The 144,179-nt window shown below is 42.9% G+C and overlaps 1 protein-coding gene and 1 non-coding gene across 2 annotated transcripts; one reads left to right on the top strand and one right to left on the bottom strand.

The window, feature by feature from the left end:
- Positions 1–27,855: 27,855 nt before the first annotated feature.
- Positions 27,856–27,989, bottom strand: LOC130028445 (small nucleolar RNA SNORA16B/SNORA16A family). The gene has a single exon (XR_008793182.1). It is a non-coding gene; the product is annotated as a small nucleolar RNA SNORA16B/SNORA16A family (small nucleolar RNA).
- A 7,840-nt stretch (positions 27,990–35,829) lies between these two features.
- On the top strand, positions 35,830–102,624 carry EDNRA (endothelin receptor type A). The gene is made up of 7 exons (XM_056119020.1): positions 35,830–36,252; positions 73,452–73,579; positions 88,358–88,556; positions 92,519–92,671; positions 97,462–97,595; positions 98,020–98,128; positions 99,615–102,624. Exons 1-7 carry the CDS (start codon positions 35,830–35,832, stop codon positions 99,753–99,755), a joined length of 1,287 nt encoding a protein of 428 aa, XP_055974995.1. The 3' UTR covers positions 99,756–102,624.
- Positions 102,625–144,179: the final 41,555 nt, after the last annotated feature.

The raw sequence follows: 144,179 nt of genomic DNA, 5'->3' as shown, positions 1-144,179 counted from the left end.
ACTTAGAGTTCAAGAAGAGTGCGTAAGTCTAAAATATATATCAAACTTAGGTAATCTAAGAACAAAATAATTGTGTCCACATGAGGATTCAAAGCCTGCCTGTGACTATTACTACCATACCCCAGGAAAGAGGAGAAAAATCACACGGTGGGCTAGCCATACAGATACCAGGAAAGAGGGGAACAAGCAGCTAACATGCAGCCATAGAGATAGAACTTCATTTAGGAGCCGAAGTCATTTGATGATAATCCCTGTTTAGTACTCCCTGGCCGTGTGATATGTACATGTTGCAAAGCTTCTCTGAGTCTGCCTTTTTTAATTTTTTTAGAAAAATAAAGATGCCATCAGAATTGAAATGTGAACTGGAAAGTGAAATAGAATCACCTAAAAAAACAACAACCTAGCACAGTTCTTTTCATAAAGAATATTGATGCAGACGTCAAAATATTGAATGTGATCAAAGTAGAGAGAGAGTAATGTGAAAATCATCTGCCCCAGAGGTAGGGGGAGGGTGTGGGATGAGGGTATACTGGGGGTTTTGGTGGTGGAGAATGGGCACTGGTGAAGGTACGGGTGTTTCATTGTATGACCGAGACTTAGGCCCCAAAGCTTTGTAACTGCTCTCATGGTGATTCAATAAATAAAATTATAAAAAATGAAAAAAAAAGTAAGGTGGAGTTCATGCCCAATTCAATCAGCTAATCAGTGGCTGAATAAATAGCAGTACTCCTACATTAAAAAAGAATATTGATGCATTAATATTAAAAAAGAATATTAATATTAAAAATATTATGTTTATATATTTAATGTAAATATAAATATTTGTTCATCGATTTGCTCGAGCGGGCACCAGTAACGTCTCACAACAAATTGTGAGACTTGTTACTGTGTTTGGCATATCAAATACGTCACGGGTAGCTTGCCAGGCTCTGCCGTGCGGGCGAGATACTCTCAGTAGCTTGCCGGGCTCTCCGAGAGGGGTGGAGGAATCGAACTCCGGCCAACCCCGGTCAGCCATGTTGGCTGCTTGCAAGGCAAACGCCCTACCGCTGTGCTATCGCTCCAGCCCTAAATATAAATATTAATATTTTTTTAAAAAAAGAATATTGGGGCTGGAGCGATAGCACAGCGGTAGGGCGTTTGCCTTGCACACAGCCAACATGGCCCACCCGAGTTCGATTCCTCCACCCCTCTCGGAGAGCCCGGCAAGCTACCGAGAGTATCTCGCCCGCACGGCAGAGCCTGGCAAGCTCCCCGTGATGACGTATTCGATATGCCAAACACAGTAACAACAAAGTCTCCAATGGAGACGTTACTGGGCCCACTCGAGCAAATCGATGAACAACGGGAGGGCCTTTACCTTTTTTACCTATTGATGCATTGATAATATACTAGAGGAAGGAAGGAAGGAAGGAAGGAAGGAAGGAAGGAAGGAAGGAAGGAAGGGAGGGAGGGAGGGAGGGAGGGAGGGAGGGAGGGTGGGTCGGGGAAAGCAAATCTAAGGAATGGGAAGGAAAGGGAAAGGTGGGGAGGGCAGGAAAGAGCTGGGAGGGCAAGAAATGAAAGACGAAGGGAGGACAGGCAGGAGAGAGCAGAGAAAGAAAGAGGAATAGAGGGAGGGAGATGAGAGCAAATGAGGGGAGAGAAGGAAAGAGAGAGGAATTTCTGCTTAGGGAGACTGAAAAATTATCAAAAACGAAGTATAGTAGAGGAGAACCCCCAGGCTGTTATAAACTATTAGTTGTCTTACAGTGAAAAGTCTCTTAAAAATAGATTATGGAATTCAACCCCAGCTGTATGATAATTAAACGAATATCCAGAATAGTACTGAGTCCTGCTCACAGTGGAAGCTTATAATAGATCTCTAAGAAGCAAGGGAAGAATTTGTTACAATTATTTTGGAAAAGAAAATTATTTAGAAAAGAAAATCACCCAAGCAAGATTGGGTGATTTAATTATGGCCAGGAATAAAAGATGAGTATTCGTCCTGGCTAACTTAAATTTTGTAACGACCTAACTAAAATTTTTACTTGCCTGTGGCCTAGTCACTTGAAGGCACTCTCTTCAATTAATGTCTAGTGTTTCATTTTCTACTTCAGTATAAGCCTAAAGAATCTATTGAACATTTTATGCATTGTAAGCTGCCAAGACTGAGCATGTGCGTCTTTGGAGTAGATAATTATTACCTTGCTGTTGCTTTAACCACTGACTCTGAAGGCAGTTCAGTCCAGACACGTCAATTAAGACCAGAATCATTAGTTCTTGGCAGCCAGAACTTCTTGATACCTTCACCCTCCTGCTAGCCAAATCCTAGCAGCTATAATCACAAAGATCCTTTTCAATGTCCTACAACCTGGTTGTTATTTTTAAATTGTAGCCAGAAAAAAAAGGGTTTCTCAAAGGAAAATTGTTTTCCTCTGAGGGAAAGAAACTAAGAGTTCCGGCCAAGGAGGCATATTGTTGCAGATTTGTAGAGTCTAAGAGTATATTTTAATTTTTTTTCATTCTTTCAAGTTCAAGTTGCACACACACACTCACACACACACACACATACACCACTTGGGATTGGGTTTTTGTTTATTTTTCATTTGCTTATTTTTTTCAAATTCATATGTGGCACAGAGTCTTCATAAGAAAATAGGGGCAATAGAACAGTAGGTAAGGCACTTACCTTGCATGACCTGAGTTTGAGTCCCAGCATGCCAGATGGCTCCTCAAACCCCATCACGAGTAATCCCTGAGCACAGAGTCAGGAGTAAGTCCTGAGCACTGCCAGGAGTGGCCCAAAAATAAAAAAATAAAACGGTGGAAATATAAATTTAGTGACTTGTCACTAGCAACCTCATTTCAGTCCACAAGCTTCGAGATGTCTTCTACCGCTTTTTAAGTTTTCACAGAAGAGTGTCAGGAAGATTTCCCTATTCTGAAGAGCTTCAGCATCTAAAAGAGAAGATAATACTAAGTATAATATAAATATAACAAAGGAACCATTCTGCCAACTACTAAATGAGTAATTTAGTCAATAAGGGTTAAGATAAGAGGATCTGTGAAAGAGGATCAGGGAGGAACTATATCATCACATAACATCAGATAAATACATCCTTATATCAACTATATTATCGTCCTCACCATCACCACCATCCTTATCACGACCACCACCATCATCATTATTATTATTATCAGCCCCACTTACCTCTACTATATATCATATATAAAATTCTTATCATGTGCCACAGACTAGTTTAAGTAATTTTTGGTGGCTGTTTTTGAACCACACCTGGCAATACACAGGGCTTACTTTTGGCTCTGCAGTCAGATCTCACTCCTGGTGGGACTCAGGGGATCATATGCAGTGCCAGGGATTGAATGCCCATCAGTTGCGTGCAAGGTAAGTGCTTTACTTGCTGTACTGCTATACTATCTTTCTGGCCCTAGTTTAAGTACATTTAATGCAGTAACTCAATTAATATTTACAAGACCTGTGATGCTTACAAAGTAACTTTATTGAAGTAACTCATTTAATTTAATGAGTACATTTAATGTTAACAAAAATGTACTTATTCTCCTGAGGACATTGAAACATTAGGTAATTTTTCCAAAACTCAGTATATCACAGAGCTCAAATTTGAAACCACACATTCTAGTTTCATAGAATAAATTCAAAGAAGGACTAAAAGAAGAGAATTTTATCTGGGACTCAAAAGATGGGCAACAGTTTACTAGATGCAGAGAATATTGTTGGGAAAGAGTCTGAGTAAAAACCAAAATCTGAAAGAAAATATCACTATTTTTCTGGGCTGAAAAAGTATAAAATTAGAATATTGACTATATATGAGAAAAACAAAACCACTGTGACTCAAAACCACTGTGACTTGTTAGCCTGAAAAGAACAAATCAAAGTTATATTTTAGAAAGATGAAACTGTCGATAATATACAAAATGAATTCAAATAACCAGAGGACTACCTAGCATATTCTTCATAATAAACCAGGTTTGCACATATAAATTCTAGAATAAGCGATAACTGAAATGTAAAGGAGAAATGTCACAAATGTGTCAGATTTCAGCCACCAACGTCAGGAAAAATTAAGAACCCAAAACAGCTCTGTATGACCCAGAAATATGCCATGGATAGACATATATTTAAATGTGAAAACACAAATCTGTAAAGAATATACGTGTGTGCCTCTATGTTCACAGAAGTACTATAGACAATAGTTAAGTCATGGGAAAAAAGCTAAATTCCCATCCATGGATTACTGGATAAAATAGATCTGGCATATGTGTGGAATACTACTACTCAGATACTTAAAATGCTAAAATATTGCCTTTAGAGACAATATGGATGGAACTTTCTTTGATTACACTAAATTAAATAAGTCAAAAAGTAAAAGCCAATTACCACATTTGGAATGTAAATAATCAACACAAATGAAAACAAATCACTACAAAAATTATCCTTAGATTCTGGTGGTTACCAAAGATGAACAGAATGAGCAGAGGACTCAGCTGATAATGGGAATAGCACTGAGACATTGGTGATAGGTGCTTTAGAAACACACAGAGTGTGAAATTGTACTCCCAAAATGTATAGAGTATTGTCAGCCAATGTAAAGGAATTCTGTTTAACAATTAAATAAGCTTTGGAAAACAAAAAATATATAGCCTACAAAAGCATATTATCATCTTAAAATTTAAAATATGCATGCAGTTTTTAAATGCCATCTTATCTGAAATAAAATACTAAAGTGCCAATGGATCTGTAGCTTACATGAGATTTTGATTGAATTTTCTATTTGTTTAACTATGCTTACAAGTTTTCTACTACAATCCTGGACAATTCATAGAAGATATTAAAACATATATACACATATATAACAAGTTATTAAAATTAAATAAAATTTTTAAATGAAGTAAACTGAACAGACAAGGAAATGATATTACTGTTGGAAGAAATTTTAGAGTTGATTTTCTAAGACAATAAATTTAATTGATTGCTTTCCTGAAGTTACCATTTCTCCTAAAATGATCCGTCACTGCCTCTTTTGTTTCCCACAGCTAACCCTCTTTGTGCTTTTCCATCCTTTATCTTATGACATCACCTTCATCCTCACGACTCTATGTCAGATTTCTATGTTCATCATTCCTAGATTCCTTATCAATCTCCAGCCTCAGCCTGTGAGTTTAATCTCTGTTTTCATGAGCTAAGTTTTCCCCATGGAGACACATCCACCATTCATACTTGCACACCCCCAAATAGTAAAGTAGATAATCATGCAAAAGACAAGACTCTACCAACTCATACAGACAATAGATTTTGATCTTAGAATATAAAACTAAACCAATTAGAGGCATTGAAAATGTACCCATGGCCATTCCATACTCCAGAGTCTCTTGCGGAGGGTCATGACCTTCTGCATTTAAAAGCTTCCATATGTCCTTCTGCTGGTAACCAAGGTTGAGAATTATTGAACAGCATTAAGCTTGAGTAGTAGAACTATAACTCAAGGTCTTTAAAATGGAAATAAAAGGTTTGGAGTCAGATTGAAGATCATGACTCAGTTTTTTGGATGAAGCAAAAACAAGGTGGTGAAGAATAGCAAACTTCCCATATATAGAAATGGGCTATCAAGTCCAATTCTTTGTTGCATCAGGCGACAAAGTAATGAGAAAAAGAAGAGGCATTATGCTGGTCCGGGTTAAATCCCAGGCACCATTTAAGGCTCCCAGAGCAGTGTCAGGAGTGATCACTTAGTCAGAGCCAGGAGTAAGCCCTAAGTACAGCCAGGTGCTAAGTGTGGTCCAGATCCTCCATCCCCCCAAAAAAGACTTTACACATAAATAAAATATTCATTTTCCTAACTTTACCAAAATTTATTTGAGATACTACTTAATATGTCACCTAACAGAAGGGAGATACATCAGTAGGAATTCCACCATTATGCAAACATTATGGCATATACTTTCAGAAATCTAGAGGATGTAGCCGAGTACACACCTGGGCAATATATAAGGATCACACTTCTATATTTGGTCTACAGTCGACAAAGTAAATGACTTGTAAATGTACAATCATAATAACAAGGATTCTAAAAAAGAACCCCAGAATAGAAATAATATTACTTAGGAACTTGTTAGAAATGCAGATTCTCGGGGCTGGAGAGATAGTACAGCAGGTAGAGAGCTTTTTCCTTGCACACAGCTGACCTGGATTCGATCTCCAGCATCCCACATGGTCCTCCAAGCACCACCAGGAGTAATTCCTGAGTGCAGAGTCAGAGTCAAGAGTAACCCCTGAGCATCACCAGGTGTGACCCAAAACAAACCTCCAAAAATGCAGATTCTCAAGCCCTACTCATCCCTCCTGAATCAAACACTCTGGAGAAAGGCATAGCAATCTCCTTGTTAACATATCTCTGAGTGATTCTAAAACTTCTGAAGATGATAAAGCCCGTACTGTGAAGGAGGCAGGCATTATTTCAGTTGTTTGACTCTGAGATTTAGACCAAAGTTCTTGCTCATAATGTAAGCATGAACGATCTGCATAGGTGATGTTAGTAATATTATATCCCTATGGTTTGTCTACACTAGCTCATTCTCACTTGTCTGAGCAATGATATAACAGTCAAGTTTGCCCTAAAAATTGTATGCTGGAGGATGACACCCTTGCCAAAATGTCAAATGGGTTCTGTGTTCTGTTTAGAATGCAGGTGATTTGAAAGAAACTTCTACAATATGTTCATGTTTGACATTTGGGTTTCTTCCTATATCCTCTTGTTAACTCATAAGGTGAGCATTTGCTCTGAAACTTGTTGTCCTTATAACAATGTGGTATGAGGAGATAGAGGAATTCCAAACCCAAACTTGCCTCTCTTGGTAGTTATTTTAACCTGCCTTGATGAATTTGGGCTGGGCTAATTGATAATAGGTGGATTTAAGAAAGAATGGGGAATTCCCATTTCCATCTCAGCTGCCTTTTCCCCAGCATGTGAGGTCAGCTTCCAAGCTCAGGATGAGGATGCATGCTGAAAGTAGACTATATGGGCTAAACATGATGGCCACTTACTACCTGTATTGCAAATCATAACACCAAAAAATGAGAGAGTAAAAGAACTGTGCCTGCCAGAGAGGCAGGGGGTGTAGGGACAGAGTGGAAAGCGCAGGAGTGTTACTAGGAGAATGGGCACTGGTGGAGGGATGGGTACTCCATCATTATATGACTGAAGTATAATCATGAAAGTTTGTAAGTATGAAACTATCTCATGGTGATTCATTAAAAAATTTTAAAAATTTAAAAAAAAAGAAAGAATGGGGAGGAGGAAAAGACAGTGGAGACAATGAGTAAAGACAAGTCTTTCCAAAAAAAATTTATAAATGAGAAGAGATATTCTGATCCAGAACTGGTGGGGGAAAAGAAGTTAAGAGGATTTTTTCGACCTTTTCTCTAAGTAGTCAATACAATAATCCTCCTAACCCCTTTCCTTTTATCTTTTCAAATATTCTGCCAATCACTTAATCACTTAACTTCCCGTTAGTCGTCGATTTGCTCGAGCAGGCGCCAGTAAAGTCTCCATTTGTCCCTGTCGCGTGCTAGTGTAGCCCAATGGCATCTGTTCGCTCCGGGAACATGAAGGGCCTCAAACCGATCGTGCATGATCTTGACAAAGAAGTCTGACCATCTGGTAGGTGGGCGGACACACGGTCTTTTGACATCCCGTGGAATCCAGTCGGTAACAGCTCTAGTCCAGCGGTCGTCTTTAAATCTCATTACGTGACCAGCCCATCTGATTTTCGACACCTTGGCAAATGAGAGAGCGTCCCTGATTCTTGATCGTCGATGGATGTCAGAACTCCAGATTCTTTCTCTCATTTGAGTGAAACGTGATATTCCAAGCATAGCTCTTTCTATTCTTCTTTGGGAGACCTGAATAGCGTTCTCATCTTGTTTGCGTAGGGCCCAGGTCTCTGAGGCATATGTTAATGCAGGAAGAACAGTGAAATCAAAGAGATGTGCCCGGAGCCGGAGGTTCTTCGTCCTCTTAGCTATTTCTTCGACGTTCTTGAAGGCGTTCCAAGCCGCTCTCTTCCTCCTGCGCAGCTCGGGTGCCAGGTCATTTGTCATGTTGACCTCTCGACCTAGGTAGATATAGCTGTTGCATTCGGAGATGGTCGTTCCGTTGAGAGTGAATGGGGCGTCAGGAACGAGGCTATTTCTCATAAACATTGTCTTCGTAAGATTCAGCTGTAGTCCTACCTTTCCACACTCACGGTCAAAGTCGGCCAGCATTTGTGCCGCTTGGCTGATGTTTGGTGTTATTAAAACAATGTCATCAGCAAAGCGGAGGTGGTGTAGTTGCCGACCATCTATCTTCACTCCCATTCCTTCCCATTCCAGTCGTCGCATGATGTTCTCGAGGGTGGCACTGAAGAGTTTCGGTGAAATGGTATCACCCTGCCGCACCCCTCTCTTGACATCAACGATCACTTCTTTGTAGAATGGTGAGATCCTGGTAGTGAATCCGCAATACAGCTCACGGAGGATCCTGATGTATTGGGCTTGAATGCCCTGATTGGCTAGGGCTTCAATGACCGCTTCCATCTCAACAGAATCAAAGGCCTTCTTTAAATCAATGAACGTTAAACAGAGCGGCATCTTGAACTCCCGAGAAACCTCAATGAGCTTGGTTATCCTGTGGATATGGTCGATGGTGCTGAATCCTTTGTGGAACCCGGCTTGCTCGCATGGTTGTCCTTCATCTAGTGTTCTGCCAATCCTATTTAGGATGACTCGAGTGAACAACTTGTAGATGACAGACAATAGGCAGATTGGGCGATAGTTGCCAATGTCATGGATGTCTCCCTTCTTGAACAGTAGTACGGTCCTGCTGGTTTTCCATTGGGACGGAACCTTGCATTCAGACAGGTAGCGAGTGAAGAGCCGAGCCAGTGTATTGATGAGTACTGACGGCAGGTTCTTCAGGTGTTCAGGTCTGACCTTGTCTGGGCCGGGTGCTGTTTGTTTCTTTACCGACAAAATGGCGTGTCGGATTTCAGAAGGGAGAACATTGGGAACGACATATCCATCCTGTGGAATTTGGTATGTCGGCAAGTGGACATGGCTATCGAAGAGATTTGAGTAGAAGTCATGGATAATCTTCTCCATTGCCGTTCTGGAGGATGTGATGGATCCATCAGGACGTCGGAGGGCAGTCATCTTGGTTTTGTAGTTGGCGAAGGACAGGTGGGCGTTATGAATACTTTTCCCGGCTTCTGCTGCATCTACCAGTACTTCTGCTCTTCTCTCTTTGAGGTCTTCCTTGATCGCATCTCTGCACTGCTTTGCGAGCTCGGACGTTAGCTTGTGGTTGCCTGAGGCATGCACCAAACCACACTGGCGAATTAGCTCAATAGTTTTTGAAGATAGGCGATTTTTTGTGGCTATCTCTCTCTTAGCGTTCCTCGCACATTCATGGAGGTGCTGAACCAGCCGATCGAGAGTATTCCGCCCGCACGGAAGAGCCTGGCAAGCTATCCGTTGTGTATTTGATATGCCAAAACCAGTAACTACAACTGGTCTCATTCACCTGACCCTGAAGGCTTCACCGACATGGCAGCACTGAGAAGGATGAGAAAGAAGAGGCTGACAAAATCTCAAGGCCGACCTAGTCTGCCACAACGAAGGAAGACAAAAATGATCGTCTGTACTTTCAATGCACGTACGCTAGCATCAGATGCATCCATCGAGGACCTGATGGTATAAGGGCGAATGATCAAGTACGACATCATTGGTCTGACCGAGACAAGAAGGCACGAATCTCACCATGCCGTTTTCGACACTGGAGAAGAATTGTTCCTCGGAACATGCGATAAAAGAGGTGTTGGAGGCATCGGTGTCCTTGTCAACACAAACTTGGCCAAGAGCATTGATTCATTCGAATGCCTAACAACCCGAATCGGACGTTTACATTTGAATAGATGTGGCTCACTGCCTGCAGTTTCTATCTTCGTTGTCTACGCACCAACATCTCATTATGATGAAAGAGAAATCGAGAAGTTCTACATGGAGCTAGAGAAGTTCTATAAAGAAGACCACACCTTCTACAAGATCATTGTGGGTGATTTTAATGCCAAGATAGGACCGAGAAGATCAGCTGAAGAACTTCACATCGGGACCCATGGCCTAGAATGGAATGAACAGGGTGAGAGACTGAGTTCATCATGTCGACCAAGACCATCCATGATAACTCACAGTTCCAGAAGGCTGAATCTAAACGTTGGACATGGGAGTCTCCCGGTGGACGATTCCACAATGAAATAGACCACATCATATTCAATCGACGGTTTTGCCTGACCGATGTCGCTGTTGTCCCAAAATTTCGAACGGGATCGGACCACCGTCTCCTTCGTGCAAAATTCTACTTCACAGAGCGGGGAGAAAGGGCTGCAAAGTTCAAAAAGAGAACTCCCAGAATGACCACCAACTGGGAACTCTTTGGTACTATTGCGGCAACATGGGAAGATGCCATTGTTGACAACATTGACGAGGAATACGATCAACTGGTTCAGCACCTCCATTCTGCCAATACATTGAAAATATCCCAAAGGGAGAAAGACTAGAATGTGTATGCTCAAATAAAACAGATTAAGGTGTTTCAAATTAATTCACATTCTTAATCTATTAGAGTCTACGTCTGAATGTTGCACATGTGCAATCTATTTACCATCCCTAAGAGCTTGGCAAATTAGGAAGCACATTTAGACTAATAAAATCAGTTTTTAAATGGTTTGCATTTTAGCCACTGGAAAACAGGATGGTCTTTCCATTCAGCATCTGTTATTCTGTTCCACTTCTGTGAACACCATTCCCCTTCAACCTCTCCAAACAAACTTTCAACAGTATTTGTTCTTTGAAATGTTTTTTTTTTATTCCATAACTGCAGGTCACAGGAAGGTTGGATAGAAGAGATGGGATTATTGTAAAGAATCCTACTCTTTTTCCAAGGCTTAATCCTGATCCATTAGAATGTTTAATTTTCTTCTGCAAGAATGTACCCCAAGGTTATTTTCCTTACTGAATTAGCCGGGCACAAATGATTCCTGAGTTTTCATGGCCTGACTTCAACATTTTTTTTCTTTTATAATTCCCTGCCTGGCAGAATTCTTAAGTTGAAGACTGACTCACACGTACTGCTAGATTCTCTTCAACTGACACTGATTATTCTCAAGCACAACCACAGCAAGGTGAATCCTAAATACCTATTCTAGAGGACAGACTTAGCTAGCCAAAATGAATTAGGTAAAATGAGGCCCAGCACATTCCCAATATTTCCGACCCACTCTCCAGATGTTTTTCTGAAAACATCTCCAAATTGGTTCTTCTTGGGGAAGCATAGTCTGGGAACACTGATGAACACCACCCTGCATTTTCATCAGATTAAATGAATTGTCCGACTTTATTGAAGAATTTGCTCTTCTGCCTTTGTCATTTGCTCATAGTGGAAAAAAGCCATCATATCAATAATATAAATGGCAAATATTTAAATTCAAATTACCAAAATCTCTAAGGAAGTCAAAAAGTCTACAGAGTTTTGTTTCTTCTAAATTTTGTCACTGGAGAAGTATGAACCATTAATTTCCCTAATTTTTCTTTCTTCTTAAAGGGTCTTTTATCTTGTTATCTCAAAGCCTGAGAGAATAGACCAGCCAGGTTTTCTTGTTGTAATTTTTCAGGTGAGGAAGTTGAGTTCAGATATTTAACGTCAACAGATAATAAGTTCTCAAGGTAAAACCAATCATTGGGCCCAAAAGTCCAAACCCAACAATTCTTCCAATATATCATTTATGTTGAACCTGAAGCAGAAGAAATCAATATATCTACAAAATGTGTCTCTTTCTCCAAAAAATTACCAATCCATCCTTTCTCAGTTGATTTTGTGGAAAAAATGTGCCAACCCCAAAATATGTTTTTGGCAGAAAATGAATCTTGTGGTAGAGGCTCTAAAGGCAGATGAAGAACTCTGAAGAAAGTCACGTGCACTCCTCTCCCTAGAGGACCCTCCCAGAAGAGCAAATCCATGGAGAAACAGAGTCTTTGGTTCACCATGCCTTCCTTTGGTGGTAGTCCTAAATGGCCTTCCCTACCTTCTTCCTGCTTAGTCAGTGTTTCAGACCCAGTGGTGAGTTACCCAACGTTGGTGAAAACATTGCTAGGGATTGTTGGGACACTGTGGAAGGAAGCAGGCTCTATGATGGGGGTGGTGTTCCAATGATGCATGCATGAAAAGTATGATTAGTTGTATTATAATTCCCACTACTTCAATAAAAATGGTTTTAAAAAATAAGGCTTTGTAGCTGAATAGAGCATACCCTGGCTTATCATTAAAAAATTAATCTAAGAACTAACAATATCAATAATTAAAAATCACTCAATAAATGGTCATACATGCACACTGAAAAATTAAATCTATTCCTGAATCTTTTGTAAGTGTAGTAAATTAAATATGAGAAGAAAGTTTCTTAACTTGCTAAAGAGAACATATATGAAACATAACACAAAAAATATCTTTAAGGATGAAAGGTAAAGAAGGAATTGAGAAGCTAAATCAACTTCACTGTTCAAAATTATGACAGTGAGAGAGAAAGAAAAAAGTGCCTGCCACAGAGGCAGGCAGTGTAGGGGAAACTGAGGGCATTGGTGGTGGGGAAAATACACTGGTGAAGGGATGGGTGTCAGACATTATGTAACTGAAACCAAATCATTAACAACCTTGTAAATGTGTTTCTCACTGGATTCAATTTAAAAAATTTTTTTTCATTATGATGGAGTTCCTAGATACTTTCATAAGACCAAAAATGTGGTTCAAGATAAACCCATTAAGGAACATAAAGTAACAAAATAGGAGACTAACACCTAAGAGTGGCCGAGATTAGTACCAGGAATTTTGCTCAATGACTTGGAGGCCAGCCACACATACCGGGGGGAAAGGGAAGTTCAGATAGAGAAGGGAGCACCAAGTAAAGGGTTTTGGGAGGATCCTCCCAGGATGGGAGAAGCATGCTGAAAGTAGACTATAGACCAAACATGATTGCCACTCAATGCCTCTCTTGCAGACCACAGAACCCAAAAGGAGAGAGAGAGAGAGAGAGAGAGAGAGAGAACAAAAGGGAATGCCCTGCCACAGAGGCAGGGTGGGATGGGGGGATGGGGGTGGGAGGGATACTGGGACCCGTGGTGGTGGAAAATGGGCACTGGTGGAGGGATGGATACTTGATCATTGTATAACTGAAACCCAAGTACAAAAATTTGTAAGTCTATAACTGTACCTCATGATGTTTCACTAATAAAAAAAAGATGAACCCATTGAAAGTTTTTGTAATAAATCTTTGTAATAAAATTTTTTCGCTCAAAGTGCTATCACAAAATAATTACATAGCAATCACCCATATATGTAATACAAAAACTCCTTATAATTATCATTTAACGTTACAGATGTATTAATAATAATAAAGCAAGAAAAGTCTAAGAAAATTATGTAATATTTCTGAAAAACCTTTTCAAAAATGTGAACGAATATAAAAATTTACGATAGTGTTATTATTTCTAGGGTAACATGATTACAAGTGTTAGATGTGATGTAAAACATTGTACACCTAAAGCATTCACATTAACACTGTTGCAAATCCTGTTACCCTGGCAATAATTTTAAAATGATTTATAATTTTTCGAAGAAAAACTCAGAGTGTGTGTGGTCTCTTGGCTGGGGCTGGATACTGCCACCACAAGTCTCTGCCGGTTCCTCTCTACTGTCTGGCATCTTAACCACACTCGAGCCAAACCCTCTCCACCCCAGACACAGGACCAGAGACAATGGTTTCACTCAAACATCCATCTTCAGTTTCTGCACAGGGCTTTGCTTCCTAGTTCATTGAGAAAACAGGGGCAATCTGAAAACAGCTCTTCCATCTTACCACCATAATCTCTCCCCACATATTCACATATTCAAATATTCACCCTTTCCTCCTGCTGCAGTGAGCCAACCCTCTGGCTATATTTGCACAATGATATTGAAAATGCAAATTACTTTTATTTTTTTATTTTTTTATTTGGTTTTTTGGGTCACATCCGGAGATGCACAGGGGTTACTCCTGGCTCTGCACTCAGGAATTACTCCTGGTGGCACTTGGGGGACCATATGGGATTCTGGGAATCGAACGTCCGTGGGCCACATGCAAGGCGAACACCCTACCTGCTGTGCTATCGCTCAAGCCCTGCACATTACTTTTACAATCTTAAATAATTCATATTATTTGCTCCCATACAAAGCATTTGTATTTATGAGACAGGTACCCAGACCACCCCCCTTTTTTAGAAAGTCTGTATTACACTATTTCAGTTTCAGAAAGATCAACACAACTGCCCGTGTCTGATTTACAACAAAAACTATACAATAAAAATCCCATTCTGCGAGCATTTCGAGGCTGTGTCCTGAGGAACAGTAGCACCTCAGAAAGCAAGGGGAACTCCAGAAAGCTTCTTCTCCAGGAACTGTTTTATATAGAATTGTATGAACTGTATCATCCTGCTTTCACTCTACGTGTGTGATTATAGTTTTACATACTACTAGTTGGTAAGGTTTTTTGTTGTAGTTGTTGAAACACTTGGAAAATTTTCCATATGAATGAATTGTCATGGTTCTTCATATGACCCTTCCAGATTATGAACAGTTTCAATGAAACTTTCTGCTTTCAGAGGGCTGGAAAAGCCAGGCTCTCTCATTCCATGTATAGAATGGCCACTGAGAGTGCTCCATTTGGTAAGGTCTGCTCCGATTACAGTACTTAGAGAGACCAGGGATGTGTGAGACGCCCTATGCTCCACAGAGTGTTTGGAGGTTAAATGATGAACGTTTTTAACGATCCAAATCCAATTCCTCACCCCTTATTCTTCAGTTGGTTGTCATCATAATAAGCAGGGGTCCCCCACACCAGGCTGGCACTTGCACACTTTCATCTGTGGTGATCCTCACACATTAGGGTGTCCCCCACTTGGCCCTGGTGCTCACAGAGATTTCACTCTTTTAGTTGCGATGCTTGCCCACATGCTCTCCAGGAATCAATTTATGATTATCATCCTTATCGGGTCACCATGATTTACCAAGTCATTCAGAATGGAGTTTGGGGGAATATGATGTTTCAACGCCAATCCCACCACCAGTGTGGCCTTCCCTCCACCAGTGCCCCCAGGTTCCCTTCCACCCTTGCCTGCCCTTTTGACTGGCACATGAATAAGATTAGTCACTGTAGAATGGGTGTCTCTGGCTGCTGTCGGATCTGTGGTTTGGGTATATAACTCTACAACAGCCATGTGCCTGACGCCCTGCCCCCTGCCCCTGTTACCTCCTACCTATCCCCTCTAACTCCCCACACTTGATTGTTTCGCTTCCCTGTCCTCAGTTCTATACAGGTTTCACAGTCCTAGTCGAGGCACACAGTGATGCCACCAGAGTTTGCTGGGGGTGGCACTTCCTGTCCAGGGAGCTCAATCGTTGTCTTAGCTGCAGTGCTCAACAGGGTCATGGCCCTTCATGGGAGTGTTCACACAATGTCCCAGAGAGCAGAGGGCCAGGGTCACCCTTTGTGCATCTGAGAGACCAGGGCTTTGAACTTGTGACCATAAACTTGCGAGGTAGACACTGCTTTAATCTCCTGTGGCTATTTCTCCAGGTCTTGACCTTCATTTTTAGGATTCCTGCGAGTGAAAGAAAGCCTTTTGTCAGGATTTTTTTATTGAACACCTACCATACTGTTTTTAGCTCTAAATGCACATGCGACCCTCAAATTTTAACATTTCCTTTTGAGGAAAATAGGATCTCTTTACAAGATCTGTCTTCTGAGGCTGAAATAAGACTGAGCTATACACACTATCTTTACAAAGAAATTCTGAATTTTAAGATTAGGGTGGTTAGCAGAGAGCTAGTACAGTAAGTAAGACACTTGCCTTGCATTCACCAACCCTGGGCTGATCCCTGGCACCACATATAGTCCCCTAAGTCCTGCCAGAAGTGATCACTGAACACAGAGCCAGGACTAAGCTTTAAGCACTATCAGATGTATCCCCAGAAGGAAACAAATAGCCAACGAAGCTATGGTCATAGAGTTATAGAGATAGTATAGGGGTTAAGACACTTGGCTTTGTGTGTGGCTGACCCAGATTGGATCCTGACACCACATATGTTCCCCTAAGCACTGCCAGGAGTGATATCTGAGTTCAGTGCCAGTAGTAAGCCCCTGAGTACAAAAACAAATCACCAAAAAAAGAAAAATGTACAATCAAATTGAAATTTTAAAAAACCCACAAAGTTGCCGTCTATATGCACTGTGGACTACTATCAGTCATCCATAAGCAAAAATGAAAATCTTGCCTTTTGCTATAACATGGATGAAACTGGTGGGGGAGGAAATGTCAAGTTAAGGAATATAACCTAAAAGAAGAACAAATACGTAATGAGCTCATGCCTAAGTGCTATATAAGAAGCAATGCAAAGGAAGAGACAGTATCTTATAAAGACAATCCCTTAGCGTCTGACTATGAAACTGAGGGCACTAAGCAGTGGCGGAAGAAGCTTGGGATGGAGCCAAGAGTCACACTGGGATGAGGACAGTGGTGGAGGGTCTTCAGCACATTGGTGGCAGTGAAGGCGTAGTAACTTTGTCCACCACAAGCATAACCATCAACTCCATCATCAGCATCCTTGTCTACAACTAGAAAAGCAAAAGAAGATTCCATGAAGTCTCAGGGGGAGACGTCTAATGTAGCGCATGCTTAATGAAGATGATGTCGATTTTTTCCTGCATGTTATAAAAATATAATTTTAGCAAAAACATATTTCCACTCACTACTCAGCAATGTTTCTGCATGTCTTTTTGGTCCTGTTTCTAATTACAAAGTTATTTGAATGTAAGTAAAGTAGAAGGCTCTGCCTCGGGGCTGGGCACAGCATCCTCAGAACAATATACTCTATTGCTACTCAGCGTCCCCTGCTATCACATTCCCTTTGACCTCTCGTGACCACCCGTTCATTCTTGTAAGTCCCCAGACCAGCTTCTAGTGGCTTCTAGTGTCCCCAGACCAGCTTTAGTGGCTCCTTCTCTAAGGGAAAGCTTAGTATCAAGCTACTTCTGGTTTCTTTACACTTCCCTTTTTCACATTCTGTCACCCAATAAAATGCATCCCACTCATGGCTACCGTTACTCTTGTTTTTAACAGAGTACCATTATTCCTGTGCTCCTGTTTCGGACCTAAAGCTTTCGGCCATCACTCCAGACCTTATAACAGTTCCACCTCACCAGGAGATCTCAGTCAGTTCCTTACGAATATTTCCCAGTTGTTTAAAATTGAATGCCTTCTCTTTTCTCATATGTTCCTCTTCCCCCCACCCTGGCTTCCCTGCCCAGGGACCTAAATGGATTCACTATTAACTTGTTTACCTGGCCACTTTGCTCATAAAGTGTCTCTGGCTCATTTTGTGCTGACAGGCAGCAAGTGTATTAGCTGTGTCAGAGAATGAATGGCCCAGAGTCACTAATATTTACTAGACAGTCCTTTATACAAATATTGCCTCACCCATATCTGGCAGATAGCTCTCTCCTCTCACTTCATGGGTGGATTGTTTTAAAGCAGCTTGTCTATCTCTTCCTGCATTTGACTCCAGTTTTCTTTAGGATAGGATTATATCATGTTCTTTTGGGTTTGATTGGGTATTTTTTTCTGTACATCATAGCATAAATCTGGCACCCAGTATTCACTCATAAAATTAGCAGTTTGGCACTTTCTTCAGGACATTTTCTTTTAATTTTTAATTTTTTAATTTTTGTTTAATTTTTTTCAGGGAGCCATAGAACAGCAGGTAGGGCATTTGCCTTGCATGCGGCAGGCCCGGCCGACCCAGGTTCTATTCTTCCACCCCTCTCGGAGAGCCCAGCAAGTTACCGAGAGTATCTCGCCCGCACAGCAAAGCCTGGCAAGCTACCATGACGTATTCGATATGCCAAACACAGTAACAACAAGTCTCACAATGGAGACTTTACTGGGCCAGCTCGAGCAAATCAGTGAACAACGGGAGGACAGTGCCACAGTGCTTTTATTTATTTGCAGCTTTGGGGCCAAACCCATTGCTGTCCAGGGGTTATTCCTGGATCTGTGCTAAGAGACCTTTCCTGGCAAGACTCTGGGTGGTGTCACTCCCTGAATATAGGTTGAACACAAGCAAGGCAGTTGCCTTACCCCTGTACTCTCTCTTTCCAGCTCCTTTCCAGGACATTTTAGAGTCATTTTTTTGGTTCTCATTACCTCATCTCTAGTCTAATCTACCCTAATCACAAAACAATTCTTGATTGCATTAGACTCTTTGCACAAAATTTTGTGATAATTCGCTCTCCCTCTTTCTTTGCTCTTGGTTAGTTCCCTCCAGTACTGACTCTGGTTTTGATCATGTTACTTGCTTTGTCTAACAGGATGAGAAAAAATACAATGCACAGAGATACTTGAAGAGTCCTTGATCACTAGAATTTGCTCTTCCTTGCTGCATTTGAGACCCTAATACCAAAAAGGAATGAGACAGGCTTACTTGCTAGATCATGTAAGATAAATACTTTGATAACCCATTACCCCAGCCAAAAAAACACAGATATATGAATAGATGTTGAATTTCATATTGAACTGAACGCTTAGATGACTTCAGATACATGGAAAAAAACTGTACAGGAATGAATCTAGCCAAGACCAAGAAAAGTAACAACCAGCTGAGTCTAGCCCAAGTTTCTTAGATCGTTTTTTAAGCTAGTAAATTATGGGATATTTAGGGGTAGGACCAGTAATAGTACACAGCATTAACTAACTGGTATGTTGATCAGATGTATTCTAAATCACTCTAGAATTTGTGCCTTAAATTTTATCTTAAAATCATCAACACAGTGGGACTGGAATGATAGTACAGCAGGTAGGGCATTTGCCTTACACGTGGCCAACCCAGGTTCAACTCCCAGCACCCCAAATGGTCCCCTGAGCACCACCAGGAGTAATTCCTGAGTGCAAAGCCAGGAGTAACCCCTGAGCATCACCAGGCATGACCCAAAAAGCAAAAAAAAGGCATCAACCCAGTGCCCATTACAATTTTGTTCTCTCCAACTTCATACTATGATAACATAGTCATCTATTCTCCTGCCCTAAGTTCTATTCAAAGTTTTCCTTCAGATAAATAGGACTTCATAGCTAAAAACTATAGACCTTTTCGGAGTTGGAGTGGGCAACCTCCCCCCACCTCCCTCTACTTTCAGTAGCACCAGTAGCCACACCTATGTCCCACCATTGCCACCACATAAACTCATCAACTGGCCTTGTTCTAAAGACTCAAATTTGAGTCTAGCCACAAACATTTCTTGGACATCTGTTCCCAGCTGAGACCTCTGGGAAGCTCTTGGAGTGGGGAGGGCCAGCTTCCACCCAAACAAAGCCCTGGCAGCTGCTCCTACAGCCATTTCCCAGTGAAAAATTTAATTCCAGCTGGACGTCCCAGTTAAGAAGTATCGATTTTCTGGAGCATGTGGCCACATTTGCAGCTTTTGTGATTTCTCCAATACCTACCACACTGACATCACAGTAGTAGATTGATGGGAAACATAGAAAGCAAGCATTCTCAACTAACAAAATCATTATCGCAGAGGTTAACTTGCAACATGACTTAGTAAAACCTCAGGTAAGGACTTAATGTCCCCATGGTGAGATACAACAATTTTCACAAATTTTTCTCTACAGAAACATTTTTTGATTGTTGTTTGTCATTTAGTGGTAATAAGCAATATAAAATAAGTTATTGTCAGACTGCCGTGGGGGCAGGCTTGAACAATGGTTGTGAAAATGGAGAGAGTGGTGGAGAGATTGGTGTTGGAATATTGGAAGCCTATGACAAATCACCATGAACAGCTTTCTAAACCATTGTGTCTAAATAATCACTTAATCACTTAACTTCCCGTAAGTCGTCGATTTACTCGAGCGGGCGCCAGTAACGTCTCCATTTGTCCCTGTCGCGTGCTAGTGTAGCCCAATGGCATCTGTTCGCTCCGGGAACATGAAGGGCCTCAAACCGATCGTTCATGATCTTGACAAAGAAGTCTGACCATCTGGTAGGTGGGCGGCCACGCGGTCTTTTGACATCCCGTGGAATCCAGTCGGTAACAGCTCTAGTCCAGCGATCGTCTTTAAATCTCATTACGTGACCAGCCCATCTGATTTTCGACACCTTGGCAAATGAGACAGCGTCCCTGTGTCTAAATAAAGTGGGGAAAAATAAAACCAAAGTTTTCCTAAAACTTTTCTTTCACCATCCCCTTATCAGTGATAAATAAAGACACCTTATTTACTAAATATAAAGTCAATTTTATTTCCTAAGTATCTCTCTTATATCTAAAAAATCCATTATGATCCTAAAACATTGTAAAACAAACTCCATGAAAGATGAATCATGGAATCATAAAACATAATAAAGCCCGCAGATATATAATCTTACAACCTCCTCTTACAACACTTGAGAAAACTGCCTCTCCCGGGTCTGCCTCACCATTGTACTTTGGAAACACATCACTTGCCTGGTTGCACAGGTTCTCTGATGAAGAATTCAGCCTCTGGATGAATCATCCTTTAGATTTCTCTCAGGTTTGATTCAGATGAGACTTAAATGAGATGTTGAATTTTAGACTTTAGAGTTAATAATGGAATAAGTGAAGATGTCTTGAGTAGTTGGGCTACATGAATGTATTTTCATGCAAAAAGGTTGTGAATTTGGGAGGAACCAAAGGCAGTATTGAATGGACTGAATGTTTAGCTTTACCCAAAAATTATAGGTTGAAGATTTAACCCCAGTGTAACAGTGTCTGGAGATGGGAGCATTTGGTAGGCAGTTAGCATAGTTAGAATCAGATGAGGCTAAGGCTTTCCTGATGGAATTATGAGGGAAAATACCATAGATGACCTGTGCATGTTTTCCCTATATTATCCATCCATCCATTCATCCATCCATCCATCCATCCACCCATCCATTATGTATAGCTATCCACCATCTATCCATTCATTTATGTATTAATCCCTGTATCCTTTCATCCATCCATCCATCCATCCATCAATCATTTTTATCTACCCATTCATCCCTTCTATCCTCTCCACCTCTCAGTCTCACTCTGTTTTTCTCTGCCATGTGAAGACGCAGCAAAAAGTCAACTATCTGCAAGACAGATAGAGAGCCCTTTCCATAACCTGAGAAAGTGGTGGCCCGGACGTTCAACTTCCAGATCTGTGAGGAAAGGAATTTCTGTTGAGTAAATCACCAGCCAGTGGTATTTTATTATGGCAGCCTGACCTGACTCAGAAAACTGGTTAGTGTCCACAAGACAAAGATCATTTATATGTCTAGCAGTGAAAACTCATTTTTATGTCAGTGAATAAGAACTGCTTGTGCTGCTGTCCATTCTCTACAGCAGACAGTATTGTGTAATAGTTTCACGGTGAGGGAAAGCACAGCTAACCCAAAAGAATGTACTAGCGAGAACTTCTAGTAACTGTGCTGCCAGCTTCAACGTTTATCAGACGTTTCCCTGACTTATCTAAACAACCACCCTCCATGTGCTCCTTTCTTAAACTCTCCAGCTCTGCATTCACACCACACACAGCAAACCTGCTCACCTCTCAAGTGGCTTCTCTGTTATTCGAGTTGAGAGTTTTTTCGATTTATCACTGCATATGCAGCCAAACCCTTTCCAGCCTAAAGGAATATTCAAGAAGCACAGACAGGGGCCAGAGCATAGCACAGTGGGTAGAGCTTTTGCCTTGCGTGTGGCTGACCTGGGTTCGATTACCAGCATCCCATATGATCCCCCAAGCACTGCCAGGAGTAATTCTTGAGTGCAGAGCCAGGAGTAACCCCTGAGCATCGCCGGGTGTAACTCCCCCCCAAAAAAGAGGCATGGGCACCCTAATGTTCTCTTCCCAGCCATCCTCGTGTCTCATGAGCAAACTCTGGAACTCCTGAGTTCCCACTCTCAGATAAAAGGTTCCCAGCTGTCATGGTCCCAAAGCTGTGTCATGCATGACTGTCCCCCTCATGGCCAATGCAAGGCCTCAGATCTACTCCAGCTTTTACCCAGCAACTTTTTGAATGTCACTGACCTCCTGGCCTTGGGCACAATACTGTGACACCTTCCTGTTGTCACCCAAATTGTCATGTGAAAGTGTTAGAGCCTCTTTAATGAGTCAGTCACCTCACTGACCACTGGGACAAATGACAATATACAGCTATCATTGATTAAGCTGATTTTATGTGCTAAGTACCAAGCTTTGGAGTACTTTTCCCTTTCTTTCAAATTCATGTCATTTTTGTTTCTGTCTTGATAAGTAAACTATATCTCCCCCCCACAAGAAAACCTTTAAAACATAAAACCACCCTCCTATAGATCCCAAGTAATCACACTTACCAAATTACTAATTTAACCAAATGACTCATCCAAATCTGAATTTTCCCAATTGTCAAAAAACTGTCATTTCCAGTCGCCTTCTCCTCTCTGGAAAGAAAGACAGCGGCCTCATGGGAGCCTTGTGGACAGCAGGTATGAGCCGGGGGAGTGGGGGCGACTGGAACCTCATGGGAAGGGGGGCGTTTTGGTCCGCCCTTCACGCCCTACCGAGGCCACCAGTTGCCCCCCACTAGCGGCTCTCCAGCACGGCCACGACTCCAGAGCACAGAAACCAATTTCTTAACTATCTGACTTTCAGTATAAATACTTCCAGCGTCAATAAGTAAAATAGCAGAAATCCAAAACCAACATTTAATTCTTGAACCCAGCTGTAGAAAGCAAATCATGTCACAATGCTTTTTCAGCATGTCTGATTTGGGGGGGGGGGGTAAACTCTAAATAATAGTGGTGAATCTTTTATTGAAACAATGAATCTAATCAAAGCAGATAGAGTGTTAACTAGAATTCATCTGCCCCACAGGGACTGGGAGGGGTGGGGGGTGGGGTTTTATTGGGGTTCTTCATGGTAAGAAAAAAAGTATTGGTAAAGGGAAATGTGTTTGATATTTGCATGACTGAGACCTAAACCTGAAAGCTTTGTAACCTTTCCCACGGTGATTCAATAAATAAATAAATAAATAATTTTCAAAAAAAACTGTCATTTACAGTAAGTTTACATAACCTTCTGGTCTAGAACCTTGCAGCTGTTTGTTGAGCTCCCGCAGAACTAAAGAAATATTACTTTGCTGACTTATAGAAGAACCAGAACAAGTTGTTCTATAGTATACCTCATAACTTGTTTGTTTGCTTCTTCATGGTCTTAAAGATATTTATGACTGGGATGTGAAGGATGATTAATTTTTCAGCCTTTCCACTAAAACTATCAGTAGTTTACAAGACCTTTTACTACATTTTGTCTTAAGATGTTTTGATGAGAGATACCTTGTAGTTTTGACCACTGTAAAATGAGAAAACACTTCAGAACCCTCTGAAGTCCACCTACATGTTACCATTATAGAATGTGGATTTTTCCCTGCCCTTTGAAAATAGGATATACCCACAAAACCTTCTATAAGCAGACTGGAATCACTTGTATCACTTGTCATCCCAATGCTTATGAATTCACTCGAGCGGGTGCCAGTAACATCTCCATTCATCCCTGTTGCATGCTATTGTAGCCCAGTGGCATCTGCTCACTCCAGAAACACGAAGGGCATCAAACAGTTTGTTCAGGGTCTTGAAGAAGTCCAACCATCTCGTAGGTGGGCAGCCAGGTGTTCTTTCAATGTCCCGTGGAATCCAGTCGGTAACGGCTCTAGTCCAGCGGTCATCTCCAAATCGCATTATGTGTTTGGCCCATCTGATTTTTGACGCCTTGGGAAACCAGGCAGCGTCCCTGATCCTCAATAGTCAATGGAGGTCGGAACTTCAGATTCCTTCTCTCACTTGAGTGAAGCATGATACTCCAAGCATAGCTCTTTCGATTCCTCCTTGGGAGACCCAAAGCTGACTGGAATAAAGCAAAGAAATGATTCCATTTGTTCACAAATAAAATAAAATAAATTGAGTATTTGCAGACCTAAAATATAACCTACCAGATGATATCTAATAAGTCAGCAATCCTAAAATCCCATTCACACAATCAAGGCAGGGATGATCAAATCAACACCCAGCCTGCAGAAAGGGAGTTGGTGACCACGGAGACTCTGAAACAGCTGCTGCAAAACAAATGCTGGTGCTAGTTGCTCTCTGGTTTCTTTTCATAAAAGAAATAAAAGCTGCGGTCAGGGGGGCTGGAGAAAATGTTTTGCATGTGGATGCTAACGGTACCCAAAGCCCACACACCACACAAAGCGGACAAAAATAAAAACAAAGAAAATCTCCCAAGAAAGCAAAAAAGTTTCTCTGGGTATCTCTCAGATACCAACCACAGGTGCCAATGGAAAGCTTTCCAAAAATACATAAATAAAATGTATGAAAAAAAAACTTTCACAAAGCAGGAGCTCCCAAACTTCCTTTTGGAAAAAGAAAACTACCTAAGTGCAACGCTTTCAAATTGTAATGCTTTCAAATCCAACCTTCAGGGGCTGGAGAGAGAGTATAAGAGGGAAGTTATTTGCCTTGCACCTGACCAACCCGCACTCAACCACTGGCATCCCATATGTCCCCTGAGCACCTCCAGAAGCGATTCCTGAGTGCAGAGCTGGGAGTAATCCCTGAGCATCACCAGGAGTGGTCCAGAAACCAAATAAATAAATGAATTAATAAGTAAATAAATAAACAGACCTTCAGGGCTGTGCTGGGGATTGTAGCTTAGTGATAGACCGACCACATGAGCTGTTTGTATGAGGTTCTGGATTTGAGCCTTGACACGCATGCACACACGCGCACACACACACAGGAAATGAAAGCAGATCTTCAACTCACACAGTTAGTTTCCTCCTTCCCCTTAAAGGCCTTGGCCCCTGCACCCCCAGGTTCAGTCTCTGGTGTAAGATGCCCCCACACTCTCCACCTTTCCTGTTATACCAACCAGAGCTTCAGGCTTTCTTATCGTTACTGTTCTTCTCTGAACCCTTCATGTTTCTTTCCCCTGGGGAGCTCAAAAATGAATACAAACACAACATTCCGCATGAATACTGGGAGACGAACATGCTTTATGGCATTTTAAGTTTGAGGATCTTCGGCATTCTTGATTTTTAAAAAAATGGGCCTGCAACTTTGAGTCAAGAAGTTAAAACTTATAAGCACATTTACCCCAAGGATGCAATGAAAGCTGGCTTTTAAGTGCTATCTGGAGTAGTTCTCAATCTTCAGCAATTATTGTTCAAGAAATCAATAATGATAATACAATGATGAGAAAACTCCCTGTAAATACCATTACAGTAATGTTCCCCTTAATGAGAGCTGAAACCAGAAGTCATGTGTGAGCTTCAGCACCCCACATGGTCCCCTGAGAACCTCCAGGAGTGATTCCCTGAGAGCAGAGTCAGGAGTAAACCCTGAACACTGCAAGATGCATTGCTCTGCCCCTCCACCCCTCCATAAACACCCCTCAAAAAACTCCCTTAAACCCTGAAACTCTGTGTCCAATTCATCTTTCAGGGGAAGAAATATCCCTGGGAGTCAAGCAGATAGACATAAGTCAGATCTCTTTATTCCATCCTCATTGAAAATATAAAGCGGGGACGATTGAGGTGCAGGAGAGCTATTTTAAGAGGGAGGTTGTTTGCTTGAAATCCCATTTAAAATCACTAAAATCATTCCTGAATGGAGGCCAGGAGGACTCGCCAATGGTTGAAAGTTTGTCACTGTGTCTGGGGAACAAATGGCAGTTAGGATAGAAAAGGGACCAGTATGACAATAATAGTTGGAAATGATGTCTCTGGACAAGCACAGAGTGCTGAAAGTAGGTAAAGGGATATACACAATAACCTTTCAGTATCTGTATTGCAAACTGTAATGCCCAAAAGGAGATGAGAGGAGAGAGAGAGAGAGAGAGAGAGAGAGAGAGAGAGAGAGAAGAAAAGTGCCTGCCATGGGAAGATGGAGTATGGGAGGGAAACTAGACATTGGTGGTGGGAAATGTACACTGGTGAAGGGACAGGTGTCAGAACATATGTCTGAGACCTAATTATGAACAACCTTGTAACTTTGTATCTCAGTAACTTAATTAAAAAATAATTTTAAATAATAAAATAAAATCACTCTGCCAAAGTAAAGCAGAGAATATAAATCTCCAATAACAAAGTTTTTCCCTGCCTAGAAATGAAGCAATCCCAATCTGTTACAAATGTATATCAATCATATGACCTTTATTGGGCTGGAGGGATAGCACAGCAGTAGGACATTTGCCTTGCATGCAGCTGGCCTGTCCGAACCAGGTTCGATTCCTCCTCCCCTCTCGGAGAGCCCGGCAAGCTACCAAGAGTATCTCGCCCGCACGGCAAAGTCTGGCAAGCTACCCGTGACACGTATTCAATATGCCAAACACAGTAACAACAAGTCTCACAATGGAGATGTTACTGGGCCCACTTGAGCAAATTGATGAACAACGGGAGGACAGTGCTACAGTGCTATGACCTTTGTCATAAAGACACTAATTTAGAGCCTGAAGAGGCATGGGGATAAGGGATCAAGGGACCCTGCTTTGATCCTTGGGGATTATAGATGCAGGTAGTACCACATTCTCGAACCAGCTCATTGAACTGGCCCAGGAACACCCCCAAGGTCCCTGAGCACTGCTTGGGAAGCCCCACCCCAATATAAAACATATTTCTTTAAATTTGAATGTAAATTCCTTGCGTGAACATACAGAGAAGATTAACAGATAATATTACAAAGGAAGATTTCATTTTGACACCAGGTGGAATTTTTTTCATTGCAGTAAGTTGTGTATAATATAAAGGTATCATCTTAAGCATTTTTTTAAATTTTTATTAGTGAAACACCACGGGGTACAGTTGTAGACTTATAAATTTTTGTGCTTGGGTTTCAGTTATACAATAATCCAGTACCCACCCCTCCACCAGTGCCCATTCTCCATCATTTACATTTTTTTTTTAAATTTTTGTTAGCGAAACACCATGAGGTACAGTTGTAGATTTACAAATTTTTGTGCTTGGGTTTCAATTGTACAATGATCAAACACCCATCCCTCCACCAGTGCCCATTTTCCATCACCACGGGTCCCAGTATCCCTCCCACCCCCCCATCCTCCCATCCCACCCTGCCTCATCTTAAGCATTTTTAAGTCACACGGATCAAGATCACCACCACCCTGTTGTTCGTCGATTGCCTCGAGCAGGCCTCAGTAACGTCTCCTTCGTCTTAGCCCTGAGATTTTTTTAAAAGTGCCATATTCAAGGCTCTTTCAGGGTTAGGAGTATGAGACCCATCATTGTTACTGGTATTTGGCATATTGGGTACGCCACGGGGAGTTTGCCAGACTCTGCCGTGTGGGCAGGCTACATTCGGTAGCCTGCCAGTTTGTCCAAAGTAGAAATGAGATAATAAGATGTATAAGATAATAAGTCACACCATTAACTACATTTTCATTGTTGTGCCACCACCATCGCCATCCACCACCAGAATGGCTATCAATGGAGCAGAAACTCAGAAACACTTTGATTCTGTTTTTCTCCTTCCCGGCAATGCCTGGAGCCTCTATACTTATTTATGTCTCTATAAGATTTGCTCTGTAAGTTCCTCGCATGATAATATCGGTCCTTTTGTTTTTGTATTTTTCAAGTTTTATTTGTATATCTAAGAAACAGCATGCAATGGGGTGGGAACTTCTGTCTTTTCCTGAAGTGTTTCAGATTACTTACAAGATACAGTCCAGGGACCTCAAGGAAAACTGTCACTCTGGGTTCCCTGTTGACCACAGCAGCTGTGTCAAAGATGCTGAAGCTTCAATCCGGCCACATTATCAGTCCTTCTGTCTCTGGAGTATCTCACTTCGCACGTTGGCTTGAAGTTTCATGCATGATGTAGCGAGTATTGTTCCTCGCGACTGACTAATATTCCACTCCGTGTAACCATACTACATTTTGTTTTTTTATTCCTGCATAGATAGACATTTGTTTCTGTCCGTTGCACTATTGGGGAAATTGCTTCTATGAACACTGATATAAAAATATCTGAGTATCTGCTTTCAGTTGTTTTAGATCCACATCCCGAAATGGAATGACTGGATCATACAGTAATCCTACACTCAAAGGGTCTTTGATTTTTTTTTTTGGACCTGTCATACTGTTTTCCATAGTGGCTCTATTATTTTATACTCCTACTGGCAATGAACAAGAGTTTTCATTTCTCCACACACTTGCCAACACTCGTTGCTTCTGCTTTTTGTTAATAGCCACCCCGGCATGAAGAAAGACTTTATTATTGAGTCTGAGGAAGTAAGGGCTGATGGACATGCTCTGCCAAACCCTAGCTAGACCGATATGGCCAGTTGTGCAAGTTGTGCACTATCCAAATGTCTGTCACAGGTGAATAGACTTGAAATCACAGTAGACGATTCACAAATTCAAATGTGAACTTTGGTGTAGAACTGTCTCTTCTGGGAAGATTATGTTTTCTTGACCTGAAAATACTATCAGATCTCCATGTCTGTATCTGAAGGAATGCTTTGTTGTTATTTTGTTTTGTTTGGTAGGTATGTCTGGCTGTGCTCCGGGCTTGCTCCTGCTCAGTACTCAGAGATCATGCTTGATCATGCTCAAGAGTAAGTCTATGGTACCTTCAGTTGGATGCAAGTGCCTTAACCCCTGTAAAACCCCAGGAATATCTTTTTTTTTAAAAAAAAATGTACATTTGTAAAAAGTCATTGGTTAACTGGCTAACTCTCCTTGGAGAAAGCTATAGATTAGAAAAGATTCTCGCATAGGGTAATAGGATAGGCTAGTTGGGTCACATCAGTGTTCTTCAATCTCTTTGCACCAGCCCCTGTCCTGCATAGGGTCCACGAACAGGCCATTAAAACCAAGGGGACAAATAGTGACCTTCCACTTTTCTCCATCTGCACACCTGTCACAGTTCCGTTCCTGGACTAGGTGACATATCATTCAGATTCCTTTCAAGGGGGCTGTTCTGGGGCTCTCTCATAAGGTTTTTCAAAACAGTCCCCCAAATTACATGACATTCCTTGCACTGAGGTTATCTATATCGGGAGGCTAACCTAACATTTGTGTCTCCCAGAGGAATGGAATTCTGCAGAAGTGAGGACTGTTGGGTTTCTAGAAGGCCAGTCTCTGTTTCTGTCTCTGAAAAGCACTTCTGTGTTTTTGTTTTTGTTTTGGTTTTTGGTGGGGAGGGGGGAGTTGGGGCAAAGGGTTGGGTTACACTCCTGTCTCAGTACTCAGGGATCACTCCTGCCCTCCTGTCAGACTCAGGGGATCACATGGGATGCTGCTGGGGTGCTGGAGAGGGGGGGGAGGTTAACTGAACCCAGGTGGATGAGTCCAAGGCAAAAGCCCTACCCTCACCCTCTGTACTGGGGCTCCAGCACTTGGAGACACAGTTCCTGGAATTCAGCCACCACACTAGGAGGACACCTAGAGCTTTGGAGAGATACCCACAAGGAGAAAACTCAACATTTCTGACCACAGAAGTGAGCACTCTCAGACATGAAGCCCCTAGGGCCCGCCAATCTGAGCTGTGCCAGTCAAGCCCCACCCTAACTGCGGATTGATAAATGGTCTTTAGGCTTAAGCTGTAACTGCAACAGAACCTCAGAAGAGTCTGTCAAAGAAAGTGCCACAGCCCAGAGTCCACATCGCATTTCCACAAGATCCCTCAGGGTCCCCAAGGAGAGCCTTCTTTGAAGAGTTCTGGGTTCCTCCGAAGTGTCACAGACAACTGGGCCTCATCTCCTTCCCCACTCCTCCGTCTGGGATTAAGCCTGTCCTCTGAGGCTGGGAAGCCCTCGCTAAGGATCTGCATTGCTCAGAGGAAGCTTTCCCGGAGCCCCCACGTGGGGCCCTTCCTCGGGGCTTGCGTCGGCTTCAGCTTGGCTGAGCTCTGTAGGGAGATCTGGGGGGCAGGGGGATGGGGGGGGGGGGGGTGGGGATAGGCTGGCAGAGAGGAATAAAGTGGGTCCTATCGACTGCTCTGCATCTCGGTGGGGCCCGTGCATTCTCCCCCCACTCTGGAAGGTCCCGCCAAACCTGGCCAAGTCGCGGGGGACCCGGGAGAACCTCTCTGGCCCCTCGGCTGGCTGTCGCGTGCGAGCCCTCCTGCATCCAGCCCGGATGATGCGCGGGGCCTGCCCGGGTTCCGAGTCGCGCCAGTCCCGCCTCCCTCCCCCGGCAGGATTCCCACCCTGCCCCCTCTTCGGTGCAGGCAGGAAACAGTTAAAAGGTTCCTGCCCTTCAGGGCCGGCGAGGGGGCGGCCGCGTCCTGGGCGGGCGGCTGGGTCGCGGGGGCAGGAGTGGGGCGCTCCCGGAGCGCGAGGGGCTGACGGGCTGGAGGCGTGTCCCCCGCCACCCCGCCAGCGCGCACACAGCCCTCGCTCGGCTCCGGCGGCGCGCAGGCTCCATCCCACCCGCGCCGGGGGCCCAGGAACTGCCCCGAAGCCGGAGCGGCGCCACGGGCCGGGGACACGCTCGGGGACACGCACGCACCGCCGGCACCGCTGACCCGCGCCCTGCTGCACGGTGGGTGCCGCTCTCGGCTCTCGGAGGGGGAGGGACACGCTGCCCGGACCCCTGAGCGGGGTGCGAGAGGGAAAAGCAGGAGCCGGCCGCGTCCACACCCTGCCGCCGGGTGGCTCGGGGGACCCTGGGCACCGGGGCTGGCACCCACCGACCCGCCCGGGCGCGCGAGGCGGGACACCGGGTGCGCGCGCTCTGGAAATACTTAGGACTTGGGGCACTGATCCAAAAAAATATTTGGTTTTTCTTTAATTTTAAAACACCGCAATCTTAGACTGTCTTGCAAGGGAAGCCAGCAGTTCTGTCTGGGGCTCCCTATCCCCCACCCCCGGGAGTGCGAGAACTTTGCGTGGCATCGCGCTTTTGCCCGCTGCAACGCTGCTTGGGAAGTTGCTGGCAGCCTGGCCAAGTCGTGCCCCGTTCCCGCACACCCGCGCTCTGGCCAGGGGAGCCGAGTGTACCGATTACGGGGACTACCGTGTTGGGAGCCCCTGTCCACCCCGAGGCTGGAATCCCCCCTTTCGACGGTCTAGGCTCCGCGTTCCCTGCTTCTCTTTCCAGGCACTTGTTGCCTTTCACGTGCTTGGGAGAACGTTTCTAGATAACCGGCTCTGTTTACACCATCCCCGGGGGCTCTGGGTCGACTTGTCGGGCGCAGGGGGTGGGGTGGGAGGTCTGTTCAAACCCGGCGTTGTCTGGAAAGAGGCTTGCTAAAGTCTCACCCAGTCAGCAATAGCCACAGAAAACGTGTTTTTAAAAACCTTTTTTTTCCCAAAAGATCCCTGTTTTGTTTCTTCTCTTGTAAACGTTTATGCCCACCCCACCAAAACACACACCCACACACACATACACACACATACACACACCGCTTTGTTTTAAGTGTTAACTAATTGAGAAACACCTTGGCCTCTGTCCTTTCTTGTAAATTGCTGGCTCTAAACCCATGTCATTTGGGTAAGAATGGAATTTCCAAATTACTAATTACAGGTGAACCTTGATCCTGAAAGTTGGAGATGGAATTGGTTGCAGTGGCTTGGGCATAAACATAAAGATTTCATCCTCTTTCTTACTAATAGCTTTTGAATCCCAAAGAAGGGTGAATGTCCAAAGCATGATCCTGAGATGGTTCGGCACTGTGTCTAATAGTGACCGATGAATCTGACCGATTGTGACCAATAAATCTAAGCACAAAGGGACTGAGATGGTTGGAAGCCCACGGGATACTCGTCACTGGAGGAACATACATTTGAGAGGAGCCTTTCAGTTAGTTTTGGTTTTTTCTTTGTTTTGTTTGTTTTTTACCAATGATGCCATGGGATTCCCCAACCCTTGGCCATATCTACCGCTTAATAGGTCTGGAGAGTTGACAGAAAGTGCCTCAGAAATTATTTCAGTGCTGGTGTCCTTGTTGGAGAAAATGCAAAGTGTTTTGGCTGGGTCATGCCTTGGTAAGAAGCTGAGGCTGGCCTCATGAGGGCCACAGTGTCCACTGCCTGGCGCACCAGCCTGGTAATGTGCAGATACTGACTGCACCTCTCTCAACTGGGGTGGGGCACACTACCTAGACACCCCAAAAATATACTCCTGGTGAGATCTGATGGCCTGAGCCTTTCCATTTTCTGAAAAGACCTCTCTTTCTCTCCTTTCCTTTTTTCTTTTTCCATGAATCTTGTATTTAAAATATTTTTATAGTTTAGATGACATGGTAACAATATTGTTGTCATTTTGGTTTGGTTTGGTTCGGTTTGGTAGTCACACTTAGCTGTGTTCAGGACTGACTCCTGGCTCCGCATTCAGGAATCACTCCTGGCCATACTGGGGGACCATATAGCATCAAACCCCCGTCTGACACATGCAAGATGAGCTCCCTACCTGCTATTATCACTCTGGCCCCAGAGTTGTCGTTTTTTAAGTTCTGATGTACAAAGTTTATTGCATCAGAACTTGCAAAGTTATTGCACCAAAATGCCCATGACCCTCACCATTGGTTTTTCAATTTAATTATTACGATTTAGGTCAGAGTGTTGGCATTTAAGGTTTTGGTATATTTAGAGTCTTCACTATCACCCAACTGCCCAGGACCCTCCAGCAATGGCCTGTGTTTCTTCCTGTCCATGTCCTCCATCTCCCATCCTTCTCCCATTAACCTGGAACTTTCAGTTCTGTAGTCTGGACCCAAGTATTTGTCTTTGTTCATGACTACCGATTCCCTTGATTTTTGTTGCTCTCTATAGCAGAGATCACCCAGTATGTGCCCTTTTCCTTCTGGCTCATTTCACTCAGTATAATTCCCCTCAATCCCAGCCAAGTGTCAGTGAATTGCATGATTTTGCTTTCCTCTATGGCTGATGAAGGTGCCCTACACCATTGGGAAATTGGGAGACATTGGTCATGTGACAGCACAAGGTACTAGAGGATTTCCTTCGTCCCACACAAGGGACCTGGAGAGCAGAAGGACAGTATGCTTTATTTCTAGAGTTCTGGTCTCCACGGATTGTGATGTTTGTCGCTTCATCGATATTTGTTCAGATACTCCAAATTCTGAGCGCTATGGGGAAACTGAAGTTTTTATAATGATCAAGCTAGTTTATCAGGCAAAACTGACAGCTACATAGCCTAGCTTAGAAAATTAAATGATGTTATCATTAACCAGAGTTTACTCAAGTTTGATAAGCTAAGTCAAGTGCGGCACCATACCTGTCTCACCATTTTTCCTCTTTTGGGCGGGGGCGGGGGCACACTCAGTGCAGTGGTACTCAGGGCTTTGTTCCTACCTCTGTGCTCAGGGACCCCTCCTGGCAGAGGTTGGGGACTTTATGTGGTGTCAGGGGTAGAACCTGCGTCAACCACATGCAAGAGAAATGCCTTACCGACTGTCCCAGCCCTCTCTGTTCCATCATTTTTTGGCTTTGAAACTTTGATCAAATTGCTTGACATTTGAGCAAATGTCATTTGATCAAAATTCAAGACTCCATTCTCACCCATGAAATGGGCCCATCTGCCCTGCTTACCATGGGTTGAAAAGCTGGGGTTAGAGAGAAAATGAATAGCAACAACATACAAAATCTCTATCTTGTCTCCACTTTATTCTTTCCATGGAATTTGAATAAATTTTAATTTATCCACACAGGGAAAACCCCAGATTTTTGTTCATTTCCCAGAAGACCGGTCTAAAGTCCTTAAAGTGCTTCCTTCCAACTCTGAATACCCCAGAGGGAAGATACTGTCTTTAAGTTTCCCATTAGAGCCAGAAAGCGTCATCACAGACACACACCAACCTATTGCATCAATGGGCTTACCGTCTTCACTGGGAAATTCTTAAAAGCACACGGAAAGAAAATAATACTGTGACAGGAGAAGCCATTTTTACTGAACCTTGGGTCTTTTGAATCCTTTTTTTCTCAGCAGTTTTTCTTTAAGGAATAAAGTAGAAACTTTAGACAATCTGAACACGAAAGAATCCTTTCTACAAGTGCCTCAAAGGAAACGATAAAAGAATAACCCCATTTTTCTGAATAAATGGATTTAATAAGGTCACCAAGTTGGCATGCTCCAATTTGGCTTTCTAAAATCTGTTCCTCTTTCTCTATCTGGAGACTGTGTCTCAGGAGACCCTGTCTCTATGCAGAATGAGGGCACTGATGGAAACTTCATAACTGTGTGTTGGGGGTAGGGGGGAAGAGTAGAATGGGTGGTCCTAGGAATACAGCCACAGAGCCAGATGAATCTGTCCCTAAGTCGAAGCACTGCCACACCCCACCTGTGGCTTGACAAGCTTATTGACTTTGCTGGGCTTCGGCTTCCCTGTGTATAGTGGAACTGTGTAGTTGTTCCTGGTATGCACTGGCCAGCACCCGGCTCTTGGAGGTGCTCTGTATTGGAACTGATCCTTATGCATGGAACTCCAGCAGAGGTGAGAGCTAGCCCTTGTATGCCTTAATGAACAGCTGGTTTGGGAGCGACCTTCTCTTGCTGTTACTCATGAACAAATCTGCTCTGATGATCATTTCTAAGGAACTAAAAAGTCCTCACAGAGAATATAAATCGTGACATTCTTATCAGAGTTTTTACAATAAATAGTCATCTTCTCTCAAGAAATAGGGCTGGAGCAATAGCACAGCAGGTAGGGCGTTTGCTTTGCACACGGCCCACGAGGCCAACCCGAGTTCGATTCCTCCACCCCTCTCAGAGAGCCTGGCAAGCTACCGAGAGTATCTCCCCGCACAGCAAAGCCTGGCAAGCTGCCCATGACATATTCAATATGCCAAACACAGTAACAACAAGTCTCACAATGGAGATGTTACTGGCACACTCACAATGGAGATGTTACTGTATAGCACTGTCCTCCCATTGTTCATCGATTTGCTCAAGCAAATCGATGAACAATGGGAGGACAGTGCTATACAGTCATCTTCTCTCAATAAATAGCAGTAGTTATCTAAGAAAGATAACTCTATGGACAGTGTTCACTATGTTTTAATTTTAAGTTGCTATGTTGGAGGAAATTAAATAGTTACCTCTGCTGTGTTCTAAGGCATGGCTATTGGTCACTATTAGAAAAACAGCACACATTTGGGGCCATTACATTGCTAGAGAACTTGATCATTTTATGTTTTAACACTATGTAGCTTTTATGCAGTATATAATGCCTTTTGTCTTCCCTAATAAAATTTTACATCTCAGATCTTGACTGATTTTATAAGTCAGGTTCTATCAATCTTGGTATACTATAGAGAAAGTACAGCTGTTGTTGTTAGAAGGAAAAATTGACATATAACCAATTCATGTTATAATTCTTCTAATTAGATACAAGCATTGCAAGGGACAAAGGTGTGTGTGCCTGTGTGTGTGTGTGTCTGTGAGAGAGAGAGAGAGAGAGAGAAAAAAACTTCATCTTTCCTGTATTTCTTTCACCATGAGGCAACCAGACATAGGTCTGCCTTATGCCCAAATAGGTCCTGCTTTTCAATTTAAGTGGTAAATAATCATCAACCACAACCTTACTGACAACTGGATTTAACTAAAATTATTTTTCCTCCCTTTTCCAGGTGACAAAGAAGGGACCGTGTCCACATACCAACTCGGAGACATCTCCTCCCCTTTGCTCGGGATGGGCACCTTTGGCCTCCAGGTGCCCTTTTGGATGGCACTGGTGGGCTTTGCCATCAGCGCCAATCCTGAGAGCTACAACATGAATCTGAGCAGCCTCGTGTTGGATGAACTCACCACATTTCGGGGGACCGAGCTCAGCCTCCCGGCCACCACCCCCAGACCCACCAGGCTGGCCCTCCCTAGCAATGGCTCCATGCACAACTACTGCCCTCAGCAGACGAAGATCACTTCAGCTTTCAAATACATCAACACGGTGATATCTTGTACTATTTTCATCGTGGGAATGGTTGGGAATGCAACTCTGCTCAGGATCATCTACCAGAACAAGTGCATGCGCAATGGCCCCAATGCTCTGATAGCCAGCTTGGCCCTGGGCGACCTCATCTATGTGGTCATTGATCTCCCCATCAATGTGTTCAAGGTAGGAAGGTGCCGCCCAGGCACGTGTGGTTTTGAACGTGAGCTGGGATTCTGAAGAGGGTGGCCGTGGATTTCTCTGACCTCTCACTTCTAGCCTGGGTTCCCACAGAGGACAATTTCTACTATCCTAAAACTTGGGGGCAGTGTTAGTTCAGTGTTACAGTTGTGTGTTGATTGAGTTGCGAGCCAGCTAGGAGTTCAGGGATGTTCCAAGTGCCAGTCTCTCCTCACTGAGGTTCTCCTGCCAGCCCTGAACTGACTGGGTGGATAGGCAAACTGAAAAAGATCTGCGAGTCTCTCAGAAATTCAGTTACCGAGGGGGCGAAGGGGGGCCTCCTGAGCCCTACAAATGTTTCTAAAGAATAAATGCCTAGGGCAGAAGCGATATCACCTTGTGTAGAGTGATTTCCTTGCCAGCAGCCAACCTGGGTTCAATTCCTGGCATCCATATAGTCCCCCCAAGCCCTGCCAGGAGTGATCCCTGAACACAGAGCCAAAGAGTAAGCTTTGAACCCTGCTGGTTATGGCCCCAAATTTAAAAAAAAAAAAAGAGTAGAGTAAGAATAAATCCCTGTTTGATTTCACCTTTTACATGTGTTTTGTTTTGAGGGTATCCCCAACACTGCTCAGGATTTACTCCTGGCTCTGTGCTCAAGAATTACTGATGGTGGGACTCAGGGACCACATGGGATGTTAGGGATCAAACCCAGGTCCATCACATGCAAAGCAAGTGCCGTATCCACATTGCTACCTCTCACCTGCCCTCACCTACAACATTTTTAACGGGGATGCATGAGGAAAAAAACTAGAGCTCTGCAACATGGCTTGAAATGCAGGGCCCTCTTTCCTCTCCACTGGCTGGCTTGGGTGATTGAAGCCAAGGAGAGGTCTGGGCTGCCCTCGGTTATCTGGTTCTGGAGATAAAGGGTCCACTTAATGGGAGCCAGTGCTGACCTCGGGCTGCAATACTAAACCTGTTTAAAACGCTTCTGTCCTCCATATCTTCAGTTCAGTCTCCGAGTAGTCCCCTGTGTCCAACCCCAGGCTAGACAGTAAGATTCGAAGGACAAATCCACCCAGGGTTTGGGTCCAAGTGGGAGAGGAAGAGAACCCGCCATGTGACCACCTAGCTGTAGGAAAGCAATCCAAAGCCAAAGGGAATGAAGCCCTTGGTCTCTGCCCCAGAGGCTGTGGAGGGAAAATGGCTGCAAGAATTCAAATGAACTAAAATTCAAATGAAATGACATGATCCATGCCAGATGTCCACAAATATCTTTATCCTCAGCCCCGGGAAAGCACTTTCGGCAGCCTTTTCTTCCCCCTTTGTATTATCCCCAGAAACAAAACTATTAGAAGCAATAATTTTCTGAAATACAACTTCAGATGGCAAATGCTGTCAATTAAGACATGATAAATAGTAGCCTCTGAGTTTCCAAGATATGCACATTTCAGCTGTGCTGAAATGATACCAGCCTACCAGGAAAACTTTCAAATAATGAAGATAAAATCAATGAGTCAGGGCCAGAGAGAGTACAGCAAGTAGGGCGTTTACCTTGCACACAGCCAATCAGGGTTCGATCCCTAGCATCTCATACGGTCCCCCCGAGCAATACCAAGAATAATTTAATTTCTAAGTGCAGAGCCAGGAGTAACGTCAGAGCATCGCCAGGTGTAGTCCAAAAGCAAACCAAAAAATTATAATTTTGAACAGTACAAATAAAAAATATTTTTCAAAATTGCTCCAGTAACACTATTGGCAAAATTTGGGAAGCTAGGCAACCCAGTTTTTTAAAAAGTCACATACCATCTTTTTTTTGTGGAGAATAGCATGAATACATGTGTTTTCTATTTGACTTGAAACAGGATTTGAAAGCACAACTATGATGCAAAATTGAAAATATGTAATTAAGTTTCAGTGTGTAGCATATGCCATAGAACTTTAATTTTTTTTCTTTCTAAGTGTTAATCATTTTCTCTCCATGAAGCGTCAGGTTCTCAACCCTTGACTGTCTCATACTCTCAGGATATATTTGAAAATAGTGCCATGACACTTGACACTGTATAAAAGTTGACTCCAGAAGTCCCTGTGTGGTGTACTGAGCATTGATTATTCATTCTTCTTGGTTTTAATTTGGGGGGGGGTCGGGGGTGCACACCTAGCTATGTTCAGGGCTCTGTGCCCAGGGATCACTCCTAGCAGGACTCAGGGGACTATATGTGGTATCGGGGATTGAACCCGGGTGGGCCACATAAGGCAAGCGCCCTACCCATTGTACTATTTCTCCGACCCTAATTATTCATTCTTATAACTTGTTAGCCAATCTATGGTGGCTCTGGATGTAACCCATCACTGAGTTAGTACCTGGAAATATAGTTACTCATCACTAAGTTAGTACGTGCCATTTCACCATGGCCAAAGCGACTCCTTGACCCATCAGTAATTGCAAGTGCTTCTGTCTCGGGGTGTGACCTTCTAGTCATCAGACTGAATTTTCTATCTTATGCCAAAATTTTAAGTCAGAATATTGAGAATATCTCCAAGTTTGGTGAAAACTCAAATGAAACACTATCAGGGGATGAAAATGTCCCTATTTGACCACAGACATCTTCCCTCACGGGAGTCTAGCAGTTTTTTATTCCTTGTAGTTCTAAATCGCAGGGACATTGCAGTGTTTCTATATTTCACAGGAGTACATGTGTGATTCCTGATGTTCAAAATTGCAAGTGATGAGGAATTCAACCAGCAATAATTTTAGAAGGCAGGACTTTGAGTCTCAAAGTGGGTGTTTGAGTATGAGAGAGAGAGTGAGTCAAAAGAAGAGAGAGAACAGGGAGGAATGCCCTGCCACAGCGGCAGGGTGGGACGGGGGGGGGGGGGGTGGGGGGGAGGATGGGGGGTGGGAGGGATGCTAGGACCCGTGGTGGGGGAGGATGGGCACTGGTGGAGGGATGGGTACTTGATCATTGTATAACTGAAACCCAAGCACAAAAATTTATTAGTCTATAAGTGTACTTCATGGTGTTTCACTAATAAAAAAAAATGATAAAAAAAATAAAATAAAATAACTCAAAAAAAAAATAAAAAAATAAAAAACAAAAAAACAAAGAAAAAAGAGAGAGAGAGTGAGAGAGAGAGAGAGAGAGGAGAGAGAGAGAGAGAGAACGCACGTCATTTCAAGCTTCTTTTAGAGGAAAAGAGAAAAATCACTGGCATGAGCTGAGCTGAAAGCCCTCAACATCTCAACATTTGGGAGTTGGAGGCGAGGTGAACATGACATGTTGCTTTTCTTTGACCGCCACCCAGGATGGTCCATGTGAGCCTCATGCCCTTATTCTTTTCTTTCTGCTGAGACCCTGATGCTTTGGAGTCTCACATGGCTCACCTGAGGGTTCCTCCAGCTATGTCAAGTTTCCCATTGTGCAGGGCAAGGTAGAAGCTGCCATTTCCCATGACCGTGATGGTGAGGTTCCTGTGGAGAGAACGCGTAGGCTCGGAGAACCTCATAGTGAGAGATTTCCTGAAAGTCTTTGTCTTGCCCCCAATTGCAATGAAAATTAAAAACTGACTCCGATTAACTACCATGCTCTCAAGAAAAAAGTGTGTTCCAATCACTCCGTGATTGTGTTGAACAGTTCTGTGGTTTGCTGTGCGCTCAGCTCCGAGGCACCTCCAGCCTAAGAACATCGCATCAGGTCCTCTGAGAGTCAGTGGAGGTCGAGGTGGACAGGGTGAAGCCTGTGTTTTCAGACAAGTGAGTCTTGCTGATTAGGCTGCAGGGATGTTACAAGAGAAAGGAACAGGCATAGGCAGGGACGGCTGAGCTGGGTGCATTCACCTTGCCTGTGTGAGGCCCTGGGTTTGGTCCCTGGCACTGGGAAAGTGTTCTTTCTTTCTACTTACATTTTATTCCCTTCATTTCACCTTGGAAAGGATTATGCTGGAATGGTTTCATATATGGAAGTGATGTGAAACCCCACTGACAAGCAAGGTGACAGGGGTCAGCACACTGGGCTGTTTCTGATTTTTTTTGTTGTTTGTTTGTTTGTTTGTTTTTAATGGAATCACTTTGAAATATAGAGTTACAAAACTGTTTATGGTCGGGTTTTAGTGTTTTGATACCCAGTCCTCCACAATGTACATTTCCCTCCCACCATCCTCCCCCAAGTCTGTCTCAAGGGCAGACACTTTTCTTCTCTTTCTTCTTCTCCTTCTCCTTCCTTCTCCTCCTCTTTCATTCTCTCTGTCTCTCCGTCTCTCTCTTTCTCTCTCTCCCTTCCTCCCTCTATCCCTCCCTCACCCCCCCCTTTTTGGGCATTATGGTTTGCAATACAGATATACAGATATTGACAGGTTAGCATGTCTGTTCCCTCACCTACTTTCAGCACACAGTTCTTATCCAGAGTGATCATTTCCAACTATCTTTGTCAAAGTGGTCCCTTCTCTATCCCAACTGCCTCCTCCCCCAACATTTGAGGTAAATTTTCAACCATGGGCTTATCATCCTGGCTCTGTTTCTAACTGTCCTTGCCACAAAGAGCCTGCAAAGAGTGAGAGGAGACCGAAGCTGTTTCTGATTCTCCTTTTTTCTTTTTTCTTTTTTTTTTTGCTTCTTGGGTCACACAGGGGTTACTCCTGGCCCATGCACCCAGAAATTACTCCTGGCGGTATTCGGGGGACCATATGGGATGCTGGGAATTGAATTGAATGTGGGTCGGCCAAGTGCAAGGCAAACACCCTACCCACTGTGCTATCGCTCCAGCCCCTGTTTCTGATTCTTATTTACGAAATTAGTCCTTTGTGGTTCTGATGGGCTGTGGGCAGGGATGAGGTGGTCCCTCCAGCCCTGAATTCCCCAAAATTTCCTGCTCTATCTCCCTGGCTTCAGGATTTCTTCCCTGGTCCCATGCTGGACTGATGGAGCGTCACTCTGTTCATGAGCACTGAGCTCCCCATCTCTTACTCAGGATCCTCCCTCTCTGGTTTTCTCTCACCTACACCCTCTCAGATCCACATGTTCAGCTCTTGCTGGAGCATCATCGCCAGCCTAAGAGGAGTGCTGTGCCTTCAATAACATTCTCAGAGAGCCCGGAGATAGTCACTATGTTGCTGCCGCTGAAGCACTCATGGACCCTAAATTGGACTGGAGTTTCACAGAAAAGAAATAGACCAAAAAGGAGAGAAATTTCTCTGATCCTTGATGGCATGTGTGTGCATGCACACAGACACACAGACACATAGACACACACACACAAATATCCTGCTGACAAAATCAGACTAAGACAATGAAATGAAAAGCAAGAAGGAACCAAAAAAAGCACATCTGTGCCAGTTACTGTTTTGGTTTTCAGACATAGAACAATCTTGTAAATGGAGATGATGAAGATTCACCGTTTATCAGAATTATCTAATTTTTACTAACCAAAACAACACTACTAAATTCAAGAGAAGACTGCAGAACAGCAGAGAGGGGAAAAATAAGTCAACAGACTCTTTCAACTGCCTGTATAAGATAAATCTAAATCATTGATAAGATTCTATTTGTCAGGAGATGGCATTATCCAATACCCCAAAGTTTTAAGAAATGCAAAGCCATAGGCAGGTTAATTAGTTTGTACCTAAAAGATTTTCACCTCTTACAACAGGTCAAACAGTTAAAAAAGTGTATTTATTTAGGAACCAAAAGTCACCCCACTTACTAAGTGGTAATACAGGTAGAAGTACTAAATTGAATCATTATTTTTTTATTGATTCAGATTATGCCATGTAGTGTTGTGGATGGGGGTGAGCTACCATTTTTAATAGAGTGGAAAGCCTGAAAATGATATTCGGGTCAAGGGCTGGCCACCATGTGCTTTCAGAATAACCCAGAGGTGCTCACAGATAAGCCCCAGGAATTGTTGTACTTTCATCTCTAAAGTAGAAGCAGGATATGGGGAATCAAATGCATCCGTAAAGAAATTCACACTGGAGGCCATGGGAAGAAGGGCCACATTGAGTCCAATGACTTGTCATAGAAGTTCCTGGTATATATCAGGAGCTGACATCAGTGATGCCTAGTGTAACACTTGGGAGAACGCTGGTCTCCACGTGGCATGATGAGAGTCTGTAAGAAGCAGCTAACCTACCAGAGACAGACTCTCAAAACTGTTGGTCACTAGTCTAGTCCACTCCGAGCAACCACCTCTTGTTGAGGACAACTCTGAAAAAGAAACAAATGCGATTTCTGTATGAAATTATGGGGAATATTTTGCAATGGAAAGTCAGAATTCCCAATGTGCTGTTCTGGCAGCAGATCTGAGCCGTGTGGAAACCAGAGACGGTTTGCACAGGGCCAGTTATCTCCACACTCACACAGTCTCGTACGTCTTGGGCAACTGTGATCCATTCCGCTGGAGCAGGCAGAGAAAAGTGGTGTCTTGACATATCCGATCTCCCACAAAAGTTCTATCTCAGAAATAAATTGCTACCATATTCCATTATCCCATTGCATGCAGTGAATAGTAACTCAATAAGTGCTTACTGATATAATTTGATTTTAATAGAGTCTTTGTTATGATGGTTAACTTCTATCAGATTTCTCTGAAATGAAAACATTGATGGTGATCATGACGATGGTATCTTATGTCAGAAAGATTTTTCCTTTGGGATTTAGGACCAAATCTAGCTCTGCTCAGTGATAACTCCTGGCTTTGTGCTCTGAATTCATTCCAGGAAGAGCTTGGGGAACCATATGCAGTAACAGGGATCAATCCGGAATCAGACACATGCAAGGCAATCACCCTGGATATCTCTCCAGTGCATATTTTTATGTTTCAGGAAGGCACGGGGTCTTAACTATGGTCACATCTGCACATATAGTTCCCACAAGATAAAACTACCCGTCAGATTTGTAATGTGATTAAGAATGTCACTTCTCTTTTACTCATCCTCACACAGAGAAAACCCCTTCAATGGCATCCCGTGGTGATATGTGCTAGCATGCTAAGATTACGTACTGACACTGTAGTCTCTGAATTTGAAGAGAAGAGGATTTGGTGGGAAGACCTAATTCTTTTTTTTAATTGAATCACCGTGGGCTGCAGTTACAAAACTTTCATGTTCGAGATTCAGTTATACAATGATCGAACACCCATCACACCACCAGTGTACATTTTCTAGCACTGATGTCCCCAGTATCCTCCCCTCCTCCCACCTCTACCCCTGCCTCTGAGGCAGAAAATTTCCCCCATACTCTCTCTCTACTTATGGGTATTATGGGAGAAATAGACACCTCCATCCTCCCTCTGTTTGTGCATTGCCTCCCAGTTTTCCTCCTTGAAAAAAAGGTTTGGCCCCGGCCTTTGCCTCTCCAGGTGCATTTCTTTACACTTGCTTTTCTTCTAACTCCAGAAAATCAGTTCCATCCAGCTGAGAATATCAGCATATTCCTTCTACCCATAATACCACTCCAGAGCCTCCTTTCTCTTCCGCTTTATTCCCCTTCATTCCTTCTATCTCAGCTGAAACGTCTCTTTGTCTGACAAGCTTCTTCGACCCAGACTGGGTTGGTGCCTCTCTCCTGTGCTCCCACGACCCCCTCTGTTAACCCTACCATCGCGGGGGACACAGCTCTATTGTATTTGCCTGCCTGCTCCTTCCCAAAGACTGCAAATTCCTGGAGGCAAACCCGCCCCTATACTGCTGGTGTCCTTCATAATCTCCTTGTACCCAGCCTAAGAAAACTTGTGGAATGAGAAATGTATTATATGTACCTCCATAAGAATGTCTCCCTCCAGGGCTGGAGCAATAGCTCAGCTGGTAGGGTGTTTGCCTTGCACCGGCCGACCAGGGTTCCATTCCCAGCATCCCATATGGTCCCCTGAGCACCGCCAGGAGTAATTCCTGAGTGCAGAGCCAGGAGTAACCCCTGTGCATTGCCGGGTGTGACCCAAAAAGCAAAATAAAAAAAATAATAATAAAGAATGTCTCCCTCCACAGAGAGGAAGCACCGTGGGTAGAACACTTGCCTTGCAAGCCGCTGACCCAGATTTAATCTGGGGAACTACGAAGGTCCCCCGAGCCTCACCAGGAGTGATCTGTGAGCACAGAGCCAAGAGTAAACTCTGAGAACTGTGGAGTGTGGCCAAAATAAAAGAGTTTAATGAATTTCTACTTTTTCCCTCCTGCACACCAGCTTTGTCTCAATGGTCTATAAATCTGAAAAATTCATTTGCAAAGCACAGTGGCACATGATTACAGGGTTGTTTTCTCCTTCCCCTTTACTTAATCTATAAGATTAAGTAAAGTATGGTTTTCCTATGGTTGAGATATTGTTAGAGTCTGTCTCTGTCTCTGTCTCTCTGTCTCTCTCTGTCTGTCTCTCTCTGTATGTCTCTCTCTCTCTCTCTCTCTCTCTCTCTCTCTCTCTCTCTCCCAGATTTCTGTGTAATACACATCCTTCAAACATTCTTGTCACTGTGGTTTATAAGAAATGCACAAGAGATTTGGAATATCAGAATCGGTATCAGATCACAAGTGATTTTCAGGAGGTTCAGTTTGTAGAATCGCTCACACAGGAGCATCGCATGATTCATCATACTAACTAGCTGATCAGAGACCACGGGCACGAATACAATGACAGTGATATATTTATTACCCCATTGGCTGTTTGTTGTGAGGAAGTCGCTGTCTGGAAGGACTTCAGAAGCCTCTCCGACTCTACCTCCCCTTCTGACTTTTCATTTCCTGTGTCTGGGAACCTCATTGCTTTCTCTCATGGCCATGTCAAGTAATTATTCTCATGTGAGGTTACTCTGCTAACCCTGAGCATTTGGCTCGCGGCAGAATGATTCTCACTACAGTGACAGGAGACGAAGCTTCCCTTAGCCAAATGTTGTTTCTGTGACCAAGAGGGAGGAAATGGGTTTCTTTCAATTCGCAGAAAGGCTCTTGGCTGACCAGATTCCTCCCAACAGTTCGGCTCACAGAAGAGGGTGCTGTATTCTAACGCCAACATAAAAGGATGAGGCCTAAAAGTTTGACTTTGGAGAACAGTTTCCACAACACACAGTGTGTCTGTGTCTGTGTGTCAGTACGGCGTGCACACAGTACCAGCCTTCTGATCAATCGGAGCAGATGTTCTGGCTGTTTTATCTTGACATATTTCTGTAGTGTCATTATCTAGTGAGCCAGGATTTGAGTCTGTTATCACACCCAGTTTATGTTAGATTAATAAGTGTGCAAACTAAAAAGAAAGAAGAAGTGGGATCAAACTGACGGTCTCTGAAATTGAGCCTATGGCTAAAGTGATAAAATAACAAAGGTTCTAGAAAATTCTGTCAAAATTTATTTGGGTTATGGACAGATACTTTATAATTCCTCTTTAGCCTCCCCTTATGCTCTTGGGAGTTAGAATCACTGCTGTCTATAGCAACAATTTTATTTTTAACTAGCATCTAGTTTTTCCTGGAAAAACATTACCATGTCATAAAGTTAAGAATGAACGTTAAATTCAATGGAAGAACGGAACATGAGTATCATCCTCTGTCCATGTGAGGTAGTCTTATTTTTAAATTTGAGCCTCAAAAAACTTTTAGACTTCACGTTCTAAAAGTATATTTCCGGGGCTGGAGTGATAGTACAGCGGGTAGGGTGTTTGCCTTGCACACAGCTGACCTGGGTTCAATTTCCAGCATCCCATATGGTCCCCGTAATTCCTGAGCACAGAGCCAGGAGCAACCCCTGTGCATTGCCAGGTGTGACCCAAAAAGAAAAAAAAGTGTGTTTCCATTTGCAATGTCCTGACAAGTCTCTCCATGTCCCTAGACGTAAGATCCAAAACTCAACTGTGTCCTCAAAAAGGTTTTACATTTTTTTTAAAGACTGATTTCTTTGATCTGTCTATAGAAATATTTATTTTATTCCCTTCCCACTCCCCTTCTTTGTTGTTGAGGTGTAGTTGTTGCCTTGACTGGAGGTTACACACAAACACACACAAACAGACACACACATACACCAGGCTGCGGTACTCATGCATTTTTAGCTGTGACCTTTGCCAGGGGGTTCACAGTGGATTGTCGTGCTCACACACATGACCACAGTGCTCACTGACACACATGCCCCTTTTGTTGCCATGTTTGCACATGTGCTCACACATATTTTTTTTGAAGAGGCACTTCAGGCTGTTTTAGCTGTCATGATTGCTGACAGGAGGTGGGGTGGAGGAGTCCTGTGGGGGAGGGGCCATACCCCTTTGGGGGGCATGCCTGTCACTATTTGTAGCACTGTAGCACTGCCTTCCCATTGTTCATCGATTAGCTTGAGCGGGCATCAGTAACGTCTCTCAACAAATTATGAGACTTGTTACCGTTTTGGGCATATCAAATATGTCACAGGTAGCTGGCCAAACTTTCACCTGTGGGCGAGATACTCTTGGTAGCTTGCCGGGCTCTCTGAGAGGGGCAGAGGAATCGAACTCGGGTCAGCCGTGTGCAAGGCAAATATGCCCTACCCACTGTGCTATCGCTCCAGCCCATGATTATTTGTAGATGGACAAATTCAGAGGTGACTGTTTGGAATAGAAACACGTCTCTGAGTTTCCTTAGCACCATTTGCTATCACACTTACTAGAAACTTTCTTGGAGGCTTCTATCACATAAGCCATTCAAATCAGCCTTCTTATAACTCTTAAATATGGGAGTCCCATTATTTGACATTGAATGTTATTCTGGAAGATATGGCAGCTGATTGTCACATTCTTGTTGAAGAGCAAAATAACATACATTGAGTAAGTCCTAGGGCTGGAGCAATAGCACAGCAGGTAGGGCGTTTGCCTTGAATGAAGCCAACCTGGCCGATCCGAGTTCGATTCCTCTGCCCCTCTCGGAGAGCCCGGCAAGCTACCAAGAGTATCTCGCCTGCATGGCAAAGCCTGGCAAGCTGTCCGTGATGTATTCGATATGCCAAACACAGTAACAACAAGTGTCATAATGGAGACCTTACTGGGCCTGCTCGAGCAAATCGGTGAACAACGGGAGAACAGTGACAGTGACAGTGACAGGTAAGATAAGTGCTAGGGAGAAGAATATGGTGAAGATGAAGAGAGAGAATGGGGAGAAGACATTTAGAAAGTGGCTTGGAAAAGTCTTGATACAAGGTGACAGAAATGAAGGTGAAAGCCACACCAAAGTCTAAGGCAAGAGGACTGCAGCCCATGGATACAGCCAGTGCAAAGACCCTGCAGTAGGAATGTGCTCCACAGAGTCACGAGCACTGCAAGGAGACCGTGGTAGGTGAGTGTTAGGGAGACTGTGTTAACATAAAAGGCCACAGGGATATGGAGGCTGGCAGGAGAGAGGAGGGGCAGACAACATGAAGGATAATAATCAGATGAACCTATAATCTGTTGTCCAAAACAGGAAATGTGGTCCACTACCTGTGTACTTTTACAAAGACTTTAACTTTTTCATCTAAGAAACCAAGGAAGGATTCTGAGGCCTTGAGCAGTATGATTAGGTTTTTCATTGTAACAAACACATTCTAGCTAGTTTATTGAATAGCATTTCATCAGTCAATGAAGGAAAGACCACAGATTCTCGAATTACGTTATTTATACCACATATAACCATGTATAACAGGAGAATAGCATTACCTAAAGCTTAATCCATGTTTCCACCGTGCCTAGCTAACTCATTTGAGCTTCACAGCAAAGTTACCATGAATTTCCATCATCTGTGTTCTAAAACCTAAGAACCAAGGCAGACAATGATTAAGGCATTTCTTCAAGGCTAACTCAGCTCACCCAAGGCAAAGCCTGTCTGGTCTCAGCTAAGTCCCAACAATGCTTCTCTTCCATCTACCTCTAACAGCCAACTTTCCAGTTATCCGCATATGCCCCAGGAGAGAAATACATTTCCAAAGACTCTTCCAAAATCCAAATCATCCTCCTTTCTCTCCTTCATGAAGTCCAACAGCTGCTCGGGTTGTTGGTTTAGTACAGAAGTAACATGCAGTACAGAGGAAAATGTGTATAAAAGATGACACTCCAGAGTAGCATTTATGCTGTAAATATTGCAGATTGAGCTGGAACATCTGGTGCACAGATTCTTGTGTTTGATACTCATTATCATGTTGGTAAGGCCAGTGTAAAATGGAGCCAGAAAAGAAAGAAATAAAGAAAGGAACAGAGAGAAGGAAAGGAGGGAGGGAAGAAGGGAGGGAGGGAGGGAGGGAGGGAGGGAGGGAGGGAGGGAGGGAGGGAGGGAGGGGGGAAAAGAAAAGAGGGAGGTTGGGAGAGTGGGAAAGATGGGAGGGAGTGAAGTAGGGAGGGAGGGAAGGAGGGAGGGAGGGAGGGAGGGAGGGAGGGAGGGAGGGAGGGAGGGAGGGAGGGAGGGAGGGAGGTAAAGGAGGAAAGGAGGGAGGAAGAGAAAGAAGGGAGGGAGGGAAAGAAGGGAAAGAGGGAAAGATAGGAGGGAGGGAAGGAAGGAAGGAAGGAAGGAAGGAAGGAAGGAAGGAAGGAAGGAAGGAAGGAAGGAAGGAAGGAGGGAGGGCAGAAGAAAGGTTATTTGATGGCCAGTTGCTGGCACACACCTGTCTCTGTTCAGAGGAATATGTGTTACCAAATGGGTGTTGCATCCCATTATCCCTGGAATGTCTATGCCTGTGGCTATCCCAGAGTCAGTTGCTGCGTAAACTGATCCAGCCAGGGTCAGGGACGTGACTCAGGGGCAGAGCAGAAGTATGTGCTTCTGCTTACAGAAAAAGCTAAATTTATGAAAATGTAGGTAGTTTCATACCCTGTAAGAGCCATATGCTTAGATTTTATTGAAGCACAATATATACATGCCGGCCCAGGGCAGTTCAACCCAGGACATCTGTGTCAGCGCAGGACACCAGGACTCGGCCTGCCCCAAAGGTCACTCCATGACCATTCCCGAGGCGGCTCCCAGCCTGCTGTCTAACAGCGTGGCATGGCCTGTTTTTGTTTTAGAGCCAGGGAATTCTCGGTTTTCTCTTCTCTTCTCTCTAAATCCTTTAGTTCCTCATCATTTGTGAGCATACCGTTCTGTAGGGCTTGCTGGACCTGTTGTCCATTGTCCTCCTATCCTCCAGTGTACCATCTGCACAGTTAGCGGGTGTGAGCTAGTTCAGTAGTGCATCTGTGGACATTCTCTGATGCATCTTTCTGGGTACATTATATGGGGTAAAATGGATAAATACTTTTATGTGACCTATGTAGATATGTCTAAGATCATTATGTCTACAATTATATGGTATAGATTTAAACAGATATAAATACAATATATATTTAGACTTTTGCATTTTATGTATATAATTACATATGCAATTTAATTATCCATTACTAAATTTAAAATCAATGAAAGTATTGCTATAATGCAATATCACAGTTAGAAACATAAGATGAATTAGACTTTATATTGATATAAGTATGAGTATAAATATGTACTTAATATGAATCTTGATCATGAGCCTTTTATATTTTTATCAGTAATTTTTTTGTTTAGTTCTTATTTTTTTTTGGTTTGAGGGCCACGTCCCGCGATGCTCAGAGGTTACTCCTGGCTCTGCAATCCCAAATTACTCCTGTGGGCTCAGGGGACCATGTGGGAGGCCAGGGATCAAACCTGGGTTGACCATATGCAAGGAAAACGCCTACCCCATTGTACTATCTCTATGGCCCCTTTATCAGTAATTTCAGAGAACCAGCTATATTAGGTTGTGGTACAATAAAAGAATTTTTAAAACAAATTTTTCTAATTTAAAAAGCTCTGGGAACTTTTGTGAGTTATCTGTGTATGAGCTGTGTTCATTCTAATTCTTTGCCTTTTAAGCAAACCTGCATTCAAAATGGAGAATCACCAAATCAACTAAAACATTTACTGAATATAAAAAAAAAAACCAAAAATCTAGTTGGACCTAGTGATTTATAGTTATTCCCACTATAAGCCAGTGGAAGTTTGAGGCTAAGACTCAGTGATTTAGCCCCAATACAGGAGAATTTTAAACCCAGTGTTTTTGTGAAATGAATGTGACCCCTAAAGTAAGTAAAGTAAAGTAAAGGCCCTCCCATTGATCGTCAATTTGCTCGAGCGGGCCCAGTAACGTCTCCATTGGAGACTTTGTTGTTACTGTGTCTGGCGTATCGAATACTCTCCGTAGCTTGCTGAGCTCTCCGAGAGGGGCGGAGGAATCGAACTCGGGTCGGCCATGTTGGCCGCTTGTAAGGCGAATGCCCTACCGCTGTGCTATCGCTCCAGCCCTAAACCCACAATAATTAATATTTTGAATACAACACACCAGCTTGCAGTTTTTTTAAAGAGAGAAAAATGGTATCTCATATCAGTTATATATTACTTTTCCAAAGGAGCACATTGATTAATATAAAATGAAGTAACCTGGAGAGAGAGACCAAATTGGACTTTAGCATTTTCCATTACTGCTAAAAGAAATGCTTATTATTTTAAAACTTTAAAATATTCCAGGAAACATAAGGTACCATGGTGAGAGGGAGTGAACGTATGGCATTCATGAGAGTTATATTTATGTTGGAGAACTTTCCTGGATAATCTCTGAAGTTACTTTTGGGAAGTGACATTTCTTGGGCATGCCAGTTGCTAGGTAAAACTTGTCACCTGGTTACTATAGGACATTAAGGGAAAATTGGTAAGGAAGGATTGTTCTAGAAATTTACCAAGTTATTGCTCACAAAGACACACCTACATACTCTGCTTCTGTAAGAAAGAACAAAACCATGTCATTTGCAGCAACAAGGATGGAACTAGACGATGATACCATACTGAGTAAAGTCGATCAAAATGAAAGGGGCAGATACAGACTTTCCCTCATATGTGGAACTTAAAGATACACAAGGTAGTGACAAAGATCCACAGGCAACGTAACAAGAGAACTGATCCACTCACTTGAGTTGGGGGGTGGGCGGTGGATGGTGAGAAGAAAGCTGAGGTCCTTGGGGGACAGAGATGGGTATAGGAGTGATGAGTGTGGTGTTGGAATTAAGCCCATGAGAGACCACTATTAATAAATACTGTAGCATTGTAGGACTGTCCTCCCGTTGTTCATCGATTTGCTCAAGTGGACACCAGTATCATCTCCATTGTGAGACTTGCTGTTACTGTTTTTTGGCATATTGAATACACCACAGGGAGTTTGCCAGGCTCTGCCGTGAGGGCGGGATACTCTCGGAAGTTTGTCAGACTCTCCAAAAGGGATGGAGGAATCGAACCTGGGTCAGCCACATGCAAGGAAAATGCCCTACCCACTGTGCTATCGCTCCAGCCATTAATAGTATTATAAACAAATATATCATAAACAAAAAATTTAAAAATTAAAATAAATTCCTCCCAATAAAAGTAAACACAATTTGCCTCTTAAGCTACCCTAAAAAGAAATTTTGCATTAAGAAGTCCTGTTTAGATTGTAAAACTGTCTCAGAATTTAAATAATACATACTACCAAGAATATATTCCAAACTGTATTGAATGTCAGGACACTAGATTTTGTTGATTTGGGGGGTTTACAAATGCCCTGTGGTGCTGGAAGTCTGCGTGCCACTCGTGGCCCTGGACTCCAGGAGATACCTGGGGTCGAACCCAGATGTCCCGCATGCAATATGCTGACTTAGTCCTTTCAGCCATGACCCACAGATTTTACAGTCTCAGGATTATTTCTTTAGATGATTTATTGAAACTTTTTTTTATTCTTTGTTCTAGGGAACTAGTCAGCTTCTAAGTGATATTTTCACTAGTATCGTGGCATGGTCTCAAACTTGCTACTAGTTCCTAGGTTCCGTAAAAGACAGGAAGTACACCAGAAAGTATTCACTGAAATTACACACCAGGGTCTGATTTGCCAAGCCTAAGGTTCACATCTTCTAATTTCTCCTGACAGATTTCTGACCCAGTATCAGAATGTGGCCACAACTGGCCTCACAACTATTTTGTACATTGACTTTCATTGGAACTGAGCTCTACCTATTGCTATACAAGGAATTCTGACAATCAACAAATGGTCCTTAAGGCCTAAATTATATTTTCTGGCCATTTACAGAAAACATTTGTGACATCTCACCAAATGCCTAATCCCTGCCGCTAATCTACCTTCATTTTACCTCGTAGAAGGTCAGTGTTCAAGAGGTCACTGTCACTGTCACTGTCCTCCCATTGTTCATCAATTTTCTCGAGCGGGCCCAGTAACGTCTCTAATGGAGACTTGGTTGTTACTGTGTTTGGCATATCGAATACATCACGGATCGCTTGCCAGGCTCTGCTGTGCGGGTGGGATACTCTTGGTAGCTTGCCGGGCTCTCCGAGAGGGGCGGAGGAATCAAACTCAGGTCGGCCATGTTGGCTGCGAGCAAGGAAAACGCCCTACTGCTGTGCTATCACTCCAGCCCGTTCAAGAGGTAAATTTTGAAAATATTTATACAATTTCACAATCATCAGTATATTTATGTGGCTCATGTCTCCAACCACAAAAAAAAAAAATGTTAAATGGCTTTACCTCAAAAAGGAAATTAAGTTTCATTGCAAAATTGGGTTGCAACTGATCTTGAAAAAAATCACTTTCTCTTTCAAGATGTTATCTTTGTTTTGTTTTGTGTTTTTGGTTTGGTTTGGTTTGGGGTCGCACCCAGAATTTCTCAGGGCTTATTCCTGGCTTGGTGCTCACGAATCATCCCTGGAAGGGCTTGGGAGAACATATGGGGTGCCAGGAATGGAACCCGAATTGGCCAAATGCCTACCTGCTGTACTATTGTTCTGAACTCTCAAGTCATTATCCTTGAAAAAGTAAATAATAAAGGACCTGTCTCCCGGAGCTCTGTAAAATACAATGACCCAGAGTAGACTAGACATCAATGAGACCTGCCAAGAGCTATTATCTTCTCTTTGGCGCCTCCATTTATGTTAGTGAGTATTAGAATGTGAACTTCACTGAGGGCCAGAGAGATAATCCCTAGCACCACGTATCTAAACACTGACAAGGAGCATCTGAGCATCTCCAGGTGCGGCCTAACCACCTCCCACCCCAATCCCGAGCACTTTTGCACACACACACAAAATTTAAACGTCATCTAGAGACTTTGCTGCCGTGTATCTTTTAAATCTGGTGGGGAAATCATGCATCCGTTTTTCTGATCAAAATCAAATTCTTGTTTTGAGCTTTTCATTACACTAACTTTCAAGTCATTAAGAGTGGTACTAAACCCAGCTTTGGACAGCTGTTGCAGTTAAAAAGAAGCTAAAGAGGGCACAAAGGTCTTTTCCTAGTATTTGAGGGAAATTTCATATTAAGACATGGAAGTACTCTCTAAAGATCTTAATGATAAAATTTTCACATAATTGAAGTCATTTAATCAGAAAATGACTGCCCTTTTGTACTTCTTTGGAGAAACTGATTAAATTATATTATCCTCACTAAATTAACTTTAATATATTAAATGAATTAAAGAATACTTCCTTGATATACAGGCTCCCAGAAAGATCTTGTCATAGATAAAGGGAGAATTAACAGAAAAACTGAGATGTTCCCGATGGTGCTCTGTTTTGTTGATCTGGGGATCAAACCCAAAGCCTTACGCTCTACTGCTTTATCTAGAGGTATTCACTCTACTGCTAAGCCAAATTTCCAGCCCCACGTCCAGTGTTACTTTTTCTTTCATTAACACTAAATATAGAACATATATATAATGTAACATATTCTATAATTTTATATATAATATATAGCATATTTTGTAATTTTGGGTACCAATATTTTCTGTATATTTTCCAAAAATATTGGGGAAAAAAGGAGGGAGTTACAGAAGATAGAGGGGAAAAGACAGTGGATGGTGGAGATGCATCTTTATTTCTCAGGAACTATGAAGTTCACCAAGTCACAGAAAATAGTTTATTTATATTTAAAGACAAGAGAAACAAAAGGAAGGAGGGAGGGTAGACTCAGAATCTAGCCTGTGAAGCTGAGCTATTTGTAACTTTACAGAGAAATGGATTCCATGTGGCTCTGTTTGCAGGCTGATATACTAAAGGCAAAGGTCTGCCTCGTCTTCCTCACCCGTAGTTTTGAAATCCCTTACTTGTTTGCAAGAACTGAGTAGAAACTGGTTGAACAATGTCACATCCCCCCCACCAGTGCTCTCATTTCTGCACACTCTCCCCAACACTTACTTTTTCATTCTAGCTTTTTCTAATAATATCCCACTGTGGCTTAATTTGCATTTCCCTAATGACTAGTGATATTAAGCATTTTTAATTTTCATATTCATAGCCACTTATATTTCTACTTTCATGAAATAATTGCTTAAGTCAAACTGTTTGATTATGTTATTTAGCTTGGTATTTTTAATTGTTAGTAGTTCTTTATATAGTCTGAATAGGTCCTTCAGATATATAATTGCAACTCTTTTGTGGACTTACCTTTTATTTTATTATTGATATCTTTTGAAGAGCAGTAAATTCTAAGTTATATCACTGTAGCACTGTCCTCCTGTTGTTCATTGATTTGTTCAAGCAGGCCCAATAACGTCTCCATCGTGAGACTTGTTACTGTGTTTGGCATATCGAATACGTCACGGGTAGCTTGCCAGGCTTTGCCGTACTGGCAAAATACTCTCGGTAGCTTGCTGGGCTCTCCGAGAGGGGCAGAGGAATCGAACTCGGGTCAGCCGCATGGGCCGTGTGCAAGGCAAACACCCTACCTGCTGTGCTATCAGCTCCAGCCCAAGTTATATCAAATTTGTCAAAATTTTAGTGTATAATTTTTCTTATGTAATATCTATGAAATCCTTGCTTGAGTCAAGATCACCAAAAATAATATGTTTTCCTGTAAAGTTTTATAGTTACAGCTTTTACACTTAGGTCTACTGTTAAGAGTAAATTTTAACTAGAGTGTGAGGAAAACATGTTTTGTATTTTTACTGTGTTTCTTGAAAAGCATAATTTTTTGAGACAACTATTTTGTCCTCACTAACTGATTTACCTTAGCGCCTTCTTCAAAAACTCAACTGATGATCATTTTAAAGGTCTATCTCTTGGTTTTCCTTTCTGTTCCAGTGACTTATTTTGGTTGTGATGCCAGTATTTCCCTGTCTTGATTACACTGGTTCAGAAGTAGACAAAAACTGGTTGACTATTTTTTTTTCACTTTTTAAGCATCTTGAAGGCCAGAAATTATTGATAGATAGATGATAGATAGATAGATAGATAGATAGATAGATAGATGGATATGTGTTTGAATGTGCATATTACAATAGTACAACTACCATTATTTTATACTTATGATGTTGTGACACCATGCTCAGACCACGGGACACTTATGGTTTCCCTCCACCATTGTCTGAACGTTTCTCCCCCACAATAACTAATACCCTTCCTTCCCAGCACCTCAGATTATAGTTCTTACTCCCTAGCACCGTTCCATTGACGATTGTCTGATACCTTGTTTTGTTTCTCTATATATGTATGTTTCTTTATTGATTGATCGAGAGGCCACACTGCTTAGTTACACCGGAGTTACTCTCCACTCAGTGTGCAAAGGACCATTAAGTACCAGTGATAATACCCAGGCCTCCAACATGCAAAGTGTCTTCCAACCCCCTGAACTGTCTCTACATCCCTTGGTTCTTTTGATTAAAAGAGAAAATTTTTGTCCAGGTCCTTGACATTCCTAAATGAATGTTAAGTTCAAATTACTAGTTTCCTTGAATTTATATTTCAAGGGAATTGTTGACAAATAATTTAATTGCAGTGGAATTATCCTTAAAATTTAATTCGGGATTACCGCATTAACCTGGGGTCGGGGGGTATTATTACCTCTAAAAATTATATTCACCGTCTAGATTAATTTGAAGAAAATTAAACATATTGATCCTTTGGTGCTTTCAGTATCTGACTGTACTTCTTCGGTTAAATCTTTTCTAATTCAGACTTTTTGATACTATTTTAGGTGGCATTGTCTCTTGACTTTTTTGTACTTTTTCATTAGCGGTATATAGAAATCACTTTTTTAAATCTATTTCTCTCATACATTAGACCATGCTGACCATGTCGCCATGATTCACATCATCCATCACTTTATTTTTTTTTTAATTTTATTGAATCACCGTTAGATAGTTACAAGCTTTCATGTCTGGGTTACAATCACACAATGATCAAACACCCATCCCTCCACCAGTGCACATTCCCCACCACCAATATCCCCGGTATACCCCCCCTTTCCCACCCTTCCCCTGCCTCCATGGCAGACAGTATTCCCCATAATCTCTCTCTACTTTTGGGCATTATGGTTTGCAATACAGACCTTGAGAGGTTATCATGTTTGGTCCTTTATCTACTTTCTGCACACATCTCCCATCCTGACCGGTTCCTCCAGCCATCATTTTCTTGGTGATCCCTTCTCTATTCCAGCTGCCTTCTCCCCTCTGCTCATGAGGCAGGCTTCCAGCTATGGAGCAATCTACCTGTCCCGCCATCACTTTACTTTTAGGGAGGGATGGTATCATGCAAGAGGGAGAGTCTAGTGTCTCTGCCCTGATGATCCCTGCTGGAAAAAAATTATATACTTATCAATTTTCTCTCTAAGAAGGAAAATTTCAATCAGTGACCATAGAAATAACTAATCTTGGAGATTTTATCTTGCAATGCCCCCCATTCAGAAGGTTCTCAGGAACCCGCCCCCTCATGGTCCACACAACACTTAGAGAACAAACCAAGAGGATCTCTAAGCATCTGTCCCAGTCATAAGTGCCCTAAGATTTTTCAATCTAAGATAAATATTATTTATCATTGTCTCAGTAACTTGTCTTAATATCAGCAGTTTAAATGTGGTGTCAGTGTTCTTTAGACCATTCTTACATGAGAAACAATATGCCTGATTCTTTGAGAGAGAAAGAAAGGAAATAGAACATTGATGATACAAATAGCTCTGAGACTGGAGAGCAATTTCCCAGTGGGTAAAGCATTTGCCTTGCAGGCAGCAGTCCTAGGTTCTGTCTCCGGTACTACAAATGGTACCCAAGCCCTGCAGCGAGCCAAGATTGAGCCACCCTCTCTCTGGAATTAAAAATAAAAAATCTTTACGTATTCAGGCACCTCTGTAAAGAATCCTGGAATCACTATATGCTAATTCGGTTAAAGCCCAATGCATGTGTGTTTTTACTTCTAAGCAGAGTAGTTCTAAACAAAATGTTTGCAGGGGACAAAGAACATACCCCATACATCATAGAACATACCCCAGACAGACATAGGCTGAGATCTGTTGTTCTTGATTAAAGTGTCTTAATTGTATTTCAAGGAAATAAACATGTGACCATAATTAAGAGATTAAGTAGTCAAACTTTTTTATTCGTATTAATTTTAAGTCTTGGGCTGGAGAGAACTCTGTGGACTGGGATACCTGCTGGTGTGTGAGAGGCTGGACCCATTCCGCTGAACTATATGTGGTTTCCTTCCACTCTTGAGACATCTCTCCAGCATCAAGCCAGAAACATCCTTGAGCATCACAAGTTGCGGCCCAGGAATAATTTATTTTAAAAGTCTCCATTTTAAATCATTGTTTTTTACATACATTTGGCTTTCTACTATTTGTTCTGCATTTTACATATAGTCAGGATTATATTTACAATATAATACTAAGAGTTTACAGGGCAAATTTACATTATATATAGCTTTTTCCTGGAGAGGAATAAAAGTAAAGGCCCTCCCATTGTTCATCGATTTGCTCGAGCAGGCCCAGTAACGTCTCCATTGGAGATTTTGTTGTTACTGTGTTTGGCATATCGAATACATCACGGGGAGCTTGCCAGGCTCTGCCGTGTGGGCGAGATACTCTCGGTAGCTTGCCGGGCTCTCCGAGAGGGGCGGAGGAATCGAACTCGGGTCAGCCATGTTGGCTGCGTGCAAGGCAAGCGCCCTACTGCTGTGCTATCACTCCAGCGCTACTGCTTATACATTCAAGGTAAAGAATTGGTGTTAATACCAAGAGAGTAACAAAGAGCAAAAGGCAACACAATGAGGAAACTTACTCACACAATTAAGTTGTTTGGGTGGAGGGATGAGAAAGGGATAAGGTTAAAAGGAGCATTTGGGGTTACCTTAGGGGAGGGAGGTGCACCAGAAACCATCATTGACAGTATAGTAAACCACAGAACCTCAATCAATAAAAGAAGATCTTTTAAAAAGCAAACACGATTATGTCTTCAATCTATAGGATTTCACAGGCATTCTTAATCTTCATGGGTAGAAAAAAAGACAACACACTCATTGACAGGAACAACAAAAGGGAAATTTGGAAAACAAAATTAAGTCATGAAAAGGGAAGGATTGTGATCAGGTCAGTGAGAAATTAGGTTAATAATGTTTGGATTTTTCTTAATTAAATCACCATGAGATAGCCAATTACCAAGTGGTTGGGTTTCAGTCATACAGTATTCCAACACCCATCTCTCCATGCGTGTACATTTGCCAGCACCAAGCTCACAGATTAGGGACTAAGAATAGTTTAGAGAAACCAGTTACAGACTGGAGCACAGCTCTGGTGAAAAATCATGCCATGTCAGAGCTGAGAGAAAAGTTGGAGCGCTCCCAAATTTAGGAATGTAGCTACAGTTCAGCCTTCCTCGTTTGACAGACTGAGAACTCAAAACCCAGAGACATTCCCTGAGACAAAGCAGGAAGTCAGATTTCTACCCACTTCCCAGCCACTGAGTTTCATTCATCCCTCTTTGCACTCCTTGTAACACTTGTAGTTTGGAAATTCTCTCTACCTCACTCTCACAGCATTTCTAGAAGACATTGCCAAAACACTCCTCTGTGTCATGACCAAACTCCCATACTTGAGTATGCCTCTATTTTATTTATGTCTCAGTCCTGGGAAATGGCAAGTTTGTCTTCTGATGAATCTGCTATTCAAGGTTAAAAAGCACTTTGACTTCTTTACTAAAACATCCATTTCAAAATCAATTGTCTTCTTTCTCCCAAAGACACATGCCATTTCTTCATTCTATACACCTGATTTTTTTTTAGATTTCTGTTTTTATTTTTGTTTGGGGGCCACACCTGTTCTTTAAGCTATACCAGATAGTGTTCAGCGACTACTCCAAGTAGTGACCCCCAAGCACAGAGGGGACCATTGATACTCAAGGGGACCATGTAGTGTCTGGAATCAAACCAGGGTCAGCTGCATGCTAAATGAGTGTCTTTACAACACCACCCCACCCCGTACTCTCTCTCCAGCCAAGTTAATTTTTTTATGTTTATTTCTGTTTAGATAAGATTGTACAATAGTAAAATAGTAGCTATTGCCGAATCTTATGACAGTGATGTACATAATTACTGTCCCTTCACTGCCACCTCAATTCCTAAGATCCTCCAACACTGTCCTACATCATTTGTAGTCTACCTATTCATTCCCGCTCCTCACCTTCCCTGAATGCTTGGTAATCTCAGCAATCAATGGCAAAGGGTTTATCATCCTTTAGTACTTTCTATTCCCCTGTTTTGTTTCTCTGTTCTCTGTGTACTACAGATGAGTGAGATCATTTGTCCCTCTCTCTCTCACTTAAAATGATACCCTCCAATTCCATCCAAGTTGCAGAAGATTGCAAGATCTCATTTTTGTCTCTTAGCTGCATAATACTCTGCTGCGTATGTGTCATAGTTTCTCTATCCATTCATCTGACATTGGACATTTGGGTTGTTTCAACATCCTGACTCTTGTGCTAAGCAGTGCAGGGAACACATCTTTTCAGATGAATGTTTTTGATACCAAGAAGTGGAATCACAGGATCATATGGAAGTGCATTATTACTTTTTTGATTACTTCCGTATTATTTTCTGTAGAGAAAACCCAGACAACACGTTCATCACCTATTCTTGGGAAGACATTTAATTACTGTGTCAATTTCCTTACTTATTCTTGATCTGTTCAGATTTTTCTGCCTCTTCTTGATTCAGTCCTGTGTGGGTTTATGGTAATTAAACACCCTAATTAAACAGCCCTTACTCATCCTTGGTCTGTTCGGATTTCCTACTTTTTCTTGATTCAGTCTTGTGAGGGTTTATTATTCTAAACATGCATCCATTTCTTCCAGTTTCTCCAGCTTGGTGACATAAAGTTGATCATAGTAACATCTTATGGTCATTTTCTATTTCTAAGCTCTCCATTGTAATTTCTCTACTTCCATCTTTGATCTGATATATTTGGACTTTTTTGTTTTTTCCTTCATGAGTGTGACTAAGGGTTTGACAGTTTTTATTCTTTCAAAAAAATCAGCACCTGGTTTTATTTACCCTTGAATTGTTTTCTGATTTTCCTATCATTAATTTCAGATCTAATTTTTTCCTTCCTCCTGCTAAAAGATTCATTTGTTATTTTTTTTCTAGTTATCAGACTGTGAGGTGACATTATTGATTAGCTTTTTATTGTTTCCCGGTATGAACCTATACTGATGTCATTGTTCCCCCTCAGGACTGTTTTTGCTGTTTCCCATGTGTTCTTGTGTCTTCATTCTTGTTTGTAATAAGGAATCTTTTCATTTCTTCTTTGATGTCCTCTTTGACCCAGTGACCCAGTGAACAAAATGTTGGACAAACATATTTCCAAATGCTAGAGCTTTTCCTGTTTTTTTTTTTTTGATAGCTAATTTCTGCTTTCATGGCACCGTGCTCTAAAACAATACTTCATAGGATTTCTATTTTCATGACTTTATGGACTCTTCAAGCTGGGTGATTCTCTATTATAAAGATTTCTTTCAGATCATTAAATTTCTAGAGGGTTGCTCTAAAGTTGTCTTCTGGCAGTGTAGAAAGACTTTCTATAGTGGGCCTGAGAGATAGTACTGAGAATAAGGTGCATACAGGCAGCTGGATGAGGCTCAATCCCCGGTCTGCTAAGCACCAACCAAGAGTGACCCCTGAGTAAAGCCAGGTGGTGACCAAAAAAAAATTTTTTTATAAATGATCTAATTAAGGATTTTCCTGAACTTTTGTCACCACCTACTGAGGTGGCTGATTTCCTTCATCTTCCCAGTATCCCTGACAGTCTGTGGAAGTTAAGGATAGGCTGTCCCAAGCAGCTGTTTGATACTTTGCTGTGTTGGCATTGTGGCGAGCCAGCCTGCTGCATCTCTGGGTCCAGAGGTGCCTCTGCCATCAGGCTGGCTCCTGTCCAGGGGGGGTGGGTTGCAGACAGAGGCCCTAATGGTTAGCCTAGGGGTGTTGGAGTAGGGGTGCAGGCCCTGTCTCTAAGTCCAGGGGCGCCTCTGCCCCCTACAGCCCATATCTCTATGGCTGATTGTTTCCTTCTACACACAGATAATTGTGGCCACAGGCCAACTTTTGAAGGAAGGCCGAACTCCAGTTCTTACCACTTTACACATTAAATCCTTAACTCAGCTGGCTGCTTTCCCGTGACGATTCATATCCCCACTTTTCCTGCTTATGTTACCACCTTCCCAAGACATTTTTTGGAGCTACAATCTAAATCTAAATGACCTGTGACTTTTCTTTCATTTGATCTTCTTCAGTTTGGCCTGCGTGCTTCTTCTAAAGAAGTGCTCCCACAGACACTGCAGATTAGAACACAATAAAACCTTTTCACTAGGTGCCAGGCCTTGTTGTGGTCCCAGGTCAGAGCGCCTCTTGCCTATAATTATGGCTGTATTTTGTTACAACAAAGTGTAAAGCTCCATTCATAACGTGTGTGTGTGAAATCTAATTGCCCTTTCAGGGAAAGCAGGGCTTCTTCCCTTTCCAGCCCTTCCTTCCGATTGAGTCTAAAAGTGATGGCATCCACTTGGGGGGGTGGGGTGTGAGTGCACACCAATGTTCTTTTGGCACACAGCATTTCTGATTTTAAATAGCTTGATTTTGTTTTTTAAACCATCCACTGACTCTGTTTTTATGCAAAGTTAGAGGTTTTCAAGTCTCCCTTACAGGAAGCAGGGTTACTGAAAAGAGAATTTTTTTTCTTTTTATTATCTGCTTTCCGAATTTGGGGTGACAGAGATTACTACAAACTAGGAAGAACACCTTTCTTTTATTTTTTTAAGATTCTGTGACTTATAGTGCTACTAATAATAGTGTCTCATGGACATAATTACAACACTGCACCCATCACTATTGTACCCCCTCCCTCTCCCAAGGACCCCAACCCTTCTTCCTCCCAGTGCCCCCAAACTCATTTGTTTGGATCAGTTCTCCACAGTGCTGCCTTTGGCCCCTTGTTGCTACCTTGCTGTGTATCTTTAAGACCCACTTATGAGAGAGAGAGATGGTAAAGAACATTTATCTTGGATGCATAGCTTTCCTCTAAGGAAACGGCCTGCGTGACTCACCAAGTCTGGCTTCAAAAATAATTTTTTTCCTCATTGCTTCATGCTGTCCTCCACCTGGGTGCAGTTAACGCCCGTCTAATTCAGGGTCGAAAGGGAAGACCTCAGCAGGAACAGAGGCCTGGGCTCTTCCATAGGAAAAGGTAGACCCTGACCTAAGCTGTGGTAACTCCGCCCCTGACCAGAAGTCACTCCCATGAGCCCAGCTCAGGGGATCAGCTTATCTCCTCCTCACATTCACTTGGGAGCATCGTTCCCTTTGGGACCCCCAGTCCTTAACTTCCAGTCGTGCCTGGCCACAGTGCACTGGTTCCTAGAGCCTGTTCCCTAAGCCTGGGCCACGCTGCCTTCTCCTGGGAAACCCCCCCCCCCCAACTAGCGCACTTTTTTTACTACCCATTATTTGGGAGCGATAGCACAGCGGTAGGGCATTTGCCTTGCACCCAGCCAACATGGCCGACCCGAGTTCAATTCCTCTGCCCCTCTCGGAGAGCCCGGCAAGCTACCGAGAGTATCTCGCCCACACGGCAGAGCCTGGCAAGCCACCCGTGATGTATTCGATATGCCAAACACAGTAACAACAAAATCTCCAATGGAGACGTTACTGGGCCCGCTCGAGCAAATCCACGAACAACGGGAGGGCCTTTACCTTTACCTTTATTTGGGTGCCCCTTCTTGGTAGTCATGGTCACAAAGAACAGGATCTTTGATCTTGCACCTGGGCACTGGCTGATCCTCCTTCACCAGGATAAGGCTAGGAGACTGTTAGCCACCAGCTGAGCAAACCCGTCACCTTTCCTGATATCTGGCTGTTCCTGCTAGACTCTCTGTCACCCTGCTCCCGAGGTTCCCCCACCATCCAAAAAGAGAATGGTGCCTACTTGGTATCACTGAATGGATTATTTGGGGGCTTTAGGAACCCCAAAAATAACCACATGGTAATGGTGTTCCTAGTATCCCAAAATAACCTACCAGATGGGAATGTTGAAGTTTTGGAGTGCTACCCCTACTATCTTCTCTAGAGGAGGAGACTGAGGGACCTCAGCCAACCTGCTGAGGTCACCTGGGCTGGAGCATGTTGAGTTCAGATTCCCAATGACTGGAGTGGTAGGTCCAAACTACATAACTCCTTGCTGCTGGTTTTCATGCAGAGGAGGGCCTTCTGCATGCCCCACCCCAGAAAGCACCCATGTCTGCATGGAGAACCTTCATGGGGGTCTTGCTTTTACTCCGCATTTATCATATGCTCCAAGTGTGAGTCAGGAAGCAAGAGGATCCGATGAAGGGAAAGAGGCCTGGACAGGGAAGAAGCCATGGATTCCACTCCATTTGTTTCTATGAAAGTTCGCTTTAAAAATAAAAATAAGTGACTGGAGAGATATCACAGCGGGTAGGGCATTTGCCTTGCACACGGCTGACCCAGGTTCAATTCCCAGCATCCCATATGGTTCCACAAGCACCACCATGAGTGTTTCCTGAGTGCAGAGGCAAGAGGAATCCCTGAGCATCGCCGGGTGTGACACAAAAAGCAAAATAAATAAATATAAATAAAATTAAATTATATATATGGATTAATTGCAGTCCTGGAACAATTGAAGTGGAATGGAGAAGCAGACTCCATTCTCACTGATGCAAAATGATTCATTGGTCTTATTGTATCTGATTGAAGACTTGCAACAGCCAGAGACCATGTTTTCACTAGAGGCCTGTCCTAGACATCACAGGCTTTATAATCATTTCAATCTGTGCTGTCAAGAGATGCTTTTGTTTGTGACTGATGTGATTATGTACAATTTCCCCATTCCCAGCCTTAAGGAAAACCTCAAAACCTCGCTTTCTGAGGCTTGGCACCTCATCCCTCACATCCGATTCCAACGGACCCTCTGTCCATTCTGATTGAGCAGAAGCAAATATTTAATTTACTCATTAATTAATTCATCCATTACAGGCTGTACCCTAACCCCCTCATCCATGTCCAGGATGGTTGGAGCAAGATAAAGGGAAGAGGAAAATTCTCTTTGCTGTTACCCTCCCCCCACACACACTCCAGATGGGGTGGAAGGAAAATTAGCACAAAGAAAAATGTGCCACTAGTTTTATTTCATCCCATTATTAAGATAATATGATGATAACAAAAGTAACTTCCAAGTAATGTCATCCAAAGTTAAGAGATATTAACATCTGGGATGGATCATGCAGGGGTGGAGGGGTGAGGGGATTCATTTACATTCTCCTTTTTTCATTCAGTCATGCGTAAAGGGTACATGCCATTTACAATTTCAACTGCGGCAGTTCAGAATAACTCACATTTGTGGAGTATGTATTCCGTTTGCAGAATTTTTTCATATGCATAGTTCTGTGTGTGTCTCCAGATGGTTATCAGGCCACACCATTTAACACAGAAGGAAATAAGACTCACTATGGGTGTCCAACCTCACACTTAATCATAGATTAATCTTGTCCTCGAATCTAAGTCCTACAAAGTCACAATCTAATTTGAATATAGGGAGGAGTCAGCTTGTTTCATCATGTCCCACTAGTGAGGTTGAGTATTTGCATATAACATGAAGGATCTACACAAAGTATATCCCTATGTACTCTTAAATGGCTCTGCATGCTCTTGGAAACCAGGTCTTGAAGAGAAATAACATATAATGAAACAGGTTTGACTAGAAACCAATGTATTTAACAAGAGGTAAGTTCCTACATCCTATTTCAGGTCACAGAACATCAACAAACATATAAAGACCCAAACATTTCTAGTATTCACTTTCCACTTGTGATCAGTGAGATACTTTCATTAAGTTCCAACCCAGTTATCCCAGCTTAAGATTGAGGATGTCCAGGGATCAGAGAGCCAAACTTACATCATAGGACACAACCCAACACAGACACTCTTCTGGGACTATAGAGACACACCAATAAACCTGCACATTCGTGGCATATGTCTGAACTGGATTACCCAGAGAAAATCCAAACAGAAAGGGGAGAGAACATGCAAACTCAACCAAAGAAGTGTTCCTGACTGGGAATCAATTTTTGTTCTCATCAACATTATAGCCGAACAGTGCTGACATGACTATTTGACAACTTTCTGTACCAGTTAGGCTGCTGGTCTTTAAATATCCAGGTGCCTTTGAGCCAGAGTCATAGTTCAGTGGGTAGGGCACTTTTTTTGCTCATGCCTGACCTGGGTTAGATTTCCAGCACCCTATATGGTCTGAGCCCTGCCAGGAGTGATCCCTGAGCAAACAGTCAGGAGTCAGCCTTGACAGAGCCAGGTGTGGCACCCCAAAAAATTATATATATATATGTGTGTGTATGTAGATATAAATAACATTTTTATATTTATAAATATATATTTTATAAATATAAGTTAATAATTTATTAATAATATCGTTAATAAATTAATAATTTATAAATATATAAAAGAGACTCCTATACAGCAGCGTTGGGAAAGACAAGTAAGGAGAAGCTGCTAAAATCTCAGGGGCTGGGACAAATGGAGACGTTACTGGCGCCCGCTCAAGTAATTTGATGAACAATGGGATGACAGGTGTTACAGGTGATATATTTATACACACACGTACAGATGCCTTTCAGAACTATACAGGTGAGGAGGTAATGGAATACAAACTGACTCCCAACATTATTGTTATGTCTTTTGTACATTACTTCTTTCTACTGGAGTGATAGCACAGCGGTAGGGCGTTTGCCTTGCACGCAGCCAACCCAGCAGAGCTGGGTTCGATTCCTCCGCCCCTCTCGAAGAGCCGGGCAAGCTACCGAGAGTATCTCGCTCGCTCAGCAAAGCCTAGCAAGCTACCCGTGACATAGTCAATATGCCAAAAACAGTAACAACAAGTCTCAAAATGGAGACGTTACTGGGCCCACTCCAGCAAAATCAATGAACAATGGGAGGACAGTGTTTGTTTGACAGCTGTACTCACTGGTTCTTGGTCATTGCATTTTACTTATCATGACAACTGCAGAACAATGGTTCTCATCCTGTGAGGGGTGGGTGGGTAACACTGGCATCTCCTGGGAACTTGTTAGAAATAGTCACTCTCAAGCCCCTCCCCGGACCTTCTGTGAAGGGGACGCACCCATCTGTTTGCCCTTGCCCCCAGGTGACTTTCCCGCTATCGCACTTGCCAGCTCTGTCCCAGAGCCAGGAATCTCAGCCTGGATTGCACAAGAATCAGCTGGGGGCCTTAAGAACCACTGATCCTGGCTGGAGACATAGTTTAATGGACTGAGGGCAGACTTGCGTTGCAAGAGTTTGATTCCTACCACAAAATGGTGCCCCGAGCATAGCATTGGGTTTTCCCTCAAAAGTCTGAGAGCAAAGAGAGAGAGCAGGTGCTTGCCTTGCACATGGCTAATGCCAGTTCAGTCTCCAGCAGCACATATGGTCCCCAAGCATGCCAGGAGTGATCCCTGGGCATGACCAGGAACAAGTCCTGAGCATAGTTCACTGTTTTTGTATTTGTATTTGCACAAAATAAAATAACAATTAAAACTGTGCTATGAGTCCCAGCCCTAAAGACTCGGTTTAGTTGATCTTGTTCAGAGTTTTCAGCCTCAACATTCAACATTTGGGGTTGCATGATTATTCACTGGGATCCCTTCCGTGCACTGCAAGACATTTACTATAAATCTCATCTCTACCCATATGATGGTACTATCCTCTCTGCCAGTTGTAATGACCAAAAACTCTCTCTCGATATTGTTAAATGCCTCCCAGGAACAAAATCACCCTAAGATGAAAAGCACTAGTCAAAGGGTAAGACCCAGCCCTGGGATTTTTTTTAAGCTCCCTAAGTGACAAGTTTATAACCACAATTATAAACTCTGAGTCTTCAGGGATCTATTAATGAGTAGCTTTGAATGTGTAGTGGGCTAAAGAACAATAAAAGCTAAAGTTTATAGCATGGGGTGTAAAGTTAGAATAAAAGAATGAGTTGTGTCGACTCAGGCAATTTGCCCCTGAGCTAAAACTGTGAGCTTTGAGGCACAAATTGTGCATCAAACACTGGGTTTTGCTTTTTTGTTTTTGGACGTTGGTGTTTTGTTTTTGTTTTGTGTTGCTTGCATTTTTCTGCTTCCTTTCTCATTGTTATATATGTTCTTGAAAACACTAAAAGATACAGAGGACATATAAACCCCAAGGGTCCCAACTAGATAGCTATTACTTTATCCTAAATCTAGAAGGAGACAGATCTTGCTTTAGGATCTTGCTCTTCTAAAACCAGGCACATATCACTGTAGCCTGGGGAAAGTTATCTGGTTTTGATTGGTTAAGAAAAGGCAGTCTGTCAATTTTGTGATTCAGTTTTCATCCAATCAAATCCAGCCCCATAAATCATCATATGTTGCCTGAAGCATCACCAAAGATCACCCCTGATCTTACAGAAATAACCCCTAAGCACTCTTCGGTGTGTTCAAACCCCAATGCCCCCCTCAAAAAAATTACTGTGATGCATTGCTCATTGGGCTTTCTGCTGACAGGTGACCTCTCCTGCTGCCTGGCCCCCCTAGGCAGCATCATGTGATGGTGATGCTAACATCTCTGTTTACATGATCGAAATCTGCAACACCCACATGAGAAACATCCTAGTTCCTCAGTATCCCTGTAGCTTATCAATAGGTGTCTGCCTGCACCTATGGCCTTTTGTAGTGCCTTGCTTTTCGGATAGTGGCCAAGGGCTTCCCTCGTGTAGAAACTAAGTTTGCGCAGGTGGTTCCTCTGTGCACGGTCCCAGCACCTTCCCAAATGAGAGAGCCCTAGCCTGGAGTTCAAGTCAGCCGTTCCACCACAGGACTCACTTTTTTCTCTTCTGTTTTTGGGGTCACAGCCAGCAGTGCTCACAGCAGGACTTACCGCTGGCTCTCTGTGCTCAGAGGTCACTCCTGGCAGGGCTCTTGGACCATAGATGGTGCCTGAGATCCAACCCAGGTCAGGCTCATGCAAAGCAAGTGCCTTACCCATGATACAATCTCTTCAGCCCACAAAATAAGCAAGATTTAGATAGAGGAAAGTAAATTACAAGACGATTATGAAAATAGTGCCGTGAGTTAGACTCTTTACAGAAGACCCATAATGTGGGTCGTGGGAGGGATACTGGGGACATCGATAATAGAGAATGTGCACTGGTGGAGGGATAGGTATTCGATCACTGCATGACTGAAACTCAATCACGAAAGCCTTGTAATTATATCTCACAGTGATTCAATAATAATTTCTAAAAGAATAAATAAATTTCCATGGAGATTTTTTAAAAGACCCTCAATGTGCTTGATGATATCTGGAAGTTATAAGTAGGGGAATTACTTAATTCTTGAGGCCTTTTGGTAGCAAAAAATCCCAAGATTCCAGATTAACTTTAAAGCAATTATTGTCAGACTCCTTTCATTTTCCTTTTCTTTGAGTTGAAAGTAGCATATTATAATAAGAAAATCAACTTGATCTTTTGTTTTGTGCTTAGTTTTGTCTCAGCCATTACTTATCTTTTGCTCTCTAAATTATTTTATTGATGTATTTTAATTAACACACACATATATATACATATATACAGATATATATGTATATATATATATATATATATCAAAGCCTTTGAGTTAGGCAGTGGAACTGCCTCCCAGTAAAGTGCTCCAGGAAAGAAAGCTCATAACCATCGGTGATACTATTACTAATACTACGAACAGATAAAATCGTCTACATTAGTTCCATATGTTCCCACTTGTTTTCCAGAATGACCTAGTCTTTCATGCCCCGTGGAAGTTTTCTGGAAGAAAACACAATTAAGTGTGGTTGCCTTTAAGGGGCCTTGAAATGAAGGAAAACTTAGGTTTTCATGATTTCTTTTTCTTTGCCATCTTAAGCCCTGTATTTTCCATTTTAGATGCCAGTAAATAATGAAAAGGATAAACTTGCAGAAACTGCAAACTGTCTCTTTTCTGTAGACAGATACTGAAGTGCTCTCTGGCCTTTTGATGCTTGAGACCTTGGTTCTGTGAGATTGACAAGCAGATCCTACTTGCAATGGGGAAGCTAAGGAGGGCCTCTGAGAAAGCCCCTTTTAGCCAGAGAACAGAGTCCTTCAGAGCCTTACTTCCCCGGCTGCCCTGAAGCTATTCCCATCCCTTCATCCTTTCATCCCAACAAGATGCAGGCTCAGGAAGGCCACAGAGTGAGTCTCTTAATTCTTCCTTCAGTGATTCCTTTCCCCTTTGTATCTAGATCCCAAGACAAACCAACTTTCAGTCCTGGAGCAAGACTGAGAGGCAACAAGGCAGTCAGAATAGATACCTAGTGTGCACCCACCTAGGCTGGTTTCCCGAGCTGTGCCCACATCACCTGAACCACAGAGTGGCCTAATGTCCTTGGCCTCATGTGTGGAACTGTTGGCCCAGTTGACTTAGAATTGCCAGTGGGACCCCAGATCTCCTGAACAGCGCTTGGAAGCCCCCCACACACACCCCAATAAAGGAAAAAAGTAAAATTAACGCAACAAAAACAGCATTTTGTGAGGCCAGAATGATAGTACAGTGGGTAGGATATTTGTCTTGCACAACGCTGACCTGGGTTTGATCCCCGGCATCCCATATGGTTCCCCAAGCACCATCAGGAGTAATTCCTGAGTGCCGAGCCAGGAGTAACTCCTGAGCATCATCGGGTGTGACCCAAAAAAAATACCAAAAAAATTATTTTGTGTCAAAGAAAGACAGTTTCTGTGGTCTCTTCATTATCCACCAATTTCACAAACTCTTTTCCTTCTGTTCTTCTTTCACACCTTGTCATAGTTAAAAGCTTGAGGAAATATGAAATGGGAAAAAGTCCAATTGGATTGGAAGGGCCTGGAATAAGAAGACACACTGAGTCGTGCATTTTCTTGCATCATTTTTCTTAGCTCTTGCCACATCGCAAGATTTCAGAGGCTCCCCTGTTAAGCAAGCAGCATCCATTCCTTTCCTTATTGGATGTGTGACCTAGGAAATACATCCGAATGGGTTTCATGATCTGTTGGGAATGAACCAACTATAACAGCTCGGCAGCAGACAGCATGATTTCATCTCATCTGTGTTCATCTGGGCCGGATCTGGACCCCGACACTAAACTCTTATTCTGCGAAAAGTTGTTTTCTGGGTTTTCATTCTTAAGAGGGGGTGATTCATGCCCCCACATGTTGTATGTCTTACATCAAGCATTCATAACCAGTAGCCAGCCCTGGTATAATTATTTGTTAGTTTCATGGAAATGGTCTGAGTGGAGGGCAGTGTTTCTGTGGCGGGCGGAAGACCATAGGTTATCCTTGAACAAAAATCATGTAAAAATTCTGAGGAGACACCCAACAAGGTTGGTTAGAGTAAAAGCAGAAAGAAACCAAAAGCAAGATTGAATGGAAGGAAACGGCACTTTTAGAGAGCTATTTCATATGACTGCAAAACTTAAAAAGAGGAAACTTCTGGGGCTGGAGCAATAGCACAGCAAGTATGGCATTTGCCTTGCATGCGGCCAACCCGGTTTTGATTCCCAACATCCCGTATGGTCTCCTGAGCACCGCCAGGGGTGATTCCTGAGTACAGAGCCAGGAGTAACCTCTGTGCATCTCTGGGTGTGACCCAAAAAGAAAAAAAAAAAGGAAACTTCTGAAATTAAGCTATTCATGATCTTAGTCATAAAAATAGAATTAAATGAGATAGAAAAAAGGAAGCAAAAGATTGTGTGCTGATAGAGTTCTTACCCTGCACACAGTTGACCCAGGTTCAATCCTGGTACCCCATATTATTCCCTGCGCCCCACTAGGTGTGATCTATGAGTGCAGAGCCAGGTGTGGTCCCAAAGCCAAAAAAAATAACAATGATTAGAATTAAAGAGCCATAGAGTTTGTGATTTATCAAAAGGCATTGGTTTTGATTTTGATCTGTGAAGTCAGCCTTCCCAACCTCTTTTAATGGACTCATGTTGTCGGAGCGATAGCACAGCGGGTAGGGCATTTTCCTTGCACACTGCCGACCTGGGTTCCATTCCTCCATCCCTCTCAGAGAGCCCGGAAAGCTACCGAGAGTATCCAGCCCACACCGCAAAGCCTGGCAAGCTACCCATGGCGTATTAGATATCCCAAAAACAGTAACAACTGGTCTCACAAAGGAGATGTTACTGGTGCCCACTCAAGCAAATTGATGAACAATGGGAGGACAGTGCTACAGATAATATTCACAGTGCTACAGATAATATTCACTCTATTACCTAATCTTTAGGAACAGTAGAGAGAAATTTGAAGTTCAGTGTAGAGTTACTATAGCAATAGGTCACTGTCACTATCACTGTCCTCCCATTGTTCATCTATTTGCTCTAGCAGGCCCTGTAACATTGTGAGACTTGTTATTGTGTTTGGCATATCAAGTACGTCATGAGTAGATTGCCAGGCTTTGCCGAGCAGGCGAGATACTCTCGGTAGCTTGCCAGGTTCTCTGAGAGGGGGAGGAGGAATCGAAGGGGGAGCAATCGAATTCTGGTAGGCCGGGTTGGCCACATGCAAGGCAAATGCTCTACCAGCTGTGCTATCACTCCAGCCCCAGCAGTAGGTACTTGGCCAAAAAGACACATAGACACACAGATACACACACACACACACACACACACACACACACACACACACACACATCAGACAAGTTTATCAAGTCAGTAGGATAATGTTTCCTATTGAGTGGAGGAAGTTGAAATTCTGACTCACTAAGCAATAATTAGAAAGGAAATCAATACGATTTTTATTCTTGAAAAGGCATCATCTATTCCAAGGGGACTTCCTTACCCCTCTCCTCAGTCCAGCTCTCTTTGAAACCGAAGTCCAAGCATAATCCCTGATTAGATCAATATTGGCTGCTCTGGAGCTGTGTTTGCCCCGACTGCCACCCAGCCATTGGAAGGAGCCCCTTCTTTCCCTCCTGCGCTGTCCACAGGAGACTAGAACTTTCTGCAGATACTCCTGGCGGTTCCCAGGCACCTCGGTGTTCTGTCTGCCGTAGGGAAGTTGGAGCCTCCACAGAGATATGCCACTCTCGTCACACTGCTAACACCAGCAGCTCTTTTCACACGGGCCAACATAGCGTTAAGGTGTTCACCAGCTGGCAAAGTCAGCACAGCCTCCTTTGTTTCATTTCCCTGATATTCTCCCTGAGCTCTCCGTTTGTTAGGCACTAATAGAATTTTCCAATGCCAGGAGCTGAAAATGACTTGCTTAAATTGGGGGTTAAGAAGAATAGCTGGCGAAAAAAAAAAAAAGATAGGTGAGTCAATGTCACTGCTCAGCTAAGCTGTCATCCTTTGTGTGCCTCTTTGAAAAGTAGGTTACTTGACTTCACGGGCAATAAAAGTTTATCTCTTCCATGATTTTATGTATCATTCTCTACCCCCTTCCAAATAAGACACAGAGCCTTTCAGTGATGGAGAAGGGCACTCGGCAGGTAGCCGAAAGCTAAACAGCAGATCCTGCATCTATGAAGCTGAGTGTGGTCACCAGTACTGCATAGCCCCCAAGCTCCACTGGGTACTGACCCCAGTGCTCCCAGCAGGGCTGGGCCTGAGTAGCACCAGTCCTGCAGAGCGTTGGGCAATACAATCCAAATGACCAAGTATCAGGTCCCCATATTTCCAGAGTACTGTTTGGGTGGTCCCATCCCCCCCAAAAAAAACACATCATTTTCATGACGGGGGGGGAAAGAGAGACATAGTCAACTGCTACCACTAGAAAGCAGAATGAAGGGTACTTAGGGGTGCAACGTCGAACTGAATTGGAAGTGTGCGTCATCCACCGTGCCCCTTCTCACCGAGCTCTCTCCTGTTTTCCAGCTACTGGCTGGACGCTGGCCTTTTGATCACAACGACTTTGGGGTGTTTCTCTGCAAGCTGTTCCCCTTTCTGCAGAAGTCCTCAGTGGGCATCACAGTCCTCAACCTCTGTGCCCTCAGCGTGGACAGGTAATGTGTTTCTTTCCTTCTTTTCTTTCGGTGAGCTTAGGAAAGTCTTTTGTAAAAGAGATGTGGAGAGAGAAAGGAGAGAGGGCCAGACGTCAGGAGGTTGCTTCCCTCATTTGGCAGTTCTTAGCTATCTTTGGCCATTTGTATCAAGGACAATCGGCCAATCGCAGTCATTTTGGTATGATAGCAACAAAGGGAAAATGGACCTACTCTGGGTGGAAAGGACTGCTCATTGGGCTGAACACATACTTTGGATTTTGAAGACCTGAGTTCAATTCCAGGAACTATATGGACTCCTGAGCATCCCAGGTGTGGCCCAACAACAAAAAAGAAAAAAAAGAAGAAGAGCATATCTATAGAATCAATTTTGGAAAAGGAGATTCTAGAACATGCAAAGTCTCTATTTTTAATGGTATATTGCTCATTGTATAAATAAAAAAGAAGTATTTCATTCTATGTATAATGCTTTATTACTTGAGTTCACTGTTCTTTGTGCATTTTGGGGTGTCTGAAATGTCCTATAACATTTTTTAAAAAGTGGACGAGAAGAAATTCAGACCCTATTTAAAGTCTGGATGAGCCGTCTCTTTTTTTTTTTTTTTTTTTGCCTCAATTCTCTTCAAACATGGAGGTCACTTCTTTAAAGTAGTCCTTCCAAACCTCATGAATTTCTGGGTCATGTTCCCTTAACTTCTAGTTTCAGTAGCAGAAATTAGAAAGAATGAAGCCAAGAACTCCATTAACACAGTCTCTGGCACTCTTTTGTATTGAATCTAATCATTTGTAGAGACTCCTTAATCTCCTATTCAAAGGGCTTTTCTACAATTTCATTTTTTTCCTCTCACACTAGTTCTATCAGAGAGCCTGAGAGTTCATCATCTTAGAAATAAAACGTCCACTGTCTTTTTTTTTTTTGGAAGTAAAACAGATCTTATTTGGAGGTTTTGAAGGGAAGGAGGAAGAGAAAGTGGGAGAGCGTGGATCAAGAGTAATGTGCTCAAAAGAGAACCCGGGCTTCTCCAAGGGCGGAGAGAGTCCCTACACACATCCCAGCATTAGACATGAAAGCATGAAAGTACACATCTCAAGAGGGGAGATGTGGGTGACACAAACATGTGTTCAAGGACCACATGTGCTTGGCCACGTGGGCACAAGCAGCCCATGGGCTCAGGACACATATGCGCCAAGGCCCACTATCCTAAAAAATTTTATAGTATTGATAAATTCTCATATTTATCATTTACAATTAATTTTTCATTGTTGAAATACAAAATCAAAAATAAGCATACGGCTGTAATGACTGTGGAACACAAAATAAAATGTTTAGTGGCATTATTGAATAGTGTATTGCTAAAATTAAAACACAAAATAAATAAATTTCCACTAATAACTTAAATTGAGGTAATGCTGTTGGTACAGCTGGTGCCTTGCAGTGATAAACACAGAGAACCGGAAGTCATTTCATCACATAGTGATAGATTCTTGGTGACTCTACTTGGTGAGTCACCAAGAATTAATAGAATCTTAGCTCTTATTATTAATTAATATTTATTAAAACATCAGTTCCTTCTGCATCTGTCAGACATTAGAGCTACTAATTAAAGTATTTCCTTGCCATAAATGGCCCTAAAAAAACTGAATAAGCATTTATTGTTTATTTCTTATCAGCATTCAGTTGCTAAATGATTTTCATGTTGCTTTTAATGATTCTCACCTGCTTACAAGTATTCCTATAACACCAGGTCTTCTTAATCCAAAGTATAGCACTGTAGCACTGTCCTCCTATTGTTCATTGATTTACTCAAGCGGTCACCAGTAACGTCTCCATTATAAGACTTGCTGTTACTGTTTTTGGCATATCAAATATGCCAAGGGGAGCTTCCCAGGCTCTGTGGTGCGGGCGGGATACTCCCAGCCAGCTTTCTGGGCTGTCCAAGAGAGACGGAGGAATCGAACCCAGGTCGGCCGCATGCAAGGCAAATGTCCTACCCGCTGTGCTATCACTCCAGCCCTGCTATCGCTTCAGCCCATCCAAAATGTATTATCTAAAAGCTAAAGCTCTTAAATTGTAACTGTTACATTGCTAATACATGTAAACTTTCCTTGTATTTATCAAGTTGTATATTTAGGGATATAACTAAATGTCCTTATTACAATAGCCAATTAAAGTTTTTATTATGACATAATTCTATAATCCATGTGGGGAAAAAATAAGAAAAAATATCATTTCAATTTAATAATGAATTATGTTTCCCTAATATATACTCTTCCTATGGGATATTTTCGTTATAAAGCTGCAGTATTTTAATTATTTTTAATTTTCCTTTGGCAATGCTGGGAGTCGAATTGAGAACCTCATACACGGAAGCAAATTTCTCTACTGCTAAGCCACATTACCCATTCCTTACAAGTTACAATATTTTCAAATGATGTGGTACATGCAGATGAATACACTGACAAACCAGTAGGAAAACCAGTCAGGTGTTTGTATAAGCATGTAACTGTGGCAGAAATTGTGTATAAAGAGGAAAAGATTCATCAGTAAATACAAGTTAATCATGTGAGAAAAAAAATAAAAAGCATGGAAGGAGCTGGAGCGATAGGACAGCAGGTGGGATGTTTGCCTTGCACGTGGCCAACCTGGGTTCGATTCCCAGCATTCCATATGTTCCCCCGAGCACCACCAGGAGTAATTCCTGAGTACAGAGCCAGGAATAACCCTTGTGCATCTCTGGGTGTGACCCAAAAACAAACAAACAAAAAACATGGAAGTCTTATCTTGTGTTACATATCAATAATAATAAGTTTAATAATGATTATGTATTGATTATCAATATGTCTAGACTCTGTTGACAGTGCAGGAGCTGTTCTTAATTCTTTTGCGGTGTGATGATGCTGTAATTATCTTCATTTCACAGATGAGGAAGCTGAGGTTAGTAGAGGTCAGTCAAGTCTACTCAGCTACCAAGTGTTGGAGCCAGTAATCAAATATAAGTAGTCTGTGTTCTTAGTGACTATGCTTAGACATGTAAAAACTCAAGCCACAAAACAGTAGAAGAAAATTGATGTGTCTTTATGAATGCTGAAAGAAAAAAGACTTTATGAACTTGAAAGAGATGGTGGGGGTTTTGACTAAAATGATTCATGTATTTCAGGGTACAAATTATTAAAACATAAAAGAAGGCATTCATAAATTTAAAAAATAAAGCAATATGTTGGGTAAACTGTTTACAGTAGAAGCTACAACATCTTAGTATTCTTAGTTTTTAAAGAAGCCATGCAATAATAATTGAAACCTTAAGATTTCCATATAAAAAGGATGTGACCATAAAAATCACCAAAGAAAAAATTTAAATGACTAATTTGCACATGAATAGCGTTCATGTAGTAAAAAAAATTCTAATTTAGAAACATGTTTCTCAATATCTGGTGGGAGTAGAGATTTTGAGAAACTCTTTTGGAAAATAAAAATTTACAAATAATTACCATATTTACATTGTCATCTAAATAAATGATTCAGAATTTGAACAGAGAATTAATGCATAAAGATCTTTCGAGCAAAGAAGTTGATAAAGTACAAAAACAAGTTGAATGCAACTTTGTCACCCCTTGTTAAGGAAGTAAAAGGGGATTTAAACGTAATTTTAGCGCATAAAAATATAAAGTTACTTGAAAGATATGAAATAAGTGTTAGCAGTAGTTATGTCTAGAGTTAGGTGATGGCGTTTTGTAACATTTTTTGAGAAAATAAAAGGAAATTTTGTGAGGTTGGAGAGATAGTACAGCAGGTAGAGCATTTGCCTTGCATACAGCGAGTCCGAGTTCCATCCCTGGCACTCCATATAATCCCCCTAACCCACCAGGAGTAATTCTGAGTGCAGAGCCAGGAGTGACCTCTGAACAGAAGCCCCCAAATCCCCAAAAAGGGAATTCTAAAAGTTTGTTTATTTCTATTACCTATCACTCATTTTTTTTCTTATGCCTTATGCCACCCATAGATTTTCTTCTTATTTACACATCTCTCCCCTATGGCCTTTGCCATAGGTTATCAATAATTTTACAAGGCTGAGCAGCTCAAAAACAAAAGCCCACACGGGTGTGTAATCCCAGGCTGCTCTGCATGGAGAAATGCACAAACTTCCCATTGTACTTCCATCTCTGCTGTTGCCTTTACATGCAGCACCGTAAAATTTGGGGAAATGTCATTTTATTCAAAAATTTAACTTATGCATAACCTAAGAACTTGTGTTATTATCCTAATAACAAATTTTAGGAGCCATCCAGCTTAATTAAAGACAACCGCACCTCCTGGAAATATGGAATCAAAAGCCAGGCAAGAACAGCATGTAAAAAACAAGAAGGAGAGAAGTAGGGCACGCAGACAAAGAAGGCGCTTGGCTCCTAGAGACAATAAAATGTTTTATAAGGCAGCTAGCTATCATTCCCTGACAAAAGCAGCATTGAGGAGGAGAAGCCAGAAGAGAGAAAAGACTTTTCAGGATTGGGGAAGAAATACAAGCAAGTTTCCATCCTTGTAATGTCTTTGCAGAAAACTGAGAGAAAATTTTATAAATCCTATTCCTTGGTTTGGTGTTGTGGCTGCTTTTACTGTTCATATTAATCTCTTTAGTACTTTTTCCTTGGTACAGGTATTTTTTTAAATTTTTATTAGTGAGACACCATGAGGTACAGTTGTAGACTTACAAATTTTGTGCTTGGGTTTCAATTATACAGTGATCAAATACCCATCCCTCCACCAGTGCCCATTTCCCACCACCACGGATCCCAGTATTTTACAAGTATTTTAAGGCACTTACTCCTGTGTAATGAAGACTTAGTCTGTGTAATGAATGATCCCAAGACAGACAAATCAAATTCATCAGTGCAACAGAGAAATGTGAACAGGAGGGAGATTATGGACAAGCATGAAAATGAAATTCTCCTGAAGTTTTTAGGGGGGAGTTTACAATTGTGAAGATTTTCAACTGACAGTGAAGGAGAAACAACCCAGGGTACTTGTTTTAAGCAATTGGATTCTTAAAATCACCCCAATATCAAAACTCTCAATTCTTCCCCAAACCCACATTGTTCTGACCCCTCTTTCTTCCTTGGGGATATTTCAGAGGATCATCTTCCCAAGGTTCCTTCTTCCCAGTAGAATTATGTGGGGGCAGGGAGCAGATGGGGATGGGAAGGGAGGGGAAGAGGAGTGATGGAGAATTTAGGTCATAGGTTTCTCTATCTGGGATGGCTTTACTTCACCCATCCATACCACCTCCTCCCATCTTGTAGATGTAGGAGAATAAACCAAAGGTTTAATTCCAAGTGGCCAGTTATTTAGCAAATAAAAAATGTTCTTGGTTTAAACGAAGAAAGAGGAGAAAGGAAAAGCCAACGTGTTTGTTTTCTTAAGACTTAGTGTCTGTTGTAGAGAAGATGAACCACTTTAAAATTCCACATTCTCCCCCCCCCAACCCCAGCCCCATATTATGCCTTTACATACCCCATTCTTAATCCTGGGTCCTGTCTCTGCTTCTCATTTGGTTCAAACACGAAGCCTTTGGGAGCTGAGGTAAGGACTTTATTTGGCTGTTTCTATAAAAGCAATAGAAAAAAATATTACACTGGAGGATGTCTCACACTACAAAAGACATCACTTACACTTAATTCCTGAAGATAAGGTACCATTTACTCTGTGTTTTGATTTGGTTGCATTTTCGTCTGCATTTTTAACAAAGTGAGAAATAAGTGAGGGAAATTGGAACCTGTTATAAAACAATGTGCCGTTTGGGAATTCGTGCTTACTTGAGTATGAACTGGATCAAATTACAACTCAAGAGTAATTTCCATATGTTTTAAAATATTTTTTAGGGGCCGGAGCAATATCATAGTGGGTAGGGCGTTTGCCTTACATGCAGCCGACCTGGGTTCGATCCCCGGCTTCCCATATGGTCCCCCAAGCACCGCCAGGAGTAATTCCTGAGTGCAGAACCAGGAATAACCCCTGAGCATTGCTGGGTATGACCCAAAAAGCAAAAAAATAAAAAATAAATTAAAAAATACAATATTTTTTAACAAAATATTTAATAAAATGGCTTTTGTTTTAGATTTTTTTGCCTTGAGGAAAGACAAGGAGAGTAAATATACAACCAAGTTTAATGGAGTTTTCTCATTATTCTATTAATTCTTCATGAATATAGAGTACCAATAGAAAGTTCTAGAGCACTCATAAGCTTTGAATCTGAAAAATAGGCAGTAAGAGATAACATATGTTTCAACAAGGAAGAACTTTCCTTAACCTTTAAGGATAAGCGTTCCTTATCACTGTTTAACCTTTTCACCAATTACTCCTCAAACCCAACTTTCATATATTTCTTGTCATTTCACATCCTTTGTCACTTATGAAAATAAAACAGGGAACTCGGGGCAGAAAAAGAAACGAGGAAGTTAGAAACAAATTCAACCCATCCGGCTTCACCAGTGAATTTCTTTTTTTCCCCATAATGCTAAAGGAGTTAACTTCAAAAACATTTAGCCATTCACTATTAAGCACTGTGCTTACATGCCAGGTGAGAAGAAGTTTAGGTGTTACTACAAGTTGGTTTGGGAAGTAGGCGAGGAAATGGGAGGGGAGGGTCAGTGTTTTTCTAAAGTTAACTGCCTAGTTGAAAGTGGAAATAATGGGAGCCAAAGCTGTAAAAAAGGTCTGGGTACTGATCCAACATATAGTTAAAAGTTACCCCGGGGAACTAAGCTGTAAAAAGATTAAAAAAAAAAAACTTTTAACAACCCCTCCAGAATGCTATGCCCTTAGATATCTGGAAGCTACCAAGATCTCACTGGGGCAATGTTGGCTGTGCCTCACACACACCAGCCCAGATCATTTCTTCACCCCAGTAAAGAACTGCATTATAGCCTCTATGGGAGTCTCAGGGGTTCACCCTAAGTCAACAGACTTGGAAGAGATTTTTCTGGATACCTTGGATTTTCCGCACCCTGGGGCTTGGTTCCTCTTTATTCTCCTGGTTCAGATTTTCCTTGCTGCCTGTCAGCTCGGACACATGGACCAAGCGACTGGCCAGTGAGCCTGGGCTCAGAAAGGCCACCTCACAGCCCCTCCGGGTTCTTTCCTTCTTTTACCTCAATTCCAGTATATTGAGATCATCACTGTACTGTTATTTTTTCCCTAGTAAACACCCCCAGATTTAACCGTGTAAAGCAACCACCATTTTTTATTATCTACCATCATCATCATCATCATCATCATTATCTCACCACACGTGGGGCAGGAATTTGGAGAATTCTGCTCTGTGTCAGCCAGGGCGTCTTGGTGGACGTCAGCTGGAGACTGAGCTTGTCTCCTGGGACCAGGACTCATGTGACTGTCCCCAGGGGCAGGAACAGTGGCACTCTAAGCTTCTCATGAGTCTCAAGGCATCCGCTCTCTCCTGCAGACTCCGGCCTCTGGCAGGGAGAACTGGCCCCTTTGAGGCCAGTGTGAATGGGGCACCGTGTCTATCCAGCTCAACTCACTTGGCTAGAGTAGCGCCACACCAGTCCCATGGAAGGCCTTAGCCCAACAAGCTCTCTTGACCCACACAGACAGGCCGCTAAAGCCCCTGCACGGATTGCTGTGGCCTCAACTCCTGGAAGGCAGCTGCTTTGTCTACCCACACAAGAGGCCTTGTCACAAACACACCTTGCAAGTGGCTGTTAAGGATCTGCAAAGATGAAGGTCAGGCACTGTTTGCCTTTGGAAGTGGGAGCATTGAGGTGGAAAAAATAATTCTACAGTAGGCCAGCACTGGCTGACACCTGGTGGAATCCTTTTCTGAAGCCACTGAAGTTGCTTTTCTTTCCCTTGATTCATTCATCCCACTTGATGGCATGAACCCAGGAAAAGCAGAACAACTATCTCGAGGCATGTGATTCACACCCTTAAATGCTAGAAATGATATGACCTTAGGAGATTTAAGTAAATTACTGCAAAATATCATGGTATGGTATAGCCATTACATTCATAAATTTAATGCCTGTGAAGAAACGAGAATTGCTTTTGTATTGTGTATGTGTGTCTGTGTGTCCGTGTGTCTATGAGTATGTGTGTGTGTGCATGCACACGAGGTGACCAAAAACCCATGGCCTCACCTACAGCAAGTGCTCTGTCACTGAGCTACATCCCCAGCCAAAACATGAGTGGTGTTTTATAAATATATATTTATACATATATATAATGCAATGAGAAAGCAGCTAAAAGTAAAATTGTAGTGAAATAATATTATTTTACACATGTTATATATGATTATATATATTCAAACTATGCTTGTGGTAATAAAAATGGGCAAAGACTAACAAGAAGTAAAAATAGATTTTGTTGGAATGATACCTTTGAAGATAAGTTTTTATATTCTACTGCTTTCAAGTGCATTCAATAAGAGTGTTTCAATGTAATGACCTCTTCAGATCATCATCTAAAGATGTAAAACAGTACATTAAATTACTCTGGGCTCGGAAATGTACAAAATCTATACAAAGACAGTTGCAAACCTCTCTCCATAAATGAGATGTGTTTGACCTTGGCATATTATGACAGAGCACAAGAGGATATCACGGAAGAAGACCAAAGCCCTGCTCAGTCTTCCCAAACTCACAGATCAGGCTTTGGGCGTGGGAACATGCCAAGCCTCAGGCTCTGAGCCGACCAGAACAGGAGAAAGACCAGCCCAAAAGTCCAAACTGGTTTATGAATTATCTGATGCTAAGATTCTCTAAGTATTCACTTTTTCCACTCTGTGAAAAGTTTCTTCAAGGGTTGCTTAGAAAAATCAGAAATTGTTCAAAATGTACTGTACTCTGAGCTTCAGTCAATAAAATCAGGTGTGCAGGTAAGCAAACAAGTAAAGATGTATGGTTTTGCATATATCTATTTGGTACCTGTTGTTCCAGGTATTGTGACCAATCTACAGATGTGGGTTGGTGGCGATCAGATCCAGTGAGGGGAGTGTTCATAGATGGCAAACGAAATAATGCATGAAATAGGGAGCAGATATATAGTACAGGAAGTCAGGCATTTTTCTTGCATGTGACTGCCTCAGCCAGGACCCTGGTTAAAATCCACAGCATCACATATGGTCCCCTGAGCACTGCCATCAGTTATTCCTGGGAAAAGAGCCAGGAATAGCCTGAGCATCATTGGGTGTAGCCCAAACCCTCCTCGTACTAAATCACAGTTCATGGATCACGGTCCTCCCGTTGTTCATCAATTTGCTCGAGCGGACCCAGTAACGTCTCCATCATGAGACTTGTTGTTATTGTTACTGTGTTTGGCATATCGAATACGTCACGGGCAGCTTGCCAGGCTCTGCTGCGCGGGTGAGATACTCTCGGTAGCTTGCCGGCTCTCCGAGAGGGGCGGAGGAATCAAACTCGGGTCGGTCATGTTGGCTGCATGCAAGGCAAATGCCCTACCACTGTGCTATTACTCCAGCCCCATGCTAAATAATAATAATAATAATAATAATAATAATAATATGTGAAATATTGGAGTATTTCCAGGTAAGGTGCTTGCCTTGCATATGACTGACCTGATTCAATCCCTAGTACCCCATATAGTCCCCCAAGTACCAACAGGAGTGATTAATGTGTGTAGCCCAAAAACTAAAAATCTATCAGTCAATCAATCAAGTGGAGAGACTGGGGGGCTTTGGAATGAAAGGGCTTTGGGGTTTTAAACAGGATATTCTGGAAGACTGAAAGACAAAATTGAGAAGAGAAATAAGGACAGTTTGGAGGCGCTGCAGTGGGAATTCCTTACAGTGGGAAAGTGGAGATTAGGGCAGGGTGACATGATTGACTTATGTTTGGAACTGGCTCACTTTGGTGACTGGGCTCAGGGTAAGTGGCAGTTAGGGCATGGAGCAAAATGTCCATAGCAAGACCAGTTAGGAGGCTGCACTAATAATCCAGGCAGAAAGATGAGGAAAGGTGATGTTTCTTTTGGAAATCTTATAGAAGGAATAGGTCACAAGGTATGCTAATAATGATTTGGCAAGTGTTGGCAGAGAAAAGAGGCAATGAAGGCTGTATTCAGAGTTTGGAGCTCAACATGACTGAACGTGGAAACCCCTGGGAGCAGTGTGCGTGCGTCTGGGTGCCTGTAGCTATCCACGCGGGGATCGCAAGGAGGCAGTTAGATACACAAGTCAAGAGCTGGCAGTGAGATTCTAAAGTTCTGAAATTGTAAATTGATGACCAGCAGGCAGATAGTTTAAATGATACTAAAACACCAGATTGGACCAGATCACTAAGAAGGACTTAATAGAAAAGAGATCTAGATAGAAAAGAAATATGGAATGGAGTCTGTCTTTTGATTCGATTGATTCGGATATGTATTTTCTCTGACTTTGCCTGGCTGTGCTGACCAGAACTGTGCACTCTGTGTGTATTAGTGTCAGCAGCATTTGTCAGAGATCCTCAAAGCCACGTCCAAGAAAACCATCTGCCTTTGCCCTCAAAAGAAAAAAGAAGCACTACAAGGACTCAGGAGCAATCTAGGGCTAGGATCGTGAAAGCTGGGCAGGACCCAGCCAAGGAAATGAGAGGGACGGCCTGGAAATTAGAGAATCGGGAGAATGAAATGCAAGTCGGCTGAAAAAAAGGCATTTCAAAGAAGAATATTGCTTCTGGAATGTTCTGGAACATCAATCAGTGGTTGTTTCTATTCTTACGAACTTTCTGTGACAAATCAAGCTATCATTTGTACACATTACTAAACTGAAGGCAGGGTTTGAGGACACTTAGGGGGGAGTACATGTGTGTGTCTGTCACTGTCACTGTCACTGACCTCCCGTTGTTCATCGATTTGCTCGAGCGGGCCCAGTAACGTCTCCATTATGACAATTGTTACTGTGTTTGGCATATCGAATACGTCCCGGGGAGCTTGCCAGGCTTTGCCGTGTGGGCGAGATACTCTTGGTAGCTTACCAGGCTCTCCGAGAGGGGTGGAGGAATCGAGCCCAGCTCAGCCATATTGGCCGCTTGCAAGGCAAATGCCCTACCCACTGTGCTATCGCTCCAGCCCATGTGTGTGTCTACACATGTTAAATCATTGCATTCAAAATAGAAATCAATCTATGGAACATAAGTATTTCTTGTTTTCCAGGCCTTTCCCCATTCTCACATTGACAAAGTTTTGTTGTTTTTTTTTCTCACTGCTTTATGATTGTTTTCTCATATCATGGAAATGTTATCAAGATTAGTATGATGATAAATGGGAAATCTAGGCTAGAGAGATGCTGTCGGAGCAAAGGTGCACTACCTTGCTTTGTGGGTACACTCCTGGAGGCCCACAGCACTGTAGGCTGTGTGGCCCTGGAGTTCCCAGCACCCTCAGGGTACCACAGGGACCTAGCAGAGTCATACATATTCTTGGGTCACTCAATGAACCACTGGCCTAACTGAGAATCAGCAGGAAGAACCCTCAGACCCCGTGAGCAACACTTGAAGACCCAGCCCTGGCCCTCACATAAAAAAGAATAAATGGAAAGTATTCTGATTTTCAGACATGAGCAAACAAAGGAACAGACCGATTATGAATCATCTGCCATTCAAGTTACTTCTATTTATTTAAAATGTTGGATTAACATTAGACTATATCTATGCATATATGTGAGAGTCTAGAAACATTATAAGTAGAAGTTTATCTGTGACACATTCATCCCAAGACCACGTCAACCACGTTTTCTCACCTCAACCATCTCTAGCCTTGCCAAAGCAATCTGTATTCTTATTCCCTTAAGAGGGGGCCTGTATGTCAATCACCTTTCCTGGTAACTGAAGCAGGAGGGAGCGAAGGCAGATAATCATCGACAGCTGAGGGATACAGACTTCCCGTCTCCGTTCCTCTTAGTTTTTACTGGACATCAGGCTGCCAGTCCAATAAGGCAGCAAAGAAAAGAAAACAGTAATGGAAAGCAAAATAAATAGCAGACTTTATCCCACTGGGAAGAGCCATAAATTTAAAAATGCAATCTTGGCCGTGTCGTAAAGGGATTTTCTTTGTCTGTTGGCGTAGCTGTATTTTATTTCATTCTGAACTGCGCTGGACCTTTCTCAGAGACTCTGAGTGAACACCTATCCTCTTTACCCTAAAATTGTGAGGGAAAAAAAAACATCTGCAGAAAGCTGTGCTCTATCTATGCTTATGGCGTTAGCAAACCCAAGTTGTAGCTCCCCACCAGCAGGCAATTCCAGTGAAAAAGTCTGACGAGTAGACCACAGCAGTTGTGTTTTCAACGTGTATCTTGTCGATGTGTGGGGACATCACACTAAACCTAAAAAAATGGGGCTTATCTTGGCAGGTGTGGGGGAGGGTCTCCTCTCTTAATTTTACTGCCGAACCCTCCCCGCAAGGTGAGGGTGCACCTGTTTCCAGTGGTATGGAGATGGTTTGTTTTACAGCCACCTTCTGGCACTAATGAACACCACAAAAAAAGTAAATCAAAAGTGTTCCCTTCTCATTCTCCCAGCAGCAAAAATCTCAAGAAGGAAGCTGCAAAAGTGCCCTAGCACCTTACAGCTCCTTCTTCATCAGAGCAGAGAGCACCAGACTGTCAATCCAAGTCAAAAAGAAGCCAACCCACTTTAGCCTTCCAATTTTAGTGGGATTGTTTTTACATAAATATCACTTGTATCATCCGTTGATCTTCGATTTGCTCGAGCGGGCACCAGTAACATCTCCGTTTGTCCCTGTCGTATGCTAGTGTAGCCCAAGGGCATCTGCTCGCTCCAAGAACACGAAGAGCCTCAAACCGTTTGTTCAGGGTTTTGATGAAAAAGTCTGACCATCTCATAGGTGAGCGGCGACACATCCTTTTGACGTCTGTTGGAATCCAGTCGGTAACGGCTCTAGTCCATTGGTCATCTCTAAATCGAATTACGTGTCTGGTCCATCTGATTTTCAACACCTTGACAAATGAGATAGCGTCCCTGATTCTTAATCGTCGATGGAGGTCGGAACTCTGGATTCCTTCTCTCACTTGAGTGAAGTGTGATATTCCAAGCATAACTCTTTCAATTCCTCTTTGGGAGACCCGAATAGCATTCTCTTCCTGTTTTCATAGGGCCCAGGTCTCTGAGGCATATGTTAGTGCAGGGAGAATGGTAGAGTCGAAAAGATGTTCCCGGAGCCAGAGGTTCTTCATCCTCTTAAAAACTTCTTCCACACTCTTGAAGGCCAAATGGTTCCACGCCACTCTTTTCCTCCTAGGCAGCTCTGGCACCAAGTCGTATTTTTTACATAAATAAAAGAGCAAAAAATAAAGCCCAATTTCTTATTAAGTGTAGCTTCTCATTGAAAGTTATTCAGATATATTTTTCACCTGTAACTGCATGCACCATACTTTCCTACTAGAATGTGAAGCACAAAGATTAGAAACTATAATAGCTTTTTGAATCATACCATTTGCTGTAACTTGTATAAGTATCAGGCTAAACGAAATAAGTCTAAGGGAAAAGAACAAATACCAGATGTTCTCATTTGTCTGTGGTGTATAGAGAAATAAGACAAGGGAATGGAAGGTATAAAATCATGCCAACCCTCTGACTCTAAATTGTAGAAATGTGAATGCCACAGAAGAAGGGAAGTGGTCCAGTGGTCAATAACATTGGACTAGAGTCTCAGAAATTTTGGTGATGAGGAAGTGAGGTTGCTATGTACATCACAGCCACAAGAGTCAACAGTCTTGGAAGCATGTGACCCAAACTATAAGTAAATTTTTTTAAAAATAAATTTCCCAAGGCAGTGGGGTGGTGACCAGTAGGAATCCTTGGGTCATTGGTTGAGGGACAGATACAGGCAGTGGGTTTGGAGCTGGAAAACAAAATTCCTGAAACTCTGTCATCAAAGAGTTTCAAAGTTTTCAAAGCTTTAAAAAGTACTATGCCTAATTTTTTTTTTTTTTTTGCTTTTTGGGTGACACCCGGCAATGCACAGGGGTTATTCCTGGCTCTACACTCAAGAATTACTCCTGGCGGCGCTCAGGGGACCATATGGGATGCTGGGAATCGAACCCAGGTCGGCCGCGTGCAAGGCAAGCGCTCTACCCGCTGTGCTATCGCTCCAGCCCCTGCCTAAATTTTTTTAATGAAAAGAATAAAATTTAAAAAATAAAATTAAACCCAGGTATCTTTTAACTCCGTTTTATATCCTCTGACTTATTACGAAAATGGGAGAGATGAAAGGTCTATTTTTTAACAGGTACTAAGATACTAAAAAATATACTAAAACTGCCACCTGGTACCAGCCCAGTGTAATCATATTTTAAGGGCAGAAGAGAGCAACTGATAAGCTATCACTGTTCACTTAAGGATATCTAGTTCAACTCCACAGTCCTTCCAGCTGTATAAGGAAAGTACAGTAGTCCTTACAAGTACCAGCAGCTTTTTCTGTCCCTTACATCATCCACTTTTCCTCCAGCCTAAAACCCTTGGGCATTGATGCTGATGGTGCCAAATTCTAAGGTCACAGTACTGTACTAGACCCCAGATGGAGATCTCAGGCTGGGCCCTGCCTGCCCTGTTCCTGACCTCCAAACACTCGAAGCTCTCAGTGTGCCACTGACGTTTCCACCAGAACTCACAGAGTTCCTAAGAACTTCGTGGCTGGTCACTGGCCCAAGAAGAAAGTTTCCAGCATTTCTCATTTCTATTTCATTGAAATACACTTGAAATTTTCTAACTACTGTGTTCTATCCTCCTCTCCCCCACTTTTTTTTTCAGGTACAGAGCAGTTGCGTCCTGGAGCCGAGTGCAGGGAATTGGGATTCCTCTGGTCACGGCCATTGAAATTGTGTCCATCTGGATCCTGTCTTTCATCCTGGCCATCCCTGAAGCAATCGGCTTCGTCATGGTGCCCTTTGAATATAGGGGTGAACAGCACAAAACCTGTATGCTCAACGCCACATCCAAATTCATGGAGGTACAAAGAGCCGAAAGGGAATTCACAGCAGAGGGGAGGAGGGAAGGAGCCATCGTTTGTACTTTCTCCATCACTTTCCTCTAAATTTAGTTGAATATTCTTCAGCCGCATTGAAAAAGGAGATGTGAAACCAGAGTTTAGCATTTAGACAACCATTTTTTTTTTTTTGCTTTTTGGGTCACACCCAGCAATGCTCAGGGGTTATTCCCTGGCTCATGCACTCAAGAATTGCTCCTGGTGGTGCTCGAGGGACCATATGGGATGCTGGGAATCAAACCTGTGTCGGTCATGTTGGCTGCGTGCAAGGCAATCGCCCTACCCGCTGTGCTATCACTCCAGCCCCAACCATTTTGTTTTGACTCTTGTATTCTAGCACAACTTGTAGACACAGCTGTTAGGCCCCACCAAACAATTCATAACTCCAAAAATCCATTTTAAAGTGATAGACAGGGGCTGGAGAGATAGCACAGCGGGTAGGGCGTTTGCCTTGCAAGCGGCCGACCCGGGTTCGATTCCCAGCATCCCATATGGTCCCCTGAGCACCGCCAGGAGTAACTCCTGAGTGCAGAGCCAGGAGTAACCCCTGTGCATTGCCAGGTGTGACCCAAAAGCAAAAAAAAAAAAGTGATAGGCAGTCAGTGTATGCTTATGTATGTGCAGACAATGATACTGGTTTTTGACACTGTATCACTGTAGCACTGTAGCACTGTCCTCCCTGTTGTGCATCTATTTGCTTGAGCGGGCTTAATAACATTGTGAAACGTGTTGTTACTGTGTTTGGCATATTGAATACATCAAAGGTAGCTTGCCAGGCTTTGCCATCTAGGTGAGATACTCTCAGTCGCTTGCCGGGCTCTCCTGAGAGGGGCGGAAGAACAGAAAGAAGTAAAAGACAGTTTTGAGAGAAAAAAAGTAAAAACAACTGAAAGGCATACTGATATTTTTCACTTAGGGAAATGCATATTTGCGCATACATTTTTGTGAGTGTTTTTGTTTTGTTTGTTTGGGGGTCAGATGCTCAGGGGTTACTCTTGACACTGCACTTGGGGATTACCCATGGCAGTGCTTGGGGGACTATATGGAATGCGAGGCAGGTACCAAAATGCAAAGCAAATTCCCTACCCACTATATTGTTTCTTCAGACTTTGCTCATACATTTTTTGGGTAGACAGATGTCCTAATTCCAAGTAGACAGCCATATATATGCTTGTATTGATACAGATTCTATGTCTAATTACAAATTACACTTTTGCAGAACTTTTGTTTACAAAGCATTGTAGTGTAACAAACGCAGTGCTTGTTGAATACACCTGACCCCATTAAGGTTGCTCTGCAGAGCTTAATCACAGGACTCAGTGTCTTGGGAAGCATGTTTAAAATGCATATTTCCTCTGCAAAACGAGTCGTGTGTGGACAGAGGAGAAAAACCAAAAGGATCACTGTTTCTCGTAAATCAGCATAATTTGGTGCTTTGATTAAGTTTCATGCAGCTCAGATTCCACCTTTAATCATTTACAGACATTTCAAGGTATGTTTTCCTAACTTGCAAAGTTCACAAAATTTGCGGTTTTACAGTTGACCAGTTATCCCACTTGGAAATTCTTGTTTTGAAGTTAAAAGTGCCTGTGAAGATGGCAAAGTGGCAACCTCCAAATGAAGGCCTTGTATTTATCCAGGCTTCTTATCTTTACGAAGTCGGTCTCCACAGTGAAAAACAAAGGAGACAGAACAGGATAGATTATTCTGGGCAACGGGAATCAACAATCTGGATGCACCTGATGAAAAGCTTAGAGTTAAAAGGACTCGAGGGTTGCAGGAGCTTATTGATCATCCGAACTGAAACAGACAAGCAGGGTTATTTCCTAATAACCGAGTCTCCCTTAAAGAACGTGCTGGCCAAAGGAGATCAAGCCCTGCGGTGGGAGGAAGGGCATGAGTTTGAACTGACGATTGTTCAGAGCCCGTTCCACATGGAGACTGGCAGTATTCACGCCCTCCTGTTCTTTTTCCTAATTGTATTTCCCCTCTTTGTTCCACACTTCTCTCATCTCTGCTCCAACCTGGCCGCTGACATTAGTTCCAAAGGAATGTGTGACCCCATTTCTGCAGACCTCTGTGAAGGAGGGGGCAGGGTCTTCATCCAGTTCCCTTGGGGCCAGCTTCCAGACCCTGTACAGCTGCTTTGGAACATGCCCATCCCCCACCCCTCCCCAACCACCCAACCAGCATTGCCCAGGAAGCAAGAGTATTCAAAGGGGCATTTGTGTTGCCCTTTAAGTACATATATATATATATATATATATAGAGAGAGAGAGAGAGAGAGAGAGAGAGAGAGAGAGAGAGAGAGGGAGAGAGAGAGAGTTTTTTTTTTAAGTTCAGGACTGCAGTCTTTTCTACAATGTGATGTCAATAGGGAAGTATTTGTGTAAAAGAAACTGAATAAACCAACTCCTTAGGGAGTGTGCTCATACCCTGAGGACAGCATTCAGGAGTCTGTAAACTTGGGTAGGAAAAAAATCACAGGTTTATTTTCCTTACTTCAGCTGAAATTTATCATTTTCTACAATTAGAACTATAGATGACAAACCACAATAGTTTGAGAACAAACGTTTTGTTTTCACCAACTGAAACAACAGATATTTTCATACTACATAACAGTTGCCTAGTTTCCAGATAGCATTAATGTTCCAGATTGTTTTGGAGCTGAAAGTTATTAGAACCACCATTTGATATGTCATGTCCCTTGATAAGAGACATATTTCTTACTACATTGAAATTTTCTTTGTGATATTTTGATATCTGTGTTTCAGTACGATTTGTTTCCATAGAATCTTATTTTATACCTGTAAACTATTTTTTAAAGGATTACAGTCTTTACTGGCCTGCCTACCAACCTAAATGGTTAAGAACTCCTGCCCAGAGCTTTCTTTCCTCAGGAGCCATTTATAGGTTATTTTAATAGACATGTTATAAATGTAGCCCACTGGCCTCTTTCTATATTCAGAAACTGAGATGCATAGTTATTTTTTTTTACTGTGGGAACTGAGAAATTATAGGAGGCCACATTATCCTTAGTAAATAAACAAGTTAGTGAATAAGGGAAGAAAAAGCACTTCCTTCCAAGCTGGTGATTAATTTCATGAGAAGAAGACTGCAGATGTAATTTTCCAGTTTTTATTTTCAAAGGGTATTCAGTTTTTCTCTTTAAAGAGATGAGATTACATGCAGAATCTCAGTCAATTTTTTAAAATTAATAAAAATTTAAAAGACGCAAAACTGAATCATCCCAGTATTTACAAATCCTGTCCATGAAGAGATAATGATAAGGCATGCTTTCAGATAAGGTAATCTGCCTCTATCGTTTCCAGGTGGTAAATATTTTTAAAAAAAGAAAAGAGAGAGTATGGTTTTGATGGCTGCAAACGCTTGTCTCCAAGGTCACATAGCAGGCATACCAGGCAAAGGGTTAACTCCTAACCACAGAGCCACACAGACAAGCTATTCATGACTTTCCCTGTTTGCAAACAAGATATTCACATTAAGCACAGTTCCCAGAAGAGCCCATGGAAGTCAATCACTAGCAAAATGTTGAGATTTATTAATAAGTAAAGATAACATATCTTCTGTACAAGTCCATGTTTCAGAAATGTTTGGAAAGGACTTCTTATAGGCAATTAGGGCTCTTTCAGATTATAATGAAAACCATCTTCAGTTTCTGAGAAGTCTCTGTGCCAGAATCATGTCTTCATAAATGCAGCTTCTTCGTGTGTTATCAGAAAGCCAGAGAAACTTCTGAAGTTCCAGTCAAACAAATGATGAACCCCACCAAATCCATCACCACAACCAGGAAGCAGGTGTCTACAAAGATGTTTTCAGGCAGGAGAAGAGTTAAAGCTCCTGGAGGCGGATAGTTCATTTTCATTCTAAAAACTCTTTGTCTCTCCTTTCTCTTCACTTGCCAGTTCTACAAAGATGTGAAGGACTGGTGGCTGTTTGGATTCTATTTCTGCATGCCCTTGGTGTGCACTGCCATCTTCTACACCCTCATGACTTGTGAAATGCTAAACAGGAGGAATGGCAGCTTGAGAATTGCTCTGAGCGAACACCTAAAACAGGTAAACATGATGCGATCTTAAAAATCTGGACAAGAGACTTTAACAGGAGCAGGTCTACAAATAGCGTGCTTGGGACGACTCTGGTCTTCTGGAAATGTTAATTCCTTCTTAGAAGCGTTTCAGTTAGAGTTGTGGTGGTAGTCATTTCCTCTATGGAATGGGAAGCCTAGCCAAAAAACAGGGTCAACCTGGGGCCTCAAGTGAGAGAACTATGCTTTGCCATTTGAACATGTATGTTTATGGGTCTCTTCATTGAACCGGGCTTGGAACTTGCCAAGCACAAAAGAAGCAAATTACCTTTCTCCTACCACCAATTTTTCAGTCCTGTTGTGGAAAGAAAATGTAACTATGACACCATCAGGGAGTAGAAGTATTAGATACAATCAAAGTGGCTTCTGCCACAATCCGCCTCCGAAACATATGGAGATACTATTCTTGGAAGGGTTGAACTCTTCATGCAGATAACGGGTTTGATGATAGGACAAGGAGTGGGAGGACAAGGTGTCCTTAGAAACTGAAATGGGGACCATGCATTTGGGGATTGGGAAACAATGAGGAACCTCACTAGGGTAATACTTAAGGTAAGATCGCTAGTAGTAAATAGAGTCGGGTCAATTTCTGGAGGGCCCAGATTTCCAGAAGGAATTTGAATGTTTCACTAGGAAACTACTATTGGTCCATCCCAGGCAGCATAAAGAACAGATAAGGCTGTGGACTTTAGAGATAAAACTAAACTCTTAAATCTGCTGGTTGTGTGGTATTAAATTCATTGCTTTATCTTGCTCGGCTTCTGGTTCCTTGGATAATGTCTGTAATTGTATCACATGGGACTGCACAATGGATATAATATCTCTTATGGCCCTTGGTCTTGCTTACTGCATGCTTTTCTCAAAATGTTAGTACACATTAATGCAAAGAGTAATAGTAATACTTCAGGTAAGTTCTCGGTCTCAACAGAGAATGACAAACCCAAATAAATACACCAAAATTTCCCATGAGCTGTTGATGGAGGCTTCAATATGCCCTATGTAATTAATTATATACATTCTTCCTTATCTTTTTTGATGACAGACCTGATTTTTCTGAACTTCATCTTAAAATTGGGCTTAATAATTGATCAATGCAATTATCTGTAAAATTGGACTTAATATTTAAATCAACACTATTATCTGTAAAATATCATTTTACAGATAACAATTGGATCTGTAAAATCAGTCTTAAATTTGGATCAATGTTATTACAGATATCAAAGGAATAAGTGGGTATATATGCACTTTGTAAAATCAACCATGCAATAGAAATGGCATCTTTTGTTTATTGAAAGTTAATAGGAAGATTATGTTGAAAAATTTTATTATAACTACATTTAGGTATACCTACTTCGAGTATTCCAAATGTGAAACATAATATGCCCTTGTTATTATTCATTCCTGTAAGAGCAGTAATTCATTACAATGAATATGTGGAAATGTTGAAAAGATTTTTAAAATGCTGGTTTTTGCCTTGCCTCTCATTACTTAAGCAATGAGTGGAAAATAATCTGAAAATAACAGTAGGGACTGGAAGCAATAATAATGGAGACTGCTTCATGTTTATAAAAACTCGAAAATTTTGGGAGAGCATTTTGATGTCATTTTCCTCTTGGATTCTTCTTATAAGATCAGCAGGAGAGGCAGTACCCTTATTGCACAGGTGATGAAGAGATGGACTCCACAAGGGGGCTGGGGAGATAGCACAGGGACTAAGGCATTTGCCTTGCATGTGGCCACCTCCAGTTCAATCCCCTGCACCATATATGGTTCTCTGCTCACTATTGAGTGGCACTGAAAATCCAAAAGAGAAAGGGAAAAACAGAGAGAGGAGTAGGGCAGGTGGGGGGGGGGGGGGGTGCAGGGATTGGGGATGGGGGAGTGAGTGGCTCCTCCAAGTGGAGAAAGCATGTCTTGGTCCTCCTTGTTTATCTTGGGTAGACCCCCAAGAGGAGGTTATCTTCCTCCCACAGCAAGAAGTTCAGATGCTATTGGTTCCGTGGGGGACTCAGAAGTTCATTTGCATCACAGTCAAAGCAGTAGTCTTTGGGAACAGCACAAGACTAACCGTGCTGGGGGCTCTTCCAGTGCAGGAGTTTCTTCATGAAAGCCCCTTCCACCCCCCCACCCCACCCCCACTCCCGAGCTTTGATTAATACCCTCTCGGACCCTCGTTCTTGCTTCTTGCTTGGTTTCTCAAATATCTCTTCATTAGAACTGACACACATTATCAGTTGGTGTTTGTATGCTGGTCGCAAAATAAACATGAAACAAAATAACACTGGGTAGACCAAGATAAACCCCCAAGAGGAGGTTATCTTCCTCCCACAGCAAGAAGTTCAGATGCCATTGGTTCCGTGGGGGACTCAGAAGTGAGGAGTCTGCTCTGTTGGCTCCTCTCCAGCTTACTCTAGGAATTACCGGATTGCAGGCCAAGGAAGAGGGAGAACAGAGCTCACATGGGTGTGTGCGCCTTCGGAATAGCTCCCACTTCTAAGTAGCTTTTCTATTAACTCCTACCATGGTTTCTACTTAATCTATTTGTCTGAACTGTGCCAAGCCGCGAAGCTGACCCCACTGTCATAATAACATCGATGATGTGATTGACAGGGAAAATGAGAAGATGGACATCTCATATTACACCTGAGGGGGGAGGGGGGAAGGGGGATCTCAGCGGGGAGGGGTCCAGTGGACGGGTGGTGGGGATGCTGTGGTGGGATTCGTCATATGGTCAAATACATTTTGAAGAGGCATGGAATTATACCTCTATACGGTTGTATAAATTAATAGTAACTCCATTTTTAAAGTTAAACTGAAATTGAGGGTTAATATTACCTTTCAAAGGGCTTTCCTTTCTGGGGGCCGGAACGATAGCACAGCAGGTAGGGTGTTTGCCTTGCACGCAGCTGACCCGGGTTCGATCCCTGGTATCCCATATGGTCCCCCAAGCACTGCCAGGAGTGATTCCTGAGTGCAAAGCCAGGAGTAACCCCTGAGCATTGCTGGGTGTGACCCAAAAAGAAAAAAAAACAAAAAAACAAAGGGCTTTCCTTTTTGAGGATATATTTAGAGGAAATAATCTCTCCCCGCACGCCTTTCTTTTCCAATGTTCTGGTCACACTTTTTTTTTCTTTTGGTTTCGCTGTTGTTTTGTTTGGGGGCCACACTTGGGCTGTGCTTAGGATTTACTCCTAGCTCTCTGCTCTGCCTCGCTCATGCTGATGCCCAAGGGGACCATATGTGTTACCAGAAATTGAACCCAGAGTGGTGTTGTGCAAGGCGAGTGCCTTATCAGCTCTACTATCACTCCAGCCCAACACTATCTTCTTGTGTACACAAAGGGATCCCCCAACTTACAGATGGAACCTTGTATTTTCCTCTGGATGGCTCAGTTGATAGACTTTCAGAAGCTCCAGCCCTGCCACCAGGTAGCCCGGAAAGATGAAAGAACTCCCAGTTCTTTGCAGGAGAACAGCAACTTGTGACCACACTCCTCAGACCATCTTAAATGGCTGTCAGCTGACCTTCTTGCAGAGTAACCAGACTTGCAGATGTGTGCATCTGGGAGAACTAGCAGCACCCTTCCCACCCCTGTTTTCAGTCCATTTTGTTTTGACATTAGCTGATTCCAGTTACAGACAAATTGCATTTTCTCTTCCTGGTTTCTCTTCTAACTGCACACGTTGCAATGCTCGAGCCTAACGCACACCAGGGGCTGATTGCAGATAATTCCTAACCTATGGTTTCACTGATCCCGTGCAGGCTCCAGAGCAGGGAGCCCTGCCATTGACGTCAGCCTGAGGTCAGCATGTCCCCACTATTCTAATCACCATTGCTGATAATCTTTTACCCTCCTGCACCCTCATCCCAATATCTGCAGGCAATATATCCCTGGAGTCTCCATGTCATTAGCAGAAGAATTCTAAAACTTCTCCATGCTGGCTCTCTTCAGGATCAAGAAGTAGAGAAAACATTTGATTTCTCTTAGGGGTTCTCGCTTCTGTTTTGTTTTCCAAATGTGTTGCAGACGTGTCCTTTATCGGGTCAGGTTTAGTCACCTTGGCTGCCGAGTTCTTCTGAATGTTAGATAGTTCCATGTAACTGAGGCTTTTAGTCAATCCTTTCCCCCACACATCACACACACATCACACACACACACACACACACACACACACACACACACACACACGACTTCAGTCTTTTTCTGATTGCTAGTCTCAGGCCAGAGTATTGGCTCTGTCTGTATACAGGTATCAAGTTTCTAAGCTGAACTGTCTAAAACAAATTCAGTATTGCCCATCCATTCCTCCTCAAGGAAACAAGCATCATTATCAGTTCCTAATCCAGGGAACAGACCCCACTTTCAAAGAACTGGATCTTCAAAAGGAGAGAGAGAACAAAAGGGAGTGCCCTGCCACAGAGGCAGGATGGGATGGTGGGATGGGGGTGGGGGGGTGGGAGGGATACTGGGAGCACTGGAGGTGGAGAATGGGCACTGGTGGAGGGATGGGTACTCGATCACTGTATAACTGAAACCCAAGCACAAAAATTTGCAAGTCTACAACTGTATACCTCACGGTGTTTCACTAATAAAATTTTAAAATAAAAAAAAAGCTGGATCTTAAAAGCATCCATGGAATGGGAACAGGTAGTTCTTACTGGACTTCAAGACTTGTTTTCTGGACCTCTTCCTTCTTGCAGAGTTCCCTCGTGGAATTCAAAAGCGTCCACCTTACCTTTTGTCCTCTCCCTTTCTTCTAGCGCCGAGAAGTGGCCAAAACAGTTTTCTGCCTGGTTGTGATTTTTGCTCTTTGCTGGTTCCCTCTGCATTTAAGCCGTATTTTGAAGAAAATGGTATATGACGAGATGGACAAGAACCGATGTGAATTGCTTAGGTAGGAGTCTGTGTGCCAAGCAGGAAACTGGCATTTCTCTGCTTTTCATGTTTATTTTATTCTTACAAAATCAACTTAAGTCTACACTAGTTCTGCAAATTTAAACTGCAGAGCTGATTATTTTTACTTTAAAATAATGCATAAATAAAATGTACGCAAGCCACATCTGTAATCCTTTTTTCCTCTGTGGTTGGCTCTTCTGGTTTGCGCTAACTTTATGGTGGATATATCTGTATGTTCTTTACAGACCCAGAACTGAAACTGCCATTTAATCAAGTACCTATCAAAAACATTTCTGACTGCCACCTAGAAGAAATGGCTTCTGGGCACAAAAAAAAAATGAGCTTATTCTGGGATATACACTAGTTAGCAGATTTTTAAATATTATATTCTAATTATTCAACTTTTTTTCCTCTTGCTCTAGTTTTTTGCTGCTCATGGATTACATCGGTATTAACTTGGCAACCATGAATTCATGCATAAACCCAATAGCTCTCTATTTTGTGAGCAAGAAGTTTAAAAATTGTTTCCAGGTAAGATTACTTTGCAAGTATTTGCAAGGTTTTTGGGGGAGAGGGAGGTGATTTTTTTTGAGGGATGGTCTATATACCAGTGGTACACAATGACTACTCCTGGCTTCAGCTTGGGGTCGACTCCTGGCAGTGTTCAGGGAATAATAAGGTTCTGGGATTTGAACCCAGGCTCCTGAATGCAAAGCATGTGATAGCCCATTGAGCTCTCTCTCTCCTGCCCCACAGCATCTTTAGAGGCAATCAAACAGGGGGACAGAGGGAGAGATATAGCACATAGGGTGCTCATCTTGCACACAGCTGAGCTGGTTCAATTCCCAGAACCCCTTATGGTTCCCAGATGACTGCCAGGGAGTGATCTCCAGGCACAGCTGGTTGTAGCTCAAAAAAAAAAAAAGCACTTTGAAACAATAATCAGTATTCTGGTGAGCTTCTTCTAACTAGAAATAAAGGAAAGGAGGAAAGGAAACCCATAGGAAACCCATAGGAAACCCAAAGGAAAGGAGGAAAGGAAACCCATAGAACTGGTCCTCATGGAATAGCCCATCTAAAAGAACACCAGCATCTAGTAAACAAATAATCACACAAAAAGATGAAACTTAGGGGCCTGAGCAATAGTACAGCAGGTAGGGCGTTTTCCTTGGACGTGGCCTACCTGGGTTCGATCCCCAGCATCCCATGTGGTCCCCCATGCACCACCAGAAGTCATTCCTGAGTGCAGAGCCAGGAGTAACCCCTGAGCATCCATGGGCGTGACCCAAAAAAGAAAAAATAAAGAAACTTAGAAAGAAAATTCCAGCTGCCACCTTTTGTAGTTCTGTTTGATGTTTACCAGTCACAGAATGCTCTGCCCCAAGAAAGGCTGACTGCCAGACAGGTCACAATTCACTGTATCACTGTCATCCCGTTGATCATCGAATTACTCAAGCGGGTGCCAGTAACGTCTCTATTCCTCCCAGCCCTGAGATTTTAGCAGCCTCTTCTTACTCGTCTTTTCCCAATGATTGGAGACTCTTTTAGGGTCAGTGGAGTGAGACCTGTTGTCGTTACTGTATTTGACATATCGAATACGCCACGGGGAGCTTGCCAGGCTCTGCCCGTGCAAGATCACAATTAGTTCATTATATAAGCTACAGGTGGTATCACTTACTACTTATTAAGTAAAGGAAAATGAACCTCAGGATACCAACCCTCAGAAACCGAGCACCTCTGATCGTGCTCAAAGCTGATCTTCATGGCTGGAGTGAGAGTACAGTGGATAAGGCACTTGCCCTGCAAGCATCTGACCCCAGTTCAAATCCCTGCACCAGATATGTTCTCTTGAGCACCACCAGGAGTGAGCCCTGAGCACGGAGCCAGTAGGAAGCCCTGAGCACTGCCAGGGGAGACCCAAAAACCAAGTAAATAGATGGTGATAAACCAGAGTCCCCCATTCTTCTGGAATCAGGCATGTTGGCTCCTGGTGTTTAGAATATGTTCTTTCCCCCAGTCTTGCCTGTGCTGCTGCTGTTACCAGTCCAGAAGTCTGATGACCTCTGTCCCCATGAATGGAACCAGCATCCAGTGGAAGAACCACGAACAGAACCACCACCACACAGAAAGGAGCAGCCACAAGGACAGTATAAACTAGACGTGGCCGGAACCCCTTCAGCACCACCTAAACCCGGCTGGAGAAAAGAGTGTCTCAGCCGCTGTGACTTGGAGAAGCTCTCCCATCCTTGTCCCATAACTCAGTCCCACCCCTGAGAAATGCTTCCCACAAGACCAGAGGGTGCAGTAGCCACGTACGGTGCACAGGATTGAACTGGGGTGATGCTCACAAACACTATGACTCTTACTTTTTCCATTGATCCCATTTATGTTCTCTGCATGTTCTGTTTAGCACCAAAAATTAGTAGGAGCTGGCAGAGGGGACAGAAAGGAGTTACGTGAGACTGAAATATTGACCACTTTTTGCATGGAAAAAGTTTTCCAGAATTGTCACTGCCTTTCACGGTAGTTCTGCCCAGTGGTGAACAAAAACTGGTCACTGCAAAAGTCTAGAGACAACGATGATGACGACGACAAGGATTTCTATTGTCAAGTGCTTTCTTTTTGGCCACAGAGGTGTGTCACCTGAACCTGAACTATCATTCACTGAGTGCCAGTATTTTTCAGTTGCATAATAACCTAAAATTAACTATTTGAACTCATTTAGACATGTTTTGAGAAAAGAATGTAAAACAGTACTCGGGTGAGCAATTAGATTGACGTTTCACAGGTCACTGTTCTGTTTTGAAAACATAAGTTCTCCCTCCACAACAAATACAGGAACTTCAGGCACAAAGTGACAACTATAGCAGATCAACAGAACTGCTCTTCAGAGGACTTTTAAGAACCTCTTTTTGGTGTGCTATTTTTTAATGTGCTATTTTTTTGCAGGCGATCATGAACTTGTTTTTATGTTAAATTTTAAAATCATGCTTGAATCAAACAGTTCTGCTTTTCCCGAGCCCATCCCTTTTCTGTAATGTCATTTTTGTGTGAAATTTGCGCCAAAAAAACAAGATTTAAATGTATATGTCATTTAACTGTGCCTGAGACTCAGTGCAGTGCATAGAACTCTAGAGCATACCTAGGATAAAAGGGTTGAATAGTTTCCGAGATTTAAAGTTTTTTCATTTTTAAATAAAAATTTGGTAAAAGTACCATGTATATGTTTATATGCATATATACATGAATATGCATATACGTGTGTGCATGCTTATATGTGCATATGTGTATATAATTCATATGTGTGTATCACATCTGTGTACACGTGTCTATATGTACATATATCTGCATTATAAATATCACCTCCTATGTTCTCGATTTCCCTGAAAATGTTAACTGGCAGCAAGATTTTGTTGGTCAATCTCTCTTCCACATAGGAAGCAGAATTTCAAAGCGGCCAGCAGAGTGTGTTCTATAGCAAAATGTAACTTCATCCTTGATACCACAATGAACTTGACACTTCCTGTCTCCAGTATCAACTTCACCCTCCTCACCCCTTCTTTGGTCACCATTTCAAAAGGCCCACATTTACTTTTACTGGGCATTTTCCAAGATGTTTACAGACTGTGAGTATAGCAGCAATCTTTTACTGTGTGTATATAAATATATATATATATAAACAATTGTACATTTCTTGTAGCCAATTTTTCTGTGATCGTTTCGACGGAATGGATTTGTATGTGCCATATGCTTATGTGTGATGGCATGGACGACTTTGCGCACTCTAATCATAGTGCTCTGTAGTTCCAAAGCACACAGCCTGAGTAATATCTGGGGAGCTGTTCTTCACCACCTGTACCTCAGTCCATTGTAACTGTTCTGGGTTCATTAGCCATGTGGCTTTGCCACTGTTACAAATATGAGAAGCCACTGAAAAGGACAGACGTGTTGGCAGTAGGGCTGGTGGTGGGGGGTTGGTTGGCTGTTTGGTTGGATAATACAATATTTGGAGTGTATTCTTTTTCCTGTGCTAGAGCCTAAGTCACTAAACTTTGAAGTACTGTGTTATCCCAGTCCTCACTTCATGCCATGTGCTGATGAGATGGACAAGCAGTCTGATGTTTTCATCCTGCTTCAAAGGCCAGATGGCTGGTGATATGTAGCTAAGCCGGTATGTTGGTCAGTTTAGCACAGTCTAGTGTACAATATCTGGTTCCTATTGTCCCAACTGTAGGCTAAGAAATACTACTTCCATATGTTAACAATCAAACTACATTACTCCACAGTTCCTTGCCTGCAGGGAGATATTTTAGAATAAGTCAGAAGAAGGTGGAGAAATAGTATAGCTAGCAGAGCTCTTGCCTCGCACACTGCCAACCTGGTTTGGTCCCCAGCATGCCATATGCTTTCCCAAGCACCACCAAGAGTAATTCCTGAGTGCAGAGTCAGGAGTAAGCCTGAGCATCAAGAAAAATAAAATAAGTCAGAAGTTCATATCATTCTGTATAGACAGTTTTTTTTTCAATGTTTTGTTTCTTGCATACACTGTCCTGTCACTGTCCTCCCGCTGTTCATCAATTTGCTCAAGCGGGCCCAGTAACATTGTGAGACTTATTGTTACTGTGTTTGGCATATCAAATACACCACAGGGAGCTTGCCAGGCTCTGTCATGCGGGCGAGATACTCTTGGTCGCTTGCCGGGGTGGAGGAATCAAACTCAGGTTAGCCAGGTTGGTTGCACGCAAGGCAAACGCCCTACCCGCTATGCTATCGCTCCAGCCCTTCTTGCATACAAAAAATTCGAATTGATGTTCTAAACTTTTATAGTTTAGAACACCATAGGTATCTAAATAATCACACAGGCTGCCATGTTCTTTATGTTTCTGGACCAGTAAGTTACTAGGATTCAGCCCAGGACCATTTCCAGCTTCCAACTGTGTCACAGCTTCCCACGTACATCTGTAGAAATGATCTGGAAGCTGAGGTCCTGCCTTGGCAGTGGCCTCTGAGTATAAAATAAAAGTTTACAGCAGCCTTCCGAGTGTCTCTTCATTTTTCTATAGTTATTCATGTAAAGGAAAGAGTTTGTTAGGGCCAAAAAGATAACACAGGGGTTAAAGTCTTGCTTTACAAACAGCTGAGTTCGATCTCTGGCACCACATATGGTCCCCTGAGCCCCACCAAGTACGGCCCCAAAATGCAAACTATTTACTACATGAGATCTGTCACCAATCTCTCTCTAGGAAAGCAATTTTACGTTCAAAACAATTATGTTTTTATTTATTTTTTTGCATGACACCCTCCCATGCTCAGGGCTTACTTCTGACTTCACATCTACCAAGCTCAGGAGACCATATACAGTGCCAGGGATGGAACCTGGGTTGGCCACATGCAAAGCCAAGCACACTACTTGCTGTATTATTGCTCCAACCCCACACAGTTACTTCTTAATAGTACTCTGTTCTCAACCTACTTTGTTGTACTGAGAACTCTCTATGCTAAACTCATTCCTTTCTTCACTTACTTTCCAACACATTTTGTGGAGCACTTAAGTCTGCATCAGGAATCCTGTTGGGTAAGAGGGATATAACAGTGAATACAACAAGTGAAGTACCAGCTATCCTGGACTTTTCATTTTACAGGAAAGATTTCCACAACAAATAATTAAAGCCAAGCCTTCTCAGAGTCCTAGTGACCTCCCCTCAGCTGCTTTGCTTCCTGAAGTGGCAGCTAAACCCACTTTGTACCACTCCCGCCATGTAAGGTCATCTATCAGCCCTGTTTGAAAGACTCAGGAATGAATCTCAAACGAGATCAACTAGCTGCAAAATTTTTTCAGTACACCAATCCCCAACTGAGACCACCAAGGTGATCTTGTGGTAGGGGGGACGGGAGGTGGGGTGGGCCAAGTTTCTGGCCTGCTGAAGGCCCAACAGCCGCACTCACACCACAACGGCTGCCCCCCTACCTATGGCTGGACTCTACCACCTCATGACTGAGCTCCACAGAGAGGCCAAACTGCCAAAAATTTCAGGAATACCAGAGTTTTTTGGCTGAAAGCTCTGGGCCTTTTCAGAATTAGGTTGGGCTTCCTCCTACCATCAAGCCCCAGACTTCCAGAAGCCCCGGCAACCACACTCACATTTGCCACCAACAGTGTGTAAGCTCAGTGCCCAGTTAAATATTCTGGGTATTCTAGAGTAATATCTTCAAACTCGACAATACTCACATCCCACAGGAGCACACCAGGTTGGACCAGGATGCTAGTAGAGCTCTTGCTAAGGTAAGCTCTATTAACAAAACCATCAACACAGAAGGCTCAACTAGCAACAACAGCTAAGCTCGATTAGCAAAACATGAACACAGAAGGCTCAACTAGCAACAACAGCTTAGTAAACCCTCAGACAAGGACTTCATGGCCCCATGGTGAGAGACAACAATTTTCACAAATTTTCTTTTACTGAATTATTTTTTTTATTATTCCGTTAGCCATTTAGTGATAACAAGCAATATAAAATAAGGGTTGTGGGCCTGCTACTGGGACAGGCTTGAGGGATGGTTGGGGAAATGGAGACAATGGTGGAGGGAAGATCACAGTGGTGATGGGATTGGGGTTGGCATATTGAATGCATATAACAAATACACCAAGAACAACTTTGTAAAACACAGTGTTTAAATATAATGGGACCCAGAGGGTGTGGGTGAGCCCAGCTCCAACCCCAAATCTTCACACTTCACAATCGCCACATGTACCTGGCCGTCTGGTACGAGGACGAGACTCATCCAGAAATTAATCTGTTGAAAAACTCAGGCCGGTGGGTTTTGTGATTGAAATCCCCAGGCTTTCACGAAATTGGGATGGGCTTCCTCCCCCATCTCCCTGTACTTCCAGAAGCACCGGCAGTCACACACATGACCCAAAGCCACCACCTGGTTAAAAATTTATCTCCAGCTGTTTTGTCCCCTTATATATTTGAACTTCCTGTAATTCACAGCCTTGACATCTCAAACTCTACAACACTGATAAACCAGGAATAGCAGATACGATTTTATGGAATGTAATGTAGAAGGCAACCAATCTTGAGTCACAAAATATAAGCACAGAAAGCTTAACCTGTAACAACATGTAGTTATCTCTTATACAAGAACTTAGTGGCTCCATGGTAAGATACAACAATCTTCACTAACTTTCTTCTAAGGAAACATTTTTTGATCATTCTTTTAGCAAACTATTTATAACAAGCAATATAAAATAAATTATTGAGGGCCTGTTATGGAGGTATGCTTAAGGAGTGGTTGGGAAAATTGGAAATAATGGTGGTGGGAAGTTGGAATGGTGGTGGGATTGGTGTAGGAATACTGAAGGTCTGTATCAAATCATCATGAACAACTTTGGAAACCACAGTGTTTATGTAATGTGTAAGGGGGAAAATCTAAATAAAATCTAAATAAATTTAAAAATAAATAAAGTGGGGGGGATAAGTACAGCCAATAAGCTATTATTTCAGGTGACCATCTGTAGACAGAAACTCAAGTACATCCAAGCACTTATTTGACTTTATCAGTTGGACAACCAACACACAGACTGTATCCAAAACCACACCCCTGAAATCCCTCTAACCTGGGCCATAGTATGCCTCTGCTCATATGTTTTAAAGATCTTCCAGAGTAAACAGAACCAAATGTCATATATAGTTATGAGTGTTCTCACGAGACTTGATCTCGGCGAGTAAGAGGCTGAAATATGCCTTGATTGTCTGTCTTCCAACTGTAGCACAGGGTAAACTGAGGTATAATACATGCTAAGCCCAAAGGCCTGAGAGCTAAGACTCTAACTTCCAGCCTGGGGCCAGAAGTGTGAGAACTGAGGCAACTGGTTGGTGTAAGTCCTAGATCCAGAGACACTAGAAACAAGAGCAAAAGGAGTGGGTATCCCAGCTCCAGGAAAGAAAAACATAATACAAAGCCACCTCAATGAAGAGATAGAAAAAGAGGGAGAGGAGGAAAAGAGGGAGAGGACCTAGAGGAAGAACAGTGTGACTTATAGCACCTGCCTTGCAAACACATGGTCATGAGTTCAAATCCTGTCAGATGAATCAAATGGCTGAGCCAATGTTTTGCATGCAGGAGGCCCAGGTTCAAACCCTGGAATTGCTTGGTCCCCCAAGGACCACCAAGAGCAAACCCCAAGCACAGAGCCAGAGTGGCCCCTGAGTACCACCAGATGAAATGTGGTGGGCAGTCCCCTGGGCAGTTCCCTGTGCCCCACGTGTAACATGCATGACCCTTGCAGCTCTGCTGTTTCAACCTCTCTTTGCAGTCACACCTCATCCAGGTGTGACTAAGCAGGACTAAAGGACTGCACTGGGGCCAGGCCAGAAAGTCAGTGCAATGGGTAAGGCACCAGCCTTGCATACGACTACCCCAGATTTGATCCCCATCACCCTATATGGTCTCCTGAGTCCCACCAGGAGTAATCCCTGAACACAGAGCCAAGAGTAAGCCCTGAGAACCACCGAGTGTGGTCCAAAAGCCAGAAAGATGGGGATGCCGTGCCCAGCAAGCACAGCATCACAACATCACAGCCAAGAATGTGTGACCTCTGTGTGAGCCCCACAGTGACCACCAGTAAGCACAACCACCACCACCGGGTGCCAGCAAGTATGTGCATGAGCACCACAACTCTAAGGAGCACCAGCCTTAGTGAGCACTATAGTGTGATCACCACAACCTGATGTGTGACCTCAGTGAGCGCCACAGCCAGGCGTGCATGCCACTCCCGCTCGTTGTGATATCAATAACGTTATGAATGAATGAATAGGTGGAGGAATGCAAAAATGAATGAATGTATATTTGGGTGGATGGATGAATGACTAGACAAATGAATGAATGGGCATTCACTTATCTACTTTTATTGTTCTGTTTGGCAGTGGGGTCGGTTGAAAGACGCCCACCCATGTTGGCGAGGGTGAGTTTGCTTTCCTCAGTCTGCTAAAGAACGTGCAAGTTTCTGCCAGAAAAGCCCACACAGACACACCCAGAAATAATGATGTATTATCTCTCTCGGCCGCCCCGAGCACATTCAAGTTGACACGTAAAATGAATCATTGTTCAGTTTTGTTTTGTTTTGCTGTTTTTGCTGTTTTGTTTGGTTTGGTTTGGGAGGGGATGTTTTTTGGACCATACCTGGCAAGGCTCAAAGGCTACTCCCAGCTCTGATGCTCAAGGGTCACTCTTGGCCGTGGTCAGGAGATCATTCGGTGAATCCTTGGGGACTAAACCTAGGCCTCTTGCATGCAAAGTGAACAAAGAACCTGACCACTTCTCTCCGTCTCCCTCTATCTCCCTTGTCTGAAGCATCCTCATCTTTTGCCAGGATCACAGTGGTCGGCCCCTAGCAGGCTGGCTGTAAAGACCACATTCTTTGCTGGTTAGAGGGGCCTCTACTGGTTAGAGGGGATTGCATTTCTCAGGGAGGCTGCCAGCTCTCTGGAGAGTTTGCTAAGGATATAAAGTAAAGGAACTGGAGAGATAATAAGGGGTGAGTCCTTCCCTTGTACACCTAAGGCTGGCCCAGGTTCCATACCTGTAACTGTATATGCTTCTCTAAACACTGCCAGGAGTGATCCCTCAACATCCAGCCAGAAGTTCGTGCTGAGCACTGCCACGTGTGGCCCAAAAACTAAACACAAAAAGTAGCCTAAATTAAGAGGTCACCCTCTCCCGTGTGGCAGGTCTAGAGGTTTCAGGCATGGGTACTGCTGCCCACCATGATTTGGAGCATCTGAATGAGAGAAGCTTTAAACCCATGAGCACCCATGGGTGTAACCCCGAAACCAGAAAAATGAAATGAAAAAATAATAATCAGCTTGTTCTACAAGCCATGTTCTCCTTTGATTATTTCTATGCATCTTTGCCTATTTCCACTCTGGTGAAGCCCATGTTCTCTCTTGAACATGCATTTCCTTCTCTTTTTCTCTTGTTTTTCTAAGTAAGTTTCATTCCACAGAAACTAAGTTGCGACACAAAAGTCACCATCATCCTCATGTAGTCTGGACCCGAATATGTTGATTTTTCTCCATAATTGAAAGTTAAATCAGAGTATGAACCCGTCATCGAGAATGAATTGTTTCTCAAATTCCAGTGGGGTCTTCACAGTTTTTATCCTTAATTTTTTTGTCATATGAAATAACCCTAAGTTACACTTGGAGAAACTCCTCTCATACTTCTTTCCAAGAACAACAGAGACAAGCCCATGTCTATATTTGGTCAGTGCTGATCCTCTGACTTTTCCTTCTAAAACTGAAAGGAAACAAAACACAGTTCTTGGAATAGGGGAGTAACCAAGAACTGGGGACGACGGGGTGGGATGGGGTGGTATATTTGCAAAGCCAGGCTTTCCCCCACAATTCAAAGAAACCAGAAGTCCTAATAGCTCCTGGTTTCCCAAGCTTTTTTCTCTTTTACATATGCTTCAGAAGGTCCGTTTTTCTTCCTGAGAGGTAATAAATTAGAACCAGCAATGCCACCTTTAGATATAATCAGACAAATCCCAGAATCTTTCTTTTGGTCCTAAACCACAGTCCCCTTGTCTAATTTGTCTACATATTTTATTTGAATTAGATTCTATGATGGTAGCTGTAGTATATATTTGGGGTGTGTGACAGGTTCAGCTGGATGGAAAGAAGCAATGGCCCTGGCCAGACTATGAAGTCTTTTAGCAGTAACCACATCTCAGGCTCCTACGGGGCTCAGCCCTGGATCACTGTCTCCACTATTCCTATGTATTTCTTTATAACTCCATGAAAAATAACTAGTAACTAAACTATATATAGCACTGTCCTCCCGTTGTTCGTCGATTTGCTTGAGCTGGCCCAGTAACATCTCCATTGTGAGACTTGTTGTTACTGTGTTTGGCATATCGAATATGTCACTGGGAGCTTGCCAGGCTTTGCCATGCAGGCGAAATACTCTCGATAACTTGCCGGGCTCTCCGAGAGGGGTGGAGGAATCAAACCCCACTTGGCCAGGCTGGAAGCTTGCAAGGCAAATGCCCTACCACTGTGCTATAACTACGTAAAATTTCTAATAACTTCATGAAAAATACTTGAAACTATAGATCTTAAGGATTTTCTCCATAAGCAAGCAGCAGCAGTGAAGGTTGGTGATGGAGCCGCTAACTAACCCTATTATGATCTTTAAATATATGTTGATCTGGCTATCACATTGTACATCTTATTATCATACTTTTATTTGGGGGGAGGGGTAGAAGTGGAGGTCACACTTGGTTGTGCTCAGGGCTTACCCCTGGCTCTGTGCTCAGGGAACACTCCTGGTAGTGCTCAAGGGATCTGATGTGCAAGGGATGGAGTCCAGGTTGGCCATAGCAAGACAAGTGCCTCAACTCCTGTATTGTCTCTCTGGTCGCACATTGTGCACGTTAAATGTATACAAAGCTCCGTACCTGTCATTTTGTGCCCCCAGTCACAGGCCCCACTTCGTTCTCTCTCACTGGACCTTGGCTTCACTCATCCAGTTCTGCCCCTCTCAGATTCCTGCCAACCAGCCAAGACATCTGCCACCGCTCCAGCCATGACTGAGAGAGGGAAATGGCACAAGAGTCCATCTCAGAGATACACCCATAGGGAGGATTTCACTTCACTACAGACACCTGCACTCCGGGCCAGATGGCCGGAGCTTTTTCAGAGATCACCAGTTTTCACTGATTCAGTGAAATTCAGTGGCCTCGAAACCACGGGGTGGCTTGGCAGACCTCAGTACTGTTGAACCCGAATGGCACCAGGCCCAGTGTTTCCAAAAGTGGCCTCAGGACCCCCTGAGTACTGCTATCCACCCAAAAACTAAATAAACACAGATGATGAACATTCTGTCAATCCATCCCCAAACCGGCCCAACGTTCTCCTTTCTCCGGTGGTCACAGAAAAGTCTGTAGAGAACTCTGGGTGAGTGAGAAGCAGGCAAGGGTGCAAGAGAAGTGGGTGACATGGTTTCCAGGCCACTTGATCCAGAATTGATTTGTGCCCTCTGACCAGTTCCCAACTGTGCAACCTCAGGGCTCACTCACTCGGTACTGCTATTTCATACACTTGACATTGGGAAGTGGGGTTCTCAGTCAGGGCAATGTTTCCCATGCAAGGTTATCTGGTACTCCCCCTGTCATGCATCATTTCACTACGATAGATGCAGGAGCTGTTCTTCAAATGGTGATTCTCTACCACAAAACTTGGTTTGAGTTTTGCTTTGAGTTTTTTTGTTTTGTTTTGTTTTGTTTTGTTTTGCTAATGTTGGAGTTCTTCCTTGAACAGGAACTTCCAGATAATTCAGTTGCTCTTCTTATGTCATGTGGTTGTATAGATTCCATGGGCTCTGTCTGCAGTAAAAGCAGAAAGCACCTTGCACTACAGCCAGAACCTGCCTCTGAGTCTCTCTTTCTCTGAGCTCTACTCAAAACATAGTCTTCTGGGATCCATGTGATAGTACAGCAGGGCAGGTACTTGCCCTACAGGCAGAAGGGCAGCTGAGCCCTGCTGGGAGTGATACCTGAATACAAAGCCAGGAGTAGACACTGAAGGGTGTGGCCCAAAATAGCAAACAGGGAAAAAAATTGTCTTTTAACCTGCCTCATATGTTGATCAGATATTCCCAAGTATCACATGTGTTACTTCCAAAATCTTAAAGATGGGTCTGGAGCAATAGCACAGCGGGTAGGGCATTTGCCTTGCATGCGGCCAACCCGGGTTCAATTTCCAGCATCCTATATGGTCCCCTGAGCACTGTCAGGGGTAATTCCTGAGTGTAGAGCCAGGAGTAACCCCTGTGCATCGCCAGGTGTGACCCAAAAAGAAAAAAAAATCTTAAAGACCTTTGTTACTATGCCATTGTGTTTGTGGTAAAATCATAGCTAAATGGCATTTCCTTTGCTTTGGAGGGGATATTCCAGCATAGGTCAAACCACTGAGTTCCTGAAGACATCAGAGATATAACAGGTCCTTAAATCCTTGTAGAATTCATCTCACAGGCTCAGGCATACATGCATCTTACCAGGGCTTCCAAAGACTTTCTATTTTATAAACCCATTAACATAACATCACCAATACAGAAAATACTGTGAAGTTTTATGTAAAATAATCAAGGTCCTGGGGAGAGGAAGCATAATTGATGTAGCCTTGCAGCATGAAATGCAGAGAAATGGAGAGAGAGAGAGAGAGAGAGAGAGAGAGAGAGAGAGAGAGAGCCTGTCCTTCTTAGATGGATGTTCTCTATTTTGACCCACTCTCTAGAAGGAAAAGAAATTTTATTTAGTAGATCAACAACTATACCCCAAGAGCCCCGACCAGAACTGTAGTCATGAAGAAACACTGATTTGAGACATACTTGTTCCTAAAGCTCCAGAATACACCATCACCCACCTATCTAGGTCCACCTAACTTTTCCAGCAATGACAGTAATTAGCTGGAGGAGGGTGTGATGGCAACCGCGACTTCTGCATTCTTCAAATACTCAAAAATGGCATTCATGATGTGGTTCCACCCAGAACACGGCGTTCCTTCTGACTTACTGTCTTTGCTGGGGAAAACAATTTCAGGAATGATCAAATTCCAGAAGCACACAAGTGAAATGGCTGCATGTTACCAAGAAGTCCCTCCTATCATCCTCGTTCTTACTCCATGGGTCAGGGGAACTGTGTGAGCATTCTTCAGTTGCTAAGAATGTCAATCCCAATGAGTCACAAAGGGGAACTGGGCTCACAGGAGAGGTCTGCGAAACCACTGGAACATGGACCTGAGCCAGAATTCCATCTGTCACCTGGACACCATATGAATCTACTGTAAGTATAGGACAAGAAGGCTCCTTTAGAGTCCCTGATACATTTTGGTTCAGACTCTGCCTTCAACCATCTTTCCTCATATAGAGAGTACAGTTACTCCATTAGTTAGTCACAGTTCCCTTTGAGAGAGACTTGGGAGAAAAACATATAGTTCCTATTGCCATGGGAGCAAAAGTGCCGTCCTTAAGAGATCACAGTCACCTCTGCAATTGACTAACAAAGGTATGAAAATTGACTAAGATCCGGAGTCTGGATAAGAGCTTGTGATCTTCCAAATGACAGCTGTTACCATTGTTCTTCTCAGTAATGCTTGATTGTTGGGGGGGGGGGGGGGGGGGGCGGGGTATAAATCAATCCATGCTCTGGCTCTCTCTTTAGTTCTTTGACCTCCAAGAAAATCCTGATTCATGAGATGTCACTTTAACTCCCTACAGGTCTCTATGCCCTGGCTGTAGCTCTGATCTTTCTGCATAGATTAAGAAGTCTGTCCACTGTGTCTTTAAGAGTTAAGTGCCGCCACTTGCCTTCTGTTCTTTAATCATGATCGTTGACATTCTGGCACCATCTTTATGCAGCACAGCACCTAGGAGCAACACCATGGGATGTCACCCCTCCAACCTCCACTCAGTGAGAAATTGCTATCAAGATTGTAGTTAACTGACAACCATCAGTTTCCTTCCTACAGAGCAGCTTCCAGACCTGCCACAGAAATAACTCCAAGATCACACTCCCCACTCTTCCCAAAGATGAGCCAAGTTCCTAGAACTGGACTGTTCATTCCTAAGCATCATGAGATTCCTCAACTAGGAAATTTTGGGGGGGGGGGTAGCACCCAGCGATGCACAGGGATTACTCCTGACTCTGCATTCAGGAATTACTCCTAGTGGTGCTTGGGGGACCATATGGAATGCTGGGAATCAAACTCAGGTTGGCCACGTGCAAGGCAGATGCCATACCCACAGTGCTATCACTCCAGCCCCTCAACTAGGAAATCTTCACCCTGCATCTTTACCCCAACAAACTAGTCCAGATTTTTTTCAAGACTGTTAAATTAGTATGATGTTTCTACCATTTGCAATGGGGTCTTGGTTGCCATCTACTTGTAAGCTGTAACAAGCTCATTCTACTCTCTACTTTCTTAAAGCCTCTTCAGTATTCCTTGTCTCAGACACACATGTGAGTGAAGAAGGAAGTAGTTTATTTAGGAAAAGAACTTAAGAAGAAGGGTAAGAAAGAGGGAGTGAAGAAGAAAAGGGAGAAAAGTCAGTTGAGGGTACAATTTTGGCTAATGGGTAATCAGTGCTGAATACGACTGGGTTTTCAGAGAGTTCATTATAAATGCATATAATTTTGAGAATTATTCTCAAAAAAAACAAATCAATAGCTGAGGCATTTGTGTCTCAGCTCTCTCTTCTCCTTTATTATTTGAGGGTGGATCTTATTGGTGTTTATGCTTCTGACTCTTAATACTTCCTTTGAACTTATCTCTATGCCTGAAAAGTACAAACCCTTCCAAATTTACTACTCTGGCTTCTTAAAAGAAATGCAAAGTGTCCACTTCTGGCAGGACATTTCACAGTGGCACCAGAAACCTCCCAATCTAAATGATAGGCCCATCCCACAGCTTGAGGACACTGGAAATAATCTTCACTTAATGAATGGAACCTGAAATGCAAAATTCCAAAGAGAGGAAACTGTTGCACCCAGCCCAGCACTTAAACAATCTGGAAGTGATCCTAAAAAAAGGAGTCTGGAAAGACTGCATGAGAGGTATTAGTTTCATCTAGGAAGTGGAAGGAATCTTCGGAACTAGTATCAGGAATTGTTAAAGGTTCTATATTAATATCCTATGGCTGCTGAAACAAAATACCGTAAATGTGGTTATTTAAAACTACAAAAATTTGGGGCTGGAGCAATAGCACAGCGGGTAGGGCGTTTGCCTTGCATGCAGCTGACCTAGGTTCGATTCCCAGCATCCCATATGGTCCCCTGAGCACCGCCAGGAGTAATTCCTGAGTGCATGAACCAGGAGTAACTCCTGTGCATCGCCGGGTGTGATCCAAAGAGCAAATAAATAAATAAACAAAACTACAAAAATTTTACTTGCTGTAACAATCAAGGAGGGTGGAAATGGCTGGTTTCTACTGAAGGAGAAGCTGTCCTGTGCCTCCTCCTAGCTTCCTCATGGTTACCAGCATTTCTTGGCCTGTCTATCCACACTTCATTGCCTCTGTCTTCAGTGTTGGAACTCCATGTCTATATTTCCCTTTTATGATAAAGACACTATTCATCGGGGTATGATCCAGCCTAACACAATATAGCTTCATCTTAATGAGACTGCTTCTTTACGAAACCTCACTTGCACATAAGGTAAATTTCTGAGGTTTCTGGATTTTAAGAAATGCAATCCACATCAATATTGCCTCCAAAGACAAATAACTAAGCACATTGCTCTCTCTTTTGGCCATATGGATAACTGTCCTCAAGGCCCAACACTTTAGCCCTCACTATTTGCTTATCATGGTCCATATCATCCTTATAAATAGTCAATTAAGTCTTTCCTGATACGACACAGTATACAGTAAACCAGGATCAAGAGAATTCTCATTCTGTGGTTTCTAAACTCTTCAAGTGAAATGTATGTAGTTGTGTTCAGATATATAAGATGGAGCAAACTATTTTGGTAGAAGCAGAACTGAAAGAACAGGGTTTTGCCTCCTGTGCCAGATTATGAGGAAAGGGACTATGTATAACCAGGGGTCCGCTCTCGTATTTAGTTCAGAAAATGGTGCTTAATCCCAACTAACATAGAGAAAACTACATACATAGGAATTATGAGAAGAGGTAAAGTGAAAACGGTGAATCTAGGAAGGGCTACAGAGGAAATGGTTCGACCATCTTTAGTACATTGGACACAAGAAGAAGAGAAGTCCCAGAATGACCGTCCATGGCAAGCCCAGGGGATGAGGTGGATGAATAAAGGGAAAAGAAAGGAAGGGACTCCATACACAATGATTACAAGTAGCCGTTAGCATTTCTTATGATCCTATTATGGACTCATGGATGAAGCTCTAGCATTTCCTGAGCCAAATCTGAGGCAATTAGTTACACAGGGCAGGCGAGTTTACACTGAACGACTCTGAGATCTTCTGTTTCCCAAATAAGTAGATAAACAGAAGACTTCGGTCTCCAGACTCATGAAACTAATACCTCCTGTAAGCTCCCAGCATCCCCCCATGGCCAAAGAAAAGCATCCAATATAAATAAATCAATAAAACTTTATATATTTTGATCTCTCCAATGAGAAATGTTTATATGTGGAGAGAAAAATAAAATAACGTTTAAAGGAAGAACAACCACGTCACCCCACAAACACAAGGGGGGGGGGGGAGAAAGTCACATTAAGTCATTGCAGGCATCTTTCTTCTTTGCCAATGCAGAGAAATACCTGTCAAGACACCAACAGAGGACCCAGAAGATGGCCTAAAGGGCTTGTGTGCAACCACCATATGCACGAGGCCAGTGTTCTCTCTCTGGTACCACATGGTCCCTGGGCCTGGAATTGCCCCAGAGAACTACCAAGTATAGCACCACCACCACTGAAAAAAGATCTACAGTAAAAACAATCAAATTTGCCAAGTTGGGAACAATTCTCATATCAAAAGATTGTTAAGAGCATTGTCACAGTTTTACGGAAGACACAGGTGACAGGTGATTTGTCCAACCAACATCACCCATGCACGGCTGAAACTGGGTTTTCTCGGTGTCAGGCTCTCCCATCCAGGGACGCTCTCTTCTATAAGACAGGTAGAACAAAGGGTAAACCATCTGCTTCTATCAGAAAGGAAAGGCCAGGTTTCAAAAGCAAGCTAATTCTGCAAAGCTGCAACATCCAAGACACTCAGGAACTTGCTGCCTGATGAGCATCTTTCCTACTTTGCACCAGCTACCTTCCTGCTTTGCCTCACCAGAGAGAGGGGTCCAGGTTTTGAGCTCTTTGCTTACAAAGGTGCTAATTCCACTATGGGGACTCCTCCTTTTTTTTTTTTTTGCTTCTTTTGGTCACACCCAGCGATACATAGGGGTTACTCCTGGCTCTGCACTCAGAAATTACCCCCAGTGGTATTTGGGGAACCATATGGGATGCTAGGAATCAAACTTGGGTTGGCCGCGTGCAAGGCAAATGCCCTACCTGCTGTGCTATCACTCCAGTCCCGGGACTCCACTTTTAGGGGCCTCCAAAAGCCTCACCCTGAGTACCATCACCTTGGGAATGGAGCGCTTCCACAGTGACTTTGCGCTGACTTGATACAAACATTTGAGCCCCAAGAGGGGCTTTTTTGTGAGTCATGGACCACTTGTGAAGTTTAAAATATCACATGATTGATGCTTTTTTAAAGCATAGGATAATGTCAAATTACTAGAAAACATTATTATGGGGCTGGAGAGAGAATCGTAGCAAAGGCGTTTGTCTTGCACACACGTGGCCAAGGTTTGATCCTTGGCATCCCATTTGGTCCCTCAAGTTCCACCAGGAGTGATTCCTGAGCAAAGAGCCAGGAGTAAGCATCACTGGGTTTGGCCCCCCAAACCCAGAAAAAAATAAAAGATAAATCTTTGATGCGACAATGTTTAAGACAATATGTTTTCTGTGATGACATTAAATGATAAGACCTAGTGTGCAGTTTGAATCATACTCATATATCAAAGCAACTAGGAATACAGACGATATTTTAGGCAATATGCCAATAATTATAATATGGTGAGAAAATATCTGTGGCCTTATTGGTAATGATGTCATAAGTTCTGCTAGCACCACTTCGGTATGTTGCTTCTATGGGTGAGGGAAAGCTCATTGTCCAATGGAAGTGTAGAATAAGCATGCTTTCTCCCCATGCACATACTCAGACTCTCAGAGTCAGAAGTCTGTCATGAATCTCCCTTTGGTTTCAAAAGTTCAGCCTGCCGAAGACCGGAAATGTAGCTCATTCTAAAGGACATGATCTTTCCTCAACCCATCGTAGAGTTGCTGCAGGGCTGACCTCCTGACCACTCCAGATCCCTTTGCTCAGCTGCAGATAGCAATACGGCGGGTCATTTGAGAACACCGACAGAAGTGTTCGGCAAACCCTAAGCTCATTGCCAATATTATATGTCACTATTGTGATGATCCTCAGAAAATTGATGTAAAATAGCTCTAAAGCTATCAAAACCCCTGGGCACCTACAAAAGCGTGTAATACACGAGGCACACCAAGGGAGATGATTATGTCACAGCAATGTGATGGATCATATACTCATTATTTCTGGTAATTGCCTTGTTGCTTAAGAAAATGGTCTTCCTTAATCAATGACCTAAATTTCAATCTTAAGTTTCAATATAATTTGTAGTTCATAAGAAGTTATGTGAAGCAAAATAAAATTTATAATATTCCAAATATGATATGGAAATCTTTTTCATTGAATCACAGTGATAATACACATTTACAAAGTTGTTCATGATTGGATTTTAATCATAGAATGTTCCAACACCCATCCCTTCACCAATGTGCTTTTCCCACCACCATGGTCCATTTCACCCACCCCTCCCCCACGCTCCCCCACTTCCCCTCGGGCAGGCAGTCTCTCTCTCTCTCTCTCTCTCCCTCTCTCTGCTTTTGGGCCTTATGGTTTGCAATACAGATATAAAAGGTTATCAGGAGGGGCTGGAGCAATAGTACAGTAAGTAGGGCATTTGCCTTGCACACAGCCGACCCTGGTTCGATTCCCAGCATCCCATATGTTCCCCGAGCACCGCCAGGAGTAATTCCTGAACGCAAAGCCAGAAGTAACCCCTGTGCATTGCACGGTTTGACCCCAAAAAAAAGCAAAAAGAAAAAGGTTACCAGGTATATTCCATTACCTACTTTTAACACTCAATTTCTGTCCAAAATGATCAAGGAAATCTCTTTTTTTTTTCTGTTCTTGTTGCCCTGGGATTTCGGGCTATACCCTGCAGTTCTCAGGGCAACACACAGCCCAATGCTCAGAGGTTGCTCTAGGAGTTTTGGGAAATTGAACTGGGGGTTCCCACATGTCAAGCATGTGCGCAGTCCTTTGACCCATCACCCAGACCACACTGAGGTGAGTGTTAGGTCTTTTTCCAGGGGTTCAAGGTCGCTGCTGCTGGGGCAGCGACCCTGTGGAGTGCACGTGTTCGCTCCTTTCCCAGCAGGCTTCTCCTGGACTTCTCCCCTAAATGGCTTCATCATACTGGTGTTCACTGAAAGGATTTTGCTTAAAATAAAATGTTCTGTTTTGTACATTTTTAAGTGCTTTTTCCTGTTTATACAAACTGTCTTATTACTGATGGGGTGGAGGGGAGAATGAAAATTCCAGAGACATAAACATCTCCACAAATTTTTATACTTTTCAATAAGTTCAATATGCATCTTTGTTTTATTTCTTTCTTGTTCTGTAATGTTTTGGGGTCACACCTGGAAGTCTTGGGCACTACTCCCAGTTCTATGTTCTAGGTAATTTCCAGTGATGCTCAGGGCACACAACCATGCCAGGGAAGGAACCTGGATCTTCTACATACAAAGCAGCCACACAGCCCAGTAAGATCAATATTCCTCTTTTAGGGGGGAGGGGGTGGAGCCACCCTCAGCAGTGCTCAGACCTTACTCCTGACTCTGTGCTCAGGGTTCTCCTATTTTGTTACTCTATTTTCCCCAGATGAATGCAATCTTTCTATGTCTATCCCTTTCTTTCTGACTCATTTCACTTAACATGATACTTTCCATGTAGTATGTAAATATGTACCATTTGTATGTAAATTTCCTGACTTCATCTTTTCTAACAGCTACATAGTACTCCATTGTGTAGATGTACCAAAGTTTCTTTAACCAGTCATCTGTTCTCGGGCACTCAGGTTTTTTCCAGATTCTGGCTATTGTAAAGAGTGCTGCAATGCTCTTTACAGTAGCCAGAAACTGGAAGAGACCTGAGTGCCCAAGAACAGATGACTGGTTAAAGAAACTTTGGTACATCTACACAATGGAGTACTATGTGGCTCTTAGAAAAGATGAAGTCATGAACTTTACATACAAGTGGTACAATATGGAAAGTATCATGCTAAGCGAAATGAGTCAGAAAGAGAGGGATAGACATAGAAAGATAGCATTCATCTGGGGGATATAAAATAATAAAATATGAGATTAATACCCAAGAATAGCTGAGAGCAACACCAGGAGAATTACTCCATAACTTAGAGGCCAGCTGGGTATTCTAGGGGAAAGGACAATTCAGATAGAAAGGGGAACACCAAGTGGAGGGTGTTTGGAGGATCCTCCCAGGAGGGGAGATGCAGGTTGAAAGTAGACTGGACTGAACATGTTCGCCACTCAATGCCTCTTTGGCTGATCACAACACCCAGGAGGAGAGAGAAAACAAAAGGGAATGTCCTGCCACAGTGGCAGGGGGGGATGGGGGGATGGGAGGATGGTGGGGGAGGGATATTATCCTGGTGGTGGAAAATGGGCACTGGTGGAGGGATGGGTATTTGATCGTGGTATGACCGAGATCCAAGCACAAAAATTTGTAAATCTACAACTGTACCTCATGGTGTTTCACTAATAAAATATATATATATATATATATATATATATATATATATATATATCACCAAAAAAAAAAAGAGTGCTGCAATGAACAAACAAGTGCAGATGTCACTTCGACTATACTTTTTTGCCTCTCTGGGATATACTCCCAGGAGTGGTATTGCTGGGTCAAATGGGAGTTCAATTTCTAACGTTTTTAATGTAACCCCCTTTCTTTCTATCAAAACTGAGACTGGAAGAGTTAGTAGGTAAAGTGCCTGCCTTGCACATGTCCAATCCTGGTTTGCTCCCAGTTCCATGTAGAGTCCCCCCAAAACCACCAGGTGTGGTTTTAATGATGTGCCATGTTACTATCAATGGTGATTTTTCTCATTGCAATATTTTGAATTGATAAGAATGTTTTATACACATGAAGTTATAGTGTTGTACAAATTCTGTTTACGAGAATTTCTTCCACAGTTATCCAGGTGTCATCCTGGGAAAGAAGTCAGAAAAATTAAATCTGAAATCCATCCTGTCTTGAGTTCTAAATGTGAATCTCTACCATAAATGGGCATTAACATTCTAAATCACTTCGTTTTGAGAATGTCTTAGCAGCATAATGATGTTCAACTAAGGAAATGCTAAATACTCTGATGTTTCAAGGTTCTTGGAACAGATTCACAGGGGAACTATCTACGTATGTATATTCTATTTTATTAAGCACCTGTCTGCACTATCAGTGTTGCACTAATGTGAAATTTGAAAGACCATATTGCAGGTACTGTATACCTGAATATTCTGCCTGGCTAGATTGTTTTAAAGACAGTCTCAGAATAAAGGCAGAGCCGCAGACCAATGGAAAAGGGTTGATTATACTGACATCTCCCCCCAAACATATGATCATCTAATCTTTGACAAGGAACAAGAAATGTGAAGTGGAGCAAGGAAAGCCTTTTTAACAAATAGTGCTGGCAAAACTGGACAGTTACATGCAAAAAAATGGGCTCAGATCTCTACTGAACACCATGTACAAAATAAGATCAAGATGGATTAAAGACCTCAACATCAGACCAGAATCCATAAGGTACATTGAAGACTTAATCACTTAATCACTTAACTTCCCGTTAGTCGTCGATTTGCTCGAGCGGGCACCAGTAACGTCTCCATTTGTCCCTGTCGCGTGCTAGTGTAGCCCAATGGCATCTGTTCGCTCCGGGAACATGAAGGGCCTCAAACCGATCGTTCATGATCTTGACGAAGAAGTCTGACCATCTGGAAGGTGGGCGGCCACGCCGTCTTTTGACATCCCGTGGAATCCAGTCGGTAACAGCTCTAGTCCAGCGGTCGTCTTTAAATCTCATTACGTGACCAGCCCATCTGATTTTCGACACCTTGGCAAATGAGACAGCGTCCCTGATTCTTGATCGTCGACGGATGTCAGAACTCCGGATTCTTTCTCTCATTTGAGTGAAACGTGATATTCCAAGCATAGCTCTTTCTATTCTTCTTTGGGAGACCTGAATAGCGTTCTCATCTTGTTTGCGTAGGGCCCAGGTCTCTGAGGCATATGTTAATGCAGGAAGAACAGTGGAATCAAAGAGATGTGCCCGGAGCCGGAGGTTCTTCGTCCTCTTACCTATTTCTTCGATGTTCTTGAAGGCGTTCCAAGCCGCTCTCTTCCTCCTGCGCAGCTCGGGTGCCAGGTCATTTGTCATGTTGACCTCTCGACCTAGGTACACATAGCTGTTGCATTCGGAGATGGTCGTTCCATTGAGAGCGAATGGGGCGTCAGGAACAAGGCTGTTTCTCATAAACATTGTCTTCGTAAGATTCAGTTGTAGTCCCACCTTTCCACACTCACGGTCAAAGTCGGCCAGCATTTGTGCCGCTTGGCTGATGTTTGGTGTTATTAAAACAATGTCATCAGCAAAGCGGAGGTGGTGTAGTTGCCGACCATCTATCTTCACTCCCATTCCTTCCCACTCCAGTCGTCGCATGATGTTCTCAAGGGTGGCACTGAAGAGTTTCGGTGAAATGGTATCACCCTGCCGCACCCCTCATTCACATTGAAGACAAGGTTGGCAAAACCCTCCACAACATTGAAGCTAACAGTATCTTCAAAGATGACATGCCACTGGCCAAACAAGTGAAAACAGCGATAGACAAATGGGACAATCTTAAATTAAGAAGCTTCTGCACCTCAAAACAGTGACCAAAATACAAAGACAGTCTACAGAATGGGAAAGAATATTAGCCCAATACCCATCCAACAAGGGGTTGATATCAAGGATATACAAAGTACAGGTTGAACTCCACAAGAAGAAAACATCTGACCCCATCAAAAAATGGGACAATGAAATGAACAGAAACTTTCCCAAAGAAGAAATCCAAATGACAAAAAGGCACATGAGAAAAGGCTCTACATCACTAATCATCAGGGAGATGCAGATTAAAACAACAATGAGATATCATCTCACACCACAGAGACTGGCCCACATCCAAAAGAACAAAAGCAACTGGTGTTGGTGTGGATGTGGCGAGAAAGGGACCCTCCTTCACTGCTCCTGGGAATGCCGACTGGTTCAGCCCTTTAAAAAAACAGTATGGACGATTCTCAAAAAATTAGGAATTGAGCTCCCATTTAACCCAGCAATACCACTCCTGGGAATAAATCTCAGAGAGGCAAAAAAAGTACAGTTGAAATGACATTTGTACTTCTATGTTCATTGCTGCACTATTCACAATAGCCAAAATCTGGAAAAACCTGAGTGCCCGAGAACAGATGACTGGTTACAGAAATTTTGGTACATCTACACAATGAAGTACTATGTAGCTGTTAGAAAAGATGAAGTCATGAAATTTACGTACAAGTGGTACTACATGGAAAGTATCATGCTAAGTGAAATGAGTCAGAAAGAGAGGGACATATATAGAAAGATTGCATTCATCTGGAGAAAATAGAGTAACAAAATAGGAGACTAACACCCAAGAATAGCCGAGATAAGTACCAGGAGGATTACTCCATGGCTTTGAGGACAGCCGCACATGCTAGGAGAAAGGGCAGCTCAGATAGAGAAGGGAGCACCAAATAAAGGGTGTTGGGAGGTTCCTCTCAGTATGGGAAATGCGTGATGAGAGTAGACTATAGTCCGAACAAGATTGCCACTCAATGTCTCTTTTTCAAATCACAGCACTCAAAAGGAGAGAGATAACAAAAGGGAATGCCCTGCCACAGAGGTAGGGTGGGATGGGGGAATGCGGGGTGGGAGGGATACTGGGACTGGTGGTGGTGGAGAATGGGCACTGGTGGAGGGATGGGTATTCGATCATTGTATAACTGAAACCCAAGCACAAAAATTTGCAAGTCTACAACTGTACCTCACGGTGTTTCACTAATAAAAATTTAAGGGAAAAAAAAGAAGAGTAAGTAATAAAAGGATAAATCTATAAATTAAAAAAAAGAAATAATACATTTACAAAGCCATTTTTTTTTTTTTGCTTTTTGGGTCACACCCGGCGATGCTCAGGGGTTACTCCTGGCTCATGCACTCAGGAATTGCTCCTGGCGGTGCTCAGGGGACCATATGGGATGCTGGGAATTGAACCTGTGTTGGCCATGTTGGCTGCGTGCAAGGCAAACACCCTACCCGCTCTGCTATTGCTCCAGCCCCCTACAAAGCCATTTTTACATGCATTAAATGAGGGCTATGACAATATTATATTTTACAAATACAAGCACTTTTTGTTTGTTTTTTGCTGTTACATACTTAGTCTTAGAGGGTCTAAATAATCTTTCTGCAGCATGCTAAAAGTAGTCTATAGACCAAACATGATTGCCACTCAGTGCCTCTCTTGCAAAACACAGTACCCAAAAGAAGAGAGAGAGAACAAGGGGGAATACCCTGCCACAGAGGCAGGGTGGGACGGGGAGATGGGGGGTGGGGGGGATGATGGGACCCGTGGTGGTGGAGGATGGGCACTGGTGGAGGGATGGGTACTTGATCATTGTATAACTGAAACCCAAGCACAAAAATGTATAAGTCTATAACTGTACCTCATGGTGTTTCACTAATAAAAAAATAAAAAATAAATAAAAATAAATAAAAATATCAAAATTACCATCATAAAAATAAATAAATAAATAATCTTTCTGCTTAGCATCTCTTAAACCATGCCTACAAGTATAGCAGGGTTATTACATTTATATTACTTTAATACTTGTATAAACTATGTGTAATTTTTAATAAAGTGTAGCATATTTTATAAAGGCTGGAGCGATAGCACAGCGGGTAGGGCGTTCGCCTTACAAGCGGCCAACATGGCCTACCCAAGTTCGATTCCTCCACCCCTCTCGGAGAGCCCGGCAAGCTACCGAGAGTATTCAATATGCCAGACACAGTAACAACAAAGTCTCCAATGGAGACGTTACTGGGCCCGCTCGAGCAAATCGACGATCAACGGGAGGGCCTTTACCTTTACCTTTACCTTTACATTTTATAAGCTAATAAGACTGAATGGGTAAAGGTTTTTAGCATGCATTAGTATACTTGCAAATACTGAAACATTTTGGTAATCTTTCTTACTAAAAATGTGAATGTTTAACATAACTTCTCTGTTTCTACTCTGTAGTCCAATGGGAAGTCAGTAATGACATTTTGTCATGTTAAATTGTGAAGATAAATTTGTACTGTACAGTCCTCATATACTATATACAGTATGCAATGTATGTATTATATACTTGTTAATAAAACTATCAGAATATTTTTTAAAAAGAGCATAGAGTTAAAAGTAGGCTCTGAGAGGTTGGAGCAATAGTACAGAGGGTAGGGCATTTGCCTTGCATATGGCCAAGTCAGATTCCATTCCGGCATCCCATATGGTCCCCCAAGCACCACCAGGAGTGATACCTGAGTGCAGATCCAGGAGTAACCCTGAGTATCACTAAGTATGGTCCAAAAACAGGAAAGAAAATAAAAAGAAGAAGCCCTGAGCATCACTGGGTGTTATCGAAACACTACACAAAGGGAAAGACACACGAGAAACACACAGACACACCACATGCACACACACACACACACACACACACACACACAAACACACTGGATAAGATAGGAGAGGTAGTTCAGTGGTAGAGTACATACTTCACATGTGTGAAGACCGAGTTTGATCCCCTGCAGGGAGAGAGTCAGAGACACAGAGACAGAGAGACGAAGAGAGACAGAGAGAGATACAGAGAGAGAGAGGGAGAGGAAGTCAAAGAGATAGTCCGAGACTTGTTATTGGCGATGTGACAATCCCTCCCTGGAAGCAATCACATTGTCACGTTCTTCTGGCTTTGACTGGACCAAGCCTGACTAGAATCTCTGAACTATACGGCCCCTGCACTGCGTGATCCCCTGCAAAACATCAGGAATGACCCCTGAGCACCAGGCGGGAGTCATCCCTGAATACCAGAGAGCGTGTCTCAGAAACAAACAAAAGCTACGGCTAAATATCCCATTTCAACACGAGTCTCCACCTTCTGAGTCACCGGGCTTGGGCTGTGCTTCCATCGAGGACAGCCTTCCCAGCGGTTCCTAGTGACACTCCTCATTCCATCAGCGTGTCACCAGAAGCCACCTCAGCGGCACTGGTTCCAGCCTGCACCCCACAAGGCCTCCTCCAGTCTCTACCCAGACCCAGTTCCAAAGCTGCTCCCACTTTGTCAGGTTATTTGTTCCAGCTGCAGCTCAACTTCTCCGGAGGAAAATCTGTCTCCTTCTGGGTTCTCCAGGCAAACAGAAAGGAATAGAAGATGGTAATGAGTTGGTGTCAGAGTGAGAGAGGGTGGGGGGGGGGGACGAAGGGAGGGAGGGGGAGAGGGAGAAGGAGAGAGAGAGGGAGGAAAGCAGGGGGAGAGAGAGAGAAGGAGGGAGAGGGAAAGGGAAGAAGAGAGAGGGAGAGGGAGAAAGCAGGGGGAGAGAGAGAGAGGGAGAGGGAGAGGGAGAGAGAGAGGGAGGAAAGCAGGGGGAGAGAGAGAGAAGGAGGGAGAGGGAAAGGGAAGAAGAGAGAGGGAGAGGGAGAAAGCAGGGGGAGAGAGAGAGGGAGGGAGAGGGAGGGAGGGAGAGAGGGAGGGAGGGAGGGAGGGAGGAAGATAGAGTGGGAGGAGAGGGAGAGAGGGAGGGAAAGAGAGAGACAGGACTAATGGAGGTACTGACAGATGATAGAGTCATACCCACAGGACACAGATGACAGAGGGCAGACCTTAGATAACAGCATCAGAGAGAATAATAGAAAGATAGACAGAGACAGAGAGACTTGGCTAAAGAGACATATTTGAAGGAATTGGCCCACACAGTTCCGGAGGCTTCAAACAACCCTAATCTTCAGGAGGTAAATTGAAGACCCAGGAGAGGAAATTATAAGTTCTTGTCCAAATCTGAAGGCAAAACAGCTACTGCCCCCAGCCCAGACAGTCGGACAGAGGGCAAGAATCCTTCCTTGACCTTTTAGATTTTTCAGGTCACTAACTTCCATGAGGCCCTGTCACATTGGTGGCGTGGGGAGGTGGGGGTGAGTGAATTCCTTCTGATTTCAGAGAATCTTGTTCAGAAACCTCCTCCAGATATGCCCAGAAATATGATTGACCAGCTCTCTGGACACCTCAAGTCCATCAAAGTGACCCTTAAATTAACTTCTGTTCTCTCCTGACCTCTCATCTGTTCATTCCTCCATTACCCCAGCTTTGCCTTGTAACCAGCCTTGTTAAAGACGCTGCTTTAATCGCCCTGAAATTACTGCAGCTATTGATGAGTGCAAATGACTTAACAGTTACTGGCACATGAGCCCTAGTTGCATTTAATCTGTTCTTTTCTTCACCAAATTCACTGTGGTAAAATAGCCCGTACATTTTCCAATTATAACGATCTTAAAATGTAGAGTTAGGGGCTGGAGAGATAATATAGTGGATAGAGCACTTACCTTGCACCTAGTCAACCTGGGTTCGATCCCCAGCACCACATAGGGTCCCTGGAATCCTGCCAGGAGTGATCCCTGAGTGCTGCTCCATATGGCCCAAGAAACAAAATAAGATAAGAGTTTTTAGTGTAAAGGATTCACTGGCCTCATCTTGCTGAGTCATCACCACTGTGTAGTCTCAGAACTTTTTCTGAACCCCTAACTGATACCCCTAACCAGTCAATCTAAGGAAAGGTGGCAAGTGAAAGGGCAGAATCCGGGCCAGAGAGATAATACAGTCGGTTGGGCACTTGTCTTGCAAGTGGCCAACCAAGGTTTGATCCCAGGCACCCTACAATGGTTTCCTGAGTACTTCCAGGAGTGATCATTGCACACTGAAGCTTGAGGAGCACTGGCATGCCTCCCCACCCCCAGCAAAAGGAAAGGAAAAGAAGAGGGAAAAAAAGGAAAGGGAAGGAAAGGAGAAGGGAGGGGAGGGGAGGGAAGGGGATGGGAGGGGAGGGGAGGGGAGGGGAAGGGAGGGGAGGGGAGGGGAGGGGAGGGGAAGGGAGGGGAGGGGAGGGGAGGGGAGGGGAAGGAAGGGGAGGGGAGGGGAAGGGAGGGGAGGGGAGTGGAGGGGAGCGAAGGGGAGAAGAGAGAGGGAAGGGAAAGAAAAGAAAAAAAAAGGAAAGGAAAAGGAAGAGAAAAGAAAAGAAAAAAGAAAAGAAAGGAAAAGCAAAGGAAAGCAGTCTATTGTGCCATGTGAACATTCTGGGCTCTGCTCTTCACGGCCGCACAGGGACAGGAAGCCAGCATCTGTGATCCATCTGCCCCAGACATTCGGCTCCGTTATTCTTTCTTTCCATGGAAGGTTGAAGCGGCCCAACACCAGCTGGCAGGGCCCGGGGCAAACAACTGGCAGCCTGGGGAGGGCACGCCCACCCCCTGCAGCTGGAGGCGTCCCTTCCCTGAAAGTGACCTGGCAGGGCCAAGGGGGGGGGGGGGACCCTGTCCTCCGGCACATGCACTTTGGGGTCTGGATTGGAGGTTGAGAGGAGCCAGTCATCTGTGGGCTGCCCAGTCCCACTGCATTCCAGAGAGAGAACAGATTTAGGGGGCACGGAAGGAGGGCTGCCTCTTCTGTCCCCCAGCCTCTGCAGGAGGTGACATGTGTCCACCTGCGGCACCGCTCCATTCTGAGACAGCCGGGCGGTTTGAAAGGACATTCTTTCAATGGGAACTTAGCAGAGCTGGAGGTTCCCGACCTCAGTCAAGTGGGTTAGAGCTTTGGGGACACGGGTGCCTGGGGACACCATCCAAGGTCAGCCTGTACCCTGATTTCATGGGACAGCTTCACATGGTCTAAGGAATGTAGAGAACAAGGCCACCATTTTAATGTTCTTCTCAGTTCCTTTCTTTTCTGCATCATCTACCAATGCCTCGTTTTCATGAATAACCCAACACAGATTAAGTCGCCTGTATGTTGAGTCCTTTATTTCTCTCTGTTCCTATTTTTTTTCTGTTCCTTTTTTTTTAGGGTGCTGAGCTCACACTCCGCGGGCACCCTCGAGGAGGGTCACAGTGTTTTCCTGCTTCTGTTTCAAACTATGGCCCACGTCTTCTTTATAATTGTATTCCGTGATGACTCGCTGCGATTTAATCATATACACAAGCACTTCAGTTGTCCGCTAAACAAAGCCATGTGAGGATAAAAGGCAGACTTCAGGCCTGCTGGGGCCACAAATGCCGCGGTATTTTTCTCGTTTAGAAGTTTCTGGAGTTGCAATAGAACACAGCAGAATCTGGTTAGAGATCCACAGTGATTCCTCATTAAATAATAGTGGTTGTGTTTTGATGAGGCCTGTCTGCCTAGAAGGATCCCGCCCTCCCTCCTATGGCCTTAGATGTTTGCATGAGAAAGAGAGTAAGGCCAGAGAGACAGTGGAAGGAAGGGTGCTGATCTTGCTTGCCTTCAACCCAGGCTTGGTCCTGAGCACCACACAGGGTCCCCCAGCATCACTCAGGGGTGATTCCTGGGTGCAGAGCTAGGAGTAAGCCTGAGCACTGTCGGGTGTGGCCCAAACTAAGCTTCCCCAAAAAGAAAAAAAATCCCAAAAAACAAAAGCCATGATGTAGGGACCCCGGAGGTAGCTAAGTCACAATGGCCAGGCCCTTTAGTAGTAAGGCCCTGGGTTCTGTTCCCAACACCCCAAAAACAAAAACCCAAAAGTCCTAGGGACAGTGATGAGATATTGAGACATTGGAAGAGCAGCATTGTTTCTCTAGATTAATACAACTTTCAACCACATTACACAATACAATTAATTCCTAGGAGGCAAGGCCACCAGATTTTAATAAATATGTATGAATCTACCTGTAGAAATGAATGTTATCCTAAACAAAGCTGTAACAGGAGTCGGGCCAGGTAACAGGGGACATCAGTGGTGTCGAGGTAAGGTACATGTAGACATCTAAGCGCCAGAACTAACAGCACCATAAGCATGAAATGCAAACGATAGCCATCAAACTTGAAAATGTGCCTGTCCCTTATCAGAGTCGGGGCGGGTGACCTTCCCCTAACCCCCATACTTCCAGAAGCCCGGGAGGCCACATCCACATTCACCACTGCTACCATGTACGCTCACTGCCCAGTCAAATATTTTGGATTTTCTGGAGCAAATCTCCACATCTCCAAACTCTACAATACTCACACCCCAACAGAAGACTCCAGATTGGACGGTAATGTAACCCAGAAGACAGCTAAGCTCAGTGAACAAAAGCATTAATGCAGAAGACTCAACTAGCAACAACAACTTACTAAACCCTCAGACAAGGACTTCATGTTCCCAGGGTAAGATATAACAATTTTCACAAATTTTCTTTTACTGAAGCATTTTTTTGATCATGCCATAAGCCTTTTAGTGGTAACGAGTAATATAAATTATATTAGTTTGGGGGCAGGTTTCAGGGGTGGTTGGGAAAATGAGGACAGTGGTGGAGGGAAGGTGACAGAAACCACAAGAATATTGAATGTCGGCTGTGACAATGGCACAGTCAGGAATGTTGACCACTGCAGCTGAGTGGGCTTTAATACTACTGAGGTGTTTTGATGCAAGTGAGCTCACGCTTGGCCGTGGGTACCCCCTCTCTGTGATGAAGGGCAGAAGGAAATCATCCACCCTGCATCAGTACCTATTACACTCCAAAGAATGAACACATGACTCACTTTATGCTTCCCCCCAGCTCAATATTTTCATTTCTATAAATAGAGGAGGAAAATGTTTCAGCCACTTGCAAGACAGAGAGACCAGGAGCCTAGATCTGAAAATCCCAGCACTGGACTCTTTGACTCTGGCAAAAAAAAGCGCAGGCCTGGGGACCTGGGTGGACAGAACGGATTTCCCCCATGCTTCTCCCGGTTTGCACAGGACAAGAAAGCAGGGCCAACAAGGAGCTGCTCCTAAGATAGGCCACAAAACTGAGACCTGGGAGCCGGAGCAACAGTACAGTGGATAGGGTGTTTGCCTTGCATGCGGCCAGCATGGGTTCAATCCCCAGCATCCCATATGGTAGCCTGAGCACTGCCAGGAGTAATTCCTGAGTACAGAGTCAAAAAAAAAAAAAGCCCAGGAGAAAAAAAAAAACACAGAGACCTGAAGGTGCTGGAATGAGAGGATGCAGGGTGCTGAGGGGCGGATGGGGGGTTGGGATAAAGAAGGGGAGGGACCCACCAGGCAGCCGCAACACACACCTAAAACAGCAATCTTGGTTCTGTTGCTCAAAAACAGTAATAAGTCAAAAGATGTTTCTGTGTTGGCAGTGATCTGATATTTTGATAGTTCTTTTTTTTTACCCCCTTGGAGAGACACTCTTTGATTTTCCAGCATCTCATGGAGACAGGTGCTCAGCATGATTTGACCTACCCCTTGTTACCTAGTCCTGCTTTGTGTCTGGTCATTCCATGGATGTGGACAGTCTTTGCTCTCAACTAACTGAGCTCTGGGACATGCAGTAGATGTTCAATGCCACTGACTCACCAAAGCTCATTTTGAGGCATTTTTATTGTTTTTTCCCTTTTTCTCTGCATGGTGAGGGGAGGTTGGGGGCCAAAGCTGGTGGTACTCAGGGGGTATTCCTGGTTCTGTGCTCAGGAGTTGTTCTGTGCTCACTGTGGTTCAGGGCACCCAAATGCAGTAATTGGGAATAAACCAGGATTAGCCAATGGATCTGCATGCAAGAAAAGTGCCTCACCTCCTTATGTACTATTTCTCCAGCCCCAGTATATTTTTTTATTTTTATCATTAAAAGTGCTTTTTTTTAAAGAATTTAAACTCTTTGGCTTGCTCTTAAAGTTCACATTCTCCCGGGAAGCTCTCTCTCTCTCTCTCTCTCTCTCTCTCTCTCTCTCTCTCTTGTGTTTCTTTGCTTGTGTTCTCTCTTGAACACATCTCCCCTCTTTTTTTCTCACATCTTTCTAAATTTCAATTAAAGAAAGAAAAAAGAAAAAAGAAAGAAAGACTACCTAGCTTCGCAAAAAAAAAAAAAAGAAAAAGAAAAAGAAAAGGATTTAAGCTTTGGGGAATTCAAACAATAGGATGTTGGCACAGCAAGTGAGAGGAAAAGCATTCAAATGAGTTGCCTATAGGCGTAGGGAAGGGAAAAGCCACACCCACAAATTGAAAAAAAGAAATATAAGTATCTTCCCACACCAACTTTTTCTGGGAAAATAAACTGATATTATCATTTTCCTTACTTCTTTTTCTCATTAATCTCAATAATTGTTTTGTCATTCTTCCCTCCCAAAAAATGAAATGGTGCAACAATTATCGTCCAGTCTGGCAAGAGAATGGTCTATGAATTTTTATCTTGTTATTTATACAGAGGAGCCTGTGGATCCCAGCGAAATGCCTGGCCCAGCTGAGCATTTGGGTGGGACATAGCAAAAAAAAAAAGCTAAATAAAGAACTGTTGAAGTGAAGAAAACAAAGGGGAAAAAAGCAGGATTCTTAAAGGATGCTGGGAACTCTGAGGGGGGAAGGGGGTAACAGGTCAAGGATTTAAATTACGGAAAGAATGGGGAGGAGAGTTGGGGAGCGGGCTCAGAGAATTCGGGAGCTCCAGGTCCCCTCCCTGACACGGCAGGGGCCTTAGGACTGCTGGGTGTGCCCCCCAAATAAAAACAAAAGGAAAGCCAAGACCTAAGAGGCCCTGCAACATAAGAGGCCACTGAAACCCATGCCAGGTCCTTTCATTCCACCTACCAGACAGACCCTACTGGTGCCTTTTGACTTTTCTTGTTCTTAAACCTCTAAGAGCTTTTCTGATTTTTTTTTTCTCATTTGTTCATGACGCCAATTCTCCAGTTTGTCTCCCAGTTTGTTCTGCCTAGTAAAAGTAAAATTCGCTCATGCTCAACTTTTTCTCCAGCAGTCCCAAAAGACTGCCCATTTCAAAGGAAACAGACTAAACTGAGGTACCCCGACTAACCAATGACGTTTTCCCACCCTCTGGGTGGAGGCTCATTCGTTTTCAGAGTAATTATAAGCTCCAGAATTTCCCAGGATCCCATGAGATGCTTTCCCGCTTCCGCAGGGGGCCTCCTTCTCATCCTCCTGTTCTGACCCTGGACGAATGACCACAAGGCACATCCCAAAAGGGAAAACCCTGCGGTGACAGACGCTTAGCCAGTGACGTGGCCCAGTAGGACCCCACTGAGAAAGGCGCGCCTGTGAATACATTACTGGACGCATTCTCAACATCTCATATGGTGTATGTGAGTCCAGCTTTCCTGTTTGTTTTCTGCAAAGCTGCGTCTGCTGTTACACCCAGAGGGGTCATCGGAGACCTCGTTGGCTGCTTCCTCTAGTGCTGACATTAAAAGCAGAGTGAGGGCAGAATTTTCTTCACTTCAAAGGACATGCCACAGGGTTGCAAAGGCAGAAGGGGCTGGGCCCTGCCAGCCACACGCCCTCTGACACCCTGACATGCCACCCCCTTCCCCTCCCCCCACACACACACATCCTATCCCATACCAGAGACAAGCTCTGGCCTCTTGCAACTCTAGGTAACATTTCCCACAACCCCAGACTCATAAATATTGACGTTTGGGAAAAGCAAGAGCAGGAAAGAAAATCCGGCCTTATCCAAAGAAACTGAAAGTTGGTTTTTAAAGTTGCAATGTTTAGATAGTTTCTAAAACCTGATCTTTAGCCGTCTTCACTGCTATGATTTTAAAATGAAAGAGACCCTCGTGTTGGTGCTTTAAAAAGTAATCTGGTGGTCCTGGGAAAGGGGGAAAAAATAGTCTATCCGCCAGCAACTGGAGAATATAGAAAACAAAACTTCCTGTGGTTTCTGAAATGCTTGCTCTTTTCTTGGGCCACCAGGGAAAGAGTTTAACTAGTAGGACTAAGTCAAACTTTTTTTTTTCAAAAGGAACTACAACAAAGCCCCTTTTTGCTGAGTACGGTTTTTAAATCATGATGAATTTGGAATTCTTTATTTTCAGCAAAAATCTTTTCGTTTTGCTTAAAAAAAAAAATCTCAAACACACACACACACACATACAGAAATGCTACCGTTCACTAAAATGGTGACAGAACTCTTCATCCACCCAGGACGGTCAGTTTCCATTGTGGATCTACAGCACACCCTGGTGGTAAATAGTTATTATGGCATATGGCTCATGAGAATAGCTGAACTGTACAGAGAAATCACGCTTGGAGAAAGGACCCCACGTTCCCTCTTTCCTCTCCCCTTCCTTCCAACTCAGTTGTGGGCATCAGTTTCCCCATTCTGTTGCTTTGGATCTTTGTTACTACCTTGCTCTGTGTCTTCACCTTTTTATTTTCTCTTCTATCCTGGGACCATTTATTTAAAGGGATAATATGGTAGGAATGTAAAGAGCAAGCAAAATGAAACTCCACATAAAGAATGAAACAGTATTATCAGAAAAGCACTATTCCCTTTCTTTCTTCTGTGGTATTTCTTTCATTTGGAGGCGTTCCAGGCGGTGCTTAGGAGCTACAGGGTCTGTATCTGCAGCCTGAGGGCAGTTGCGCCAGGCTCAGTACAGGGACCTGGGTTTGTGATGCCTCTCGGGCCCTGGGGATGCCGGTGTTTGGGGCCTTCGGGGCTGCACCCAGCAATACTTAGGGGACCGTGTGGTACCCAGACCCATATGTGGTTCACCATCCTGTGTGTAACCACCATGCTAGCTCCCAGCTCCACGTCTCCCTGTTTGGAAGGTGATCTTTTACCTGTTGCTGCTTCTAAATGCATCTGACTCTGCTGTACAGAATGGTGTCACTGTTGATGGAATAAGAGTTCTCCTATAAGTATGCTTGTCCATTACTCTCAAAAATCAAAAACTGGATTGTTTTCTTCATGTCACTTTCTTCTCTTTCACTATTTGCATATAGGAAAGCCATGGACTTTTGGGTATTGATTTTATAGCCTGCCACTTTACTATACAAGTATATTGTTTCTAGAAGTTTCTTGGTAGAGGTTTTAGGGTTCTCTAAGTATAGTATATCATGTGCAAATAGTGAGAGCTTGATTTCTTCCTTTCCTACCTGGATGCCCTTAATATCTTTTTCCTGCCTAATCACTATTGCAAGTAGTTCCAGTACTATATTGAACAGTAGTGGAGAGAGTGGGCATCCTTGTCTCGTCCCTGATCTTAGGGGGAAGGCTCTCAGTTTTTCCCCATTGAGGATGATGCTTGCTGTAGGCTTATGGTAGATGGCTTTAACTATATTGAGGAAAGTCCCCTCTATCCCCATTTTGGCGAGGGTTTTCATCATAAACGGGTGCTGGATCTTGTCAAATGCTTTCTCTGCATCTATTGATATGATCATAGGATTTTTATCTTTTCTTTTGTTGATATGATGGATTATGTTGATTGATTTCCAAATGTTAAACCGTCCTTGCATCCCCGGGATGAATCCCACTTGGTCATGGTATATGATCTTTTTGATGAATTGTTGAATTCTATTTGCTAGTATTTTGTTGAGAATATATCGGCCTGTAGTTTTCTTTCTTTGTGGTGTCTTTGTTTCCTTTAGGGAGATATGAGTTTCATAGAAACTGTTTGGGAGAGTTTCTGTTTTTTCAATTTTCTGGAAAATCTTGAGAAGAACTGGCAATAAGTCCTCTTTAAATGTTTGGGAAAATTCGCTAGTGAATCCATCTGGACCTGGGCTTTTGTTTTTGGGAAGACTTTTGATTGCAGTTTCAATTTCCTTGATGTGAATAGGTCTATTCAGGTACTCTATATCTTCTTGATTCAACTTTGGGAGATTATAGGAATCCAGGAATTTATCCATTTCTTCTAGGTTCTCTTGTTTTGTGGCATACAGACTTTCAAAGTAGTCTCTGATGATCTTTTGAATTTCTTTGGTTTCTGTTGTGATATCCCCATTCTTATTTCTGATTCGATTTATTAAGATTCTCTCCCTCTGTTTCTTTGTGAGTGTTTCTAGTGGTTTATCTATCTTATTAATTTTCTCAAAGAACCAGCTCTTGGTTTCATTAATCTTTTGGATTGTTCCTCTGGTTTCTATGTCGTTGATTTCTGCTCTAAGTTTTACGATCTCTTTCCTTCTGCCTGATTTGGGCTCCTTCTGTTGATCCTTTTCTAAGATCTTGAGCTGTGAAGTCAAGTTGTTTACGTGCATCCTTTCTTCCGTCCTGAGATAAGCTTGCAGAACTATAAATTTTCCCCTTAATACGGCTTTTGCTGCATCCTATAAGTTCTGGTAGCTTGTGTCTTCATTCTCATTTGTTTCCAAGTATCTTTGGATTTCGCGCTTGACTTCCTTCCTGTTCCACTCGTTGTTCAGCATTGAGTTGTTTAATTTCCAGGTGTTTGATTTGGTTCTCCGTGTCTGTGCATGATTCACTTCTATTCTCAGTGCATCATGGTCTGAAAAGATTGTTGATTCTATTTCTATCTTCCTGATTCTACTGAGGTACGTTTTGTGGCCTAGCACATGGGCTATTTTGGAAAATGTTCCGTGCGCACTGGAGAAGAATATGCATTCTTTCTTTTTGGGGTATAAAGCCCTGTATAGGTCTATAAGCCCTTTCTCTTCTAGTTCTTCTTTCAAAGCCAATGTTTCCTTGCTGAGTTTTGTTCTTGTTGATCTATCCAGAGGTGATAAGGCGATGTTGAAGTCTCCAAGTACTATTGTGTTGCTAGCGATGTCTTCCTTAAAATCTGTTAGCAGTTGTTTTAAATATTTAGCTGTTCCTTCATTAGTTGTGTATACATTTAAGAGTGTGATTTCTTCCTGTTGTACATATCCCTTGATGAAGAGAAAATAGCCTTCGCTGTCCCTTCTAATCTTTTTCAACCTAAAGTTAATGTGGTTGGATACTAGTATGGCCACCCCAGCTTTTTTGAGGGAGCTGTTTGCTTGCAGGATTGTTTTCCAACCTTTCACTTTGAGTCTGCATTTGCTCTTACTGTTGAAATGAGTTTCTTGTAGGCAGCAGAATGTTGGGTTTTGTCTCTGAATCCATTTTGCCACTCTGTGTCTCTTAATTGTTGAATTTAGACCGTTAACGTTGAGAGAGATTATTGTTATGGGGTTTTGTGTCATCTTTCCGTAAGGGTGCGTTGTGCTTGTAGGGTTTGTCTTGTCTTATAATAGCCCCTTTAGTTCTACTTTTAGGTTTGGTTTTGAGTCTCTGAAGTTTCTGAGCTGCTGTTTATCAAGAAAATAGTGTGCCGTTCCTTTGATTTTGAGTGAGAGTTTAGCTGGATAGAGTATTCTTGGTGAAGCATTCATTTCAGTGGTATTTTTCCACTATTTCCCACCATTGCCTTCGGGCTTGGAGGGTTTCCTCTGATAGGTCTGCTGTGAATCTAAGGGGTTCTCCTTTGTATGTGATTTCCTTCTTTGACCTTGCTGCTTGCAGTACTGTATCTCTATCAGTAGCATCGATCATTGTAATTATGATATGTCTTGGAGTGTTTTTGTTAGGGTCTTTTTTTAGCTGGCACCCTTCGGGCTCCTTGAACCTGAATGGCTGCATTGTGGAGCTCTGGGAATTTTTCAGCAATGATTTGTTTCACCGTGTTTTTTTCATTGGGATTGTTTCCCTGAGCTTCAGGTACTGCGATGATTCTAATGTTGTTCCTCTTGGAATCATCTCCTAGAAGTCTGATTCTCTGTAGAGCTATTTTGAGGTCCCTTGTCACTGTTTGCTGTTGCCTATTGGCTTGGTGCAGCTGATCTTCCAGCTAACTGATTCTCTCTTCAACTGCGGTCATTCTATTGTTGAGGGCAGAGACTGAGTTTTTCATTTCATCTACGGAATATTTTATTCGTGACATCTCTGGTCTCATTTCTTCCAGTAATTTGTCGATTTTTTCTGTCATGTTACTGGATAACTGTCTGACTGTTTCATTGAGTTGATTGAACATCTTCATGACTTTGTATCTGAAATCTTTGTCAGAAAGGTCCCTTAGGTGAGCAGTATCAACAGAGGTTTCTGGATTCTTTTTGTTGACCTCCCCATGTGGTCTTTATGTTCTTGTTTCTTCATGTTGGTGTGTAGGTTTGAGGACTAGGTTCCTCAATATGGTTAAACTACCTGTGGCTTCGTGAGCAATAGGATATCATTTCACACCACAGAGACTGGCCCACATCCAAAAGACCAAAAGCAACTTGTGTTGGCATGGATGTGGCAAGAAAGGGACCCTCCTTCACTGCTGGTGGGAATGCCAACTGATTCAGCCCTTATGGAAAACAGTATGGATGGCTCTCAAAAAGTTAGAAATTGAGCTCCCCTTTGACCCAGCAATACCACTCCTGGGAATATATCCCAGAGAGGCAAAAAAAGTATAGTCGAAGTGACATCTGCACTTGTTTGTTCATTGCAGCACTCTTTACAATAGCCAGAATCTGGAAAAAACCTGAGTGCCAAGAACAGGTTAAAGAAACGTTGGTACATTTACACAATGGAGTACTATGTAGCTGTTAGAAAAGATGAAGTCATGAAATCTACATACAAGTGGTACTACATGGAAAGTATCATGTTAAGCGAAATGAGTCAGAAAGAGAGGGATAGACATAGAAAGATTGCATTCATCTGGGGAACAAAAAGTAACAAAATAGGAGACTAACACCCACGAGTGGCCGAGATTAGTACCAGGAATTTTGCTCCATGGCTTGGAGGCCAGCCACACATGCTAGGGGAAAAGGCAGCTCAGATAGAGGAGGGAGCACCAAATAAAGGGTGTTCTATAGTAGACTATAAAAAAAAATGATTGCCACTCAATGCCTCTTTTGCAGACCACAACACCCAAAAAAATAGAGAGAACAAAAGGGAATGCCCTGCCACAGAGGCAGGGTGGGATGGAGGGGATGGAGGGTAGGAGGGATACTGGGACCCGTGGTGGTGGAAAATGGGCACTGGTGAAGGGATGGGTACTTGATCATTGTATAACTGAGACCTAGGCACAAAATTTTGTAAATCTACAACTGTACCTCATGGTGTTTCACTAATAAAAAAAGAAAAAGTCATTAAAATTATAAAAGAAAAAAATCAAAAACTGGGCCTGGGAAGCTAGCCCCACAGGCTTTATATGCAGAAGCCGGAGTTCCTCTCCTATTACCCCTTGGTCCCCAGCAGAAGCACCGCGCCATTGCCACATGCTGCCCTCCCAAAGAAATAATCAACAAAAATGAAAAGCATTGTGCCTAGCCAGTATATATAGTCCTTGCTTAAAATTCATTTTCATGTGGTAGCATTGGACTGTGAAACTGTATGTTGGGGTGGGGATTTGGCTCAGGGAGTGGGGGGCAGTTGCCTTGCACGTGAGGCTCTGGTTGTCTGTCTGTCCTCCATCACTCCCCTGGGACTCCCTCCCCCTTTTCACTCCCTCTCCTTTTGTAACTCAGCTTATGGCTTTTTTATTTGGCTTTGCCTGTTTCTTTGCCTTGCTTTTTTTTTTTATGTCTCACATACACTTGAAATCATCTAATAAAACACCCCAATTATTAGACAAATGGTAGAACTTACTTTTTGACTTTATCGACATGAAGAAATAAAGTGTGAAGTTAATGAACGGAGAAGTTAATTCTTTTTAAAAATTCTCTGGTATTGGTTGATTGGAGCTGCTTCATCTTAACTGTGATCTGATGGTGCTCGGAAGCACAGGTTTCTCTTCAAGACTAACTGTGCTGAAACCTACTTGCTCTAACTGATAGCGATGTTCTCCCTCTTTTAACCACAAAATTGCTTTAGGGTGGATAGGACATTGATAAATTATCTCATTTTCTATATCGATAATCGGGTAATTTGGGCCCTAGAACTTATTGACTTTCAAATACTTGAGAAGTTTGTATTACAGGCTCTACAGCACCTTCTTATAGATGGTCCTTCTAAAACAGAGGAAAGGTTTACTCTGCTTTTTAAAAAAAATTTCGCATGCCCCTCTGAAAGTGTTATATTTAACTCTTTAGATTTTTTTATGTTTTACAGAATAAATATATAAGAAAACACAGTTAATTGTATAGATACTGCATGAGCATATGACATTGTTTTTAGATAGAACAATATTAATTATCTTGTAATTAATGATCTAATTTTATTTCTGTTCTCTTGGTGTTTCTAGAAATACTAAAGGAAAATGTCAAAACAGTGGAAATAGAATAGTGAAATATCTAAGTGATGTTGGATTTTAATATATACCTTTTCTTGTTTGTTTGGCTTTTGGTTTGGTTTTGTTTTGTTTTGTTTTGGGGGAATCACACCCAGTGATGCTCAGGGGTTACTCCTGGCTCTGTACTCAGGAATCATTCCTGGCAGTGCTCAGGGGACCATATGAGATTCTGGGGATTGAACTCAGGTGAACCATGTGCAAGGCAAGTGGACTACATATTGTACTATCTGTCCAGTCCAACATATGCCTTCTTTAGTACAGTATACATATTCTAAGATGTTTTCATCAAATTTTACAATATGTTGTGAAGTAGATAGAAGATCTGCTTATAGTTTTTCAAAATAGCATGATGACATTTCTTACACTTAACTCTTTTACTGCAGGGAAATGTCATTTTAACATATAAAATTCCTATTCTTTGCACAATACTGTTTCTCAATATTACTGAAAAATAGGGTTATTTATATAATATTGAGGAAATATATGCATTCTTTTTAAATTTTAGACAAGAAAGTGACCTTGTTAGATATGACTAAAGCAGTCTTTTAGTCTCTTTATGAATTTTCATTTGAAACTTTTGGGAATCGCTTGTAGTCTTGTGCATCTAATCAGAGATAGTGACATTTCATATCCGACCCTCGCTGATGCTTTATAATTTATATTGTGCCTGAAGAAAACAGTTTAGTTTTCTCAGTAGACGTAGAACTATCCAATAAAAGCATAATGAAAACCACAGTTGCAAGCCACATTTGTCACTTTATTTTGTTGGGGACATACGGGGGTGGGGAGTATATCCAACTGGGCTGGGAACTAGTCCCAGCTCTGAGCTGGGGATTGGAGGGTCACTGGTGGCAGTACTCAAATGACCATATTCTCTCCATCCCCACTTTTGTGATTTTAAATTTTTTGTCATATTTTAAAAAGAGATTTTTTTAATTTATAAAAAGCAAATAGAGCCATGTAAAATTAATTTTAATAACATATTTAATCTGCTATGTTGAAACAGCACAACAGCTGACCAATATAAAATTAATAATTAGGTATTTTACATTGTTTTTCCGGAGGTGGATACTTCAGATCTGTAAAGCATTCTTACTATTTCTAACACAGCTCTATACAGACTAGCCACATTTCAGGTGTTTGGTAGCCACTTGTGGCTAACTGCTGTGTGGGCAGAGCCGACCTGGGGCATCACTCGGGAGGCAGCTACACTCAGCACGCTGCAGTGCAGTTCTGCAGCGGGCAGTGTTACAGAATTAGCCCATGCCAGAGTCTTGCTTCCAGAGTAAGGAATACCTCCATACTCCTTGAATACCAAGGTTCCTGATGGGCATCAACTAAATATGAACTGACAGATAGCAGCAGTAATAGAATTTGGGGACTGAAATAGGAAGTTCTATAATTAAGAATTATGACTGTGATAAAATAATATTTTTAAATTCCTAGGCGAATCTGTGTTTCTGGGCCTAACGTTTTACTTAGATGTAGAAACTGAAATGTAAACGAGATTACCCTCATCAACCTGAATCTCTATGACTGAATTTTAGGGAACAAATCCGACTCCTAAAGTTTCATCAGTACACTAAATAATTACATCTGCATTTCAGGCAACATCTCAGCCTCTCTACTTAGTTCACTGTTACTGATCCTCCCCTACCCCCACTCTTTTAGGGCAGTAGACTCATTTCAGGTACTCTTAAACATCAAGTCTAACCATTAAGTCACTCTTCTTTCTCATGTAGAGAAATGATTAACAATTAGCAACGGGGAAAGAAAGAATTATAAATGCACCTACCTTTATAATGTGAAGTATTAAAGGAATCGTAACTGGAGGTTTAGGGGGAACAAAACCTCCAGAAGCTCTGAATTTAGTACTATATTCAACTTCAATTTCAGTCTTATTTATTTCTATGAAGACAAGATAGTTTATGCATACTTTTTTTCTTTTTTCTTTCCCATTCAAATAGCTTGCCTTCTTTGTGTGCTCAATATCCACTGATCTTCACTCCATGATTGATATAGGTAGAAACTCACTTTAGGAAGTGCCCTTATCCTTGTCACAGTTCTATATGATCAGGACAATTATGCTTTTCTTTTTTGTTGTTTTTTTTTTTCATTTTTATTAAGACACCACGGGCTAGAGTGATAGCACAGCAGATAGAGCGTTTGCCTTGCACACGGCCGACCCAGTCGGCCCAGGTTTGATTCCTCCGCCCCTCTTGGAGAGCCCGGCAAGCTACCTATAGTATCTCGCCTGCATGGCAAAGCCTGGCAAGCTCCCCGTGACGTATTCAATATGCCAAACACAGTAACAACAAGTCTCAAAATGAAGACGTTACTGGGCCCGCTCGAGCAAATCGATGAACAACAGGAGGACAGAGCTACAGTGCATGCTCCTAAGACACCATAATTTACAAAGTTATTCATAGTAGAGTTGTTTTAGGCATACCATGTTCCAATACCGAGCCCACCCTCAGTGTCCCCCTCCTTCCACAAATGTCCCCAGGTTCTCTGCCACCTCCCACCCTTGGCAGGCATATAACAAATTTATTTCATATAGCTTGCTTGGCTTGCTGAAGGCCTGGGTTTGCTCCCTGGCCCTGAATGGTCCCTTGAGCAGTGTATGTAGCACCTGCACACCCCAGGGCATGTCCCCACTTTCTCCCTCCCTCCCACCCCCCCCACCCCACCCCCAGTGTTTATTCTATGCAACCCTGAATGTTTGGGCCTGCAGAGAGCAGTAAAGATCTTTTTTAGCAGTCTTTAAGATTTAGGCTTGGGGCTGGAGCAATAGCACAGCGGGTAGGGCGTTTGCCTTGCACGCAGCCAACATGACCGACACAGGTTCAATTCCCAGCACCCCATATGGTCCCCTGAGCACCGCCAGGGGCAATTCCTGAGTGCATGAGCCAGGAGTAACCCCTGAGCATCGCCGGGTGTGACCCAAAAAGCAAAAAAAAAAAAAAAAAAGAAAAGATTTAGGCTTAAGGAATCTAGAAGGGTCCATGACATGCTAGGAAATGGGAGGCATGATAGCACAGTGGATAGGGTGTTTGCCTTGCACGCGGCTGACCCAGCCAACCCACATTCGATTCCTCCGCCCCTCTTGGAGAGCCCGGCAAGCTACCGAGAGTATCTCGCTCATACGGCAAACCCTGGCAAGCTCCCCGTATTCGATATGCCAAACACAGTAACAAGAGTCACAGTGGAGACATTACTGGGCCCACTTGAGCAAATCGATGAACAATGGGAGGACAGTGACTGGGACAGTGACAGTGACAGTTTTATTGAAAGAGAAATGTATTGTGGCCCAGTGAGAACAAGGAGAACAAAGGCTTCTCCGGAGGGGCAAAAGCCTTTGAGTATAAATTCGGAAGCAACCAGGGAGTCAAGAAAACTGGTCACAGTATCAGGAGGAAGTAGTGGAGTCAAGCCCAGATACTGGTTTTGGGGACTAGGTTGGGTCTTGGGGCCTGAAATCCAGGTGTGGCGCACAAGAGGCTGAGCAGGTCTGACCACTTTTTAATTTCCTATTGGCCTGGAGCAATAACACAGCGGGTAGGGCATTTGCCTTGCATGCGGCCGACTGAGGGGGGGGGAAGAACCCAGGTTCGATTCCTCCGCCCCTCTCGGAGAGCCTGGCAACCTACCGAGAGTATCTCGCCCGCACGGCAGAGCCTGGCAAGCTCCCTGTGACGTATTCGATATGCCAAACAAGGTAACAACAAGTCTCACGATGGAGACGTTACTGGGCCCGCTCGAGCAAATCGATGAACAACGGGAGGACAGTGCTACAGTGCTTTCTTTCACAAATAGCAACACCGTTAATGCAAAACAGAATGATAATATTCTCTCTCTGTGGGAGGACCACACCTGGCAATGCTCAGGGATCTCTCCTGGCAAGCTCAGGGTACCGGATGTGGTGCCAGGGATCAAACCTGGGTTTGCCCACTGAACTGTCTCTCTAGCCCCATAATGCTGGCTCAGTCACTGTAAACTTTCACAGGGGTATAGCATTTTATGCCCATTGTTATCACTAATCCTTTCAACAACCCTATCAAACAAAGGATCAATATGTCTATTTTGCAGATTAAGAAAGCAAAGATTTACAGATTAAGAAATTAAAGAAAACAAATGGGCTGGAGCAATAGCACAGTGGGTAGGGTGTTTGCCTTGCACGAGGCTGACCCAGGTTCTATTCCTCTGTCCCTCTCAGAGAGCACAGCAAGTATCCCACCCACACGGCAAAGCCTGGCAAGCTACCCGTGGCGTATTCAATATGCCAAAAACAGTAAGAACAAGTCTCATAATGGAGACGTTGCTGGTACCCGCTCGATCTAACTGATGAACAAATTGTAGGACAGTGCTACAAAGCTAAGAAAACAAAGCATAGGGATCTGAGGTGACTTATTCCAGGTCTCCCTGCTGGTGAATGACAAAAGGAATTAAACCCTCCACAAAGTCCATGCCCAGAGGCTGGGGTGACAAGCCTTGGGAAGTGTTTGTGATTCCGTGGGTAATGCACCTGTGTAAAAATTGTAAGAATGAGCCAACCCCAGGCCAGACCCAAGTTCTCTGGACATCTTCCCAGGAAAATTTAAACGTACTTTGACTTTTCTTTTGTTCTTCTATACCAAGTTATTCTGAGTATCTCTTTGTTTCTAGAAAAGAACGCAGAGGCGGGAAATGGGTGGAGGTGGAATCATCTAGACTTTATTCTAGCAGGGAATTTTATAATTACTGCATAGATCCCTTTGGAAGTCTGATGAAACTTCTGGAATCTCTTCCTAAGTAATATTTTAAAAGGTAAAGGTAAAGGCCCTCCCGTTGATCATCGATTTGCTCGAGCGGGCCCAGTAACGTCTCCATTGGAGACTTTGTTGTTACTGTGTTTGGCATATCAAATACTCTCGGTAGCTTGCCGGGCTCTCTGAGAGGGGCGGAGGAATCGAACTCGGGTTGGCCATGTTGGCCGCTTGTAAGGCGAATGCCCTACCACTGTGCTATTGCTCTACCCCTGGAGCGAATATTTTAAAATACATTACAAATCCAAACAATGATTTTAAAACTGAAAGTTTTCTAAGTATTTTTGAAACTGATTTGTGGGGCTGGAGTGATAGCACAGCAGGTAGGGCGTTTGCCTTGCACGCGGCCAACCCGGGTTCGAATTCCCAGCATCCCATATGGTCTCCTGCATACTGCCAGGAGTGATTCCTGAGTGCGAAGCCAGGAGTAATCCGTGAGCATCACCAGGTGTGACCCGAAAAGCAAAAAAAAAAGAAAAACTGATTTGTAATATGTATCTATTTAGTAATGCATTAAATACTAAGATCAAGCAGCTGAACTCAGAACTAGTTTTGAAGTGGTGAGTATAAAAATATTAAGACAATAGCATGATATTATTATATCTGACTGCTATTGATCAGGGTTATTGCTAAAATTAATGTGATTCGCAGCTTATGTTCCTAACCAAAGCAAATGCCAATTATCAAATTTTAATTAATGTTAAAATATGTTTTTATCCAATATCATGGACTCT

The sequence above is a fragment of the Sorex fumeus genome, unplaced genomic scaffold (genome assembly GCF_029834395.1).
Source record: "Sorex fumeus unplaced genomic scaffold, SorFum_2.1 ptg000039l, whole genome shotgun sequence".
Taxonomy (NCBI): Eukaryota; Metazoa; Chordata; class Mammalia; order Eulipotyphla; family Soricidae; genus Sorex; species Sorex fumeus.
This window is presented reverse-complemented; position numbering and strand designations above follow the sequence as displayed.

What these genes read in the sequence shown, in the direction of transcription:
- EDNRA (XM_056119020.1), top strand. Translation starts at nt 35,830, where the DNA reads ATGGGCACCTTTGGCCTCCAGGTGCCCTTTTGGATGGCACTGGTGGGC. An exon ending in TGAGCGAACACCTAAAACAG is followed by an intron (nt 92,672 to 97,461) that starts GTAAACATGATG and finishes CCTTTCTTCTAG; the next exon opens with CGCCGAGAAGTGGCCAAAAC. An exon ending in AACCGATGTGAATTGCTTAG is followed by an intron (nt 97,596 to 98,019) that starts GTAGGAGTCTGT and finishes CTCTTGCTCTAG; the next exon opens with TTTTTTGCTGCTCATGGATT.